The sequence below is a fragment of the Pleurodeles waltl genome, chromosome 2_2 (genome assembly GCF_031143425.1).
Source record: "Pleurodeles waltl isolate 20211129_DDA chromosome 2_2, aPleWal1.hap1.20221129, whole genome shotgun sequence".
NCBI lineage: Eukaryota > Metazoa > Chordata > Amphibia > Caudata > Salamandridae > Pleurodeles > Pleurodeles waltl.
Genome location: NC_090439.1, coordinates 407,011,689 through 407,155,867, shown reverse-complemented (window position 1 = coordinate 407,155,867; position 144,179 = coordinate 407,011,689). Strand labels below are relative to the sequence as shown.

At 44.7% G+C, this 144,179-nt stretch overlaps 1 protein-coding gene across 2 annotated transcripts; it reads left to right on the top strand.

The window, feature by feature from the left end:
• The first annotated feature begins 26,232 nt into the window (after nucleotides 1–26,232).
• Nucleotides 26,233–141,293, top strand: DSEL (dermatan sulfate epimerase like). Of its 2 annotated transcripts, none has more exons than XM_069219905.1 (2): nucleotides 26,233–26,794; nucleotides 135,741–141,293. In XM_069219905.1, exon 2 carries the CDS (start codon nucleotides 136,496–136,498, stop codon nucleotides 140,144–140,146), a length of 3,651 nt encoding a protein of 1,216 aa, XP_069076006.1. In that variant the 5' UTR covers nucleotides 26,233–26,794; nucleotides 135,741–136,495; the 3' UTR covers nucleotides 140,147–141,293. The 2 variants fall into 2 exon arrangements, with proteins under 2 accessions (XP_069076006.1, XP_069076007.1); XM_069219906.1 differs by lacking the exon at nucleotides 26,233–26,794 and adding an exon at nucleotides 27,073–27,157.
• Nucleotides 141,294–144,179: the final 2,886 nt, after the last annotated feature.

The window sequence follows — 144,179 nt, the reverse complement described above, 5'->3', positions numbered from 1 at the left end:
TTCGTGTACTGGGTGGGTGGCCGTGTACCCCAGTGCTGGCATTCCCTTGTGGGGGCTTTTGTGACGGTGGCTTGTGGGGGTAATGGGTGTGTGCAGTGGGCAGGCTTTGGGGATGGGTGTCCATGCTTTGGGGACGCACGCAGGGCTAGGTTTTGGGATGGGTGGGATGTGATGGTGAGCCATTTGCTAGGAGTTGGTGTGATGGGGGTGGGGGTATGATTTGGCATGCAGGTGGGGTGGGGGGAATGAAGTAGTGAAGATTTGACTTACCAGAGTCCATTCCTCTGCCTACTTCTGCGAGGCCCTCAGGATGCAGGATGTGCAAGACTTCCTCCTCCCATGCTGTGAATTCTGGGGGAGTAGGTGGGGGTCCGCCGCCAGTCTTCTGCACCGCAATGTTGTGCCTTGATACCATGGAACGCACCTTCCCCCGTAGGTCGTTCCACCGCTTCCTGATGTCGTCCCGATTGCGTGGATGCTGTCCCACAGCGTTGACCCTGTCCACTATTCTTTGCCATAGCTCCATCTTCCTGGCAATGGTGGTGTGCTGCACCTGTGCCCCAAAGAGCTGGGGCTCTACACAAACTATTTCCTGCACCATGACCCTGAGTTCTGCGTCAGAGAACCTGGGGTGTCTTTGGGGTGCCATGGGGTGGTGTGGATGAGGTGAGGGGTGGTGTATGTGTTGTAGAGTGTGGTGAGTGTGGTGGTGTATGGTGTTTTGTGCGTGGAAATTGTGTGGGTGATGTTGTGATTTGCCTGTGTGATGGTCTACACTATGCTGTGCTCTCTCTCTCTGTCCTTCACTCGCAATTGTGGTCGTAAGGGTTTGTGGGTGATGTGGGTGTGTGTTTTATATTTAATTGGGTGTGTGGGAGTGGTGTGTGTATGTGTCTCAGGTGTGTGTATTTTGAATTATCCAATGTGGTAGTGTTTTGTAAAGGTGTGTGTATTTTGACTGCGGCGGTGTGTACCGCCAATGGAATACCGCGGTTGAAAGACCGCTGCGGGGATTTGTGGGTCGGAATGGCATGGGCGTATTTCTGTTGGCGTGACGGTGGAGGTTTGGTCATCGCCAGTTTCCCGCTGACCTTTGGTGTGGCGGACTTTTGTTGATGTCGGGTTTTTGGCGGTTTGCCAGTTGCGGGTCAGAATGACCGTGGCGGTTTACCGCGACAGCGGCGGTGTTATGGCGGGCTTCTGACCGGCGGTAGGCGCCTTTTAGCGCTGAGGTCAGAATGACCCCCTTTGTGTGGCTCTGAGTGGCTCCAGAAATCTTGAGTAATGAAGTGCAAATTGCTGTGTTGTGTTACTCTGCCGTGGGAAGGCGTTCAATGAGTGTTGCATGGGTGTTTGATGCATCCAAAGACTTATAAACCCTGGGATGTGCTAAAATCTTACACCTTCCGAGGGGAGGGGGTGACAAGGAGTAACATCTTTATTTCTTCTTGTTTTTTTCTCTACAAAAAAAGAGGAAAAGTGTCTCAGCATTGTTTTTTGTGCAGGTAGGTATCCCTTCCTGCACAAAAACAACCCTGCCTGCAAGAAGGGCACCCTTGCATCATGGTGCAAGGGTACCTGTTTTGGCGTTTGGCAACCCCTTGTGCGCCAGCACAGGGGAAAGGACTGGAATGCACCATAATGCCTTAAATGCAGTATGTCCTGCCCTTTCCCTGTCAGGCAGTGTACCGCAGCAAGGTGACTTGCTGCACTGCACTGTGTGACTTCCTTAAAAATTAGGTCCTGTGTTTCTTGCCCAGGTTATCAGTGTGTGCTTGCTTGTAAGCACAGTGGCCTGTGCCTGCCAAAGGCAAGTGCAGCTGTTCCCTTTGACAAGGGTGACTATTACAGATGTGTAGAGAGCACACTTTCATCTCCATACATTGCCCGCGCCATTTCCACCTAATACTCTTTCTCATCCCAGTTCTTACATTATTAAGCCTACCTAATGCTCTTCCATTTCTCATAACCTCCAAGTTTTCTTCTGTTTTAACATGAATGGCTCTTGATCAGCCCCTATAAATCTACCTCTCCCTCCAGACTCCTCTTGGTTTTATTCCTTGTGTTCTTTCTTTGTCCCTGAATCTTCAGTCACTAGCTGTTGCTGGGATACTCCTTGTCATTTAGATACGTATGTTTTAATTTATTTTCTTTTATTTGAAACACTGCAGTGCATTTTTTTATCACTTGTTGTGCGAATGATATACTCAGGTGTGGAAAAGCCTGTGTGAAGCCTTTCAGCCAGAGGTCTTTTTGGCTTTTTATATGAGGAGAGTTAAAAATTGGGTTTTTGGTTGGTAGAGGTCTGCACCCTGTCCAAGCAGAAGCCACAGTACTAGTCAGGGTAAGTCATCCCAAGTACTGCAAATTCATTGAGTTCTGAATAGTTCTCCATACGGAATGCTCTCTATCAACCTGGGTGGATGTGCACTATTGGCATTCAATAAGCTGTTTCCAGCAGTGGCATTTCTATGTAACCTATTACTTAAATTGTCAACCTGAACTATAACCTCTACATCCAAAAATTGGATATGTTTATTGCTATGTTGTTCACTTAGCTGAAGGTTATATTCATTCTCATTCAAAGCCGCCACAAACCTTAATACAGACTGTTCATCACCTTTCCAGATCACAAAAATGTCATAAACATATTGACACCACATTACTACTTTATCCTCATAGTCTGATATATTGATTGATACCTGCTCCTCCCAACAACCCATAAACAGATTCACATAACTAGGCGCAAAGTAAGTACCCATCGCTGTTCCCTGTACCTGCCTGTACACCTGATTATCAAACAGGAAAAAGTTGTGTTTGAGACAATAACTGATCGTATCACAAATCATTTCAGTATGTAACAAATATGATCTCGAGCTAGCTCTCATATGGTGTCTAATGGCTGTTAGCCCTAAATCATGTTGAATACATGTATAGAGACGTGTAACATCCATTGTATTTATTGGCTATTGCAGATAGTTGACAACTGGGTATTATGTATTACATATTAGGATTAAGAATGACTAGAACTGTTTTTATAAAGAATAATATTGCTGAGATGTTTGTAAAATAAGTGTATATCAAATATAAAAATATAAAAAGAATAATGTGCAATTAATGTCAAAATGAACTTGATGTGTAGGTATATTGGTGTTTTTATGATGTTTTGTATAGATGAATGTTGGTGTAAAGGTTTCTGTATTTTGATGATTATTCTTATTTTTCTTATTTCTCCTTTTTTCTAAGTGTTTTTCTTTTTCCCCTTTACTGTTTGTAATATGCTGCTTGGTTCTTTCCCTTGCTGTTTCTTCTTTCTTTTTCTTTTCTTTTTATGATGTTTTCAGATTTTTGTTTTTTTTGTGGTATTTGTTTGTAAAAGTATATGTACAGTATAAACTTATAAACTTAATGTATGTGTACATATTTTAAGATATGGATGTTTGTTGTATTACAGCCCTGAAGAAGTCATTTCTGATAGGATGAAACGCGTTGGTTGTGCTGTTAATATTGGCTTTGGTAAAAATAAAAAAAATAAAAAATAAGAAGAAGATTTCTATGGACTTTTGTTAAGAAATTAGACTTTTGAATGTAGTTTTTTGTGGTGCATCATCTTATGTATGTGCCTAATGTTTTCCTTTTGGGAATGTACCTTGGCAGCAGGTGTGATAAGAGTGAACACCTCTTTCACTTCGATAACTGATATACAGGAGAAGTAGGGGTTAGGTGCATCTGAACTGCCTGCTGTCATTTGTTAGGGTATTACTAATATTTCTCATACTTTAGGGGAAAATACCAAATATTTTTGGGTCTGATATACTTATCAGAAGAAAAGAAAAATGGTACATTTACACATTTGCACTACTTGGTTTAATCTTATGGTTTTTAGTAAATGTCTGACTTTCTGAAATTGTCTGAGATATTTCAGAAGCTGCAACTGCCGCAAATTCCAAGGATTACTTCAAATGTTTTGTATGTTCAGAAAAGAAATGTACAGTGTTAGAAATGGGGTCTCTGGTTGGCAGGGGTGTACATCCTTGTCTAAAAAGGGACCACAATCCTAATCAGGGTAAATCACACACAATCTAAATTTTCCTGTGCCCACCCTCTGGTAGCTTGGCACTGAGCAGTCAGGCTTAACTTAGAACGCAATGGATAAAGTATTTGTGCAATAAACCCTGCAATAACACAGTGAAAACACCACAGAAATACACCCCACAGGTTTAGAAAAATATAAGATATTTATTTGATTAAATTAAGGTCAAAACGATCAAGATTCAATAAGCACAAGTTGAGCTATCACTTTTGCAAGTTTAAAAATAGTCTCAGATCTTAAAAATCAACAGTGGTCTCTTGTTTGCACAAAGTACCTGGTTTGCGTCGAAATTACCATGAATGGAGACCGCAGAGGAGGAGATGCATGGAAAAATAAGGTGTGTGTTGGATTGTCCGATGCAGCACAGACAATGTGTTGTTTCTTTCCACGCTGGAAGGGGCTTTGCGTCCATTTCCGGCGTGCAGTCTTGGATCCTCACTGCGATGCAGGGTTCTTTTGTTGCCCAGGGATGATGCAGGGAAAAATCCTGGGTGTGCGGGAAGAAGTCACAGGCGTTGCATCAATCCGATAGGCGATGCATTGAATTTTCTGTTGCATGGCTTGTGCTGCATCAATTCTTCACTCAGGAAGTCGGGCTGCATCATTCCGGCTCAGCTGTGTGTCTATCCGGTAAGGCCGTGCATCGTATTTCCGATTGCAATGCAAGCACTGCATCGATTTTCACTCGGGATGTCGTTCTGCATCATTCCGGTTCGGCTGTGAAATGATTTTCTCATCGTAACGCAAGCTATGCATCATTTCCAGAAGGCCTTGCATCAATTTTTGGTGCACAAGGTGTTTCCTTGAAGAGTTTAAGTCTTTTTTGGCACTGAGACTTCAGAAAACAGGAGGCAAGCTCAATCCAAGCCCTTGGAGATAGGGGGTTTGGCAGTACCTTGTATGAGGGCAGGCCTCTAGCCTTTGAAATGTAAGTGTCAAGCCCTCCACCCTCCCAGCCCTGGAAGACCCATTCAGTATGCAGATGAGTGCAGGTGTGACTGAGCATCCTGTGTATGTAGTTGTCTGGGTGAAATGCACAAGGAAGCTGTCAACCATCCCAGACAGGCGTGGATTAGAGACAGGCTGTAAGGGATGGATAGATTATAAATTCAGAGAAATGCTCGCTTTCTAAAAGTGGCATTTCTAAAATAGTAATATAAAATCCACCTTCACCAATAAGCAGGATTTTGTATTATCATTCTGGCCATACTAGATATGACCAGGTTACCCCTTTCTGATCAAAATCTACCACTCAAACAGTATATGAGGGTAGCTCTAATGTTATCCTTTGAAAGGAGCAGGCCTCACAGTAGTGGGAAGTGAATTTAGGAGATTTCGACTACCAGGACATATAAAACACACATGTACATAACCTGCCTTTTACCTAAATGACACCCTGCCCTATGGGTTACCTAGGGCCTACCTTAGGGGTGACCTATATATAGAAAAGGGGAGTTTAAGGTTTGGCAAGTACTTTTAAATGCCAAGTTGAAGTGGCAGTGAAACTGCACACACAGACCTTGCAATTGCAGGCCTGAGACATGTTTAAGGTGCTACATTTGTGGGTGGCACAACCAGTGCTGCAGACCCACTAGTAGCATTCAATCTACCGGCCCTGGGCATGTGTAGTGCACTTTCCTAGGGACGTACAAGTAGATCAAATATGCCAATTCGGTATGGACCAAAGTTACCATGTTTAAGGGAGAGAGCATATGCACTTTAGCACTGATTAGCAGTGGTAAAGTGCACAGAGTCCTAAAACCAGACAAAAATGTGTCAGAAAAGTAGAGGGAGGCAGGCAAAAAGTTGGGGGATGACCACCCTAAGGCTGTCAGGTATAACATGTGTCCCCTCCAGCTGAAAGAAGGGAGAGCTACCCAACTCCTTGGGACCTCTCATCGCTAAGACAGAACTATCTGCAGAGACCATCATCATTGGCATGGTCAGTCCCCGGGAGATGTTTCACCATAAAGGCCATCCCCTATAGGGAAATGGACCACATGAAGAGTTTAGGATTTTCACCACTCACCTGCATAAGCCATCTGAGGGGCCTGTGGTATGTCTGAGCCCAGAACTGAGTCCCAAACAGGTATGGTCTGAGCTTCTTCAGTGCCCAGACCACAGCAAATGCTTCTCTTTCAATAGCACTTCACCTCTGTTCCTGTGGTGATAGTCTTCTGCTAATAAAGACTACTGGTTGGTCTAGGCCCTCTTCATTCAACTGTGTTGGAACCGCCCCTATGCCATTCTCTGAAGCGTCTGTCTATACGAGGAATTCTTTGGAGTAGTCAGGGGTCCTGAGCATGGGTGCTGTGCACTTGGCTTCCTTCGGGGAGTCAAAAGCTTTCTGACAAGCCTCTGTCCAATTCACCAACCTAGGTTGTTTCTTAGATGTGAGTTCTGTTAAGAGTGGGACATTCCTTCTGCACCTTGCAGAATTCCTCCCTGGTTCGCCCACCCTCTAAATGCCAGCCAGCAAGCTCAGGCAGGTTATCCAGGGCATTAATGTCTTCCCCAGTTGGCTCAGGGGCCTCCTCCTCAGGGGCCCGTCAACCACTGTGGGAACTTCTGGGGCCAGTTTCCAGCACCCCTTACCCCTCTCCGTGGCAACTGTTTGGGCCATTGTTCCAGGATCCAGACGCCTTTGACTCCATTCCCAGGCAGCCATGGACCTTGTGGTCATGCAGACCCACTGAAGCAAACCTAACATCTCCAGGTGGGACCTTAGCTCTACCTCCTTCCTGTTAGTATGCTCAAGGTCATTGCCTAACCGAAAATCTACAGTCATTGCAGGACTTACAGCTACTTTCAGAGTACAGAGACTCCTCCCCCCACTTAAAGGGAACCAGATCTACCTGTAAGTGGCTCTCGCGATTGTCAGTGACTATGACCTGGTGGAATGTATTGGGGATGACCTACTCTGCTTACACCAGCTGAACTCTGACAGTAGTCACACTGGCTCCTGTATCACGCAGAGCCTCCACCCTTTGTCCATTAATGGTGACCTACTGCCTATACTTGGAAGTATTAGCAGGCATGTGGGCTTTCTGCACAATTTCCTCATCTCCCAGGGACACTAGTGTCACCTCTATCTGTTCCCTAAAGCTAACTGGGACTACCTCCTCCCCGAGTGCTACACTAGCCAATCCCGGTGTCTCCCCTCCAGTGGGGTGCTGTGCCCTCTGAGGACACTTGGAGTCACCGTTAGAGTGACCATACTTAATGCACTCTGTACATTGGGGTACAAACCTCCCTTTCTTAATGTCAAAGAATCCTGGTTTCTTTTCAACACCAGGCTGGTACTCGGTACGACTATCTCCCTGGGAATTATTTTGGGAGCCTTTTGAGAACTCCTTATTTTTATTTTTTCTCCCCCCTCTTTCTTCTAGTGGGAACCCTGACCACCTTTGTGGGTGTCCCCCCAAATACCTTTTTGGACACTTTGGTGTTAATTCAGAGGTCCGCTTCCTAGGATCAGTCAGCTTACTGTCACCCAGATGCTGGTGCAACTCTGTAAAGAAAATACTGAGCATATGCTCTCTCAGGATCAGATCATATAACCCCTTATAATCATTTACTTTACTGCCCTGCACTCATCCATTCAGTGGCATACTAGAGACATCAAAAAATTCTACCCAAGTTTGTGGGGAGAGTTTGGTACTGTCCCTGAATTTCTGACAATACTTTTCAGAGGTCAGTCCAAACTTTTTAATTAAATTAAAATGGCTTTCAGAGCGGGTATGTGTACTGATCCTTCTTTTCTAATGTGAGAAGTGTGTCCCTACCAATTATTGGAAATGTTTCCTCAACCCCGCTGTAGGAGGCTGGCCTGGCTTATATTGGGTACATAATGGTACTTACACCTTGTTCCAGGTCCAGTTATCCCTTATTAGTAGATTAGTAGTGTTCTAGCAGCTTAGGCTGATAGAGGTAGCTATAGAAGAGTAGCTTAGGCTGAACTAGGAGACATGCAAAGCTCCTACTACACCACTTATATCATATAGCACTATATCATGAGAATCACAATACTCAGAGTTACCAAAAATATCTCAGAGGATAAACTCCCTTAGGAGGTAAGTAAAAAACACAAAATATGCACACAAACCAAAATCACGTAAGTATCAGTTAGAAAAGTAGTACAAACACTGTATAATACAATAGGATGCAAAAGGCCTAGGGGCAACACAAACCATATATACTAAGAAAGTGGAATGTGAACCACTTAGGGACCCCAGGCCTAGTGTAGTGTGTAGAGGGTTACTGGGTGTATAAGAAAACACTAAGGGTGTCCAAGATACCCCACCCCAAGACCCTGAAAGTCAGAGTAAAGTTACCCTACTTCCCCAGAAACACACTAAAGTCATGATAGGAGATTCTGCAAAGACCACAACTGACTGCAAAGCACTGAAGATGGCTTCCTGGACCTGAGGACATGTAAAGGAAGGGGTCCAAGTCCAAGAGTCACAAAAGTGTCTAGAGGAGGCAGGAGCCCACTAAACCCCGGATGAAGGTGGAAAATGGCTGCCTTAGAGTGGAAGAAGCTGAAGATTCTGCAACACCGGAAGATGCCAGGAACTTCTCCTTTGCACAGAAGATGTCCCACAATGTGTTGGAGGACACAGAGTTGTTTTTATGGAGAAAGACCGCAAACAAGCCTTGCTAGCTGCAAAGGTCACAGTTGAAAAAAAAGGGTGCTGCCCGGGCCCAGAAAGGACCAGAAGGTTGCCACTTGGACGAGGAGACAGAGGGGGCGCTCAGCAACACAGAGAGCCCACGCAGAAGCAGGCAGCACCCGCAGAAGTACTTGAACATGGGTTCAAGAAAACTGAGCATGGCGGTCATCTCAACACTACAAAAGAGGGTCCCACGAAGCTGGTGGTAAAGTCAGTGAATTGAGCAATGCAGGACGGAGTGCTGGGGACCTGGGCTGTGCTGTTTACAAAGGAGTCCTTGCAAAAGTGCACAGAAGCCTTAGCAGCTGCAGTTCACGCAGTACACAGGATTACCGTATGGCGTGGGGAGGCAAGCACTTACCTCCACCAAGTTTGGACAGATGGACCACTGGAGATGCAGAGGAACTCTGGTGAACTCTTACATTCGGTATCTGATGAGAAGCCCACAGGAGAGACCCTAAATAGCCCTCAGAAGAGGATTGGCCACCTAGTCAGGTAAGCACCTATGAGGAGGGGTCTCTGACGTCACCTGCTGGCACTGGCCCTCACACCTCTGAATTCAAGATGGCAGAGGTCTGGGACACACTGGAGGAGCTCTTTGCGCCACCCCAGGGGTGGTGATGGACAGGGAAGTGGTCACTCCCCTTTCCTTTGTCCAGTTTTTCGCCAGAGCAGGGGCTGGGGGTCCCTGAACCGGTGTAGACTGGCTTATGGAAGGAGGGCACCATTTGTGCCCTTCAAAGCATTTCTAGAGGCTCTGGGAGTCTACCCCTCTCAAGCCTGTGTTAGAAATTGTATTTCTGGTTGGCTAGGGTGTGCACCTCAGCCAGGCAGAACCTACCCACTCTAGTCAGTGCAAGGGAGTTACACGTCCAAGATAACCCCTGCTCACCCCCTTGGTAGCATGGCACGATCAGTCAGGCCTATCCCAGAGGCAATATGTAAAGCGTTTGCACAACACACACAACACACGTGACACAAAATGTACACCACAAAGTAAACACAACACTGAACTATGTAAAAATAAACTGTATTGCACAAAACATAATTAGACCAACATTACACATTAGTAATACCCTGCTACCTTAGCAGTTGTCAGAACGTTACACAAGTTACTAATACTCTGTAAGAATACGCAGTTGTCACATTAGAACAAGTAAGTACTCAGGATTCTGCAACATTAGCAGTAGTCAGGAATTATAGTAAGAATTCTATGCACTTGTCATGAATAACTCCAAAATACCTGTTAGACTTTTCATCCTTGGCGTGGTCTCCCTTAACTTTTTGCCTCTGTTCCCCAGGTTGTTGATGTGTGCTGGACTCTGATTTTACTGTTTTTGTTACTCTGGGCACTTTACCACTGCTAACCAGTGCTAAAGTGCAAGTGCTCCTGTTTAAATTGTATGTAAGTGGTTTATCCATGATTGGCATATTTGAATTACTAGTAAGTCCCTAGTAAGGTGCACTAGAGGTGCCAGGGCCTGTAAATCAAATGCTACTAGTGGGCCTGCAGCACTGGTTGTGCCACCCACATAAGTAGCTCTGTAATCATGTCTCAGACCTGCCACTGCAGTGTCTGTATGTGTATTTTTACACTGTAAATTCGACTTGGCAAGTGTACCCACTTGCCAGGCCTAAACCTTCCCTTTCCTTACATGTAAGGCACCCCTAAGGTAGGCCCTAGGTAGCCCCAAGGGCAGGGTGCAGTGTATGGATAAGGTAGGACATATAGTAATGTGGTTTATATGTCCTGACAGTGAAATACTGCCAATTTCGTTTTCACTGTTGCAAGGTCTGTCTCTCTCTCATAGGATAATATGGGGGCTACCTTTAAATATGATTAAAGTGTAGATTCCCCTAGAGAGTAGATGGACATGTGGAGTTTGGGATCCCTGAACTCACAATTTAAAAATACATCTTTTAGTAAAGTTGATTTTAAGATTGTGAGTTTGGAAATGCCACTTTTAGAAAGTGAGCATTTTCTTGCTTAAACCATTCTGTGACTCTGCCTTGTTTGTGGATTCCCTGTCTGGGTCAGTTTGACAGTTGGGTTGTTTTTCACCTCACACCAGACAGTGACACAAAGGGAGCTGGGGTGTGATCTGCATTTCCTGATTAGCCATCTCTGCTAGGAGGGAGGGGTGGAGTGGTCACTCTCATCTGAAAGGACTGTGCCTGCCTCTGACAATGCTGTCTCCAGCCCCCTGGTGTGTGTCTGAGGCCTTGCCTGGGCAAGGCAGGATTTCACAAGAAGGTGTGAGTCCCCTTTGAAGGAAGGTGACTTCAAAGACTAAAATGGGTATAAGAAGGGCACCCAAACTTACAAACTTTAGAAACACTTCTGGAATCAAGAGGAACCTCTGCCTGGAGAAGAGCTGATCGCTGAGGAACAAGTGCTGCCCTGCCTGTGACTGTGCTTTGTGGAGCTTTCCTGCAGTGCTGCTTCTGCCTGAGTAAGAGGGCAAAGACTGGACTTTGTGTGCCTTCCATCTTGAAGAAGAAATCTCCAAGGGCTTGATGTAGAGCTTGCCTCCTGTTGTTGAAGTCTCAGGGATAGCAAAGACTTCTTCCTGCCAGCACCTGGAGTCTCTGGAGAGACCCCTACTCTGCTCTGTGGTGCCCTTCCAGTTCCTGGGACCCTGAAAGGAGAGGCTGGCAGCCTAAGGACAAAAATACACGCACCGAGCACCGTGCGGAGAAAAGATCGACGCGAATCCGATCGCGGCTGAGAAAACGACGCGACGCCGGCTCCGCAGCTGAGAAACGACGCCGCAGGAAACGCGACCGGAGAATCGACGCCCGGAGCAGGAGAAACGACGCGCAGCATCGCTGACGAAGGCTGAGAGATCGCAACCAGCGCCGCGGGACTTTCGGACCGTCGCGTGGCTGGCTTTTTCGACGCGCCTCGCCGTGCCGAGCTGTTTTCGACGCACATACCCGTACAGGGTTATTTTCGACGCACACCGCCCGTGCGGGGTTATTTTTGCCGCAAACCAGGTACATTTTCACGCTAGCAGCGCTAGTGTGGTGTTACAACTACCTAAAGACTCTTTTTATTTTAAACCTTTACAAAATCATAACTTGACTTGTGTATGTTGGATTTTTGTCGTTTTGGTCTTGTTTTGTCTAGATAAATATTTCCTATTTTTCTAAACTGGTGTTGTGTCATTTTGTAGTGTTTTCATTAAGTTACTGTGTGTGTTGGTACAAATACTTTACGCCCAGCACTCTGAGGTTAAGCCTACTGCTCTGCCAAGCTACCAAGGGGGTAAGCAGGGGTTAGCTGAGGGTGATTCTCTTTTATCCTAACTAGAGTGAGGGTCCTTGCTTGAACAGGGGGTAACCTGACTGTCAACCAAAGACCCCATTTCTAACATTGGTGACCAGCGGTCGGGATTTGGACTTGTATTTGTACTTGACATACAGTAATTAAGTGTACACTACTGTTTTGATCTCAGACCACTACGTGACCACATACTACTAGTCTTGTGATTTTTGTTTTTTACTTGGACTGTTTTTCTCTGCATTCAGTTTCTTTTTTTTCGCTGATCCCGTGATTGACTTTGCTGAAACTTCATTTGAGAACTTGCTTTTCTGTTTTTGGAACTGTGCATATTTTTTTAACCTCTCATCATGTCTCAGTCTGGAGATGCCCTAGCTGAAGCTGCTTTTGACTTGGAGAAATTGGAGAGCTACAAAGTGGCTCAGTTGAAGCAGTTTTGTAGTAATGTTGGCTGTCCCATTAAGAGCTCATCCAAGAAGGATGAGCTGCAAAAGGCGCTGAGGGCCTGGGTGACAGCCAAAGCAGCTGAGGGGCACACAGATGAGGAGCCAGAGGGGGAAGAGGAGTTGCAAGTCACTCACACTGATGTAGTGGGTGGGCCTGCTATGTCTCAGGGGAGAATCTCCAGGGCAGGTAGCAGTGTGTCCTCCAAGAGTCTGACACCTGGAGAGTTACAGGACAGACAGGCAGAGAGGGAGTACCAGTTGGAGCTGAAAAAGCTCAGTCTTGAGGAAAGGAAGATAAACATGGCTCATGAGCTCAGTTTAAAAGAGATAGATCAGAGGAGTCAGCCCAGTAGGGATGGTGGCAGCAATTCTACAGTGCAGCCTGAGAGAAGGGTACACATCCCAAAAGACCTTGTGAGGGATTATAAGAGGGAGGATGATATCTACTTGTGGTTCAAGGGTTATGAGTCAGCTCTCCACATGAACCTGGTCCCTGAAGCTCATTGGGGGGCAGCCCTGTGGAAGCATTTTGAGGCAGAGGGGAGGGACACACTGACGGCCTTAGGGGATGCTCAGAGTCTCACCTACCCTGCCATGAAGGAGGCCTTACTTACCAGGTATGGTCTCACCCCTGAGCAGTACAAAGAGAAGTTTAGATCCTACAAGAGAAAGGAATCCCAAACATGGTTGGAATGTGTTGATTCTTGTTGCAGGTCACTGGATGGTTGGGTGAAGGGCAGTAAGGTAAACACGTATGAGGGGCTTTACAATTTAATTGCTTGGGAGCACTTGTACAGTTTATGTTTTCCAGAGCTGCGCCAGCACCTCATTGACAGCAAGCTGACTGACCCCAGGAAGCTTGCACAGGAAGCGGACCGCTGGGAGAGCACCAGGGTCCAAAAGAGGTATGGGGGAGACCACGCCAAGGGTGGGCAGGGTCCCTCTCAGAAGAAAGGGGGGGGTAAGGGCAAACAGGATGAGTTCTCTAAAGGGCCCCAAACTGATTCCCAGGGTAAGGATTCCCAACCCCCCAGTGAAAAGAAGCCATGGTTCTCCAAAGGGAAGCCAATGGCAGGTGGTCCCCTACGTAAGTGCTATTCATGTGACCAGGTGGGTCATGTGAGGGGGGACCCCAAATGCCCCAAAAGTACACCGGCACCCACTGGTGCACCGTCCCAGGGTTTGGCCAGTGTAGCGCTTGGGGAGGAGTTGGTTTCAGGTGGGTGGGAACCAGCAGAAATGACCCTTGTCTCACTAGGGGACAGTGAGATGGTCCAGAGAAACCTAGTGCCTGATAACACTAAGAAGTACAGGCAATGGGTGACCATCAATGGACAGAGGGTGGAGGCTCTGAGAGACACAGGAGCCAGTGTGACTACAGTGAGGAGTCACCTGGTGTCTGAAGAGCAGATTGATCCCCGGGTACTTCACCAAGTAGTTGCAGTAGACAACTCTGAGCGCCTCTGCAGAGTGGCGCAGGTTCCCTTTGAATGGGGGGGGGTCTCAGGTTCCTGGAAAGTAGCTGTGAGTCCAACCATGCCTGTTGATTGTTTGCTAGGCAACGACCTGGAGGATTCCCCTTGGAAGGAGGTGGAACACAGGTCTCACTTGGAGATGTTGGGTCTGCCTGGGTGGGTATGCGTATCCACCCGGTCTATGGCAGCCAATCAGGGTAGTCAAGAACCCCTGGAGCCTGAAACAGTGGCCCAGGGGACCGCCAAGAAGAGGAAAGGCAGGAGGCGCGGGAAACCCGCCCCAGAAGTTCCCACGTTCCGGGAGGAGGCAGAGCCTGAGGGTGATGCCCCGGAACCTACAGGGGAACAGGTGGCTGAACTGGGGGAGGTCCCTGAGCTGTCGCAGTGGCAGCAGGAAGGGGGACCCACCAGGGAAGTATTCTGCACAGCGCAGAAGGAATGCCCTACTCTTGAGGGACTGCGGCAGCAGGCTGCAGCCCAGGCGGCTGGCGGGGCGCCAGGTACTCACCTGATTTATTGGGAGGATGGCCTCCTGTATAGTGAGCCTAAGGTTCCTGAGCCGGGGTCAGCTCGTATGCTGGTGGTACCCCAGGGCTTCAGGACCTTCCTACTGGGTTTGGCTCATGATGTGCCTTTGGCAGGACATCTAGGGCAGGACAAGACCTATAAGAGGCTTGTCTCCCACTTTTACTGGCCCTTGATGAACAAGCAGTCAGCTGCTTATTGTAGATCTTGTCAGACTTGTCAGGCAAGTGGCAAGAGTGGGGGGAAATGCAAAGCTCCCCTCCAACCTTTACCGGTAGTCAGTACTCCCTTTGAAAGGGTAGGAATTGACATTGTGGGGCCTCTGGATCCCAAGACAGCCATGGGCAACAGGTTCATCCTGGTCTTGGTGGACCATGCCACACGGTACCCAGAAGCTATTCCTCTAAGGACGGTCACCGCCCCCGTGGTGGGACGTGCCTTGATGGGGGTTTTTACCCGCATGGGGTTCCCCAAGGAGGTAGTATCTGATAGGGGTACAAACTTCATATCCACTTATATGAAGTCTCTGTGGAAGGTGTGTGGGGTAACCTACAAGTTCACCACCCCTTACCACCCCCAAAGTAATGGTCTGGTTGAGAGATTCAACCGCACCTTGAAAGGCATGATTCAGGGCCTGTCAGAGCCCTTGAAGCGTAAGTGGGACGTCCTCTTGCCATGCCTTCTGTTCGCTTACAGGGAGGTGCCTCAAAAGGGACTTGGCTTTAGCCCCTTTGAGCTCATCTATGGCCACCCTGTGAGGGGACCGCTCAGTCTGGTGAAGGAGGCTTTGGAGAAAGCTCCTAGTAAACCACCCCAGGATGTATTTAGCTACATGCTGGCACTAAGAAACCAGACTGCCCGCTTCAGGAGTCTCGCTCAGGAGAACCTGGAAGCAAGCCAGGAGGACATGAAACGGTGGTACGACCAGAATGCCACTCTGGTTGAGTTTCAGCCTGGACAAAAAGTGTGGGTCATGGCACCAGTAGAGCCTAGGGCTCTCCAAGATAAGTGGACTGGGCCTTTTGAGGTGGTGGAAAGAAAGAGCGAGGTCACCTATCTGGTAGACTTGCAATCCCCCAGGAACCCCTTGAGGGTCCTACATGTCAACCGCCTCAAACCACACTTTGAGCGAACTGAGCTATCCATGCTCCTAGCGACAGATGACGGGGTGGAGGAAGAGAGTGAGCCTCTTCCTGACCTCCTGTCTGCAGGAGAGAAAGATGGGTCTGTGGAGGGAGTGATCCTCTCCCCCTCCCTGACTGAGGAACAGCAGAGGGACTGTCGCCACGTGCTGGGACAGTTCGCCTCACTGTTTTCCCTGATCCCAGGAGTCACACACCTGTGCACACATGATGTGGACACTGGGGACAGTACACCTGTTAAACATAAGGTTTACAGGGTGACTGACAGGGTGAGGGCTTGCATTAAGGAGGAAGTCTCCAAAATGTTAGCCCTAAGGGTTATTGAGCACTCCAGCAGTCCTTGGGCCAGCCCAGTGGTCTTGGTCCCAAAGGCTACTGCTCCTGGTGCCACTCCAGAACTTAGGTTCTGTGTGGACTACCGGGGTCTCAATGCGGTCAGCAAGACTGACGCACACCCCATCCCCCGAGCTGATGAGCTCATTGATCGGTTAGGAGCTGCCAAGTACCTCAGTACGTTTGATTTAACATCTGGGTACTGGCAGATTGCCTTAACTGAAGGGGCAAAGGAGAGGTCAGCATTCTCTACCCCCGATGGGCACTTCCACTTCAATGTGATGCCCTTTGGGACGAAGAATGCCCCTGCCACCTTTCAGAGGTTGGTCAACCAGGTGTTGGCAGGACTGGATGAGTTCAGTGCCGCCTACCTGGATGACATTGCTGTGTTTAGTTCCACATGGGAGGAACACCTGCAACACCTCTGGAGAGTGTTAGAGGCCCTGCAGAAGGCAGGCCTCACTATTAAGGCGAGCAAGTGCCAAATAGGGCAGGGTTCTGTTGTGTACTTAGGACACCAGGTGGGGAGTGGCCAGGTGGCACCCCTACAGCCTAAGATTGACACGATTCTGGCTTGGGAGCCTCCCAAGACCCAGACTGAAGTGAGAGCCTTTTTAGGTCTCACAGGATACTATTGGAGGTTCGTTAAGGGATATGGTACCATTGTTACCCCCTTAACTGAGTTGACTTCTAAGAAGCAACCCAAGAAAGTGATCTGGACAGAGGCTTGCCAGAACGCTTTTGATGCCCTGAAGGCGGCCATGTGCACAGCACCTGTGCTGAAGGCACCTGACTACTCCACGGAGTTTGTTGTACAGACAGACGCCTCAGAGCATGGTATTGGAGCAGTACTCTCACAGCTGAATGAAGAGGGCCTAGATCAACCCGTAGCCTTCATTAGCAGGAGGTTACTACCCAGGGAACGTAGGTGGAGTGCCATAGAACGTGAAGCGTTTGCTGTGGTCTGGGCACTGAAGAAGCTAAGACCCTACTTGTTTGGGACTCACTTCCGAGTTCAGACCGACCACAGACCCCTCAGATGGTTAATGCAGATGAGGGGTGAGAACCCAAAACTGTTGAGGTGGTCCATTTCCCTACAGGGGATGGACTTTACGGTGGAACATCGACCCGGTACAGAGCACGCCAATGCTGATGGTCTGTCCAGGTTCTTCCGCCTTAGTGATGAGAACTCCCATGAGGTTGGGTAGTTGCTCCCCACTTTTAGCTGGGGGGGACACGTGTTAGACTTTTCATCCTTGGCGTGGTCTCCCTTAACTTTTTGCCTCTGTTCCCCAGGTTGTTGATGTGTGCTGGACTCTGATTTTACTGTTTTTGTTACTCTGGGCACTTTACCACTGCTAACCAGTGCTAAAGTGCAAGTGCTCCTGTTTAAATTGTATGTAAGTGGTTTATCCATGATTGGCATATTTGAATTACTAGTAAGTCCCTAGTAAGGTGCACTAGAGGTGCCAGGGCCTGTAAATCAAATGCTACTAGTGGGCCTGCAGCACTGGTTGTGCCACCCACATAAGTAGCTCTGTAATCATGTCTCAGACCTGCCACTGCAGTGTCTGTATGTGTATTTTTACACTGTAAATTCGACTTGGCAAGTGTACCCACTTGCCAGGCCTAAACCTTCCCTTTCCTTACATGTAAGGCACCCCTAAGGTAGGCCCTAGGTAGCCCCAAGGGCAGGGTGCAGTGTATGGATAAGGTAGGACATATAGTAATGTGGTTTATATGTCCTGACAGTGAAATACTGCCAATTTCGTTTTCACTGTTGCAAGGTCTGTCTCTCTCTCATAGGATAATATGGGGGCTACCTTTAAATATGATTAAAGTGTAGATTCCCCTAGAGAGTAGATGGACATGTGGAGTTTGGGATCCCTGAACTCACAATTTAAAAATACATCTTTTAGTAAAGTTGATTTTAAGATTGTGAGTTTGGAAATGCCACTTTTAGAAAGTGAGCATTTTCTTGCTTAAACCATTCTGTGACTCTGCCTTGTTTGTGGATTCCCTGTCTGGGTCAGTTTGACAGTTGGGTTGTTTTTCACCTCACACCAGACAGTGACACAAAGGGAGCTGGGGTGTGATCTGCATTTCCTGATTAGCCATCTCTGCTAGGAGGGAGGGGTGGAGTGGTCACTCTCATCTGAAAGGACTGTGCCTGCCTCTGACAATGCTGTCTCCAGCCCCCTGGTGTGTGTCTGAGGCCTTGCCTGGGCAAGGCAGGATTTCACAAGAAGGTGTGAGTCCCCTTTGAAGGAAGGTGACTTCAAAGACTAAAATGGGTATAAGAAGGGCACCCAAACTTACAAACTTTAGAAACACTTCTGGAATCAAGAGGAACCTCTGCCTGGAGAAGAGCTGATCGCTGAGGAACAAGTGCTGCCCTGCCTGTGACTGTGCTTTGTGGAGCTTTCCTGCAGTGCTGCTTCTGCCTGAGTAAGAGGGCAAAGACTGGACTTTGTGTGCCTTCCATCTTGAAGAAGAAATCTCCAAGGGCTTGATGTAGAGCTTGCCTCCTGTTGTTGAAGTCTCAGGGATAGCAAAGACTTCTTCCTGCCAGCACCTGGAGTCTCTGGAGAGACCCCTACTCTGCTCTGTGGTGCCCTTCCAGTTCCTGGGACCCTGAAAGGAGAGGCTGGCAGCCTAAGGACAAAAATACACGCACCGAGCGCCGTGCGGAGAAAAGATCGACGCGAATCCGATCGCGGCTGAGAAAACGACGCGACGCCGGCTCCGCAGCTGAGAAACGACGCCGCAGGAAACGCGACCGGAGAATCGACGCCCGGAGCAGGAGAAACGACGCGCAGCATCGCTGACGAAGGCTGAGAGATCGCAACCAGCGCCGCGGGACTTTCGGACCGTCGCGTGGCTGGCTTTTTCGACGCGCCTCGCCGTGCCGAGCTGTTTTCGACGCACATACCCGTGCAGGGTTATTTTCGACGCACACCGCCCGTGCGGGGTTATTTTTGCCGCAAACCAGGTACATTTTCACGCTAGCAGCGCTAGTGTGGTGTTACAACTACCTAAAGACTCTTTTTATTTTAAACCTTTACAAAATCATAACTTGACTTGTGTATGTTGGATTTTTGTCGTTTTGGTCTTGTTTTGTCTAGATAAATATTTCCTATTTTTCTAAAACTGGTGTTGTGTCATTTTGTAGTGTTTTCATTAAGTTACTGTGTGTGTTGGTACAAATACTTTACGCCCAGCACTCTGAGGTTAAGCCTACTGCTCTGCCAAGCTACCAAGGGGGTAAGCAGGGGTTAGCTGAGGGTGATTCTCTTTTATCCTAACTAGAGTGAGGGTCCTTGCTTGAACAGGGGGTAACCTGACTGTCAACCAAAGACCCCATTTCTAACAATACCCATAAAAGGAACATTAGAAAGCATCTCACAAGTCATTAAAATACACATCAGCAAATCATGCCCATAAAAGGAACATTAGCACATATATGTACTGGCAGGAAAAGCAGGTAAAACATATAGATTCCCCTAGGTCCATACTTGGCTCACTGAGCCACTATATCTCTAAAAGTACCTGATTTCCTAGTGAAGAGGCACTCCCTGTGCCTGGAAAGAGGAGTATGGGGGGCCCCCGTCACTCCTGTGCGCTCACTGGGCCACGCGGTGCTCCTGGGGGAGAGGGTCGGTCGGCACCCTCTCCTTTTAGAAAACAGGCCCCTCCGGGGGCCCGTGATTTGGATAGGGCCTGCCTCAGCCTCCTCACACCATGTCCTCGGGGTGTGGGCCAGGCGAGAACCTAACAATAATCAAGGGCGAGGGGAAAGGGACCTCTGTCGAGGTCTCCCTTCCCAGGTCTAGAATAAAAATGCCCTTTGGATTTTAGAGGGAAAAAGGAGCGTCCTGCTTCTAGGGCAGAGAAGGGGGAAGGGGGCGCTCCCGTTCCTTCCCCGAGTCCTGCTTTGAAGCTGTAGAAAGCTCGGACCCCTTCGGGGGCTCGAGGAGGCACTCGCCCGCACCCGATGTGGTGCGCGAGTGTAAGAAGTTGTTCCCGGGCCGCAGAGGTGATTCCTCAGGAATTGGGGGCAGCTGGTGCCCCGGGGCCGCTCCCGAGAGCGGACCGTGCCCCGTGGGCACTGACAGGAGCACGCTTGCTCCGCTTGGCTTCTCCTTGTGCCCCAAGGGCACTAGAAATAGCACAGGCCTCGCGCTAAACAAAAATCCGACGCCCTGGTTGCGGTGGTGATTTCAGGACCTAAACAGAGCGCTTATCAAAGCGCTAAGGCCAAATCTGCAGCCCGGGCTGCGGCGGTGATTTTCTTCAGCAGGCAAAACGCGCTTTTGAGAAACGCTTTATAGTAACAAAGGAGCGCTCTAGAAGCGCTTTGCAGCCACAGCAGCACTCCTCGTGCTGGAAGAAGGTTACAGAGGTCAGGGGCCACAGCACCTTGCCTCTGGAGACTACAAAGGGGTGCAGGGCTGCCGAACCCAGCTACAGGCCAGCACACAAAGGGATACCAGCAGTGGTAGTTTCTCCTAGTGACCAAGCAGGTCACAAGTCAGCACAGCAGTAGAAGTCCAAGGTGATCCTGGTGAGTCCTCTCAACAGCGTTCTGCGTCCAGTTCCAGGTAAGGTTCATGGAGTTCAAAGTGATGTCCAATGATGTCCAAATTGTGGGGAAAATTCCCCTGTACTTATACTGAGGTTACAGTATGTTTTACAATGGGGAGGAGGGAGGGTTCCAACCAGTTACAACTGGTTCTGGGAGTGCCCTTTCTCTCCTCCAGCACAGGCTCCAAACATCAGTTGGGGGTAAACGACCATATTGTGTGGGGCCAGGGCACAGCTTTTACAAATGCAGATGTACTTCTGTGACACCCCCACCCTCCCTGTGTTCAGGCTGTCTGAAAAGTATGCACAAAGCCATAGCCAAAGGGCTATTTAGGGCCTCTCCTGTGGGTTTCTCTTCAGATTCTACTTGCAAGTTTCCAGCAGGAATCCTCTGCAACTACTACTTCATCCTCTGACCTCGGATCGAATGCAGACTGCTCCAGGAACCACTGTAACAGCAACAAAGTATCCAGAAGGGCTACTTTTCCTCTGCAACTTCAGCTCCAGCCAGCAACTGCAACAGTTTCCATGGTGTGCATGCTGCGGGGACTCCCTGAATTCACCCTGCACCAGAAGGGCTGAAGAAATCTCCAGTGGAGTGACGACGGCTGGTTCTCTTGGACTCCTCTCCTGACGATGAGTGTGCTCCTTGGAACACAGGTGGTGGACCCCTTCGACACAGACTGTCCTAAGACCCTGCTGTCCAAATTTGGAGGAGGTAAGAGCCTGCCTTCCCCGTTTGCAACAGCACCCCTGTGCACCATGTCATCTTCACCCCTGAGGCCTCTGTGCACTATTTGTGAGAATCCTTCGTGCACAGCCTGGCTCAGGTCCCCAGCACTCTATCCTGCGATGCTCAACTCGCTGAGTCCTCCTTTTGTAGTGCTGCAACAACCGCAATTTGCATCTTCTTTGTCCCCATGTCCTGGGACGTCCATGGGTGCTGCCTGGTCATCTGTGGGTTCCCTCCAGTGTTGGGAGCCCCCTCTGCCTTTTCAGTCTGAGTTGAGGCCCCCTGGTCCTTCCTGGGTCCAGGCAGTGCCACTTTGACGCAATCCGCGGCATAGCTTGAACCAAGGCTTGTTGATCGAATCCAGTGCCGAAACTCACCCGCATCCAACATCTCTACATGGGACATCTATTGCATCATGCAGAAACCCGGAGCCATCTCCCTTTGGTGCATTTCTGCAGTCTTCATTCAACCGGGGACACTTCTTTTGCACCCTCTTCTAGGTTGGCATGGGCTCCTGTCCTTCCTGGAACGTTCCCCAACTTATGGACTTGATCACCCCTCTCTTTGCAGGTTTTCAGGTCCAGGAATCCGCCATTTGCTGTTTGCAGTCTTGCTTGGTTCTTGCAATAACTCTAATCACGACTTGTACTGTGTCCTAAGGAAACTTGCAGTACTTTACTCCTATTTTCCTGGGCTCTGGGGTGGGGTATTTTACTCACTTTTGTGGTTTTATTACTCTCCCAATGATTCTCTACACACTACACTTGTCTAAGGGGAAATGTGTGATTCACATTCCACTTTTTTAGTAAATGGTTTGTGTTGCCCCTAGACCTATTTTCACCCATTGCATTCTATAGCATTTTCTATTGTTTGCACTATCCTATGCCTAATTACTTACCTTATTTTGGTGTCTAGTGTATATATTATTTTTAACACTTACTTCTGGAAGGAGTATTGCCTCTAAGATATTTCTGGCCTTGTGTCACCCAAATAAACTACCTTTATTTTTTGGTAACCCTGAGTATTGTCTTTACTTGTGTATAAATACTGTATAACAATTGTGGTATTGTAGGAGCTTTGCATGTCTCCTAGTTCAGCCTAAGCTGCTCTGCTACAGCTACCTCTATCAGCCTAGGACCTGGTACAAGGTGTAAGTACCCAAGGTACCCACTATAAACCAGGCCAGCCTCCTACAGCAGGCCACTAGCCTTTGAAATGTAAGTGTCAGGCCCTCCACACTCCCAGCCCAGGAAGACCCATTCAGTATGCAGATGAAGGCAGGTTTGATTGAGTATCCTGTGTTTGTGGTTATCTGGTGAAATGCACAAGGAAGCTGTCAACCAGCCCAGTCAGACATGAATTGGAGACAGGCTGGAAGGCACAAATGGATTTTAAGTGCAGAGAAATGCTCACTTTCTAAAAGTGGCATTTTTAAAATAGTAATATAAAATCCAACTTCACCAATAAGCAGGATTTTGTACTACCATTCCGGCCATACTACATATGAGCTGGTTACCCCTTTCTGATCAGAATCTGCCACTCAATGAGGGTAGCCGTGATGTTATCCTATGAAAGAAGCAGGCCTCACAGTAGCGGAAAACAAATTTAGGAGTTTTCTACTACCAGGACATATAAAAACACACATGTACATGTCCTGCCTTTTACCTACATAGCGCCCTGCCCTATGGGTTACCTAGGGCCTACCTTAGGGGTGACTTATATGTAGAAAAGGGGAGTTTAAGGCTTGGCAAGTACTTTTAAATGCCAAGTTGAAGTAGCAGTGAAACTGCACACACAGGTCTTTTAATGACAGGCCTGAGACATGTTTAAGGGGCTACATATGTGGGTGGCACAACCAGTGCTGCAGGGCCACTAGTAGCATTCAATATATAGGCCCTGGGCACATATAGTGCACTTTACTAGGGACCTACAAGTTGATCAAATATGCCAATTGGGTATGAACCAATGTTACCATGTTTAAGAGAGAGGGCATATGCACTTTAGCACTGATCAGCAGTGATAAAGTGTGCAGAGTTTTAAAACCAGGAAAAACAGTGTCAGAAAAGTGGAGGGAGGGAGGAAGGCAGGCAAAAAGGTTGGGGGATGACAACCCTAAGGCTGTCAGGTCTAACATACAGGCATTAATTTCAACATACTATAGCCTCATCAGGTACTGTTTACTCTCTGTGCACCTCTGACAATGGTTGGACAAACATGTAAGCTCACATGAGTCTGCCTGCCCTTGGAAACTTCTAAACAGCTTGGGATCCTGCAGAGGCAGCATTCTGGATTTCCTTTGTTTTCCCATGTAGCCATTAGAAACCAAGTGAAACCTGGGTGGCTGCTAAGTAGTCTCTCCCCTGAACCCCAAAAAGTCAAAAATCTAGGCATGATGGATCCCCTCCTTTCCCCACAGTTCCTAAATTCATGTCCCCGTTTGCGCTATAAACCTAAGATACAACAGGCTGAAACCGAAGCCCTATTGACTTGGCTTGGAAGTGACGCTGTCCTTGCCCAAATTATGTTGCATGCAGTTGGAACTGTCCCTTCCACACTGGCTGGTAGACAGAACTTACTAGCAACTTGTTTTTGGCTAGCTCTCCTGGCCTGATTAATGATTGCCTCTCACCTTGTCATGCTGGAATGCAATTGGCTCAATGCCTGTACCACCACCACCCTAAGCAACTGGCTCTGACCAGTCCTACTCAACTGAAGTATGACTGGTTCTGGCCCAGCCGCCCACACCTGGACTGAGACATTCCCAGTGCAGCCCCATTGACCTATTATTCCTCCTGCTCTGCCTCTACCCTACTGGGCAGGCATGGTGCTGTCTCGTTGCAACACCACTGACCTGCTCATAGATGTGATTTGCCTTAATACTACTGGTCTGCAGGGTCGGGCTGGGACAGAATATAGTGAACACCAAAATAAAAGTGGCCTGCATTAGTGAATTAGACAGCTAGAAATAAGGCCCATGATTGCAAACTGGGGAGGTTTTCAGCTTGCAAAGACAAGGTGTATAAGTGTTTTGAAATATATATAATGTTTGATTGAACATCAGGGACATCATCTGTGAAAACCTGGCCTGGGAGACCTTAAAACAGGCCCACAAATGGCCATAAACAGTCCACACACTGACCTGACAGACCAGCCAATCAGGCATTGCCTGATTGTCCTATAGGTCAGTCCAACACTTCTGATCTGGCCTGTCATTTAACTGACTCCATCCCAGGCCTTACGATCAAAAAAACTGTTAATGTGTATCCCAGACCTTGTGACTTGCCACATGTTTACAAAGTGAAAAATAATTATGAAATTTTAACTTATTGTGTTCAGGATGTGTAGGAGACCTCTATCATCCACTTTTCCATAAGCCAGGAACTGGCACCCCCCACACACCATTGCATTCATGCCCTCCTCCACATGGTAAATTTCCAGAGAACACTGGGTATTTCCAGCACTATACTTGAGAATGTAATCAATCATTGATTTTCATTTCCCTAGTGCATTGATTTTCATTTCTCTAGAGCATTGTTTGATTATTGGCCATAACTAAATCACGAGACAACAATTCTCCTTTAAAATCCCACTTTCATGTGCACTAAGTCATTGCATACGAGACATTTGCATTCCAGACTTTGTAATTGTGATTGTAAATTGTATTTATATAGCGTATACTACTGCTGACAAGGCATTGAAGCACTTTTTGGCAAGTAGCACGATACTTAGGAACCTAAAGGGTTAGTGGAGTATTAGTATAGGGAAATATAAATTGATAATTTGAGTAATGGACATGTGAGTCTGTTGATTGAGTAAGATAAAGTAGAGACAGAGAAGGGAAGGAGTCCCAATCCTGTTATTTAGGAGTTTATATTAGTTAGATTATGTTTGGAATGGGTTAAAGGAGGGAGAGAGGAGGAAAGAGTCTAGAAAGCGTTATTAGGGAGATCATTGTAGTAAAATTAGATTTGGAATTAGTCAAATGAGGGATACTGGGGGGAAGAGTATAGGAGATGTTGTTTTGGAGGTCCTAGTAGTAAAATGAGGGTTCGGTGAGTCAAGGGGGGATAAAGGAGGACAGAGTCAAGACTCTAGAAAAGTTTATATTGGAGATCATTGTAGAAGAATGAGGTTTGGGGTGAGTCAAGGTTGAATAGAGGAGGGAAGAGTGAAGAAAGGATCTTAGGTAGATTATAATAATAGAACGAGGTTTGGGATGAGTCAGAGAGTGGTGGTAGAGTATATCTTAATAGAGGTATATGATTAGACATGGAGTAATACATTGGAGGGAGTTGACTTTTGTTTCTTTTTTTCTTTCTACAGTATGAGTAAAGCAATAAATATATAGATACATAACTATGTAGAAAGAGTATACATTTATAAGAAAAATAATAAAGAAATATAAAATTGTAATGCATAAAGTTCCATAAGTGCAAGTGTGGGTAGATAGGAGTTCAGTCTATCATGTGCTGCTGTGTGTAAAAGTTAATTTATTTGTATATTTTGATATATTTTTGACTTTGTATATGTTAGTATATTTTTATGTTTTCCTCAATATGTCAGTAGTGAAGCACTTATGGGTATTATTATGATCATATTTACATATTGTGATAGATAAAATAAACAGAGACCCATAAGGGTGTGTGTGTTTTAATCACACATGAACATATTTTTAGACAGGTCGCAAGAAACTCCCATTGAAGGTAAGGTGGGTCGCTTTCCTGGCGTAGTGACCCTGCACGAGACGAGCCCTTGCAGTGCAGCACACCATGGGCAGCTTGCCCTGTCACTAACAGCGCTAGAATGCGGGAGACTGAAGGCAGGACACAAGAGCACTTCCCTGCTCCACCCCTCCCAGTGTCGGCGCTGCACTCTCGCCGCCTCTCGCTGTATTCCTCCCTCCCCGGTCCTATTGCTTGGCTCTGATCGGCTAGGCTGCGAGCTGAGAGGAGGAGCTGCTCGACAACATGCAGGAGCAGTTGTGAAAGCAGACACTACCATCTCAATAAAAGGCAGGGGCAGCAGAACCTGCCTCCCCCGCCTGGAAAATAACTGGACTGTGCCTGCGGCTTTCTGAGAGGAAATTCTTCCTAATTTCTTTCAGAGGGCTGCTACCTTTGGGGTGTGTGGTTTCGTCCGAGATCATCTTCCAGAGAAGGACTGGCTCCTCTAGTTTTCTACGGTCTGAAACGGCTATGTGCAGGGCGTGATGTCTTGGGGGAAACGGGGTCGAGGGACCCACCTGATCCTTCGTGGTTAAAAGTCGAGTTTTAAGTCACTGCTCTTAATGTCATGGTATATATATATATATATATATTCCATTAGGGATGATTGCGGCATGACAGTGGGAGTGCGAACTTGGGGTGGACAACGGTGCCTTCAAGGTGTGGAAACGTGGACTCGAACGCTGACGGCTCATTCTCACTGGCTTCTTCTCTACCAGCGCCAAGAAGCACGTCCTACTTGGGTTGACCGTCCGGCGCCTAACCAAAGTGTCCTCCAATGAGGTAAGGAATGCCTCTAGCTGCCATTTACCTTATGTGCTAATCGAGACTTTCAGTACAGTAACAAGAAGACTTTTGCTTAACCGTGTGTAGGATTAGAGCAATGATTGTGAATTGATTCCACATGTGCAGTATTCAATAACGAACTTGTCTCCATTTCTAAACCAAGTTTTCAAAGCTCTGGCCAAGGTTCTTGCTTCGTGGCGCCCTCTAGCGGCTCTAATCTATATTTTTTACTATAAACCGTTACTTTCACACGTAACATAATCAGCGACTACAAACGACCGTGAAAATGATGGGACCATATATCTAATATTCACAGAGCTGGGGATGAACAAGAGCGCACGCGAAAATGTAACTACAGGGGTAAGCGATGTACTTCATCACTTCTTAACGTGAGCAGTACACACAATGTGAGCACGGGCCGGTGTGGTTTACTCTGTACGGGCTGGGTAAGTAACTCGGTCCGGACATCAGAGTAAAAGTGGCACACATTAGTGAACCAGATAGCTAAAATTGACCCACATTTCCAAATCGAGGTAGTTTTGAACCTGTAACGTCAGCTTTGTGGGTGTTTTACAACGGAGATTTGCAACCATTATCGCAGGGGTCTTCAAACTAGGTGGGGAGGGGGGCGGCTCAAGTGGTAGGTGTGAGGCTCTGGCCAAAAGAAGCATTATGTTAATAGGGCATTTTTTAGGGTAACAGAAAATGAGCAGCAGTAAACTGTTCTGTAATGGGCCATCATTAACCTCTATTGTAGATTATATTCAAGCTGGGAGTGTGTCTCAAACGGTATGGGACCTCAAATACTATTTAAAACCGCCTTCTCCACTTCTAATAATCCCACTGTAGATACGTTTCTACAATAGTAATGCCTCCCTGACCAGTGTTTGGCATCATGTAATTTATTGTATTTTGAAAACAGTAAAAGAACTTAACTACAGTGGTTAAGTAAGTGTAGACATACTTTAACATTGCCAATGTAATAGAATAATTGTAAAACGTTTGGAGAGGGGGCCCAATTATTTTTTTCCCCGCTGGGGGAGGGGCGTTAAAAAGTTTGAAGACCACTGCGTTGTGGTAATATTATGGAAATCAGCAGTAAAAACCGGACTGGTAGAACATAGAATAGCCCTGCAAACAGCCAGAAAACTGACCTGACAGATCAGCACATTGGGTACAATGCTTAATTTGTAAATAAAAACGTGCCGGTGCCCAAAGTCTTCCTCTTAAACACCTTAAACACAGGGTTGCTGCAGTTAATTGTGGGAACACGGAATACTGAGGCGGCGTAATCCTAAAGCCATTTCGGGCCTCTTCAATACATATAAAGCTGCTGCCTGCCCCTTCAGCTCACTCTTGCAGCTTTCTACTTTCTCCCTTCCTGATGCTTTTTCGTTTTATCCTTCTTCCATCTTTCCCATATGTGTCTTTTGCTCGCGTCAAATGCTTGAGACAGAAGAATGAGCCCCGGCCACAAAAATAAGTGCCGGTGCTCAGCACCGGAAACAACAAGCACAAATTAAGCACTGACTGGTTCCCTGCGGGCTAATCCGAATCTGTGGTGCGCGACAGCTGTGGCGACGTTATTAGCAAAATATGGATGTTGTTGCGAATAGGACAGTCAGTCTGTATGCTTGTTGCAAACTGATTGAGCAAAAGAAGTACATCTGCCAAACCCAGTGAAGCTTTTTTTGAGTGTTCTTTCTCTGTGAACGTACCAAATGCGCTAGGGCTTGTTTAACACAACACACGAAAGAAAATTTGAACATTTGCTCTTTTACTCGAAATAATTTTTTTGACATTTTATTATTTTTTAAAGAATTGCAGGTGATACCGTCAGAAGCTGTGAGACTGACGCAGATTCCAAGGATTAATCAAAACCGCGCCAATTACGCACACGAAAATGTGCAGGTGCAAATACCGAAAAACATTTGTGAGTTTTGCGGGTGAACCCTCACTGGAATCCTCACTAATCTGCTGTTGGGGATAGACCTACTGTCACACAAATTCCTAAACCATGGGGACATTTTCAGGTAGGCAGATTCATTCACAGGGACAGAATTCCATCTGTCTTGATTCCGTGAACTGGGGCCAAGATCTTGATCTCGAAAATAATGATTTTTGGTGTATTAAAGTCCTGGAGATTAGTTCCTGTAGGGAAGGCTCGGAACTGGTTTTGTTGGCGATTTCACCTCAGTAGCTCCAAAATCGTAAAAGTAAAGTACACCTGTTGAGAACCTGCTAATTAAAAATGAAAGCTCGCGCCACGCTTCACGTGGCGATTGGCTGGAGGGAAGTGTCTCATTCTCACTGTGAGTTTTAAAGAAATGTTTACTTGTCAATATTGAATGAAAACTTTGAGTGTGGGAAAAACGAGTAACCTTTCCATACGCTTCTGGAGGGCAGTTCTTAAGCAAACACATTTATCAAGCCATGGTGGAAAATGTAAAGCACTTCAACGCAGAGGTTCGTATGAAACCATCAGAAGCACATACGACCTGTTCTTATCTGTGATTCAACTGCACTTGTATGCTCACTCCAGAAAAAAAAGGTTACTATGACGTGAGGCTGTTGAGACGTGACTTGAGGAGGAAATAACCCCCTACTTATAACGGCGTTAGTAGGGCCTGCCTGGCCTCTCTTGACGGTTACCTTAGTCTGTCCTATATGCATCTTATGATGAGCACCATCATGAATACATGTTGAACCGCCCCCCCCCTCCCTCTCTCCTATAAGCACCTCATCACCAGGGCATGCAGCTCGCGCACCTCATACCAGAAAGTTAAGTTGCCACACCTGGCTTTGTTGACGGGCGGGAGAACAAGTTCCTTCTTTGTGCGGGTCAGGTCCATCCTGATTTTAATTACTACTCTTTCGGTTCAAAATGAGCTATTTTGTTTGTCTCTTAATGGAGACTGGAGACGGGAGATAAAATTCCTGCTTTTATTGCAACTGATTCACAAAGGTTTTGTTGTGAGTAGATTTGACTTATTGTAATACACCAGACTCACTCCTGAAATCCAAGAGTATGCCATGAATACTCAGCATACAGGTCGAAGCATGGGCTTACGAAGTGTGGGGGACGCGGGGGATGTGTGTTCCCCCCCCCCCCCCCCCCAGATTTTGGAGGGTGGGGGACACGGGGGACGAAGGTGGGGGGGACAAGGGGACACAATACTTTCCCCTCTCACATCTATTATTCAGAGGGCCATTAGCGCACAAAAGCGCTACTTATAATAGCCCTGTGCCGACCATCCTCCAATCTGATGAGAACAGAATGAAGGTGAGTCCGGAGGCCCCTTGCGCCTTTTCCTCTGCCCTTTTGTTTGTCCTGTTCACAGCTGTGGGCTTTAAGGTTGCTCATAAGAACAAAGGGCACGAGGAGGAGAAAAGAGTTTTGGATGATTACTGTCTGCATCACCTGCCGCCTTGAAGAGGAGCACTGCAGGATGCCTTCAAGAGGAGTGACAAGACAATGAGGAAGATCTAAAGAGATAACAGAGTAGCACTCAGCCTGACACCTGCAGGCTAGAAAGGAGACTCTGTGAAACACAATATTTGTATTTGCCTAAGATCACACCAGTTGGTGAAACAGTGAAGTCGAGATTGAGCCCAGATTTTACCTTTACACACAACAATTTAGCTATTAGAAGGGTATATTTTTCTAACATTTATGTTTAATGTTTTGTTATCTAGGTAATGAAGGGCTTGATTAGTGTGGCTAACAGGGAGAAGCCATATTTCATTTTGGGCCGTTATGCCTAGCGTTATTATTTATGTTGTTATCGTTACATACTTCAGCATATTGAGGTATATTATCTTTTCTTCACTCTATTCTGAAACAATCTACCCTATGCCACTGCACCCTACAGCACTTTTCTCCACTCTGTGCTACTCTACGCCACTGCAATCTATGCTGTACCACTCCACTCTACACCACGCCACTGAAATCTATGCTATTCTACTCTAACCATTGTACACTACACCCCTGCACTCTGCCAGTGCACTGTTTACCACTTTACTCAACACCAATGCACTCTATCCCACTGCACTCTATGCCAATCTACTCTGCACCACAGCACTCTATTCCACTGCTTTCAATGCCACTGTAGTCTGCGCCACAGCACCCAATGCCACTGCACTCTGTCACTCTACATTACACCACTGTACTCTGCAACCCTCTAATCTGCAACATTGCACTTTCTGCCACTGAACTCCACACCACTGCACTCTGCACCACTGCACTCTGCACCACTGCGCTCTCCCACTGCACTCTTTTCTGCACCACTGCACTCTAATCTACTCTACACCACTCCACTGTAGGGCACTTCACTCTTCTTTGAAATCATCTCCTCTATGCCACTGCAATCTACGAAACTCCACTCTATGCTATGCCAGTCTAATCTATCTTGCACCACGCCAATGTACCCTGCACCACTCCAATCTGCTCTGCACCACTCTATGCTACTGCACTCTACATCATTATGCTCCACTCTGCAACGATCTACCCTTCAACACTATACTGTACTCTGCAGCAATCTACTAAATGCCACTGCACTCTATGCCCCGCTATTCTACTCTGCACCACTGTACTCTATGCCACTCTTCTCTACTCTGCATCACTCTACATCACTGCACTCTACACCAATGCATTCAATGCCACTCTACTCAACAGCACTGCCCTTTATGACACTCTACTCTGCCACTGAACTGTACTCCTCTCTATTCAGCACCACAGCATCTACTCTGCACCGCTCAACTATATGCCACTCTACTGCACTCTACACCAGTGTACTGTATGCGACTACACTCTATGCCACTCTACTCTGCATCACTGCACTCCACCACTGCACTCTTCACCAGTCTACTCTACCTTGCACCACTTCACTCTACCATGCAACGCATCATTCTATGACACAGCACTCTGAACCACTGCAATTTATGCTGTGCCACTCCACTCTGCTCCCCTCTACTCTTCACCACTCTACGCTACTGCACTGTACGCTAAACCAGTGCAGTATTCGCCAATGCACTCTACACCACTTTACTCAAAACCAACGCACTCTATATCACTACACTCTACACCAATCTACTTTGCACCACTGTACTCTATACCACTTCACTCTAGACCACCCAACTCCACTCTGACATTACACTCCATGATACTAGACTCTGACACTCTATTCCGTTAAACTCTAACACTTTCTCCATTCTGTAACTCTCTACACAACTCCCTATACGCCACTCCATTCCACTTTACTCCACTGTATGCCACTCCACACCACTCTATGCCACTTCAATCTACGATACTCTACTCAATGCCACAGCACAACCCTCTATGCCACTCCACTATACAACAATGTACTATGTTCACTGTAACACTTTACCCAACTTTCTCTATGCCACTTCACATTACATACCTTCACTCTACTCCAGTTCACTCTTCCTTATGCCTTTCCACTCTACGACACTCTGCCACTCCACTCTATGACACTCTATTACACTGTGACACTACTCCACTCTACTACTTTATGGCATTGGCGCTTGATAAGGGAGATTCAGATCGCCTTCTCACTCAAATGAGACTTGAGTCCGATTTATCTTCGCCATTTTGGTTACAAGCACTCTGTAACCCTTTTAACTCAAGCTTAACGAAGGCTTAGGATGATCCTGATAATTGTCTAGGGGATCAAAATATCGTCAGCCAAAGTACCTTGACTTGAATTTGTGATATTGTACATAAGTTGGCATAAGCATAGGTACTATGAGTTAATGACTTCTTGATTCACTATTTGAGTCATTCATGTAAAAGTAGGTGTATAAAAGCTTGTAACTCATTATTGTGGATGCTAACCTTGTAGGAAAGTAGCCTCTTTCTAGCCTGGTTACCCCCACATTTGGCCTGTTTGCCAGTGTGTTTGAGTGTGTCTACTGGGATCCTGCTAATCAGGACCCCAGTAGTTATGCTCTCTCCCTTAAATTATGGTTGTTGCATACTGGTAACCCAGTATTTCACCCAAAATTGGCATACTGGTGCCCCCTTATAAGTCCCTAGTATATGGTACTTAGGTACCCAGGGCATTGGGGTTCCAGGAGATCCCTATGGGCTACAGCATTTCTTTTGCCACCCATAGGGAGCCCATGCAAAGGCTTCTGCAGGACTGCCATTGCAGCCTGCGTGAAAAGGTGCATGCACCCTTTCACTGCCAGTTACACTGCACCAGGTCACCTATAAGTCACCCCTATAGCAAGCCCTCCAGCCCGGAGGGTAGGGTGCAGAGTAACTGTGTGTGAGGGCACCCCTGCACTAGCAGAGGTGCCCCCACGACCTCCAGGACCATTTTCCCAGACTTCCTGAATGCGGGGATGCCATTTTACATGTGTACTTGAAATAGGTCACTACCTATTCCCAGCTACATAATGGTAACTCCGAACATAGGTATGTTTAGTATCAAACATGTTGGAATCATAACCCAAGGCTTTTGCAAGCATTGGTTGTATGATTTCATGCACTCTGGGGGCTCCTTAGAGGACCCCCAGTATTGCCATTCCAACCTTCTGAGGTTTTATAGGCAGGCCCAGCTGCTGCCACCTCTCAGACAGGTTTCTGCCCTCCTCTTGCTTGAGAAGCTCAAGCCAATAAAGGTAGAACAAAAGATTTCCTTTGGGAGAGGGGTGTTACACCCTCTCCCTTTGGAAATAGGAGTTACAGGCTTGGGAGGGGTAGCTTCCTTCCTCAGGCCACTGGAAATGCTTTGAAGGGCACATTTGGTGCTCTCCTTGCATAATCCAGTCTACACCGGTTCAGGTACCCCCAGTCCCTGCTCTGGCACGAAACTAGACAAAGGAAAGGGGAGTGACCACTCCCCTGTCCATCACCACCCCAGGTGTGGTGCTCAGAGCTCCTCCAGAGGGTCCCTGTGTTTTGCCATCTTGGATTCCAAGTTGGCAGCGAACTCTGGGAGCATCTGAGTGGCCAGTGCCAGCAGGTGGTGTCAGAGCCGCCCCTGATAGGTGCTTACCTGTTTAGCTGACAAATCCCCCTTTCATGGCTATTTAGGGTCTCTCCATTGGGAGGTTCTTCAGATTCGGATTGCAAGACTCCAGCAGGAATCCTCTGCATCCTTTACTTCACCTTCTCACTGAAGAAACTGCATCTGGACCCTCCAGGAACTCCACAAACTGCAACAACGAAGCAAAGACAACTTCTGCAACATTGTATCTTCAGCTCTTGCCAGCAACTGCAACTGTTTCCTGGTCATGCATCCTCAGATGACAGCGTGTCTTCAGCCTGTACCAGAAGAATTAACGAATCTCCCTTGGGGTGAAGGAGTCATTCCCCTGCTTCAGCAAGCACCTCTCTGCAACGACGACCATCTGCTTGGGTCCCCTCTCCTGTTGAGTTGCATGGATCCTACATCACGGGTGGTGGACTGAAGTGGTCCCGATGGTCCTGACGTCCTATTGTCCAACGTTTGTGTAGGTAAGAGCTTGCCTTCCCACGCAAGACAGTAACCCTGTTCACCACGTGTTTTTCAGTTGCCAAGGCTTGTTGGCATCCTTATATGAAATGCTTTGTGCACAATGTAACTCTGGCCCCCAGCACTCCTTCCTGCAATGCACAGCTTCCTGAGTGGTTCTCTGGCGGTGTGGGATCCCTTGTTTTTGTGCTGCGTGGGCCTCCTTTTGCAACTCCTTTGTCCCCGTGCTGAAGGACTCCTGTGTCCACTGGCTGGTCTTCTGTGGGCTCTCTGAGTTGCTGAGAGCCCCCTCTGACTCCTCCTCCTGGGTAGAGTCCACCAGGTCCCTCCTGGTCCCAGGCAGTGCCATTTTCCGCTAACCGTGAGTTTTGCGTGTGCCAAGGTTTGTTGGCGGAATCCAGCGACGCAAACCAGACTGCCATCATCCATCCGGTGTGGGATATCATCTGCACCAACCAGGAACCCGCATCCATTTTCTTGGGTGCAGTACTGACTGTTGTTCTTCACCGGTGGGTCTTCTTTTGCACCTTGATTCCGGTTAGCAGGGGCTCCTGTCCTCCCTGGACTCTTCTGTGCTTCTTGGACCTAGTCCCATTCTTCCACAGGTCTTTAGGTCCAGGAATCCACCCTTTGTGTCTTCAAGAACCAGAAGATACTTCCATTATCTTCTTTCTCGTGTTCTTGTGTGTTCTAGGAAAGTTACTGTGATTTACTCCTGTTTCCTGGGCTCTGAGGTGGGCTCTATTACTTACCTTTGGTGTTTTCTAATACTCTCAGTGCCCCTTTACACACAACACTTGCCTAGGTGGGAAACCGACATTCGCATTCTACTTTCTTAGTATATGGTTTGTGTTTCCCCTAGGCCCATTTCTAACCATTGTGATTTTCACTAATTGCACTTTTCTAACTGTTTTTATTGCTATTGCGGCATACTAGTGTATATAATTGGTGTATTACTTACCTCCTAAGGGAGTATAGTCTCTACGGTATTTTTGGCATTTGTGTCACTAAAATAAAGTACCTTTATTTTTGTAACACTGAGTATTTTCTTTCATGTGTGTGAGTGCTGTGTGACTACAGTGGTATTGCATTAGCTTTGCATGTCTCCTAGATAAGCCTTGGCTACAGCTACCCCTAGAGAGCCTGGCGTCTAGACACTGCCTACATTTCACTAATAAGGGATAACTGGACCTGGTATAAGGTGTAAATACCATAGGTACCCACTACAAATCAGGCCAGCCTCCTCCAAACCACTGTACTATATAGGTTACTTTTTACATTTTTCTTGTAATTGGTGACATTGGGTCATCCAGATAACTTGTGTAATGCCCGAATATCAGTCTTTCTCGATTTCCCCTGTTGATGTTTTCCCACTACATTTGATCTTTTATATTTTGATTGAATAAATGTATGAAACGTTCCATTTGCATACTACTTTAATATCATTGTTTATGGGAGTGGTGATGCATTTTATTCAAGGGACCCCTGTTCCTTTAAAGTTAGTTTACTGCTCCATTTTAGGACACTCTACTTACTCCATGACACTACGCCACACCAGTCGATGACACATCATTCTCCTTTATGCCATTAACTTTGAGCCATGCTGAATAGTAGTCTCACTAGTGTACAGCATGGCTAAAACACATTGGCAAAGGCAATAGAACTTGCATAGGCGAGACCTATTGGCTTTGCCAATGCTTGTTTATAAGGTATGAACTTCAAGGTGACTTGCAATATCCTTATGTACGCCAGGGGTATTTTACCCCATATAATATATGGTCACGCCACCAACTTTCCCATAAACCACTTAAAACCTTAGTGCATAGCTTCTGTCATTCCAAGCTATTAAAGTAGAGCAGAAGAAAGAAATGCAACATTCCATTTTTTGCTTTAAACAGCTGCATTAATTATGCTCTGTGACCTGATCTGCCTTTTACCTTGGCTGCTAGCTCTGGCAGAAGGCACTGTAATGTCAGAACTCAACTGTAATAACCCTATCATAGTCATTTTCCAATGTTTTTTATTTTTAATCAGTGAATGTCTTTTCTTTATACGCAGTGACTTGGTGCATCACAAACAGCCGTTTCTAAAGAAATGAGTGACTGCAGTTTATACAGAGATTAGAGAATCCATGTTTATATAGCCTGTAACTGCAAGAGCTTCTGCAGTTGAAATGCTTCTAGTTATGACTGATGTGGAGCTGAGCTGCCCAAGATCACACACAGGAGTAGAAGTGTTATTAGAACTATGGTTTCCAGGCACAGTTTACAACTCTTGTACCTAATCGCTTTTGATGTCTCTAGTGCGGTTCCAATTGGCATGAGGCGAAGGGCATGGTGGGTGTGGGACGAAAGGGTATGTTCTTCCTTTTTACCCTCCTACCTTTATTTGCTTGGTGCATGAAGATGCAAGGTTAATTAACATGTTATTTTCACATTTGAGCTAGTTAATTTGTGAATGTAAATTAAAGAATTAAAGGTACTTTCAGACTGTGAAAACATGCCTTCCTTTCTCCCTATGTCACTTCCAATATATATGATTGTGTACATTTATCGGAGCCTGCAGTTCGTAAACAACAAGCGATTTGTATAGGGTTGATTGAAAGTCCCCAAGGCTGTCCCTGTCCCCCCCAGAAATGTATTGTCTCCTACGCCCCTGGGTCGAAGTAACTTCTTTGTACCTCAAACTCTGTTTCTCTGTTCAGTACTTTCTTCCTTAATCTTTTTAAAGTATTTCTCCTATGACACTTGTTGCCGTGCTCACGTAGGTGTCAGCTTCAGTAAAAGGACCAACCCTCACTCCATTACTGTTTGTTTGAATAAATACATATATATATATATATATATATATATATATATATATATAAATATGTATTTATTCAAACAAACAGTAATGGAGTGAGGGTTGGTCCTTTTCCGAGAGTGACATGGGCCCTACATCAAGAAAGGAGAATGCCCTTCCTCTGCACATGCTGCTTTGGTTGGGTAGTAAAAGACAGACAGGGTTAGGGTGCAGTGCACTTTTGTAAGTACTGGCCCTCGGTGCCACTATACCTGCTTCACTAGCGACAGTTCCGCTCCTCTGGTGAGGTACTAAGCACGCCGCCGTGTGTCTGCTCTCTCATTACTTTCCGCATTTCAGTTGACAAAGTGGCGTGGGTTGAATTCTGAGCAGTCGCCTCTGATCTTCAAATAACTTTAACGAGCTGGAATGCGTCGGGAATACAAGAAGGGCACAGAGATGCCTCACAAGAAATAAACTATTTCAGTGGTTTCAGGCCCTTAGTGGCGTAGAGCTTCTCCTTTATTGATTACCTCCAGCTCAATGTTCGACGAAAAATCAGGACACTCTTGGCATTGTTTCTCACTTTCGGGGTCCTAATGTGCGACCACATTTTAACTTGATCAGCAGTAGGTCTGAGTGCATAGTATCAGGTCCAATTCAAATTACTCATTTGGAGGTTTTTTTTTTTTGGTGGGGGGCGCGGTTGTAGGGGTGAATTGGACGTTTGATGAGCTCAGAACGTTTTTTTTTTTTCATGATTCAAGTTCTGGCTCCGAATCTTTTTTTATAAACTTTGCAGACATTTCTTTTTATTTTGGTTAAAATCACTACTGACAAGGCCTGCTTAGGTGTTAAATGAACGCAAAGTACCTCAAAATGTGTCATCGTTGGAATGAGTTATTAGAAAAAGTTTGACATTGACTTGCAGCTTCATTTTGAGTAATAATCTGACTTTTTGAAGTACTCTCCATATACTGACTGTCCTTCAGAATCTCAGGAGTTCTGACCTGTAAAAAAGGAACTGTGCTTTTGTACATGTTCACATTAGGAAATGTCTCCTAATAAGCATTTGTACCTGCTGAAAATATGTGTCCATGTACCGACCCTTGTCCTACCCTTTCGCCAATTTTGGAGGCATTTCCTCAACCTGCTGAACCTGAACATTGATTTATTTCCTACTATTTTTTATTTTTTTTCCTGCTCTTAGGGAAATCAATCACCAACTGCACAGTGGTAAATAACCAATAAAATGTTTCTAAATATTCAAAAAAGTGCAGCCTGTCAATTAGGAGGGCCACCTAGCTTCACCGTGTTATGGTGGAAACTACTTCTAGCATTGCATTTTTTAACCCTCAAATCATTGCTATCAGATTTGTTTGCCTGACTTCCTCAATGAAGATAATCCAAGACTAAAATGCCCAGAATGCAATAGCCTGTCCCACAAAAGGGCAGGACTAGAAACGGTGTCTGTGATGACATGGAGTGATGTGGCCACCCTACTGTCCACATTAATACATAGTTAACTTTGAGTTGGTTCAATGCGGTTCACTTGTAAGAATCTTGGGTCCCCACGTACAAAGCATTTTTGTGAATCACCCATTTGCAACTAGAAAAATGCTTTTTGGGAGGTACAAAGCCCAAATTGCAATTCAGTAAGTTGTTTCCGAATTGCAATTTGGGTTTTACGATTCTGTATTAGGAAGGGGCATGTTCAGGGCATCCCCTCCTAATACCATATCTGAATGGTATGTATGATTGTTTTGTGACAGTGAATGCGGTCGCAAAACAATTGCAATTAGCACCAATTTCAATTTGGTGTTAACCCAGTGGCAAAGGGAAAGAGACCCCATCCCCTTTGTGAATGCATGCAAAAAGGTTTTTTAAGAGCAGGCAGTGGTCCCACAGACCGCTGCCTGCTCTTAAAAAATGAAACAAACATTTTTTTTTCTTTTTAAATGCATCCCGTTTTCCTTTGAGGACCTACCTGCCAGGGCCTACAGGAACAGGAAGTATCTCTGTCCTTTATATACAGGGCCACTGGAAGTACATGACTCTTTTGTTGCAGTGGTTTCAGCATAATTAGGGATTTGCCACATTTGGCAATCTATCCATCATATGCTGCATAATCTACAGATTTTAGTAAAAAAATGTTTCTAGCTCAAAAGGGATCAAAAGTTACTAAAAGTGCCTTGATATATGTTGCAGTGCAGTGGAAGGCCCTAAACATTGTCGACTGGTCCCTTTTTCAGTTGCCTATTACTGTATGTGGATGTTAAACCAGTACTAATGAGATTAAACCTTTACACAGACAGTGTTAACAGGTGTAAAAATGACAACACTGTGAAGTAATACTATCACAAAACGTATGTCATTATGTCATATAATTTCACTTTACTTGCAGCATAATTTAGTCAAATCCAGTGCATAATTTGGTCCTCCCCTGCTGCATAAATATCAGTGGTTCTATTTATAGTTAAGAAGGCCATCTGGTGAATAATGTCACAATGGGGTTCAAACATCACCATACACAACCAGAAAATCATCTTTTGGAGACCTTATTGCTGGTGATTGTGGGTGACACAGAGTTCACAAGGGAAAACCAAATACCTCTTTAAAGAGCCACATGTGCACCTTGGAGGAAGATAATTAAGAGAGGGAAAAGTGAGCTATGGAAAGGGAAGAATGAGAATTGAAAAGCAAACTGGTGTAAAGTTTTCAAACAACATCCAAATCTACATTCATATTCATTTTATTGAAAGCACACCAAAATTTACAATAATGTGCCCAATACCGGTACACGTTTATCTGAGCATCTGCAAAAAATATATGCTCAAAAATTCACGTCAACAAAAACGTTTAACTTATTTACAGAATGATTTTCTGCCCTTCAGATGTAGCAAAAACTTGATATTTGTTCCTATAACTTTAGGGTTGTCATGACAAGCTCTCTGAAGTAAAAACAAAGACGCACATTAAGTTTTATATTTGTGGGACGCAGGGGTCAGTGATTAAGCTTTACAATGTATTCTATGGCACCCCTGAACATACAAAGAGCTAAAAACACAATTTCAAAGACTCTCAATGGAGAAACAGGGTACATTGGATCATCTTCCGTAGACCAATAATCGAGTTTGTGTGCCCCCGTTGTTCCTGCTCAAAACGCCTCTTACCAGCGCATCCTTAGATTAACCTGATGCGCTACTCCGCATAGCTGTTCATAACACCTTTCAACCTAATCTACAAGTGCGTCTTTTATTTTCATTGGAGTTTTCAAAATCTATTTAAGAATAGTGTTCTGCGGAAGCACTGTGTAGGTGTGTGTGATCCATGGTTCACTAGATGTAAAACTTTAAGCAGCGGCTAGGTGTGAGGTCCAGCGCACGTCACTTCGATGACGTAGGCAGACCAGCGTCAGGCAGCAAGCAGTTCCGGCCCTGCGTCTTCCTACAGCGGTTTAGTAGTGCATGGAAGGTGCTGCCTCTTACAATAAAGTAGATCTGGCCATATGCTTACATAGAGCGGGCTTTGCATACTTAGCCACAGTGGCCCTGCACAAAATACTCACTTTCGGCACACTGCACTTTGCATTTTGAGCCATATGCTCAGGCAGGACGCACAGGCTTGAATCACCACGTTTTTATTCAAACAGCTCTGATGCGCTCATGTTTTTATTCAATTAGCTCTAATGCACTAGCGCACGTCAAAAATATAATTGTGAGGAATTACCAGCTTTTAATCATAGGATTCGATGACATTTTATTGTGTTTTGTCCGAGGCATCTTAACCATTGTATTAGTTATATTAATCGGGATTTTATTATTTCTGCTTTTTATAGTGTTTGCTATTCATGTATGGTTTAAATAACTAAGGCATGAAATAAATAAACAATTTCAAAGACTGAGGGCCCTGTTCACAAGAAGTGGTGTAACATATTTTTATAGTGCTCCTCACTTACTCCTGAATTCCATTCCTGGCGTAAGTTATGAGTACATTTGGCTTCCTACTAACCAGACTGAATTCTGCAAATAAACCATGAGTACCACAGGACTGAGCTATGCTCACACATAAACGTCATTAGGTCTTTGCAGATTGAGCTCCAGTGTGAGCGTGCATGTCTCATTTGATGTTAAACGGTATCCGGGAAGATGAGAGAGCTGAACATTTATTGTCTAAACCCTAAATCTATTTGAACACAGTTTATTCTTATTTTAATATGGGTTACAAACACACCACCTTCAAAAACTAGATTTGTTAGTGAGACTGTGGCCTCTGTAAACTGCAACTTTGTGTCTGGTATTTAGTTTTGGACTTTGTTTTTTACTTTGTGTCAACACGAATTAAGCTGAGGAGTCAGAGTGAGCGAGCTAGATGCGATATCATTTATTCAGCATTACGGTGGAGGATTTGACCTTGCATATGAATATAACTGTCCTCTTTTCTATTAAATTCTCATTAAAGGCAGCACTATTTGACACGTGCCCGATAAGCTTTATCGTGACCGAGAATTGGAAAATTATCCACTGATCGTGCCCGTTATCATTTCTGCCTACTAGGTAACATTGAATTTAGGACAATTGAAATAACAATTGTCAGTTTCATGCCTGTTAGGTCACCCTTTATGAAACTTTTGTAACTGGAACTTAAAACTCTACTTTAATTTAAAACCAGCAACGATTTTGAACCTTTTAAATTTGAAATGGGAAAATAAAATAACAAAATGCAAACTTTTGTAGGAACTTTTAAGAAGCAGTTCCTGTGATGGAGACACTTTGGCAAACCTGATATAAGATTCTGAGAGTCAAATTTTTTCTTATTTTTTACCTAGATATCATGTTTGTGCTTCCCTGAATTGTGTCCCCACCGTCACCTTTTTAATGACTCCTTTTATAGTAACAGTCACACTCTAATACAGGCCCTTAGTGTTCATGTGCACCAAAAAGTCACAATTGGCCATACTTGTGCTATGTTATGTGTATTTGTAAAGCACACTATTATCTGCAAGGGTATCCTGGTGCTAAGCAGGAGTGCTTTGGTGTGGAGTGAGAGGTCGTTCCATGTGTAAGTAGTGATTTAAGATAACACCCATCCTCCTGATATAGTTCTATATGTGCATGGAATGTGTGAATGTAGGAGCCCTACAGAACGGGGGTATCTGGGTGGTTGGTAGAAGGCGATTCAACTGTTCTGGTAGGTGGGGCCTAAGTTGTATAGTACCTTGAATGTGTATGTGAGGAGTTTGAAATGAGTTCTGTGTGGGACGTTCAGTATGAGTTCCCGATTTGTCATCTTCTGGTGAGTTGTCTGGTGATCCTGACATAGAAGGTGTTTCCGTAGGCCAGCTTGCTGGTGACTAGAGCGTGTGTGATGATTTTTCTGGTGTTGCTTGGAAGCCATTTGAAGATCTTCCTGAACATCTTCAGAGTGTGGTAGCAGGATGCAGTGACATCACTGATTTACGTTTTTATGTCTAGTTTGCTTTCAATGATGATTCTGAGGTTCTTGGCTTCGGTTCTGGGTGTAGGTATGAGTATGAGTAGGAATTCAGCTGGCCATCAGTTGGACTCCTATGAAGAGGTTTTCTTGCTGAAAATCACTACTCCTTCTTTGTTGATTTTGAGCTTGAGACAGTTACTTTATTCAGTTGGTGAATTTAGTCATGCAGGCAGTGAATTTGCTTCCTGTGGTGTGGTCTTGTCTGAAGGGGAGAGTGTGGGTTGCATGTCATTGGCGCAGGAGAGGATGTTGATGTTGTGTGCATGGATGACGTTGGCCAGATGGATAATGTATTCATTGAAGAGGATGCGACTCTGAGGATGAGTTTGTGGGCTTCTGAGGAGTAAGGTGCCAGGCTGACAACTTGTCTTCTATCCCTTAAGTAGTTGCAGATCCAGCAGAGAGCTGTTCCTTGAATGCCACTCTTATGCAGGCACCTAATGAGGATAGGGTGTGAGACAGTATCAAATGCTGTAGATTTGTCCAGGAGATGGAAGGCTGTCGTGTCTGCTCTGTCAAGGATCATGCCTATGTCGCCTGTGGCAGCAATGAGTGCTGTTTCTGTATTATGGTTAGACCCGAGTGCAGGATGAGTGGCACCAAGAAGCTGGTGATTACTAAGTTGGTCAGTGAGGTGTCGAATAATTAGTTGATTAGACCTTGGCTGGTTATGGTACAAAGAAGAAGGTCTGTTGTAGAGAGTATGGCTTGGTCAGTCAATTATTTCTTAAGTAGGGACAAGACTTAGTCATATTTCCAGGTGTCCGGGAATGTGGTTGAGTCGATGGAGGCATTTAGGACGGATGTTAGTGCTTCGCTAATTGGTAGGAGTCCTTTGATTAAGACATGGTGGGGGGGGGGGGGGGGGGAGTTCAAACGGGGCTCGAGTTGATGGTATTCATAAAAGCAACAGTTTCAACATTGGGACAGTGGGTCACAAGATCAGGGTTCGTTCTTCGTTCATGATGAGAAGTTGAGTTGCTACAGTGACGGGGTCCGGTTGAGGGTCGAAGTTGTCATAAATGGAGGTAATTGCGTTGCAGAAGAATTCCAAGAGCTTGTTACAAAGGTGTGGTGAGGGGGTGATGTTGCAGAAGGCGACTAGAGGCGCAGTGAAAATGTTCATGATGGTGTAGATTTCCTTGCTTCTGTTTGTGTTGGCATCAATGTAGTCTGCAAGAGCTGTGTACCTATTGTTCTGTATTTGCAGATGGTAGTGTCTTAGGGTGGTCTTGATGAAGTTTTAATCCATGTCCTGAGTTGTTCTCCATTTGTGCTCCAGTTGCTTGTAATGACATTTCGTCAGTCTGAGTCCCTCTGTGTGCCATTAACAAAATCCTTCCCATACTACAATTTTAATGTCAGAAACAAAGTGGCAACAAAAAATTCGACAAGTAAATCAATTCATAGAATAAATATAAATGTGAGATTGAACCGAACACTATGCCAATTGTTTCTGTTTCTATATGCCATAGATCATTTTACTAGAGTGTACTTTACCTTCTTGAGTAACTGTAACACTCATTCATTGTCCCGATGAAACAATAATATTGTGGAACGCGTTGGCAATTTCTTCATGTCAGAAAGGGGATTATAAATTTAGTTAGGTGGGACCCTTACCAAGTTAATTAATACAATCTGGTTAAGGAACAACACAAGATTTAGTGACTTGCTGCTCAACCCCTTACAGGTGTGGTACAAATAGCACATACCCCCCGCCCCCAAGAGAATTATGTGTTAGTTGTGGCAGTACCAACAATAATAAAGTGAAGAAAACAACACAATAAATTCCCAAAAACATTTAGGAAAAGGGATGAAAACATAATTGAAAAAACACATAAACAAGTCAAATTTAGTAAGTGGAACAAGAGAAAAGAACTGCTAAAGTTTGTTAAAGTTTTTAAAGGCAAAGGCACCTATAAAAAAATAAAACATAATTGAAAAAGACCAATTAGCGATTGCTCAGGATTTAGGCATAATTTAGGGCTAACTGCGATAGAGCTGAGTTTAGAAAGTCCTAGCAGGTCATCTCAGTCAAAGTCTTTGACTTGCAAATTAGTCTACGTATTGGAAGACAGAACCCTAAAGCGGAACAAAGTCAAAGGCTGAAGCCTTGCTGAAGTCATTGTTTTTTTGGCACCACATGTCCAGAGCAGAACAAAGCTATATTTTGTAGCCACCTAATTCACTTTAACACTTGCATTAATTTGCTGCCTGATTCAGTCAAAGGTTTTCACTTCAGACTTGGAGAGTTAATAAGAGTTTGTTGTTCAGGGTATTTCACAACATGCATGACAGAGTACCCTGTCTCTCATACTGACAGTCTGTCCATTCTATTTAGAGTTGGGCAGACTGTCCTGCTTCTGCCACCAGTGCCCCTGCAGACTCTGCCAGTGGAAACCTAAGATCTACAGTGAAGTAGAATTATGGCTGTTCACCCTATTTAGGGAGAATGCATTGACATACGATTTTCCCTCTTTGCTACAGCCAGGACACGTGTGGTGGTCCTGAACAGGAAAAAAATACAAGGAACAGGAAAAATAAAACCCCCCCCACCCCCCTCCTCGCAAGGTGTCAGGACCATTATTTTTAATTTTATGAAAACACACCCAGTTTGGGATTTTGTTTCAGAAAAACAAACAAGTATGTAGAGGTCCAGCATAAACATGGGGTCTGCTCAATAAACCAACCTACATGGTCTTCATTGAATACCCAGTGGTGACAGTTCCAACGAAGGGGCAGAGATCTTAGACCAAGCAAGCAGTGAACTTTAAATATGGTGGGCTGTAATTTGATATGGCAGTGGAGTGCATGTTGGAATGTAGTCCAGGCTGCCAAAATCTAAGTACATTTCTAGGTTTCCTTGTGGTTCTCAACATTTTTTTGCAAGCCAGGCTGAAACAAAGCCACATAACTTTACTGTGAAGTTCTGCTGACCGCACTTTTAGTGCTGCAAACAGTTCAGAGTAGATCAAATCCGGTTTTCTTGCCTCTGAAGTGAAAACACACACATTAAGTGTATGCTTCTGGGACACCGGGGGCCATGTGAAGTAGCTTTAAAAATATATATCCTCTATCCCCTGATTGAATAAAGAAGAGCAAGCACCCCAGTTTTCAAAGCCTGAGGGCCCCCGTTCCCAAAGAATTTGCTGCAACTTACACATTCATAGCACTCTGCACTTACTCCTGAGTTCAATTCCTTCAGTAAGTTATGACTACTCCTGGCTTAAACCTGATCAGGAGGAATCTGGGGAATAAGCTAGGAGTTCTATAAGTATAAGTCACACCTACACACTGTAAAATGTTCGTGAATTGGGTTCCAGTGTAAGCGTACATATGTCCCATTCAATGTTAACCTGCACCCGGAAAGGTGAGAGTGTAGAACATTTATTTTTCAAGGCCTAAAACTCTAAGAACTTTGTTTACACTTGTTTTTAGATAGTTCAAAAGTAGAAACCAGGGCACACCAAATGTATCCAATAAGTTATGATGTATACTAATGATGAATCCAATGCAAAGGATGGTGTAGAGACACGTTCATTGTTCATCCAAAAGTGTTCCATAAAGCAATATCCATCATACGTCACAAGGAGCAATAGCCATGATAGTGTCCATTATGCATCCAGAGAAACAACAGCCAACACGTGTTTCGTCAACATGACTTTTTCAAGGCTGTAACGTATGTATACAAAAAAAGAATGAAACAAAACAAGGAATTTTACATCTTTCCAAATATATGTATGTGACTATGGCAACCACGTTCAAATAGCAATCAGTGAAAAGAAATTACTTAGAAAATATGAAACAGGACTAGAGAAAAGAAGATGAAACCACTGAAAGGAAATGGTGATGATGGGACAGAATGGTGTGTTTCCACATTAGACCCAAAATGGAGAAATAGGACAAAGGTGTATTTAATAGTAGTTACGTGGAATAACGTGAATTCCCCATGCATAAAAATACAGAAATTATGAAATGTGTTCTATAGAATTTTTTTTCATAATAATTGACCAGAGAAGAAGTAGTCCCAAGAGCACCCCAACCTATATAGTGCACAGAAAGGAGTTGGTCCATATAAAAAAAATAAAAAAAAACCTACCAAAATAGGATCCATACCAAAAATCAGGCATGTCAAAATGTGGAGTCCAGGCGCACCAAGATTGCTTGTTGATATAAGCCTCACTATTCAAATGTATATGTCAGGTAGGTGAAAAGGGAAGGCAGACGTGACCATGATACGCCTACAGAAGAAATAGCAATAGATATTGTACATGAAACGTATAGACAACATTTGTGTAAAGTTTTAGAGTTGTAGACCAAATAGTGAATGGTGACAAACTACTTTCATTTGTACTGATCATAGAGAAGGTTGTAACATTATTTGGGCGTGAAAAATAACTTGCTGAAGGCAGGAGAGAGAGCGGAGTGTTGGATATATTCCACATTGGTCAAATGGAAAGAGCGCGTAGGAAATTATAAATATGCGTATAAAACAGAGGACAACAAAAACCCCTGTAAATAGAATTAGTGGTGGCAGATTATGAAAGTATCTAAAACTTACCAGGTTAGGGGGCGTAGCAAATAATTATGGTAGCGGGCACACGAAAATTATTCTAGATGCGGCAGACATTCGTAAAAGTCTGTCTCATTGGAAACTTGGGATTTAGAAGTTTCCAAAAAAAAAAAAAAAAAACTGGGAGAGGGCCACGCAAAGTAGAAATGCAGTAAGTAAGAGATAACGAATAACACTAGTAGTAGATACGTACATGTAGCAAGCATTTGTTTCTAAAGCAACTTTTTTGAACTGAAGAGCGGGCACATGAAGGTTAATATATAGATAGAAGATGTACAAAAATGTCCATCTCATTTAAACCTCTGGATTTATAAGTCCCAAACAGGAGGAGGAGAGGGCCATGCAAAATCGCAATGCAATGGGTAAACTTATAACGAACAAAAAGCATATAAAAAAAATGGGGGGAGAGAGAGCCGTAGTCACAAAGACTGTGTTACCTGTCCGTGCCTTGCTACTGTTTCTTCTGTACCGTCTCACTGGCAAGCGGTGCTGCCATCTTGCTTTTTAAAATCTACCACAATGATACTAGAAAGGGGACTAATGAAGGAAAACACTGGACCGACGGGCGGAAAGTACCCATGAAAACCGTAATTAACAAAGAGCTAGTAGTACACTAAGCTAGAGAGGCCATGCCCCGATGGCGCTTCCGTGCCGCCATGTTTGGTTTAGAAGATTGTTAGTTGTAAAGCGTTTAAGATTGAATAGGAGGAGTAGTTATATAGTGCGTGAACAAGAGGTGAAAAAGAGGCCGTTTTTCAGGAAGAGAAGGCAAGCAAAGTGAGCATTGAAAAACATGTGCTATTAGCAGCCTTGTACAAGTGCCGTAGAATAGAAACATTGGCAGTTAGCCCCTATATACAAAAGAAAGAAATAACGGTACATGGAAATTCATAAACAGTCGTACAAAAAGAACAAAATACAAAGAAAAAATATAATACAGAAGACAGTCATAACTGTACCATTCTCAGTACAAGGATCCCTTTGTTTATCAGTACTTCTGTATACTGAGGTAGTTTTCATCGTAAGGCACATACCTACGATACCAATTTGGAAAAAGGGGAAAAAATGCCTAGATTTTTTTCTGTGAGGTGTATGTGGACATAATGTGTTCCTGATTCCAGGAATGTATTGTCATAGAAACAATATCAGAAAATATGCATTATTTAAGTTGCTATAAAAATACATGAAGATCCTTTTCTGTGTTCAATCCTTGTTCTACTGCTCTTAGTTTAAGAATCCATTTGCTTTCCAAGCGTCTGAGCATTAATCTGGTATTCCCACCTTGTGGACAACTGCCCACTGGGTCAATACCATGGATGGAAATACCTAATATTTCTCTTGCTCCATGTGCGTGATTGTAGTGTGTTGCAAATGGGTAGTCTGGGTTCCAACACCTATACATCTAGTCATTTGACCATGCAAGATGTTAGAGACATTCAAACTCTTCTTTCTTTAGAGCATAACATGGATTTGTCTCAAACCCCTCCTTTGCATGATATTCTCTGTGATCTTAATGTTGACCCCTCTTTGTATTGACAGCGGCCTCAAACCCAACTCCAAATTCACTCCATCTCTACCTTTAGATAATTTGATTGTTACGTTCTATAAACGTGTCACCCAGGATCTTTTCAAATTAGAAGACTTGTATGTATCCAACCACAAAAAGATAACTTACAACATTACCAAACATGAAGCAGCAGCTATTTGTTCCCTTACAGCTGCACAGGACTTAGTCATCAAAGAGGCAGATAAGGGGGTAACATTGTTTTGATGAACAAAGACGATTGCAACCATGAGATTGACAGGCAACTATATGACAACACTGCATACTGTCTACTCTCACACAACCCACTGAAGGACATCAATAGAAAGATACAGGATAGACTAAACAAGGGATCATCCTATTTTTTGGTCACAATGTCTGTGTTTTTTATCATCGATTTACTCTGTAAAATTTATCATGTTTTCAAACATTGCATTTTTTTTTATGTGTACTATATTTTTTTGTTCTTTTTGTACGACTGTTTATGAATTTCCATGTACAGTTATTTCTTTCTTTTGTATGTAGGGCTAACTGCCAATGTTACTATTCTACATCACTTGCACAAGGCTGCTAATAGCACATGTTTTCAGTGCTCACTTTGCTTGCCTTCTCTTCCTGAAAAACTGCCTCTTTTTCACCTCCTTGTTCACACACTATATAACTCCTCCTCCTATTCAATCTTAAACGCTTTACAACTAACAATCTTCTAAACCAAACATGGCGGCACGGAAGCGCCATCGGGGCATGGCCTCTCTAGCTTAGTGTATTACCAGCTCTTTGTTAATTACAGTTTTCATGGGTATTTTCCGCCCATCGGTCCAGTGTTTTCCTTCATTAGTCCCCTTTCTAGTATCATTGTGGCCGATTTTAAAAAGCAAGATGGCAGCACCGTTTGCCAGTGAGACGGTACAGAAGAAACATTCGCAAGGCACGGACCGGTAACACAGTCTTTGCGACTATGGCTCTCTCTCCCCTCCAATTGTTTTTATATGCTTTTTGTTCGTTATAAGTTTACCCATTGCATTGCGATTTTGCATGGCCTTCTCCTCCTCCTGTTTGGGACGTTTAAATCCCGAGGGAGACGAAAGTTTGTGTACATCTGCTATCTACATATTAACCTTCATGTGCCCGCTCTTCAGTTCGAAAAAGTCGCTTTAGAAACAAATGCTTGCTACATGAACATATCTACTACTAGTGTTATTCGTTATCTCTTCCTTACTGCATTGCTACATTGCGTGGCCCTATCCCCCATTGTTTGTTTTTTTTCTTTCTTTTTTGGAACTTCTAAATCCCGAGTTTCCAATGAGACGGACTTTTACGAACGTCTGCCACGTCTAGAATAATTTTTGTGTGCCCGCTACCATAATTATTTGCTTTGCCCCCTAACCTGGTCAGTTTTAGATACTTTCATAATCTGCCACCACTAATTCTATTTACAGGGGTTTTTGTTGTCCTCTGTTTTATACGTATATTTATAATTTCCTACACGCTCTTTCCATTTGACCAATGTGGAATATATCCAACACTCCGCTCTCTCTCCTGCCTTCAGCAGGTTATTTTTCACGCCCAAATAATGTTACAACCTTCTCTATGATCAGTACAAATTAAAGTAATTTGTCACCATTCACTATTTGGTCTACAACTCTAAAACTTTACACAAATGTCGTCTATACGTTTTGTGTACAATATCTATTGCTATTTATTCTGTAGGCTTATCATGGTCACGTCTGCCTTCCCTTTTCACCTACCTGACGTATACATTTGAATAGTGAGGCTTATATCAACAAGCCATCTTGATGCACCTTAACTCCACATTTTGACATGCCTGATTTTTGGTATGGATCCTATTTTGGTAGTTTTTTTTTTTTTTTTTTCTTTTTCTTATGGACTAACTCCTTTCTGTGCACAATATAGGTTGGGGTGCTTTTGGGACTTCTTCTTCGCTGGTCAATTTTTAAGACAAAATTTTCTATAGAACACGTTTCATAATTTCTGTATTTTTATGCATGGGGAATTCACGTTATTCCACGTAGCTACTATTAATTACACCTTTGTCCCATTTCTCTATTTTGGGTCTAATGTGGAAATACACCATTCTGTCCCATCATCACCATTTCCTTTCAGTGGTTTCATCTACTTCTTTTCTCTAGTCCTGTTTCATATTTTCTAAGTAATTTCATTTCACTGATTGCTATTTGAACACGGTTGCCATAGTCACATATATATATTTGGAATTATGAAAAATTAAGTAATGTTGACGAAACACGTGTTGGCTGTTGTTTCTATGGATGCATAATGGACACTATCATGGCTTATCTCCTCGTGACGTATGATGGATATTGCTTTATGGAACACTTTTGGATGAACAATAAACGTGTCTCTACACCATCCTGTGCATTGGATTCATCATTGGTATACATCATAACTTATTGGATACATTTGGTGTTCCCTGGTGTCTACTTTTGAACTTTCAAGCACCATATGTTCTAAATATGATACTACCTGCATTCTTTGTGGCTGGATGCTCACCAGTTGGACACCCTTTTGTAGTACCAACACAATAACCATGTCGATGTTGTCTTGACTATAATACACATATTGATAGGAGGTGCGAACATCATACATAGCCACTCCTTTATCTCTGTACTTGTTTTTAGATAAACAAACATGTTTTAAAAAAACTAGATTTGTAGATGAGAGCATTCCATTTGTAAACTGCAGCAATGTTTTCGGGTATTTAGCTTTTGACCTTGTTTGATTTTGTGTTAAAATGAATTAGGCTAACTTGAGTCAGAGCGAGCGAGCTAGATGCCTTAGCATTTATTTAGTATTACAGTGGAGGATCTGAGCATGTATATGAATAAATCTGTCCTATTTTCTAGTAAGTTCTCAATAAAGGCAACACCATTTGACAAGTGCTCTGACAAGCAGCTTTATCGCGGTAGAGATATGGAAAACTATCCATTGAGCATGCCTGTTATCATTTTGTCATTATTTTGAACCCCTGGGTGATACAAGCAGCAACCATATCTATGCCAAAATGATTGTGGTCACTATTGATAGGGTTAAGTAACTGAGCTATATACTTTAAATTAGAAGATTTGGATTCTGATCCAGGTTCTGGAACCTTACTAAATATGTGATTCTGAGCAAATCACTTGATCTCCTTGTGCCTCAAACTGTGGAATAGTACTGCAATTGCACATATGTGAAACACAAATGAATAGATACCCAAATGATATACAATGATCTGCTTCTATCTAGCTAGTGCCCTCTGCTTAAATAGAAGGACATGCATACACCTGATTCCAGGCCTCCATTGGTTATGGCGAACAATTGTACTCTGGAATATCAAGGTATTGAATATTGTGATGCAGTAACATTGTGAATAGAATATCAAGGGGCAAAATATTGAATGTTAAGTGTATATAGAGGAGGTCATTAAGGTTCATATGTGTGGAATTAGGTATAGAAAATGTAGCTTATTTACCTTTTTATATTCTGTCCTTTGATATTGTGTCCATGATGTTTGGTGCCATCAAGATTCCTACTTCAATATTTGAGGCGGCGCACCTCAGTGAACAATAAGCATATAACTGATGAGTACTCTTCTGTTGCCAATCATGCTTATAATCCCATGCGAATGTCAGACTAAGGGTGCTGTAGGCTTAACTGACTAATGAAAACGCGCACATGTATTTGTCTAGTTGTAAAAAGTGAAAACCGTTCAGCACTTGAAAGAAACCTAGGAGTGAAATGGAAGACAAAGTTATCAACCAAAAAGCAAAGAAATGCATCAAAGGTCACTTTTTCAAGATTCTTCTAAACACATTTATGAGAATTGACCTTAGGAGAATTATGCAGGGAGTATCAGGTCTGAAAATCGGATTATTCAGAAGAATACTTTAAAATTCAAAGTCATGTAATGCTTCGCGCTTTCCATTAATTAAACCTGTGACTAATGTTGGAAAATTGCATGTAAAATGATCAGATGAGAGTGTTGCAAATTCTCACTGACATTAAGATCACAAAGTGAACTTGTCCCAGTATTCAAACATGCCAGGGAATCTTTACTTATGCAGATTAAATCAGACACCATTCTAAAGTTATTATTGAGTTCGGAACAAGGGCACCAGTAGCTCTGATTCAGCTGAGGGGAAAAAGGATTGTGATGGCAGCTGACAAGTCTCAAATGGAGAGGGTTTTATAAACCTTTTCCATATCTCTTACAATTCCAATCATAAGAAATGTTCCAAAGAGGAGTTTAGATTTGATATCAAAATTGAATTTCTGACTAGCGTTTTCGACAACGGATTATTGATGAATGGTTGCAAAAGAGTTAAAACAATCCATGCTAAGCATTCAAATATTAGAGATGTGATTGCTCTGGGTTGATTTAGAGTAAGAAATAGCCGGTAAAATAACTGAGCAGTTATAAAAGTATAATAAACACAAAGGTGTAATACTGAGAGTTCAGGGCCTTATTGAGAAATAATGCGATGCGTTTTATTCAGTAACTCGGAATATTATAAAGCAAATTGGCTTTATGCAGCAGATGTTATAACCAATACTTTCATTATACCAAGTGTTGCCTTTGGGACTCAATAGGATGGCTCCTTTCTCATTTCAGTTCTCTGCTCCTGTTTCAGTGGTTTTTCTTACTGTTCTTGGTTTTGTCCGTCCGCTGGCGTATTTTGGTTTGAACCGCATTTTTCATTGAAAAGTGCATCCTTCCCCTGCTGATGGCAGGGCAGTATATTACCTTTCACATGTTTCTATAACATTAGCCTATTAGTGATTAATTGAGTTGCATATCCCTCCCCTTCCTCTTTCCCTTGTGGCTGTGGAGCTCTTTGCTATGCAGCCCCCTCCTTCCTTCCCTGGTGCTGTTTCCTAATTGCACCTACGTCACATTATATTTTCCTCTTTTTCGTACTGCCACATTCCATTCACCCCTCTATTTGTTGCAAACTGACCTGTGTTCTGCTCTACCACACTCTGTGTTGCTCTGCTTCCTCTTTTTTTTAGGTCGAGTGCGCAAGCGCTCTGACCTGTTGTGCTCTAACTGTGGGCTTTTAACCACACCCACCGCACGCCCATCACTATCACCCATTCGTGGGCTTGCCTTTCAAAAATCCTTTGTTATCATTGGTAAATGCTTTACGTTTGTCCCTCCTTGGGGTAGTTTTGTTACCGCCTTGGCCATCGACCGTGTCACATGGATAATTGCATGTTTGCCGATACGTTTGACTTCGAGCAAACTTCTTTTTCCTTTTGTGTCTCTCCTTCGCGCTCACCCTCATGGCAGCCATGGCGCTTTGAATTAACTTGCTTATGTCAAGTCTTTTACTTTTCATTTTCAATTTATGTGACCAGAAAAGTCCAGTTAGGAATTTACAATCCTAATAGCTCTAACTTAAGCAAATGCAAGACCCATTGCTTTGCAAATGATTGTCTCCCTTTGCTCTCATTCCTTCTATTTCTAGTCCCTACCCTTTTCTGATGTGAGCACTGCCATGATGCTCTCTTTTGCTCTGTGCTGTTCATCCCTTGCCTCTCTCTTATCCCTATACTGTCCTTCCTTCTGCCTCTGCTCTTGCTCCTCTTTCTTATGCTAGCAGATATTTGTGCAACACTCGCCTCTCCCTCCTTTTTCCTCTCATTCTTCTCTTCTTCATGAAGAGAGAGCCATGTCGCTCCCCATCATCCGTAGCACAGCCAGGATTCCCTTCCTCTATCTGCTTTGCACTTGCTTTCACCACAGCTTGTAAATTGCAAGGGAGGAGTGTTAGCAAATACCAAGCTATTCCAGGTCACCAACACATCCAAAGAAACGGGGACAAACTCTTCCTAATAAAATGCACTTAGTAGTGGCTCAGCATTCATGTGATTAGTACTCCTTACTGATGTCAGTGTGACTTCTTCTAAACGATAGAGGAGTAGCACTCTGAGCCTTGATAATCATAATTATCACCACAATGATCACAGCAATGTTTATTCAGGCACCGGAGAAACAAAAATCAGACTTGTCAAAGTGAATCTCCAAATTTATATGTTTAATCCAGGTCTGCTCTGTGAGCTGCCTATCTAAAAGGAGAGCATTATCTAGATTTTTGGGTTCTGTGACAAAATAAGAGACCTTCCATGCTTTTGTTGTATCTGATCCTCTGACCTGCTGATCTTTAAAGAAACCATTGCTTGACCTTAGATGGTCACTGTTGGAAATTGAGTTTCTGGTTGAGTAGGGTATGCACCTAAGGCAGGCAGTAACTACCATTCCATTCAGGACAACTAAGTTACACATCAGAGATAACCTGTGCACACCCTCTGATAGCTTAGCACAGGCAGGCTTATCATCAAAGGCAATTTGTAAAATGTTTGTGCAATACACTCACACAGCAACACAATGAATACACCACAACAGAGACTCCACATAGGATTATACAAAACATATATATGGTATATCATACATAAAACAAGACCAAAAGCAACACGAATCACAAATACTGTGCATCTTACGCAAACACTGAGATAGTACTCATTATCCAGGGCAATGGAACTTAAAAGCACATATAATCATACAGATAGGGAATTAAGAACTACAAAATTCCAATGGTAACCTATGAGAGGAGCAAATCTAACAGCAGTGAAAAATGAAATAGGCTCTGTCACTATGGGAACATGCAAGACAGAAAAGTACATGTCCTACCTTTTACTTACACAGCACCCTGCCCATAGGGCTACCTAGGGCCTACCTTAGGAGTGATCTATGTATAATAAAAGGAGAGTTTAAGGCTTGTCAAGTAGTTTTAAATGCCAAATCCAAGTGACAGTAAGCAGTGCACACAGGCCCTGCAGTGGCAGCCCCGAGACAGATTTGAAAGATTACTTCCGTGGGTGGCACAATCCAGTGTTGAAAGCCCACTAGTAGCATTTAAATTACAGGCCCTGGGTATATGGTATATCACTTCACAAGGGACTCACATGTAAATCAAATATGTCAAACAGGTGTAAAATAATTATACTATGTTTAGAGGAGAGAGCACATGCAATTTAGCACTGTTTAGAAATGCTAATGTGCCTAGAGTCCTAAAACGAACAAAGAGAAGGTCCTAACAATAGAAGGAGGAAGGCAAAGAGTTTGGGATAACCCTGCAAAAAAGCTAAGTCTAACACAGTCCCCTACAGCCTAAAATCAGGGTAAACTAATCAAAACCTTGATGCTTCCCTGCTTAGGGCAATAAAACATGGGCCATGGCCCACTACTGCAGGGGCACGTGCCTGTTCTATGCCTCTCTGATTGCAGGTGGGTCCCTCTGTCTATACTCTCAGGGCCCACTATGGTAACCCATTGTTAACCCTCACCTGCGGACCCCATTTGTGAAGCATCTAACCTTAAGTTGTCCAGAGATGCATCCCATTTGGCAGACAGTGCCACCATGGCCATCAAAGCCATGTGGGTCATTCCACCCCTTGGGTCTAACTTCTGTCACCAACCCAAGGAAAACTCCGGCCATAAGAACAACACCTAACAGAAGCTATCAGTGTCAGTGTTAAGAGCCAGGCCCCGGACCACCCACTGCTAAGTGGTGGTCCTAAATGGGGCCAGTGGGTAAGCTTCTCTTCCAGCCTTGGGGCTGGCAAAGGAGTTCCCTATAGGATCCTGAGGTTTCCCTGACCTCAGGGGCATCTTAGAATGGGGGGGAGGGGTAGCCCCAGGTGCATCACATCTTCTTTCCACTCTACCTCCCACCAACTCAAGGTTGGTATCCTGAGACTGATACTCCAACCTAGGGTCTGTACCCGTAGGCTGGACATGAGTCAGGGGTGAGTTATTTCTCCCCTACCCCTCATTCTGGGGTTCCATACCCTCCTTTTGGATAAGTGAACCCCAGATTCCAGATCTGTCTAGGCGCTTGTGCTATCCCTCCTGCTCAGCTCTCCCACCAGTTCATGGGTGCAGTCCTGAAACTGGTCTTCCAATCCAGCATCTGTACCCTTGGATTGATCCAGGGTCAGGGGTGAGTCCTTCCTCCCCCTGCCTTTCCTTCTGCGGTGCTACACCCTCCCTCTAGGAGTGGTACCCCCACAAGACAAAACTGCAGGGACGCTTGTGGCAGCTACCTTTTCCCCCAGGTCAGAAGTGATAACCTAAACCTAGTTCTCTATCCCAGGGCCTTTACTCAGAACTTATTATATTGTCTGGTGTCCTGGCAGCTGATCATACCAAGTGGCGGGTTGCATGACAAAATAAGAGATCTTTTATGCTTTTGTTGTATCTGATCCTCTGACCTGCTGATCTTTAAAGGAACCATTGCTTGACCTTAGATGGTCACTGTTGGAAATTGAGTTTCTGGTTGGGTAGGGTATGCACCTAAGCAAAGGAGAAACCACCACTCTAGTCAGGGCAAGTAAGTTACACACCAAAGATAACATGTGCTCACCCTCTGATAGCTTAGTGCAGAGCAGGCAAGACCTAAAACCACATGAATCACAAATACTGTGCATATCATGCAAATACTGAGATTGTACTCGTTACCCTGAACAATGGAAGGTAAAGACACATATATCATATTGTAGTACATGTAATGCTAATACTTTTAGAGACCAGCACATGAATCATCAATCATTACCATAAGTACCTAGATAACAACATGCCTGCTCTTCTGCTGACCTTTTTTGTATGGTAACCAGGCTTTCCAGTGTAGGGCACAGAAGCAGCTGTGCATCTACTACCTATAATATGGTAATCCAAAGTCTTCCTAACAGAGGCAAGTTCCTAGCGGTCGTTCCGCGCTGCACCCATGGGCCTCTGATGAGGGTTCACCACGTGTTGTTGGAATAAACAATGCTGATAGAAGATCAAGTGCCCCCAAGATCCATTCCTAGGCAAAGGGGAGGGCACCAACCTAAGGATCATGTGGGTAAGACCTCATTGGTCCCCTGTTATCAGTCCTCAAAGTGCAGTGCCTGCGAGCACGCAGTGCAGCTGTAACAGACTACTACCGTCCCCGAGTAGCTTTACTGGATCCAGACGTGCTTCCGGCGTTGGAGGACTAAAGTGGCAGCCGCTGTCCCGAGGCTCTGCTGCTCTGCAGGACTGGAGGAATGGTGTTGTCATCAGCAGAGGAGGCACCTGGCGTTGCTCAGAAACAGCATGGCGGGTCCCCTCAGGAGAGGATTCTCTCAGGTGCCTTGGCACAGCACCTTTCTTCGAAACTGCTGAACATCACGGTTTCTGGTCAGAAAGGCCACGTTGGCCCTTGTTGGTGAGGTCATAAGTGTTATACCAGCCCTTATACAAGCAGAGAGCATGTATCTAAGAGCACTCACCACTCACTGGTGTTAGGAGGATCAAATGCTTGCCACGCTCTAGTTCTGTACAGGCAAGGAGCTGTCACCAGAGTTCAGCACGTGCTGGACTCCTCTGAGAACACTTAGACGACACACAGTGAGTGGCAAGTAGGCAGGCCAGCACATCCAGGTGTTAGCAAAGTCAAAGTCCCTCCAGCCCCAACAGAGAGCAATCCAGCACTCCAAAGCAGGTAGTCCCAATGGCATGTCGTCCTGGCAGCACATTAGTCCTCTGGCAAAGTGCAATAGGAAGGGCCAGCAGAGTCTGGTTACAAGTCACACGCAATGGCTAGAATCATGGGGTCTGAATCCCTTTACTTATACTCAAAATTGTCTTTGATTAAGGGGTGACTCTAAAGGAATCCTTTCAGGTGCACAATAAATCCTTTCAACCCAGCTCTGGCACCAGATGATCAGTAGGGGGTAAATCAGCCCTTTGGGTGAGGGCAGGACACAACCTATACAAACATAAAGTGTGAACAACCTCTCCCTCTCCCCGCATAGGAAGACTATCAGTATGCAGATGAATGCAGATGTATTCCCTGTCACATCCAGCCCTTCCTGTGTTGTGGCAAAGCACACAGAATTATAAGAACAGAGGAATGCATCCTTTCTAAAAGTGGCATTTCTAAAATATTAATGTAAAATCCAATCACACCAGTAGGTAGAATTTGTCACCAGTATTCTGATAATACCAAATATGTCAAAGCTACTCCTTTCTGATCAGGAATTACCACTTAAAAGTGTAAAAGAGAATTCTCAATGCTAACCTATAGGAGTAGCAGACCTCACAGTAGTGAAAAATGAAATAGGTTGTTTGTCACTACCAGGACTTGCAAAACATAAACCTATATGTCCTACATTTTACTTACACAGCACCTTGCACATAGGGCCTACCTTAGGGGTGACCTATGTGTAAAGAATGGGGAGTTTAAGGCTTGGCAAGTGGTTTTAAATTCCAAATCCAAATGGCAGCAAGCTGCACACACATGTCCTTTAGTGGCAGGCCTGGGACAGGTTAAAATGGCTACTTGTGTAGGTGGCATAATCCAGTGCTGCAGGTCCACTAGTAGCATAGCATTTAATTTACATGTGTATGTAAACCAATTTACAAGTAAATCAAAGATGCCAAATAGTTTTAAACAAGTTATACCATGATTGAAGGAGAAAGCACCTACTCTTTATCACTGTTTAGCAGTGGTAAAGCGCCCACAATCCTAAGGCCAACAAAAAGAAGATCAGAAAAATAGGATGAGGAAGGCAAAACGTTTGGGATAACCCTGAAAAAAGGGCTAAGTCCAACAGTCACTGACTAGTAAACCACTTTTGTCACCATACTCCATTGCTTCTAAATACAGATTAGGTAAGCCAAGCTCAATACGGCCAAAAAGAACATTGACCATCACAAAGTGCGACACTGGTCCCACAGCAGCCAAGTCAAGTCACAACATCGCTGATCGTTGCCCATCTTTCACCTATAAGACAACAGGAAAGCCAATACCTACTCTTTCATACGTAAAAGAATTATAATATATAATTGTTCCCACTGTAGTTACATAACAGCTAACTTGACTTATCCTTAAGTTACACGAGCATGGATAAAAAGTGAAGATGTTAGTAGGCCATAATAAAAGAAAACTAGAACCACCTTACTGATTTCGTTGTGAGCTGAGCACTTCTAGAGAGGAACGAGTTACAATGTAAATAAGATGGGAGCGAAAGCAATACCTTAAAGAACTCAGTTTTAACATGTTTAAGACAGACTTGTACAAAACAAACAACAACTATTGTAGAAAATAGAAAACATGCCCAGATGGTTCCAACTCCTCAATTTGCCAGTCTACGAACAACCTGAAACACACTGCTACATGGAAAATGTCCTGGTTCCAAATTAAGTCTGGAATCAAAGGTGGTTCACAGCCTGTGTAAACACAGCCACTTGCAAAAAAATATATATCTTTAAAATCAAAATACTAGTGTGTCCTTATCCTCTGTTCCTTCTATACGTTCCTCGAACCAATCAGCAAAATATATTTCCACTCAAACTATGTGGTTATTCACTCCATCCAGTACCTCAGGATTCGAGTCACAAACCTGATGCAGTACTCCCCAAAAACGAGCTCAGTTGTATCCTGAAGGATAAGAGGTCAATGCATCAACTCAAAGAAAATACAATCCAGTATCTACCTAAGGACAAAGGAAACGCAGTTACTGTAATCAAAGCTCTCATAGTCACGGACCAGGGACCCTAACATATCCTTGCAGGTAAAAGAAAGCCCAGGCATTACAAGTTACGAAGACTACACGAGAACAAAAGAGTCATTACGACAGGATGGAGCACTAGCTGTGTTTTATGATTATTAGATAATGCGAGATAAAGCTGCTGCATATCATGTGGGCCTATGAATCTTAAAAACTAAAACACTGTGTTCACTCCTCGACCCACGATGGTGGGTCCAGTCACAAAGATGAAAAATAGGACCACAACTACTAAAATCCATTCAGGTCCCCTATAAGATAAGGTATTCTTTCCCTTTAATAATTGCCTATGGAACATAGATCATTTTCGGGATTCCACAAAAGGTGTGTAAACAGCCTTTTGCCGAACAGACAGCATATTTCCACCAACACTCCTGTAGTATCCTGCTGAACACGTTCTAGTGTTTCCACCAGTCACTATGCTGAGGGCTGGCTTCTACACTCCCCCCACACCCATCTATCACAGGCGTCACCGGTGAGGTGACCCTACTTAAAAAAAAAAAAAAAAGGGCTTGGTACACGTGCCCAGGGCCAGTTATGCGAAGCCAACAACCCTGTCTGCGTCACCTCATTTAGTATCATGTGGGCCTAGGGCTCCCAACACAACAACTCCCTTGACTCTTGGCTTCAATACTGCACATGATTTATAATTTTCTTAACGTCTCTTCCCACACTTTGCAAATCATTTAGACTTATATGCTACATGGTATGATTTTTGCTGTTCATTTTTGGAATAGAATTCTGATGTGACAGAGGCAGACTCACAGAACTGGGTTAGTGAACTAAACCTTCATGCTGTAAAACTGACTGAAGAGGAATGTCTACGTGTATTTAGATGGCAATCAGTCCTGTAAATTGGATGGTAACAGGAATCCGTACATTCACCGTTCTTTAAATATTTTTTATGTTAAACCTAGAAACAGTTTATCTACCATAATCTCAACAATTTGTTCGAAGTGTCCATTTTATCTTGGATTAGCCAACAGCTCGGCCTTTATTAATCACACTCTCAGTTATGATGAATGGTGTCATTTTGCCTGCGCCGAGGTCGAGAGAATGTGAATGATTCAACAGGAGGAGACTTTTTTGTTCATCCTTTGGAAAAAATAGTCGAAAAGGAAAATATTGTGCAAGCTGTTGTTTTCAGAAGCTGTCATGGCCAAACAGTTTAAACTTTTGCTTTTTGTTTCTGGCTTGCTTTTAGTTTGAATGGTTATTTGAAACAACAATATACTTTAATTAATACAGACTTATCTCTTGCACGAAAATGTTATGATGGGAAAGCATTTCTCATGGACTTTGAGTGCATTAAAAATGTTGTAAAGTAAATATGCCCGCACATAGCGCAATAACAATAATACACTTCATTGTTTGTACGGGTACATACTATACTGTTTCTAAGCACTGTCCATATAATATGCACTTAATAGATGTCAGCATGTGTTCTTTTTTCCTCCATATGCTTTTAATTCTTCACTGTTTACTTTAAAAAGATTCATTCATTGCATTTCGTATAGGGTAAATGATCTTGGAATAAATAGATATTGCACCAGAATGTTCTAAGCATTCATGGCCCAGCTAGCTACCCAGGCCAGTGTTTGTTACTTCTGAAAATACATTTTCTACAATGATAATAGTGACACGGAAAAAATCTTATTGGGCCCATATTTGCTGTAGTGTAATCACCACAATTCCAGTAAGGACTGTTTGGATATCTGTAGCTTTTAGTTTGATTACACACACTCCCGAACTGTATAGGGGACATACGTGTGCCAAGCTGGAGTGATTGACACTTGCAATTTAATGAAATATGATACGACAAGGTAGAAAGAGATCCTTCAGCCACCGAAATTAAGAAAGATTTCTGCTGGCCAAGAAAACGAACCAGCAGCAATTTTTTTTTTTATTTTTTTTTTTAAGGCCACGGTTAAAAAAAATCTGAGCCTTCCAGCACGAAGTTTCGGGGTTATCCATCAAGCAGAGGCTTAGAATAAGTAAAGTCCTATAAGGCATTTACCCCATTCATTTTCCATGAAAACTTTAGACAACGCTACAGCCCAAACCGCTGAATCTATTTGCAACAAATTAAGCAGAAAGCTACATCCAGAAGAGTGTTTTTTTTTTGTGTGTGTTTTGGTGTAAATTCACTCAGTAGTTTGGGCGAAATTAAGGTTCACAAAGATTGTATATGTCATGCTGTGGAGAATCCACAAAGTCAACAGATCTCAACCTGAGATCTGATTGACTGCCACCACCTCAACCAGGAAGTGGTGATAGTTATCTGAGGATTCAGGACTGGGTTCTGAGTCCTTAGAAGAATGCAAAAGAAGACATGAGGAGACAGGGTGCTTATATCTTGGCCCTTAGGCTTGGTGGTAGGGTCTCAGAGGGAACCCCTCTGGGGCCAAAAATGTTTTTTTTTGCTGCTAATTCACAGAGGACCTGCACATTTCAACCCCTATCCCGGGTGGGCCAGGGCTGGGAAGGAAGGTGCAGCATTTATTTTAGGGGGGTGGCCCCTGTCCCAAATCTCCACAAGGCCCTGAGTACCCGTCCCTCAAGACCAGTATCTTAAGTGTGAGGGGGCATGCAGGCTGTATTCAAGTCTTCACAAGGCCCTGGGAACCCCAACCCTCAGGGTTGATAGTTTAAAAAAGTGGAGAGGGGTTGTGTGGCCCCACTTCCCAAGTCAGAAGAGGCCCAGGAGACCCCATTCCCCGGGGTCATCTATCAAAAAAGTGGAAGGGCCGCGTGGCCCCCCTACCTGAGCGATACAATGGCCCTGGGGACCACATCCCCCGGGGCTAGTTCAGTGATAGTGTAACAGGGTCCCCAGCCACTGGGACACAATCTGTTTCCCTGCCCGTGAGCTGGATAAGTGCTACAGTTCTCCCACCGGGCAGGAGCACAAAGCTTCTCTTGTTTGGTGGGAGAGCAAAGCGTTTCCTCGCCCATGCTCTTGGGCAGGCAAATGGCTTGCTTGCTCCCATCCCGCGGGAGCAAAGAAAAATGCACTTGCAGGATTGGAGCAAGGCTGATATCTGCTGCACCAATAATTGGAGCAGATGGGGTGCTGGAGGAGGTGCAGGGGCCCTGGGCCTCTCCCTGCAGCACCCAATGAGGGACCTGCCAAGAGGTGCTCCAGGCGGGCACCAGGACAGCCCCTTAAAAGAAATGGGACTAGTGGTGGCGTGCCCTGTGTGGGCACCGTTGCACACCATTTTATACAAAACTATAATAGTGTCTGCAGGAACAGGGTGCAAGTGGTGTTGTGGGGGTCCTGGGCCTTCCCTGCAGGCACTATCAGGGGAAGTAGTTGTGGCATGCCCTGGGGGATCCCTGGGCCCTGCCCCTATAAATGTATTTAATGACAATCCGGCTTCTGTAGGAGGAGGGAGCCTGGGGGTTGTAGGGCCCTGGGGTTCCCCCCAAGGCCCCTAAAATAATAATGGTCTGGGATGCCTCAGGTGGGGACTGAGTCAGTCCTTGAATTAAAACAAATACAGCTACTGCATGGGCCCACAGGGCGACTTGTAGGGCACTGTTAGTGCCACATAGGCCCTGGAGCTCCACCCTGCACCATCCTATAGAAAGGAAAAACTCTGTGTGTCCTGGGTGAAACAGGAGCACCTGGATAAAAAGTACAATAGATCAAAAAGTGAACAATAAATGAGCAGCCAAATCTGCTCATTTATTATACATTAGTCCTTCATGGAGCACCCATTAATACCCTAGGAGGGCTATTTCCATGTAGTTTGTTTTTGATGATGTCCCTAGAAGGGAAAGGGACATCGCCAATTTTTTTTTATGTTGTCAGGGGGTTGTAGGGTGATCTGCAGCTCCCCAGCAAGAGTAGGAAATGACCCATAAACCTCCTGGGTCACTGAAACCATGACCTCAGGATAATTTGTATATTTGAATAAAGCATTTTCCTGGCTGGAGCATTTTCGCTACAGCTGGGATTGCAGTGCTACCAAGGGAGTGTCTTAATGTGAGGTGTTAAAGAAATATTACATAAAATACAAGTCCTTTATGTTATATTTAACACTGCATTTTTGGGTTGTAAAAAGTGAAACGGTCAGACAGAGATATATTTGTGTTATGTTTTTTTCAAGAGAAAAAAAAAGGCTCTGAGATTTATTTTTACATCTTTCACCCTCAAAATGTAATAAAAAAACTACGCAAAAAGAAGTCTCAAACACATAGTTCAATAAATATTTTTAAGTCATTATTGAAATATGGATTTGATTAAAATGAATGTCAGATTTTGGAGAAAGATGGTAGATCTGCTTTACATATCAGGGTGTTATATATGTGGTGTGTATTGAGTGTTGAGGATGGAGGGTAAGGTTTGGTTACCTGAGAGTCATCGCCACAGACCAGGCCCTCAGGGAAACCCCCTGCGGCGCATCTCCAAAGGCAGCGCACAGCATGGGGATGGGTTCCTGTGAGGGGTAGGCCTGTGGCCATGCATGGCGGAAGGTTGGCTTTATGTATGGTAATAAAAGTTTACGTAATGTTAAGAAAACACCAGCAATTCACTGAAAAACTAAGGGTAAAGTAACATGATAGGTGAAATGTTCAGTAACAATGTAATGTTTTAAACTCTAAAAACCACAGAAATTCAACAGTTATAATGATCTTAAGTAACTATAACTTGTGCCCTGAGGTAACTATAACTACCGTCCTTGCCATGCGCTGCTAATTACTGCACATATGACATCACTCATGACATCTTCTATGACATCATTGATAATATCACTGCAACATTTGCAATGACATTATTGATGAGAAAACTGTGCATGGTGAGGGTGTAAGTTATAGTTACCTTTGTGTACAGGTTATAGTTACTTAGAATAACTTGAATTGGTGAATTTCGGGGGTTTTTAGATTTAAAATGTTACCTTGTTGCTGAACATTTCATATAACTTCACTTTAACCTTTGTTAAAGTTATAGTTACCGTAGGGCACAAATTATAGTTACTTGAGATAACTCTAACTATAACAGGTGAATTTCTATGGTTTGATATGTGCAAAAGGTGAGCCTAACTATAACGTCCCTGTAACCTTTGTTTTTTTAGGTGAATTTCTATGGTTCTTTTAATTCTATTTCTTAAACATAACGTCCCCATAACCTTTGCCTTTTTCAGCGAATTTCTATTTTTTTTAAACATAAAGTGTTTTCATCACTATACATTCATTCAACCACAGCCACTCAGGGCCTATGGCCATGAACGGTGGTGGTTGGCGGAAGGATTTGACCTGCGGTCAGGTACCGTGGGCGACCACTTATAAACACCCAACCTTGCACCGCGCACTCATTTTTACAGAGCACAGTAGGAGTTGGCCGTAGGCCTGCATGAACCCCCTCCCCCGGCTGCTTTCAGCTCTGGGGAAACCATCCCCCAGGGCCTTCTAAACAGATTTTTGAGGGGAGGGCAGCCATGCAGCCCCCCCTACCCTGGCCAATATTAAACCCAGCAACTCAGGGAAATGACCACAAGCATATATGCACTTGAAACCCCAACCTTCAGTGTACGGGTCTGAGACCTTAACCACTAAAATATTGGAATGTTTAACAGTCAAAACTATGGAAGATAAATAGACACACTGCCATGAGATACAATGGTGCGAACCTTCAGTCTACTGAGTGACAGTGGAGAGCTTTATCATTAGGCCAGAATTGACCATTGTCTGCTGTCCATCAAAATGTAACTATAATATTCTTACCAAACATCTTGCTAGTCAGACTCTTTAAAGTCATTTCATGGAGACAATTGAAGTAACAGTCTCTCTCTCTTTTCCATCCCATTATGGAATGAGAGAGAGAGAGAGAGAGAAAAAAAAAAAAAAAACACGAATAAACACCATGGGGGGGGGGGGGAAGCCTCAAGCCAGGTCCCATGTCCTGTGGGAGTAGGCATTGTTCCTTCAAGCAGGGAGCTGTTTGACAGCTCCAGCTTGCATAAAGTGGAGTGTTTGCTCTGACTTGGTCAGAGCTGTCAAAGTTCCCACCAAGTCAGAGCAGTCAGCAATGTCCTGGGAGGGTCACCCCAGGACATAACAGGAGCCGATGCGGGGCACGCTGCCCCTCTCCAATATTTCAATGAGCCCTGGGGAGGTGGTGGTACCTGGGGCTGTGTGGTAGGGCAGGCAGCCCTCCACATTTGATTCTATCTTCAACTCTGGAGAGATGGTGGTCCCCAGGGCTGAGGTGGGGGGGCTGGGTGGCTCCCCTCTGCATTCGCTTCCATCTTTGGCTCCGGGGAGGTGGCGGTCTCCGGGGTGCAGGGGAGGCTGAGTGGCCCCAGCATTTAATTGCATGATAGCCCCTGGGACGTGGTGGTCCCCGAGCCTGCAGGGGGCCAAGCTTCCCCCTCGCATTTAATACCATGATAGCCCCAGGGAGGTTGCAGTCCCCTGGGCTGCAGGAGAGCCAGATAGAGCACTGCATTTTATTACATATTCTGCCCCAGGGAGGTTGAGGCCCTAGGGCTGCAGAGTGCTGGGAACCTCTGGCATTTCATTATATATTCTGCTCTGGGGAGGTGTCGGCCTCTGGGGCTGCTGGGGGGGCAGGTGGCACCCCTGCATTTGATTCTATCTTTGGCCCTGGGGGGGTGCTGGTCCTCGAGGGTGTGTGGTGCGGGCATCCCCCACATTTAATTCCATGATAGCCCCAGGGAGGCAGCAGTCCCCAGTGCTGCGGGGGGGGGGGGCTGGATGGCCCCCGCTTTTAATTCCATGATAGCACTAAGGATGTGGAGGTTACTGAGGCTGCAGGGGGGCTGGGTGTCCCCCTGCATTTCATTATATATTCTACCCCGGGGAGATGGCAGTCCTTGTGGCTGTGGGAGGGCCAGGGTGCTACCACATTTGATTCTAGCTTCAGCCCCAGGGAGGAGCCAGGCCCCTGGGCTGGGGGGCTGGCATGTCCCCCTGCATTTGATTCTATCTTTGCCCTGGGGAGGTGGCTGTCCCTAGGGGAGCTGGAGGCAGGGTGTTCCCCTGCGTTTAATTTTGTGATAGCCCCCAGCAGGTGGCAGTCGCTGGGGTTGTGGGGGGACAGACGCCCCCACATTTAATTAGATGTTAGGCCCAGGGACGTGGCAGTCCCTGAGGCTGCGAGGGGGGCAGGCGGCCCCTGCATTTAATTAGATGTCAGCCCCAGGGAGATGGCAGTCCCTGCCAAAAACAAATGTGTATATTTAGGAATGCGAAGACTTTGCAACCCTCCTGATTTTGTGCTGGGATCTGATTGGCTGCCAACACTTCAACAAGTGAAGCCCCTGGGTGGGCCAGATCCCAAAATTCAGATTTTGAAAGTAGGGGTGTGTCCAGCACCTCAGACTCCCAATTTCAAAATCTGAATTTTGAGATCTGGCCCACCCAGGTGCTTCACTTGTTGAAGTGTTGTCAGCCAATCAGATCTCAGCACAAAATCAGGAAGGTTGCCAAAGCTTTGAATTCCTAAATATACACATTTGTTTTTTTTCTTTAATTTCCCAACAAATCCTGAATGGATTTACACTAAATAACAAAGAGGGTGCTTTCTGGGAAAAAAGCTACCTTTCTGCCAAATTTTGTGTAATTTGGTCCAGTGGTTTGGGCTCCATTTCTGTACAAAATCCCTATTGAAAAATGCATGGGAAAAAGAGTTGTGCCCCCCCACTTAACAAATCACCCCAAAACTTTCCAGACAGCAGCTTAAGTGAACATTGTATTTTTTTTTTAAATGTCATCAAATGGTGCCAAAGTTATTAGCAAAACAAAAAACATCTACAGGGAGTGCAGAATTATTAGGCAAATGAGTATTTTGACCACATCATCCTCTTTATGCATGTTGTCTTACTCCAAGCTGTATAGGCTCGAAAGCCTACTACCAATTAAGCATATTAGGTGATGTGCATCTCTGTAATGAGAAGGGGTGTGGTCTAATGACATCAACACCCTATATCAGGTGTGCATAATTATTAGGCAACTTCCTTTCCTTTGGCAAAATGGGTCAAAAGAAGGACTTGACAGGCTCAGAAAAGTCAAAAATAGTGAGATATCTTGCAGAGGGATGCAGCACTCTTAAAATTGCAAAGCTTCTGAAGCGTGATCATCGAACAATCAAGCGTTTCATTCAAAATAGTCAACAGGGTCGCAAGAAGCGTGTGGAAAAACCAAGGCGCAAAATAACTGCCCATGAACTGAGAAAAGTCAAGCGTGCAGCTGCCACAATGCCACTTGCCACCAGTTTGGCCATATTTCAGAGCTGCAACATCACTGGAGTGCCCAAAAGCACAAGGTGTGCAATACTCAGAGACATGGCCAAGGTAAGAAAGGCTGAAAGACGACCACCACTGAACAAGACACACAAGCTGAAACGTCAAGACTGGGCCAAGAAATATCTCAAGACTGATTTTTCTAAGGTTTTATGGACTGATGAAATGAGAGGGAGTCTTGATGGGCCAGATGGATGGGCCCATGGCTGGATTGGTAAAGGGCAGAGAGCTCCAGTCAGACTCAGACGCCAGCAAGGTGGAGGTGGAGTACTGGTTTGGGCTGGTATCATCAAAGATGAGCTTGTGGGGCCTTTTCGGGTTGAGGATGGAGTCAAGCTCAACTCCCAGTCCTACTGCCAGTTCCTGGAAGACACCTTCTTCAAGCAGTGGTACAGGAAGAAGTCTGCATCCTTCAAGAAAAACATGATTTTCATGCAGGACAATGCTCCATCACACGCGTCCAAGTACTCCACAGCGTGGCTGGCAAGAAAGGGTATAAAAGAAGGAAATCTAATGACATGGCCTCCTTGTTCACCTGATCTGAACCCAATTGAGAACCTGTGGTCCATCATCAAATGTGAGATTTACAAGGAGGGAAAACAGTACACCTCTCTGAACAGTGTCTGGGAGGCTGTGGTTGCTGCTGCACGCAATGTTGATGGTGAACAGATCAACACACTGACAGAATCCATGGATGGCAGGCTTTTGAGTGTCCTTGCAAAGAAAGGTGGCTATATTGGTCACTGATTTGTTTTTGTTTTGTTTTTGAATGTCAGAAATGTATATTTGTGAATGTTGAGATGTTATATTGGTTTCACTGGTAATGATAAATAATTGAAATGGGTATATATTTTTTTTTGTTAAGTTGCCTAATAATTATGCACAGTGATAGTCACCTGCACACACAGATATCCCCCTAACATAGCTAAAACTAAAAACAAACTAAAAACTACTTCCAAAAATATTCAGTTTTGATATTAATGAGTTTTTTGGGTTCATTGAGAACATGGTTGTTGTTCAATAATAAAATTAATCCTCAAAAATACAACTTGCCTAATAATTCTGCACTCCCTGTATACAAACTAGGTCTTAACTATAACTACCTAGTGACCACCACACTGCAGAACTCCATAGAACGGGTGCCTCTGTTGTGAAAGTGGCATCTCACGTTTTACATCACTCTCCATCGGTCCCGAATTTAAGGTACGAACTTGTTAAATGTAATAAGGTAACCCAGTGTTAGCCAATGGGAAAGATAAGCCTTAAAATAATGAAAAGGAGAATTCAGTTGGAGTTTTACATTGCCTTGGAATTTAAAACTTAACACCAATTGTCCTAATAGTTTTTTAATTATCATGCACCCTGCCATATGAGCCTTTAGGGCCTACCTTAGGGTTGATTTATAAGTTTAAAAAGCAAGGTTTGATCATGGAATAAAGTTTATATTGACAAATCAAAAATGGCAGTTTAAAACTGCAGGACAAACTTCATTGCAGGAATGAGATGTTTTAAAGAGTTACTTCAGTGGGATGCACAATGTGTGCTATTGCCCACTGGTAGCATTTAATGTACAGACCCTGGGTGCATTTAGTACCATATACTAGGGACTGACATGTAAATTAAATGTGCCAATTAGGCCACTTTTATACAAATTCAGAAAATCAGGAAAGGTGAAGGCAAAGGTTTTGGGTGACGCTGCAGAGTGGACTCCTATTTACCTGTGGTTATTTTTGGAAAACAAGGAAAACTGACCATGAAAATAGCACGAAATGTGGAAAGATATGCTGAATTGCTGATAGAAATGCATCCAAAGTAGAAACAAAAAAAATACATAAGACTAGAGGTCATTTACTTTTGACAGCTTTTGCCATTTGGTACTTGTGTCGGCCTGAGGACATTAAACACTAACTAAGCAAGCATGGCAAAGCCAACACATCTGGCATACAATTTGACTCCTCACTAAAATATTTAAAAATACCTGCTACTTTGCAAACAAAACTAAACAAAGAACAATTGTTTTATTTATTCAATGCATCCAACATGTTAGAAATGGGGTCTTTGGTTGGCAGTCAGGTTATCCCCTGTCCAAGCAAGGACCCTCACTCTAGTCAGGGCAAAGGAGAAACACACCTGGTTAACCTCCACTCAGCCCCTTGGTAGCTTGGCACAAGCAGAAAGGCTTACCCCAGAAGCAATATGTAAAGTATTTGTACCAACAGACACAGTAATACAGTGAAGACACTACAAAATGGACACCACACCAGTTTAGAAAAATAGCCAATATTTATCTAAATCAAACGAGACCAAAACAACAAAAATGTAACATACACAAGTCAAGTAATGAATTTTCAAAGAATGAGTCTTACTCTATAGAAAACAATGGAAACGTTGATTTTACACAAAATATCTGGTTTGCGTCAAAAATAGTTGAAAAAGTCTGCGATGCGTCAATTCCTTACCCTCAAAGAAAGCTGTGCATTGTTTTTTCTCCGGTCAGGTCAGTGATGCATAGTTTTTCTCCCTCGCAGGAGAGTGATGTCAATTTTTGGGCAGGGCACCTCAGATCTGTGCAGGTTTGTGATGATTTTGATGCCCAGGGATGATGTGTGAGAAATCCAGTTGCATGGTGTTATAAAACCGCGTTGCGAGGGGGTTTGCGTTGTTCTCAACAACCACAAGTGGGTGTTGCATCGTTTCTCCAGCTGCGATATGTCGATCTCCCAGCCGTGATGCAGGTGGAGCGTCCATTTTCGCCGCAAAGCAGGTGGCACATTGTTTTTCAGCCACATTGCAGGTGGTGCATTAAAAATGTCTCTGCACGGTGTTCTGTGTGGGGATTTTGGTCCTTGTTCTGCCAACTTCACCTCTCAAGGGCCCAGGACTGTATGGGGCACCACTCGGTAGGAAAGAGAGTCCGGTTGCTGACAGAGGAAGTCTTTGATGGCCCTGAGACTTCAAAATAGGAGGCAATTTCAGTTTAAGCCCTTGGAGATTCTTCTCAAGCAGGAATCACAGCAAAGTCCAGTCTTTGTCCACTTTCACAGGCAGAAGCAGCAACTGCAGGGTAGCCCAACAAAGCACAGGTCACAGGTGGGGGCAGCACTTCTCCTCAGCTCTTCAGCTGCTCTCCTTGGCAGAGGTTCCTCTTGATTCCAGAAGTGATCTTGAGAAAAACTAAAGATTGGGATTTTGGGTCCACTACTTACCCCTTTCTGCCTTGGAAGTAGGCAAACTTCAAAGGAAAGTCTCTGTTGTTTACAGGATCCTTCCTTGTCCAGGCCAGGCCTCAGAAACACATCAGGGGGTTGAAGACTGCATTGTGAGAGGTCAGGCACAGCCCATTCAGGTGTAAGTGACCACTCCTCCCTCCACACCAGCCCAGATGGCTCTTCAGGATATGCAGGTTACACCCCAGCTCCCTTTGTGTCACTGTCTAAAGGAGATTCAAAAACAGGCCAACTGTCAGTTTGACCCAGACAGAAAATCCACAGACAGGCAGTCACAGAACGGTTTAAGCAAGAGAATGCCCACTTTCTAAAAGTGGCATTTTCAAACTGACAATTTAAAAAACATCTTTACCAAAATATGTATTTTTAAATTGTGAGTTCAGAGACACCAAACTCCTCATTTCAATCTGCTCCCAAAGGGAAACTGCACTTAAAAGTTATTTAAAGGCAGCCTCCACGTTAACCTATGAGAGAGATAGGCCTTGCAACAGTGAAAACCGAATTTGGCAGTATTTCACTGTTAGGCCTGGTAAAATACATCAGTACATGTCCCACCTTTAACATACACTGCACCCTGCCCCTGGGTCTACCTAGGTCCTACTTTAGGGGTGCCTTACATGTATAAAAAGGGAAGGTTTGGGCCTAGCAAGGGGGCACACTTGCACGGTCAAATATGCAGTAGAAGACTGCACGCACACCCACAACAGTGGCAGGTATGAGACATTTTTACAGGGCTACTCATGTGGGTGGCACAACCAGTGCTAGTAGTATTTGATTTACAGGCCCTGGGTACCTCTAGTGCTTATTAGGGAATTACCAATAAATCAAATATGCGAATCATGGATAAACCAATCATAAGTACAATTTACATAGGGAGCACATGCACCTAGGCACTGATCAGCAATGGTAAAGTGCACAGAGACAATAAAGCAGCAAAAACAGAGTCCAGCACACAGTCAAACTAAGGGAAGCAGAGGCAAAAAAGACAGGGAAGACCACACCAAGGATGCCACGTCTAACACAACACATAAAGAATTTAATGTGTGATGTTTCAGGATACGTTTGAGATGAAAAATAGCCCCTCATTGTTAGAATTTGGGTCTCTAGTTGGCAGAGGTAGACACCCTTATCCAAGTAGGGACCACAATCCTAGTCATGGTAAGTCACACACAATCCAAATTATCCTGTGTCCACCCTCTGGTAGCTTGGCACTGAGCAGTCCGGCTTAACTTAGAAGGCAATGTGTAAAGTATTTTTGCAATCAATCATGCAATAACACAGTGAGAACACTATAACACACCAAGAACACTACAAAAAGACACCACACAGATTTAGAAAAATATAAGATATTTATCTGATTAAATTAAGGTCAAAACAAGCAAGAATTGATAAACACCAGTTGAAATATAAAGTTTCTAATGATAAGAAGAGTCTTTTAGTTCTTAAAAGCATCAATTGTCTCTTGCAAGCACAAAAAACCTGCGTCAAAATTACATGCACGAAGACCGCAGAGGAGGAGATGCGTGGAAAAAGGTAGGTGTGGGTCGGTGTTCTGGGCAAACACAGACGATGCATCAATTATTTTCCACGCATCAAGGGTGTAGGAGGCTGGCCTGGCTTGTAGTGGTTACCAGAGGTACTTACACCTTGTGCCAGGTCCAGTTATCCCTTATTAGTGTGGAAGAGGTGTTTCTAGCAGCTTAGGCTGATAGAAGGTAGCTATGGCAAAGCAGCTTAGGCTGAACTAGGAGACATGTAAAGCTCCTACTATACCACTGGTGTCATATGCACAATATCATAAGAAAACACAATACACAGAAGTACTAAAAATAAAGGTACTTTATTTTTATGACCATACGCCAAAAGTATCTAAGTGAGTACGCTCAGTATGAGGATAAGTTATATACACAAGATATATGTACACAAACCAAAATTGTGCAGGTAATAGCAAGAAAAGTAATGCAAGCAGTGTAAAAATACAGTAGATTGCAATAGGAGCACATAGGTATAGGGGCAACACAAACCATATACTCCAAAAGTGGATTGCGAACCACAAATGGACCCCAAACCTATGTGAGCTTATAGAGGGTCACTGGGACTGTAAGAAAACAGTAAGGGTTAGAAAAATAGCCCACCCCAAGACCCTGAAAGGTAGGTGTAGAGTGCACCTACTACCCCCAGAGAGCACAGGAGTCGTGATAGGGGGATTCTGCAGGAAAACAAACACCAGCAATGCAACCACAGTGGATTTCTGGACCGGAGTACCTGTAAGACAAGGGGACCAAGTCCAATAGTTGCAACCGTGTCGAGAGTGGGCAGGAGCCCAGGAAATGCCAGCTGAGGGTGCAAGGAAGCTGCCACCTGCTGGAAGAAGCTTGGAGTTCTGCAAGAAAGAAGCGAGCTAGGAACTTCTCCTTTGGAGGATGGATGTCCCATGTCGCAATGAAGCTTGCAGAGGCTTTCCCACTCAGAGACTGCAAACAAGCCTTGCTAGCTGCAAGGGTCGCAGTAGAGGTTTTTGGGTGCTGCTGTGGCCCAGGAGGGACCAGGATGTCGCCACTTGGAGGAGGAGACAGAGAGGGCACTCAAAGTCGGGGAGCCCTCACAGAAGCAGGCAGCATGCACAGAAGTACCTGAACAGGCACTTGGAAGAAAAGTGAACTGGAGTCCACCTGAAGTCACAAAAGGGAGTCCCACGACGCCGGAGAACAACTCAGAAGGTTGTGCACTCCAGGAAGGCGTGTCAGGGACCCAGGCTTGGCTGTGCACGAAGGAAATCCTGGAAGAGTGCACAGGAGCCGGAGCAGCTGCAAATCACGCAGTACCCAGCAATGCAGTCTAGCATGGGGAGGCAAGGACTTACCTCCACCAAACTTGGACTGAAGAGTCACTGGACTGTGGGAGTCACTTGGACAGAGTTGCTGAGTTCCAGGGATCACGCTCGTTGTGGTGAGAGGGGACCCAGAGGACCAGTGATGCAGTCTTTTGGTGCCTGCGGTTGTAGGGCGGAGATTCCGTCGACCCACAGGAGATTTCTTCAGAGCTCCTGGTGCAGAGAGGAGGCAGGCTACCCCCAGAGCATGCACCACCAGGAAACAGTCAAAGCCGCCAGGATGAAGCGATACAAGGTTGCTAGTAGTCGTCTTGCTACTTTGTTGCGGTTTTGCAGGCGTCCTGAGCAGTCAGCGATCGATCCTTTGGCAGAAGGTGAAGAGGGAGATGCAGAGGAACTCTGGTGAGCTCTTGCATTCGTTATCTGGTGAGATCCCCAAAGCAGAGACCCTAAATAGCCAGAAAAGGAGGTTTGGCTACCTAGGAAGGAGGATTGGCTACCAAGAGAGGTAGGAGCCTATCGGAAGGAGCCTCTGACGTCACCTGCTGGCACTGGCCACTCAGAGCAGTCCAGTGTGCCACAAACACCTCTGTTTCCAAGATGGCAGAGGTCTGGGAAACACTGGAGGAGCTCTGGGTACTTCCACTGGGAGGAGCAGGTCAGGGGAGTGGTCACTCTCCTTTCCTTTGTCCAGTTTCGCCCCAGAGCAGGGCTGGGGGATCCCTGAACTGGTGTAGACTGGCTTATGCAGAGATGGGCACCATCTGTGCCCATCAAAGCATTTCCAGAGGCTGGGGGAGGGTACTCCTCCCCAGCCTTCACACCTATTTCCAAAGGTATCTCAGAGGAAGTCCTTTGTTCTGCCTTCCTGGGCCAGGGCTGCCTGGACCCCAGGAGGGCAGAAACCTGTCTGAGGGGTTGGCAGCAGCTGCAGTGGAGACCCCGGAAAGGCAGTTTGGCAGTACCCAGGTTCTGTGCTAGAGACCCGGGGGATCATAGAATTGCCCCTCAATGCCAGAATGGCATTGGGGTGACAATTCCATGATCTTAGACATGTTACATGGCCATGTTCGGAGTTACCATTGTGACGCTGTACATAGGTAGTGACCTATGTACAGTGCACGCATGTAATGGTGTCCCCGCACTCACAAAGTCCGGGGAATTTGCCCTGAACGATGTGGGGGCACCTTGGCTAGTGCCAGGGTGCCCACACACTAAGTAACTTTGTACCCAACCTTCACCAGGTGAAGGTTAGACATATAGGTGACTTATAAGTTACTTAAGTGCAGTGGTAAATGGCTGTGAAATAACGTGGACGTTATTTTACGCAGGCTGCAGTGGCAGGCCTGTGTAAGAATTGTCAGAGCTCCCTATGGGTGGCAAAAGAAATGCTGCAGCCCATAGGGATCTCTTGGAACCCCAATACCCTTGGTACCTCAGTACCATATACTGGGGAATTATATGGGTGTGCCAATATGCCAATGTGATTTGGTAAATTTAGTCACTAGCCTGTTAGTGACAAGTTTGGAAAGCAGAGAAAGCATGACCACTGAGGTTCTGGTTAGCAGAGCCTCAGTGAGACAGTTAGGCATCACACAGGGAACACATACAGGGCACATACTTATGAGCACTGGGGCCCTGTCTGGCAGGGACACATAGACGAAAACAACATATATACAGTGAAATATGGGGGTAACATGCCAGGCAAGATGGTACTTTCCTACAAAGGGCTTTGCGACAAATTTGGGCGCAGGCTTGAATTCTCTTTGTGATGCGGGGTCTTTTGATACCCAGGCATGGCAATCCTGGGCGTGCGGGGTGAAGTCACAGCTGGTGCGTTGATCTGGTGGATGATGCAACAGAATTTCTGTCTCACGGCTGGCTCTGCATTGATTCCTCTTTCAGGATGTCAGGCTGCGTCATTCCGGCTCGGTGATGCGTCAATCCAGTGGGCTGTGCATCAAAGTTCCGTCGCAATGTTGCCGCTGGATTGATCTCCACTCAGGGAGCCGAGCTGCATCATTCCAATTCGGGATGCAGTGACTTTCTCACCGCTGGACAGGCTGTGCATCTATTCTGGCAGGCTGTGCATCGATTTTTCGCTGCACAAGGAGCTTCCTTGCAGAGATAAAGTCCTTTTGACCCTGAGACTTCAGGAACAGGAGGCAAGCTCAATCCAAGCCCTTGGAGAGCACTTCTCTGCAGAGCCAGAGCCAGAAAAGGGCAACAGCAAGGCAGCATTCCTTTACAACAAAGAAGTCCAAGTGAGTCCGTTGGGCAGCCAGGCAGCTCTTCTCTTGGCAGATTGCAGGTTCTGATGCAAAGTGTCTGTCCCAAGAAATGTCTGATTTGGTAGGGTCAGGGGCCCAGTTTATATACCCCAAAAATCCTTTTGAAGTGGGGAAGACTTCAAAGAGTGGTTTTAAAGTGCACAATGTCCCCTTTCAGAGCAACCCTGTATGCTAGGGTCCCAGTAGAGGGTTTGGCAGTCCTTTGTGTGAGGGTAGGCCACTGTCCTTTGAAATGTAAGTGTCAGGCCCTCCACCCTTCCAGCCCAGGAAGACACATTCAGTATGCAGATGTGTGCAGGTGTGACTGAGAATCCTGTGTTTCTGGTTGTCTTGGTGAAATGCACAAGGGATCTGTCAAGCAGCTCAGCCCAGATGTGGATTGGAGACAGGCTGTAAGGCACAGAAGGATTTAAGTGCAGAGAAATGCTCACTTCCTAAAAGTAGCATTTCTAAAATAGTAATTTAAAATCCAACCTCACCAGTCAGCAGGATTTTGTATTATCGTCCTGGCCATACTAAATATGACCTGTTTACCCCTCTAGTCGGAATCTACCACTCGAACTGTTTAAGAGGGTAACCCTAATGTTAGCCAATGAAAGGAGCAGGCCTCACAGTAGTGGAAAATGAATTTAGGAGTTTTTCACTACCAGGACATATAAAACACACAGATATATGTCCTGCCTTTTACCTACACAGCACCCTGCTCTCTAGGTTACTTAGGGCCTACCTTAGGGGTGACTTATGTGTAGAAAAAGGGGAGTAGGAGGCTTGACAAATACCTTTAAATGCCAAGTCGAAGTGCAATGCCAGGCCTGAGACATGGTTAAGAGGCAACTTATTTGGGTGGCACAACCAGTGCTGCAGACCCACTAGTAGCATTCAATCTATTTGCCCTGGGCACAGGTAGTGTACTTTATTAGGGACTTACAAGTAGATCAGATATGCTAATAAGTTATAAACCAATGCTACCATGCTTTGAGGGAGAGAGCATATGCACTTTAGCACTAGTTAGCAGTGGTAAAGTGCAGAGTCCTAAAGCCAGCAAAAACAGTGTCAAAAAGTGGAGGGAGGCAGGCAAAGAGTTAGGGGTGACCACCCTAAGGCTGTCAGGTGGAGATGGAATGATATACTGTTAGAAATGGGGTCTAACTTTGGCAGTCAGTTTACACACTGTTCGAGCAGGGGCCCTCACTCCAGTCAGGGTAAGGGAGATACACATCTAAGAAAACTCCTGCTCATCGCCTTGGTAGCTTAGCATAAGCAGTCAGGCTTACCTCAGAGGCAATGTGTAAAGTATTTGTACAAACACACGGTAACACAGCGAAAACACCACAAAAGGACTCCACACCAGTTTAGAAACATAGCAAATATAAAAATCAATGGATGCATTATTTTAGCACAGAGTTCCTGGAAATTGTCAAAAATAAAGTTGCACGGGTGAGCGTGCATCAGAACAGCGAGTGATGTGTTGATTCCTTACTTGCAACTGCGGCAGTGCGCTGATTCTTTCTTTGCCAGGCAAGCGATCCATCGATTCTTCCCTCCCAGGGAGGTATGCGTTGATTTCTAGAAAAGCAGTCTCAGGTCATTGTGGTGATTTTGACAGCCAGGGATGGTGCGTGGAAAATCTGGACACAGTGAACAATGAATCCATGCTGAACTGGAGATGCGTACATTTTTCTGGCAATGGGCTGATTTTTCAGTTGCAGTGGAGGCGTTGCGTCAATTTTCTGATGCTCACACAGGGGTGCGTGGATTTTCCCTCGCATGTTACCAGCTTCCACTTCTAAGGACCGAGGGACTGGATCTGGCACCACTTAGCAAGTCAGGACTCTCAGCAGAAGAGCCCAGTCACTGGCAGATGAAGTCTTTGATGTCCTTGACACTTCAGAATAGGGAGCAAGCTCAGTCCAAGCTATTAGAAAAACTTCACAAGCAGGATTTCGAAAAGCAAATTCCAGTCCCTTCCCTGTTAAGGTAGAAGCAGCAGCAGTAGGCCAACACAGCAAAGCAACAGGCGGAGTGGTAGGTCCTCCTCATTTATGAAGCTCTTCTCCTTGGCAGAGTTTCCTCTTGATCCAGAAGTAATATAAAAGTCTTGGGTTTTGGGCCCACTACTTATACTCATTTCTGCCTTTGAAGTAGGCAAACTTCAAAGGAAAGTCTCTGTTCGTCACAAGATCCTGCCTTGCCCAGGCCTGGCCCCAGACACACTCCAGGGGGTTGGATGCTGCATTATGTGAGGACAGGCACAGCCCCTTCAGATGCAGGGGTTAGCTCCTCCCTCCCACTCTAGCCCAAGAAAACTCCTCATGATATGCAGGACACCCCTCAACTCCCTTTGTGTCACTGTCTCTAGAGGGAATTCAAAAACAGCCCTGACCTACGTCTGGGTCAGTCTGACCCATGCATGGATTCCAGAGGCAGAGGTACAGAATGGTCTAGCAAGAAAATGCCCACTTTCTCAAAGTACCATTTTCATGCAGACAATCTAAAAACCAGCTTTACCAAAATATGTACTTTTAGATTGTGATATCAAAGGCCCCAAACTTCATACCTCCATCTGCTCCTAATGGGAAATTGCACTTCAGAGATATTCAAAGGCAGTCCCCATGTTAACCTATAAGAGAGATAGGTCTTGCAATAGTGAAAAACATATTTGGCAGCATTATACTATCAGGACATATAAAACACACCAGTACATGTTCTACCTTTTTAATACACTACACCCTGCCCCTCGGGCTACTGATGGCCTACCTTAGGGGTGACTTTCAGTTGGTAAAAGGGAAGGTTTGGGCCTAGTAATTGGGTGCACTTGCCAGGTCGAATTGGCAGTGCAAACTGCACACACACACACACACACACTACAGTGGCAGGTCTGAGACATGTTTACAAGGCTACTCATGTGGGTGGCACAATCAGTGCTGCAGGCCCACTGGTAGCAATTGATATACAGGCCCTGGGCACACATGGTGCCCTATACTAGGGACATACTAGTAAATCAGTTATGCCAATCATGGATAAACCAGTCACCAATACAATTTAGACAGAGAAATCGAATACATATACAGAGATATTAAAGTCCATATGTTACAACAAATATATGTGAATTCGGTAACAGCCAACACGTGTTTCGTCCTCACGGACTTCTTCAAGGCTGAAAACAAAAACAAATTGGAACTCTTCACAAATAAAATCACTACCAGCCGGTAGGTACAAATAGACGTGACATGTCAGTTTAGAATTGAAGTTAACTGCAAGCGGATATTTATTGCATACATTGTAAACGCCCATTTAGAGTGTAAGTCTAGTAAGAATAGAGATAACCCATAGTCTTATAGTGTTGTGTATCAAAAGAAAAGCCCTCTAAAATGCATAGCGGTGAATATAGGCAAAAATGAGAAAGAAAGATTATGTATAGGTGAGCAAGACAGTGAAAAACCATCACAAGGGAAATGCGTGCAAAAACGAGGATGCTCATTAACCCCAGGTTAAAGGATAGTGATAAAGTTCACATCCTGTGCATATACGTGAGACAAGATAGTGTCCGTAGAGAAGTGTTGATTACCTCGAGGAGAGAAGTAGGGTTAACTATAATGTTTCCGTTAGTACTCCGAATGAAGATTCTACATCTGTGGAGGAGACCCAAAAGAAATTGAATTATTGATGTGAGTTTCTAGTCTAAAAGTAATGCGACAGGGATGCGGTGCAGGAAGGCAAAAACAAACCTACCATGGGTAACCAATAAGTCCTCCATCAAAGTAGAAATGGAGCTCCTTATCTCACAGGAAAAAATGCTTTTATAAAGCAGATGGACTATCCTGTAGAGTGTATCCGTAGTAAAGGAGATACACTGTGGCAAAGGCCTAAGTAGACCCAGTCTGTGAATTAAAAACAAGAGGAGGGGAGAACAAGTTCCATTAGAAGCATGAAATAGACCCGAAAGCAGCAACTAAGGTATAGAGGAGTAATTAAAGTAACCTTGCGAAGACTATGAGAGAAAAAGACGGGGCTCCAAATTAAATGCGTTTAAATGTTCTATTTTGGAAATGGGCTGAACGCCAGATAATACACAGTAAAACACTGCCAAATAGTTCAAGTCAGATGAGGTGTATGACAAAACTCACGGCCAGAGAAACGAGTAGATAGGGTCATGCGACTGGTATCTTTTAAGAAAATGCACACATTAAAGTATCCTAGTGGCTAAACTCCGTGCCTGTCAGATCAAACTTTACATTAGCAGTGTCAAAGTCTACCTCCGTGCATAGAGGCATGATGCCCTCCCTAAACAGTGCCTCCAATTTAACCTAATGAGATCTATTTAAAGAAAAACAGAGGCAAAAAGAATAGAAAGCATAAACCCTTACCCGTACTTCCCCAGGATCCGGGAATCTAGACACAGCGGTCCCTGTAATAGATTAACAGCGCGTGATAATGTTGTCGCATTCCATGCGGAAACAAGACGTTGTGGAGTGTCGGCGTGTAAATACGCGCACTCTGAAATGAAGGAAGGACTAACACCTTACCTAAATGAAAAGCGGGCATAGAACCCCCGTATAAAGAAGCATTCCATGGGCACCATATTGAATGTGTTTGCGTGGGTGTCCGCGCCTTGGTGCCTTGATAGCAACGTGAAAAATTAGTAGAAATGAACTCGAGAAAACCGGGTGAATGCCAGTACTAGAGTTGAGAAAGCCCATACTTTGGGACTGTTGTCCACAGGGAAAAGCGGTATTAAGGAGATCCCATCACCAGAGTTTGACATACATACAATAGTTGGTTGTAGACAAATCCCTTTAAAAGAAAAGAGGTATATAGGGTGCATGTAAAGTGAGTTCTTTGCAATGTTGCATCAGTAAGAGAAAATGCAGGACATTAAGCATAATATAAATGCATGGACATCAATTAGAAATATATATCTAACGGCGTACAGCATGTTTATAATGAGACATGGTTTATATATAGTGCTCTTGCCATTGTCGTTAAGGCATGATATAGATGACACAGAGAGCACTCCAAAGTTTGTACAGAGAGACAAATATACGCAATTTCGAAAGGGACAGTGGATTGCCAATACTATTACAAGGTACATTAACACATGTATTGTAAACACAAAGAAAAGGAAGAGGGGAAAGGTTAAACATAGGCAGCAAATTGATAGCACAGACTGGCACAGATACAGGAAATTAAAAAGGTATGAAAGCGCTTGAAAGGAATGTTGATGGGAGTAATAGAGATGTCTTTCTGAGAATACATCATCTGAATAAAGAAATGTATCTCAGGCTTTCATCCTTTTTTGTTGTGTTAGACCCCTTATCCTTGGAAGAGAAGAAGTCTCACAAAGAGTACTGCTAATTTTCTCGCATAATTATGCATGGAAAGGGCATCATAAGCAATATAGGTTGATTTTGAAAACATTCAGGAAAGGCAAAGAAAGAACTATTTAGACCTATGTTAACAGAAACCAGTGTCAAGAGCAGAAGGGCTGCTCTCCAATGTTTGATGAAAACTGATGTGCATAAATTATATCAAGTAGCTGCTTATGCAGATGAAGCAATTAAACTAAAAATATATAGTAGTCGACGCTGTCTCATTTACATGGTTGGTTTCATTACCTCTGATTGATTTGTTGAAGATCTCTAAGTTATCGTTCCCCGTATGGAAGAGTATTTTATATTGAGTATGTACTACTATATCAATAGAATAATTAGTGACATATTTTTATTTGTTGTTGTAATAAAGATGGCCAAATGTACTACTATATCAATAGAATAATTAGTGAAATATTGTTATTATTTGTTATAATAAAGATGGCTAAAGTAAAGGTAAAATCATTTTTTTATAAGCAGCTGTACAAAAAGACTGTCACTGACCGTGACCTGAAATTCATATTGGTCCATGCAGAAGAAATCCAGTGTTAAGTTAAATTGGAGAGGCATGAAATTTCCACCTCAACATGTGGCTGGTTTTCTTGCTGGCTGGATAGAAGTAAAAGTAGGTGGTTTAAGATATAATATTGTACTCACAAAGCTGTTTGGTCTGTAGTGGTGATGGTAGAGTGATGCCTATGCCCTCTCTAGTGCAGCACCAGCAAAACTGACACAGCGGAGCGGAGATTTGGCATCATTGTGCCCCCCCCTTAGTGAAGGAGTCTGTAATGCTCCCTTCAACCTCACCCCTAACTCACCTTAATTTTGAGCAAATGTAATTTTTGTAAGATATGCTTTATCTTTGGAGGCAACTTTAACTGAAAAAGGATCACAGCACCAGAGGAGACATGGTGCAGACCCTTTATGCCCTATTTGCATGAGGCATGGCACAATACAAATATGCGCTTTGGAGATTCCCATAAGTGATGTTGTGCTTCTACTGTGGCTATTCCTACTTATTTCCCCGCTCTATACACATATCGCTCTGCATGCAAAAATATTCTACCAGCCTTTGAATATGGGTCTTCAAAACTGCAAGTCAACGTATGGAATGTGACATCTATGAACATTTGTTTCAGCCAACTCTAAAAGGTTACCATTCGACTTGAACCAATGGTACTCTACTACATGTGTTAGTGTCCACTCAGCTGAGGTACTGCCATGGCTGCTGTCTTTTGGCTGCTGAAACTGAGTATTAAACTAACAAATGTGTTTGAATTTTTGGTCTACAGTTCACAGCAGTAGGATCTTTATGTACAATACACAGCACAAGCAAGGAGTGTGTCCTTAGAAGGAGCAAGGGTGTTTACCATTTTTTTTTAATGTGTGAGGGGCGACAGGTAGTGCAGAAGCCCCCCCAACAACATTATAACAAAACCCATTAAGGGATCATTACGACCCTGGCAGTCTTCAGACCGCGAAGGTCACAGTGGAGGTCTGACCGCCACCAAGGCAGTGGTATCACCGCTTTGGCAGTGGTCTTACCGCCATGGTCAGACTGCCAGCACCACCAGTTTCCATTCACAGGAGGGGCTGGCAGTGCTGGCGGTCTGAATCTGCCAGGGCAGCTGCACTGCCCTCAGGATTACGACACCCCCCTTCCAACTTTTTCATGGCAGCAGCACTGTCATATAAAAGCTAGCAGAGACGGAGTGCAGGGAACCCCGGGGGGGGGGGGGCAGTGCACTGCCCATGTACTTGGCATGGGCAGCACAGGGGCCCCCATGGCCAGCCCTATTGCGCCTCAAAGCAGACAGTGAACAGTGCAATAGGTGTTGGTGCACCCTTCGCACCACAGCATTGCCACAGTCTCAATTATGAGCTAGCGTCAATGCTGTGGCTGGTTCCCGCTGGGCCAGAGGGCGAAACACCATTTCCACCCACTGACCCAGCGGGAAGCTCCTAATGGGGCCCAGGGCTAGGCGGCCACACTGGCGTCAATCTGACCACTAGAGTTTGGCGGGCGTCCTTTTCCGTCTGCAAATTCATAATAACCCCATAAGTCTCTTAGGTTATTGAATCCATGATTCCAGGATAGTTTACTGTTTTTAAAACACTCCCAGCTTGAGGTGTATATTCTTTAGCATGAGTGCAGGAACCACTAGAAGTCAGCTGTATGGGTACACCTTGTGGCCTGAAGCTTTTTTTTGAAAAGCCCAAAGACTCAATTATTTTGTCTTTGTATCATATCCAGGTTTTCTGTGTGTATCACATTCTGACATGGTGTATATGCACAGTATTGTCCAGCAGTGATTTTACTTCTCCCCTTCTCCCTCATATTATAGGCAACTACACAAAGGCTTGCAAGAAGCAGATTTAGATTGTTTGTTGAAGTATAAGTAATGTTCTTACATCTCCAAAATTATGTTCCAATGCTTTGTTTGAAAAATTACAAACTATTCCAAACTTATGTTGTCTTTGTGGCATGGTTTCATAAATTATATATATCCACATTAAGGCCCTCATCATGACATTGTCAGTGAGTGATAAAGTGGTGGAAATACTGCCAACAGGCCGGCGGTAATAACAGCCAAATTGTGACCATGGCAGTGTGAACTCCTAGAGACAGCCAATGTACCACACCATCCGCCAGGGCGTTAACACCACGCATGCCGGTGGTCGCCATCAACAGCCAGGTGGGAGACAAACAGCCAAAGTTGCTGGGGGAACAGGACGCTCTCCCCAGCCCGCCCATTTGCCACAGCAAGTACAAAGGAGCCGCGCCCCTCGCGGGACGTGGAACAAACAGCCAAAGTTGCCAGGGGAACAGGAGGCTCTCCCCAGCCCACCCATTTGCCGCAGCAAGTACAAAGGAGCTGCGCCCCGCGCGGGACGCGGAGCAAACAGCCAAAGTTGCTGGGAGAACCGGACGCTCTCTCCAGCCCGCCCATTTGCCGCAGCAAGTACAAAGGAGCCGCGCCCCTCACAGGATGCGCGCGGGCATGCACCCAGTCGAAGACCTGCCAAGACGGGCCCATCTACACCCATCTTCGTCCGTCTAAGGCCAGGCCTGGCCCCCTCTCTTTATTGCTGCATCCTGTAATTAAGAGGCTTTTGTACACGATACAACAGGGCTGGGGATTTTACCGTCAACGCCCAGAGGAGGCTGGGCAGGTCCTTTTACTTTTCCTGTGCTGAAATCAAGTAAGGCTTTTCATTTTATACTTTTGCCCCGCCCCACTTAGATTTCATGGGGAAGAGGAAGTCCGTAGACTTGCCAGCTCCGTCTAAAGGAGCCAAGAAACGTCCTGGCAAATATGTTAATCAAGCTCCCTTGAGTGGCCATAATGCGCTAGACGCTATCGACCTCCTTTTTGAGGAGGTCGAGTCTATATTAGGTTCCCATTCGATTGGTCAAAGGCATCATAAAGATGGACAGACAAGGGCAAGGAAAATTCCAGATATATTTAATCTGAAGGGCAAAAATCATTCCATAGACATCATTCCCAAGACCGACGGCGGTAAGAACAGCGATATCCACAGATCTCCCTCAGTAGCACCTTTGTGGACTCCCATTGACAATGTATCTAGTCCTATGGAGCTACGGAAGGAGCCTCCTCTTGAGGTTGATAAGTACATTTCCCCCCTCCCCTGAGTCCAGTGATCAAGGTTGTTCCTAATATATTATGTTCTAATCGCTTTGAAAAACTGCAGGAGACCTATGAAACGCCGTGTTGGTCGGGATCTGCTACTCCAGTCGCAAGTCATATAGTCCCCATTCTGACCTAGAAACCCAAGATGCCCAGAACATTAGAACCAATATGGCCTCAATTTTCCAGAGAGTTAACGAAGTCAAGGACTTGGTTATGGCCCTAACCATCCTAGTAAAAGGGAAAGTAACTTGCCATTGTAGCTGTCTATGTTCTGGAGACAGTAGGAAGACTCAAGGGGATGGACTATCCACAGTAACCAATCTAGCTATGGGGGATATGACGGGAGGGATGTCCCTGCCTATAGTCAGTGATCCTTTACTTACTTCAGACAGGAACGGGGCTATCCCCCATATCTATCTGGAGAATCACGTCATATAGAAGTGCCTGTTAAACCAATTAGTTATAACAAAACTTCAAACTCCAGGACAAGTAATAAAGACTACCTCGATGGTGTTGTAGAAAGAGGAGGAGACAGGGTATATGATTAATTAAATCTAGCCAGAACAGAGTTTCCGGCTACCTCTCAATATACTAGACTTTTTAAACCCCTCCGCAACTACAACTCTTCCTTGCGTATAGAACAAAATGAAGTAGCAAACACGTCCCAGGCCAAGGATAAGAGGAAGGGTGACAATGTCATCCATTTGGTAGATGTTCCTAAACTAGCATCCGGTACAACGGAGAATCAGGATTCTATGATCAACAAAGTGACACATTGGTTACGTACTCAACGAAATTGCCTTTCTATTATTCGTTCGGACATGTTGGCAGCAGACAGAACAAGTGTCCCAGATTCCAATTTGGACAAGAGTACCATCTACCTAGCCAATAAGTTTCTGGTAACCCAGCTCATGGACTTCGATCTGCAGACCAGACTGTATGAGGAGAAGAAAGGGGGGGTGGCTAGGCTTATGATAGTTCCCAGTAACTCTCCTATTTTAGTAAACCCCGATACATTAAGCAACTCACGCAGAGATGGTTCATCTTGTCCCTCGCAGCTAATCCCTGTATGACTGCCCATAGCCACGAAGGTACCCAATACAATCAACCATGAGATATTTAATTTTGATGAGAGCGACAGGGGATTGGCGAGGGACATAGGTAGTTCTGATATGGAACAGAAGGTCTCTGGCGGGCTGACTTGTAATATAGATCAAATTAATAACCCATTCACTTTACTGTCTTGGAATGTAGCAGGTCTCGATAAGAAGTTGGATGACCCCGACTGGGGCGCCTTTATTAAACACATAGACATATGTCTTTTTCAGGAAACTTGGGCAGAGAGACATAAGGTTTTAGACGGATTTTCCTCCTTCCCTGTCCTTGCGACTCCTTCGGGGAAGGGTAAGGGCCGTGCAAAGGGTGGGCTTTTGCTATGTATAAACAAGAATGTACAATGTGACCTCCAGCTGTTAGATATAGCTTCTGCAGATTTAATGGGCTTTCAAATTAAATTTAAACAAGATTTAACTATAGTCATCATTAATGTGTATAATCGACCAGTTTTGCGGAATATCGAATCCCAAATTTTAGTTGCACTAATCAGCTATCTGGAGACCATGCATCCTTCTACCTTATTGATTATAGCCGGGGATATGAACTGCACCTTTGAGCCTTCTTCCTTGCTCAGTGGCTTAACTGACGAGGAAGATGAGCTCTGCGGGATACCCCAGCTAAACAGTTCTCGACTTGGCACACGCTCGTGTGTGGCCACTCAGCTTGCTTCCCTTTGCTTAAAATTTGGATTAAGGGCTTGCAATGGTAGGACATTTTCTGATCTAAACCTCGCCCCGACCTTCAAACGGGGCATGTCTATAAGTACCATTGATTATTTTTTGGTGGATGTCAGGTTATGGCCTCATTTAAAGGATATGAGAGTGGAAGCCAGAAGTGAGAGTAATAATTTTCCCCTGCTACTTACATTGTCGGGGGAGATGTTTAGGAGAACTTCTAATATCCTAAAAACCGAGGCTCCCCCTCTGCGATGGACCAGTAATTTTGCTAAGGTCACATGGCCCAAAGTGGTGACCAATCCCTCAGCGATCAGAGAAATCTACCAGGCTTTTATAGATAACTTGGCAGTATACGAGAACCAGACTGTAGATAATATTCCAATTTTTGACATTCATGTTAATCTGACCAACCAACTACAGAAGTTCTTCTATAAAGAAAGGAGATTTGGGTCGCATGGAAAGGATAAGGGTTGCTGTGGCTGGTTTGATGAATCTTGCTCAAGAGCCAAGATCGAGTTAAAAGATTCATCAGTTAGTGGCTCGCAGGGGGAGATACAGCAAGTAAGACGTAATTATAAAGGAACTACAACCCAGGCAAAAAAAAAGTGGGAAGATTCAATGTGGCAAGAACTTTTAGAATCCTCAAGAGCAAATGACAACAAGCTCTTTTGGGAACTCCTGACCAAAAGGCAGTCAGGAGGCAGGACACTTCCAGCCATTCACATCCAACCAGAAAGATGGGTGGAGCACTTTACTAGTCTTTATGCTCTCCCAGTAGACTCTAAGGAAGTTTCTGGGTTATATCCCCGTTCGTCGAGTTTAGATTCTAGTGGAAGAATGCCCCCATTTAGGGGAGTTGATTGTGATTCAAACAACTGTATCTTTTTTTCTTTGGAAGAGACCCTGGAAGCTGTGAATTCCCTCAAACCAGGTAAAGCACCAGGTCCCAACAAGCATCCAGGTGATCTCTATAGATCAGAACCAAATCTATGGTCATGGTATATAAATACCATCACAAATAGTATATCTGCTGGGGGACCAATTCCTGAGACTTGGAAGGGAGCAGAAATCACACCTATTTGCAAAAAGGAAAATGTAAACCTCCCGATTAACTATAGGCCTATTAGCCTCTTATACAATTTGCAGAAGATTTTTGCCAAACAACTTCTGCAGAGGTTAACCAATTGGGTTGAGGATCATCAGATTATTTCCCCACTCCAGGCAGGTTTCCGACAAAAAACCAGTACAGTGGATCAGGTCTTCAGGTTGGCAGTACTGTACTGGAAGTATGTTGCCCTTGCCAAGCAGCATTTGTACGTAGTATTTATTGATTTGAGATCTGCATTTGACCTGGTTCCCAGAGCTAAGCTGTGGGAAGTGTTGGGAAAATTGGGAGACTCCATGAAAACACCTATGCGCAAGTGAGATAGGGGCACCATGGTGAATTGACTGACCAGATTCCATCTGTGAGGGGCGTTCACCAAGGTTGTGTGCTAGCTCCTTCACTACCTCATTAATAAATAAAGTAAAAAGTAAAGTACATGACCCATTGCCAAAATGATGCTCCGTCTCTTGATGCTCAAAAAATCCCTATTCTTTTATTTGCAGATGACTCGTTGCTTATATCAAAATCCCCCATGGGGCTTCAAATCTTGGTAGATGAATTTAATCTTTTTTGCAGAGAACATGGATTGGAGGTCAATGTTAATAAAACTAAATTAATGGTGTTTCACACTGGGCGTAGTAAAAGCTGCTCTATTACTATTGACGGAGTCCCATTAAATAAGGTTAATTCTATAGACTATCTGGGTGTTAGACTATCCAGTAAACTATCCTGGGAGGATTAGATTTCGAAGAGCTCGGGGCTCCTGCAACACAGAGCTGCCTCTATTCTTCATTTTGATCAAAGTTCTAGCATTAAAGCAGTTCTTCCAGCAATTAAAATTTACACAGCCAAGGCTCAGAGGGCAGCTCTATATGGTGCAGAAATATGTGGTTCAGGTATCTGTACTAAAACAGTGGGAGAGAATGCATTTGCTAGGGCCCTGATAGCCTGTTCGCGCAGTATACCTTTGATCCCTCTCTTCTTAGACTTAGGGTTGAAACATGTAGCAGATTTGATTATTTTGAGACCCCTAATCTTTTGGATAAGGATATGGACTACCCCTGAACTGACCTCTTACAAAGCATCACTAGTCAACTTGCTAAAAAGACAGAATGTAAAAACAATTCCCTGGATCAGACAGGTTTCCTATTGGTTTGGTTTACTGGGCTTGGCCGATTACTGGGAAAACCCTCATAATTTAGAAAGGCACCATAAAAATGTCCTGAAGTCAACCTATAGGTCCTATATCGGGGCCAATTACATAACTTGTAACTCTTATGGTCTGTTGACGGATTCCTTTCTTGATTTTAAGTGGTTCCCGCAGTATGAGCCCTATCTTGATATTATACCAAATCTATTGGGTAAAAGTCTATATGCAAGATTTAGATTTGGAGCATTGCCCTTGCTATCATTGAGTAAATGGGGACAGCCCACTAAAACTAATATGTGTCCTGCGTGCGATTGCGCGAAAGAGTCCATCAAGCACTTTGTTTTTTTGCCCTGCTTATTTAATCCCGCGGTCCAAGTGGATCCGTAAAACCTGCTTAAAATTGGGTTTAACCAGCTGTAATCACTCATTAAGGGTTTTAAAAACCAATAAATCTAATGATTTAGTTTTGATGGCCGCTGACCTGCAGAGGTGATACATACGGGAGGACACCATTACACATACAACACAGGCTGTCACACAAATGGCCCACCAATGCTGTTTCCATCACCATTGGCACAAACATTGCCTGGTGCACACCATGTACACCACCTCATGGCATCCCCCCCCGATGACACGATGCTTGCACACATATCTCCATGCAACCTTCCCACATACATCGTGCCCACGGTGTACTCACCTGTTGGTCTGGAGACCCATACAGCAGTCTGGCCTGGGGTAGGACCCCATCCACCAATCACTCCAACTCCTTCACAGTGAAGGCAGGGGCTCTTTCTCTGGTCACACGGACCAGGGTAGAATTCAGACACAGGTCACAGCAGCACCCACAGTGTAGGTGTTCTCCTGTTGAAGGTCAGGAAACAAGGGAGGAATCAGATAGAAAATGACAGTCACATCCACGGCGGTGTACAACGTCACCGCCGGCATAGATTTCCATTGGCCACTATACTACATAGAGCTACATATAATCCAATGAGGAATTGCAAAGCGGTACAGGACCAACTTCAGCGTTGACAGAGTTACCTCACTTCCACCTGTCCCTACATACAGGACAGTTGGTTGCCATTTCATGGTGGTGGACAACGATCAGATTAACCCTGACTGTGTCACTGCCTAGATTTGCACATACCTTGCCTTTCCCACTGTCCCATCACATAAATGCACTATGAACACTGAGGTGGTGGTTCCATTGTTCAAATTGTTACAGCCTACTCACTCTTGTGTCCCTTAGATACCTACTGCTGCGGATGAATGGGAGGAGAAGACGAACCCCTGTGTACAGACCTCTTGTGCACTTGGCTACACTGGAGGACAAGCACATTATACTGACATATAGACTGGACAGGGCCAGAATCACAGAGCTATGTGCCCAATTAGAGCCTGACCTGATATCAGCTATCCGTGATCCAACTGGGATCCCCCCCTCTTGTGCAAGTGCTATCAGTGCTCCATTTCCTGTCGACTACTTCTTTCCAAGTGACAGTGGGCTTGGCAGCTGGAATGTAACAGCCAATGCTTTCAATCGTGCTGGCAAGGGTTTTGTCTGCCCTGGTGAATTACATGTGCAGCTACATTGCTTTCCCCTATGTGGAATATTTGGTCACTGTTAAGGCAGGATTCTATGTAATAGGGCATATCCCAAATATTATTGGAGCGATTGACGGTACACATATAGCGTTTGCCTCCAACCCACCAGAATGAACAGGTGTTCAGGAATCAGAAGAGTTTCCACTCACTGAATGTGCAAATGGTGTGCATGGCGGACCAGTACATCTCCCACGTATCCTGGGTCGTGCATGGCGCTTTCGCCCTGAGGAATAGCAGCATCCCAAATGTGATGGCCCAACTACAGAGGCACAGGGTGTGGATAATAGGTGAGCCAGAGCCCCCACCCATTGTATGTCAGTGTATGCCTTCAAGGTATTATCCCTATAGGGTTGTGTAAGGCTAAATGGTGTCCCTCAATACTTGTAGGTGACTCTGGCTACCCAAACCTATCATGGCTCATGACCCCTGTGAGGAATGCCAGGACAGGGTCTGAGGACCATTATAATGAGGCACATGGGTGAACCAGAAGAATAATCGAGCGGACCTTCGGCCTCCTGAAGGCCAGGTTCAGGTGCCTCCATCTGACAGGTGGATCCATGTGCTACTCACCGGAAAGGTCTGCCAGATAGTAGTGGCATGCTGCATGTTGCACAACCTGTCCCTCAGACAACATGTGCCTTTTCTGCAGAAGGAGGGGACCGGAAATGACCCTGTGGCAGCAGTGGACCCTGAAGTGAGGATGAGGAGGCAGAGGATGAGGATGAGGACAACAGAACATCAGTTGTACGTCAATACTTCCAATGACACACAGATGAGACAATGGAACTGACCATTTGTCTGACTATTGATGTTTTCTGTGTGGCAGTAGCATGATGGCATTCACATCATTTGCATCTCAACTTACTGTCACCTATGGCTTCTCATTTTCTATATGTTGGTGATATGACAACAATGTCATGATGTGATCACTACAGACAGTTACAGTTCATAATATGTATGCTATCACCGTGTTTAGATCATTTGCCCTAGATGTGACTGTTCCCACAATTGCACATTTTCAAAAGATAAAAAGTGTCACTCAAATTGTGTTCAGGAGTGTTTATTGTAGTGCAAATAAAATAAGTGACTGACCAGGGCAATGGCATGGGGTGATTGTGTAGGAAAGTCCAGGGTATTGTTGCAGTCTTTGTAGCACAGGTCCAGTGTCCAAGGGGCCATAGGAAGGGGAGCAAAGGCAGTTTAAAGTGGATAAAGTAACAGGGTGGGACACAAGGGGGACAATCGGTAGACTCTCATTTCCTGCTGATGATCTTGGTCTTGGCAAGTGTCTCTGGCTTCTGCCTGGTTCGCAGGAAACGTTTGTGGGGTGGTTCACCTTCTGCAGGGGAGGGATTCTGGTGGCCTGTGGGTCCTGTGGTGGGGCCTCCTCTCCACTAGCTGCAGCAGATGTGGTGGGCTGATCTATAAACTGGCTAGTGGTAGGGGCCCGCTGCTGTGCAGTCCATTCCCTCATGATGTTGGCCATGTCTGGCAGCACCCCTGCTCTGGAGATCATGGTGGTGTTGAGGGCTTGCAAGTCTTCCCTGATCTCCTGATGGTGTTCCTCCTGCAGCTGCTTGTTCTCCTGCATGTTCATGATCTGGCCCATCGTGTCCTGGGATTGTTGGTAGGCTCCCAGGATCTCAGAGAGTGCATCCTGGAGAGTTGGTTCCCTGGGTATGTCCTCTGCCTGGTGCACAGCAGTCCTCCCAGTGTCCCTGGTGGCCTGTGCCTCTGTCCCCTAAACCGTGTGACCACTGCCACTGACCCCAGATCCCTGATTGTCTTGGTTGCAAGATGTGGCCTGGGGTCCCTGTAGATGTAGACACACTGCTGATTGACATGTCCTGGGGACAGAGGGATGGGTACGCGGGGTGGGCGTTGTGGTGGTGTTTCCTGAAGGGGGGTGCTCTGTGGTGGTGTGTGACTGGGCCTAGGTAACAGGCTGTTCAGTGGTCCTTGATGGGCCAGGTACGTCATCCAGACCCTGAAGACCAGAGTTGCTGTCATCACTTTTTGATCTCTTTACTGGCCGACTAGTTATTTAAGGCATATGGATTCCAGAACAGGAGGGGCATTATACTATACTCTAGTTAACATACACGGTGCCCCTGCATGATTTAACCTTTGGCCTTATAGACTACCTTCTGACCTCGCCACTTGTTGTCATGTCATTTAGGCACTATGGAGCATGGAATATGAGCTGCACTATTTTGCCCTATTTCACACTTTAGGGATTGGTTAATGTTGTATTTTTTACAAATTGTTTTCTTATGTTTTGAGGCCGCAATCTTTTTCTCTCCCATTACATTTTAGCATGTACACCAGCCATATTTATTTCCTGCAAGGGCATTACGTTCTGTTTTTTTTTGTGAGTAATGCGTAAACACTTGCATTTCCTTTTATTCTATACCATATTTTCAAAGCCTCTCTTCACAGGGGCAATGTGAACGGCACTAAACTGTAAAATTGGCCTGTCCAAGTAGAAGTGTGATTCTGAAATCCTCAATGGTTATGATCTACCAGGAACCTGGCGATAGTGGCTGTTAGAACTTATGCAAAAGATGCACGTTATCGATTGGGGGGCGTGGTTTCAATCTCTTGACAAGATGTATTTTAACCCTGCAGGGCTCACACACATCATATGTTATGCCATCGACCCTGCAACTCAATCTTAATTGGGTATAACTGTTAATTTTAATGATCAGAAGTGCTGTGTCAACATATTCCTTTTAACTATTGATACTGCAATAAAGTACTGCTTACTTACTCACATTTATTTTCACTTTCTGAATGATAAATGGACCCATGAACTTTAAAATACCCTTCCTGACAAATCCTGTTTTTTTCACCAAAACATCCTCATCACTGGTGTTAAGATGTACTCTTTCTCCTCCAAATCAGACAAACTCCGGTCTCTTTTTTTTAAATTAAGATTTATTATAAAATGAGGAGTAAAAGAACCACTGACCTCCAGCAAGCTCTCCTTTTCTTCAACTGCCACCCTCAGAACCTCCATGAGGCTCTTCCCTTCATATGACTTAATGTTCTTCCACAACTATGACAACCAATACAATGAGCAACTACAACAACAGTGAGCTCAAAGTAGTCGCTGTGACCAGCTTGGGAACACAAGGTTTATGACTAGTGACTTAGTTGCTGCAGCACAGCTGAGACTGAACATTTTCTTAAGACTAATGCGAATTGCTGCCCTGGATAATTGTACTGCTGATGTCTTGTTTCTTTCACAGTGGCTGAGATTCTTGTTTATATATTTTGTTCAAAACCTCCCACTTTGGGAGTTCGTTTTTGGAAAACAGAAAAGTTTAGAAAAGTTTGACAGCCAGCCATTGTGGTTGATGGAACATCAATCAACCTTTTCATACATTTCCAGGAACTACCCTGATTGCGGTTCCTGTCAATGTAAATAGTGGTCCACAGCGTTGGCTGACAACTCAGTTTGGCAGACAGAGGTCCCTCTGGATATAGAGTTATTGTCCTCATATCAGAGGGAATAAACTCCATCAGTCAAACTTTCAACCAGGTCCTAAGTAGATGCATTTATTTATTTTGGGAATAGGGGAAATATATATTTCCAATTATTAGTTTAGCATTTAAAGATGTATTAATTTGTACAGTAAATGTGTTTTTTAATGTATTGCCTTTAAATAAAGAGATCTTGCAGCACTTGATCATTGTTTGCATGTGTAACCCTCAGTGCATTCTTCCAAAGTGCCCAGATAGGTAGGGCAGCACCGGATTCTCCCCACTTGGCCTTTGCTGATTGATGAATTAGGCATGTCACGATAGTACTTCAAGCTGGGTAGTTAGTCGTGCGTGTGGTGTAACCAAAGGCATCAGTTTTCTGTAGAAGGCATTACCTTCTTTGTTTGTCATTGGAGATGCCCAAACTCACATCCCCAGAGTGAGATGTGGGATTGGTTGTGGTCTGTGGATGCCGGGGTCCTGTTGTATGGCAGTAGAAGGTTCTCAATGCTCATAGTTGTTGAGAGATTACCACTGAAGCAGCAGCACAGAAACCTGCACAGGGAATCACAGTTGTGGTTAATAGCCAAGTTTAATTTAGTTTGTTGATGGTATTTAGCAAGTGGGCTAGAAGACCTGGCCGAGTGGTATGTCAGGTTGACCACGGAACAGTAGACTCAAGGAAAAAAGACCAGAGGGAAGCAAAATAACTAAAATATTGGTGTGGATATACTATTGGCTGTTTATGGTTCTATATTGTGCATGGATAGGGGCAGAGAATGCATTTGGCAATACTTTATGTAAAAAGACCCTTTGTTGATCTTAAATGACAGCCATCTAGACCCCTCACTATATTATACATATTTACATTTTTAGGAACCCACACAGCCTCTCTAAAAGCTAGACATACCAGGTCAGACTGGCCTACTGGGGAATCAGGAGGTGATCGATGGGCTAGTCAGGTTGATTCTTTTGACTGTTTGTGGGACTATTTTATGGTCTGATTGCCAGTTTTTACTGTTGATTTACCTAATATTAAAAAATGCCTTCAGCAAGCTCAAATTCATGCAGTCTTCCATACCTTGCAGAACACTTATACAGTGTGTCTTCACAAGTTCAAAACTGCCCCAGTTTGCCAACATGGGGTTCTTTTTTAGCTTTCTCATTCAATAATAAGGATGTAAGAGCGTGCATGGAAGCTGAAGGTAGTCTCCTTTCGATGAGCCCTGTAGCTGACTGGGAAGCAAGAGAATTAGCAATGGGTTTACAATATAAATGCCAAGAAGACCATTTGGCCACAGAATGAGGACGATGAATCAACATGGAAAGTTAGTAGGTTTATTACAACTTAGTAATCAATCCAATATAGGTGCATATTAAAATCAAATAGAGGTACAGAATCAAAACTGGCAAGCTGAAAAGACGAAATCAATTCAGTCTGAATAGCATAAGGCATGCAGATATTAAAGTCACAGTGACACAGATAATAAGAAACAGGAATTTGGATTACTCCACCTAAAAATGAGAAAATATAATTTCATCTAATTCAGGGTCTAAGCTAAAAGGGAAAGTAGAGAATAAAAGTCTCAAAGGATTAGGGATAGGAGCAAAGTAGGTGTCAGCATCATGAAGACTCCAGTAGAGGTCTTCTAGAAAGGAAAATCAGTGCTAATATGAATGAAGCTATGCACTCACAGGGCAAGGGAATGTGGAGATGTCTGCACCTCTCCAAGTCCAAAGGAATCTGCTATAACCATAGCAGTGTGAACACTTATGTAAAGTGGAAAGTTCCAGGAACATCCATATCTCTAAAAATGTCACCAAATACCAAATTATTTTTCTTAGTCACGGGCCACATATACAACATTAGTTGATTGATTTTCCCATCCCACAGAGCTTGAACGACCAAGTTAACATTGAACATCTTTGTTCCTGATACGCGATGAACAGGAGGCTTCCTCTGCTCCTTAAATTGTCTTGTTCTTGCGAAGATTTCTCTTCTCAGGCCTCTGTACCTCTAATACACAATACTTCTTTCTCTAACCAAGAAATCATGAATGCCCACTGTAGAAATGGGGTCTCTAGTTGGCAGTCGGTTTGCACCCTGTCCAAATAGGGATCCTCACTCTAGTCAGGATAAGAGAGATACCCACTCTGACAACCCCTGTTCATCCTCTTGGTAGCTTGGCACGAGTAGGCAGACTTATCTCAGAAGTAATGTGTAACACATTTGCACATAACACACAGTAATGAGTGAAAACACTACAAAAGGACATCACACCAGTTTTAGAAAAATAACTAATATTTATCTGTGTAAAACAAGACTAAAACGATAAAAAAATCTGACATATAATAATAAATATATGAATTTTGTAATATTTAACTTAAAATACAGTTCCTTAAAGTGGATAGCTCCACCTGGGGCTATCACGCCGTCCTGATCAACAAAATCAACAGTTCAGGCCGGCCGTGGCATCGCGGGCCATCTACGGTATTGGGAAGACATGCAATCAGTACCTTGGATTTGCAGGGTGCTGTCATCCTCGCGGTGCGCTCTGGAAAGTGGTGTCGCTGGCGTTACGGTGTCAGTTCCGGAGTCGGTGCGGGAGTCATCAGGCCGTTGAAGTCACATGTGTTGCGGATCGAACCCTGGGCTAATGCACTCCGGAGCGCTGGTGTGGATGCTGTCGGGCTGTGATGTGAAGTGGGGCACGGTGCCATAGGTTATGGTGCAGGCAGCAGCTCGGTGATGGCATCCAGGAGCGCTGGTGAGACCAGGACTGCGGTGTGAAGCCGGGGCGATGAGAAGTGAGGTGTCTCCATGTCACGGTTCAGGCAGCGGGGTCGTCGTTGCTGAAGCACTGTTGTCGGTAGGCCCAAGTCGGCAGTGCTGTGCAGGGCAGCACGGGGCGGGCTCTGTGTGGCATCCATGGGTCATGGTGCAGTCAGGGGTGCCTGGTGACAAAACTGGAGTCAATGGTGTTGGTGTCTGTGGACCAAGGCTGCAGTGCAGGTGGGGACATTGCTTCATGTACATCATGAGCAGTGTCCACAGGCCACAGTGCAGGCCAGTGTCATCAGGAGCGTTGTTGTGGAGGGATGCCCAGGCTGCGATGTGAGCAAGGCGATGCCGGAGTGCGGGGCAACCGGTCGCGGTGCAAGCAGTGGTTCGGTGAAGTCATCTGATGACAGCGTCGGTGATACCAGGGCCGCAGTGGGGCAGTGCAGATCCATGCATCGTAGGCAGGTCACGCTCTGGGCCAGCAGCTTTGTTGATGGCGTCGCAGTTGTTTTTCTTCTCTTACAGCACAGAACACACCGCTCCCAGTGCTGCAGGTCGTGGAAATTGAAGTCTTTGGTGTCCCTGAGACTTCAGAGGAAGCAAGCTCTACTCCAGGCCCTTGGGGAATTTTCTCAAGCAGGATACACAGCAAAGTTCACTATTGGCTCTTTTTTCAGTCAGAAGCAGCCACTGCAGGCCAACCCAGCAAATCAGATATGCCACTCATGGATAAACCAATCACCAATACAATTTACATAGGGAGCACTTGCACTTTAGCGCTGATCAGCAGTGGTAAAGTGCACAGAAACAATAAACCAGCAAAAACAGAGTACAGTATACCATACAAAATAGGAGGTCAGAAGACAAAAAGATAGGGGAGACATGCCAAAAAGCTGCAAGGTCTATCACATGTCCCCTCCAGCTGAGTGTAGGGGGAACTACCCAACCCCTGATGAGTCCTCCTCAATAAGGCGGAAGAACCTAGACACCCCATCAGCATTGGCGTGTTTTGTGACAGGGTGGTGTTCCACCATAAAGTCCAACCCCTGCAGGGAAATGGATCACCTCAACAGTTTTGGGTTCTCACCGCTCATCTGCATTAACCATCTGAGGGGCCTGTGGTCAGTATGAACCTGGAAGTAAGACCCAAACACTTAGGGGCATATTTATACTCCGTTTGCGCCAAATGTCCGTCAAAAGTTTTGACGCACAATCAGCACAAACGTTGCCCCATATTTAAACACTGACGCCCGAGCCCGCGCAAGGGAAAAATCCACAATCCGCGCCATTTTCTGGATGCGGCAACCCGCCTTGCGTTAATGATATGCAGGGTAGGCGTTCCCGTCCAAAAAACGACGCACACAGCCGTGCGCCGTATTTATGCTTCCAGGCAAAAATGACTCTCGGCCGGGAGGCGGAGCAAAAAAATTACGCAAAGCCCGATTTGCGTCAAAATTTAACGCCAGGGTCAGGGCAGGCATTAAAATGGGGCAAACACACCTGTATTTAATCAGAACACACAGAACAAACAACAGAGCAGCAGAGCAGCAACAGGGAGACATGGAGGTGATTTTTATTCAGCGTGCACGTCGACGCAGAGCCCTGCAGCAACAACAGCAGCTACAACAACAACAGCAGGGACCCCAAAGGCAGCGCAGAAGGCAGGAGAGGATATTCCGTCCAAGAACAACCCTGCATGGCCTCAGGGAACACGACATCATACAGAGGTACCGGTTGAACTGGCAGGCCATTCAGCAGCTGCTGAGAAATATTGAACAGCAGTTGGCCCCCACTTTGGTGACACCCCACACCATACCAACAGAAACAAAGCTGCTTGCCGTACTTCACCTGCTGGCAAGTGGCTCGTTTCAGACAACTGGTGCCCTGGTTGGTGGAATATCACAGCCATCATTCTCTGCATTCCTGCCAAAAGTACTGGATGCCATCATTCGCCTCACACCCCTCCACATCTGCTTCCCTAACACACTGCAGAAGCAGCAGGAAACAAAACAGGGGTTCTACGCCGTCAGTGGCTTCCCACACGTCCTTGGTGCAATCAACTGCACACACGTACGCCTTGTGCCACCTGCTGCAACAGAACACCTCTACCGCAACATGAAGCACACACATTCAATCAATGTGCAGGCCATAGTCTCTCACCAAGGATTGATCAGCAACATTGTGGCAAAATATCCTGGGAGTGTACATGACGCATTCATCTTCCGTCACTCTACCATCAACCAACACTTCCAGGATGGACGGTATGGCAATGGACTACTTGTTGGTAAGTACAAAAATCCAACTTATATACACACTGCACAGCAACCCTCTAGGACACACAACACATACACCACAATAGCAACACCTAGCCAGGAACACACTGCGGTCCTGACATCACTAGCCATGTTTCTGAAGTCACCATTGAACCTGTCACACATTGGAATTTACTCTACAGCTTAATGTGAAGGCATTAATGAGTGTGGTTGCCTAAATGTCACCTTGCAATTTGTAAGTGTTACAATAACCTGTACATTAATACATTGCATAAGTCTTAAGGTATGGGATGTCCAGGGTACTTTCATATGAACGTGTTAACTACACTTTCATGTTTTAACTATGCATGGAACTATCATCTCACCCCCAGTGAAGACACACAGACACCTGTATCACAAGTCACAATGCTAGGGAGGGCACACTGTACTGAAAATCCAAATACATACTGCTAACAAACAGTTGCTCAGCCAAGGAAAAAAACTCAATGCAAAAGTTTTCTCCTACAAGTATAGGTAGTCACATTAGTACACAAAAGAGTCACAGACAACACAAGACAACTACTGCCATCAAAGGTCTGTACAAGAGTGCCTCCTACATTTACATGATCCCATTCTGTGTTTCTCTTTCAGATGATCAGGGGTATGGCATCCAGCCTTGGCTAATGACACCATTTGGGAACCTGACTACTGCTGCAGAGTGGGCATACAACGACGCCCATAAGAGGACACGCAGCATTGTTGAGCGGACCTTTGCGATCCTAAAGTCAAGGTTCCGCAGTCTTGACATCACTGGCGGTAGCCTACTATATTCCCCAGAGATGGTCTGTAGGATCATACTCACTTGTGCCATATTGCACAATATTTGTGTAAAAAGGAACATTCCCCTCCTTGAAGCAGACCCAGACATGCCTGAAGACGATGAAGAGGAGGATGCTGGCCTGCAACAGGAGGGGGAACAACCAAACACGGCTGCTAGAGTGCGTAGGCGCCAACAGCTTGTAAATAATTTATTTTCTTAATTTCTTATATCAACACTTATTGCACAATTGTAAATAAACACAGATAACAAACACCACATTATGGTTTGGCCTATTCATTTCTGCCCACCTTTAGTTTGAAATTGCTGAAGAAGAATGTCGTCTCATTGAGCAATAATGACATCACACTCATCACACAAAAAATATACACCACAAATGTCTGCACAGAGGCTATGAGGGTTCATGATACATTACTGTTGGAAAATGGGTTATTGGTAGGGCAGGTAGGTACCTACACCTAGCAACAAGCCACTAACCTCCACCTAGGTACATTTAGGTCTCAGTAAATTAATCCCAGCTCAACCCTTGGTAGCTTGGCAACGAGCGTCAAGGCTTAACTTAGGAGACAAAGTGTAAAGCATTCAAATATCACAAAACAGTAATTAAATAAAACACAGGAAACAGTTTAAAAATCCAAAACCAATTTATAAAAATAGTTTATATTTTTATCTTTAAAATGACACAAAAACGATTAAAATCGGTTCAGGGGAACCGGAGATATGAATTATTACTTTTCTAGCGCTTAGAAACAAAAAGCGCCAATCGGGTCATCTGGTTGCACCTCGACCGCGGCAAAGTCAAACTTTCAGGCCGACCGCGATGGAGCCCTGCTCGGCTACAGGTCGCGGGAGGCCTTGGTTAAAAAGTTACCTTCTGACTTAGTCTTTATTTTGAAGTTTTTCTTCACCGGGACGAACCTGCCAGTTGAATCCGACCTCCTGGAGCCCTTGTCCGGATACGCGATGTGGGTTTCCTCGGTGGAGACTTTTTACCTTCGGACTTAGTCGTTTTTTCGAGATGAAAATCCTTCGACCGGGGTAAACCTGGATCTTGATCCGACGTCCATGGAGCCCTTCTCGGATACGATGGCTGGGAGGTCCCGGTCAACTTTTTACGTTCGGACTTAGTCTCTTTTTTGGATGTTTTTCTTTACCGGGATGAACCACTAAGTCAGGCCGGGTCGCGGTTGAGGCAAGCCGGCTAGAATTTCCGCGGCGGGTCGGTCCTTCTCTGGAGCTTTTTTCCAAAAATTCTCAAATCTTTTCCAAACTTCTGGGGCTTCACCCAGATGTTCTTTTAAGGTTCTTTTGGGGTCCACAGCTCACCCCAAGGGTCCAGAAGTTCTGTGATGGTCCTTGGGGGGTGCGGACTTCAACTCCCAGAATGCACCTGGCGCAAACTCCTTTTTGGCCACTGGACAGTGGTCAGCTGGTCGCTTTCTTCAGGAGTTGGTGCAGGGGACTCTGGTTAGCAATTTTTCACCTGTAGCAAACAGGGAGTCCCTCCTTGAACCAGTTGAAGCCAGGCAAAGTCCTTCTTGTGGTGAAGCCCAAGTGTGCAGCTGGTGCAGTCCTTCTGAGTGCAGGTTCCAGGTGCAGGCCAGGGGTCCAGCAGGGCAGTCCTTCTTCTCCTTAAGTTCTTTCTTCTTGAAATTTGGTGGGGATCTGAGGCGTGGGTGCAGGTCTGCCAGTTTTATCCTTGCTCCTGGGTGAAAAGCAGGGGGCCCTGGTTCTCCAATCAGGGACAGGGTCGTCCCCCTGTGATGACCACTTCCTGGGAAGTGTGGCAAAAATCCATCCCAGAAGGCAACAGTCTCTAAAAATCCAACATGGATGAATCTGATTTTTGGAGGTTACATCTGGCTGAGCCCACCCACTGGTGTGGCTAAAAATCATAAACACACCCCTCTCCTGCCCTCTCCTAATCTAATCAAGGGGGCACCTAATTGTCTGGGGTTGCAGGATGTGGGGGTGTTGCTGGGTGCTGCAAATGTCCTTCTCTGCCTTTGAAGACCAGTTTGGCAGCCCTCGCCCTTCCTGCCTCACCATCTGCTGAGGGGAGATTCTCTCCCCCAAGCACATTCCTTTGTGTGAAGCCTGGCCACTTCACACCTCATCAAGGCAGCCTGGCAGAAGCTGCTGCAGGCTGGCCAATCAGAGCACAGCAGCAAAAACAATGCAGAGCTGAAATTGGCAACTTTTTAGGTAAAGTCTAAACTTTTTACCTGAACAAGTTATATTAAATCCAACAACTGGAAGTTGTGGGATTTATTACAACAATTAATTTGATACCAAATTCTTGGTATGTAACATTTAAGGAGACTTTAAAATTTAAAATAAAGTCTGCCCATTCTAGCCTATGAAGGCCATTTACTTCTATGAGGGAAAAACGAATTTGGCTGTTTTTACCTCACCAGGGCTTATAAATCTATTTTTATAAAGTCCCTGCTTATAGTTACATGGCACCCAGCCCTAGGGGCACATAGGGCACACCTTAGGGGTGACTTATATGTAAAAATAAGGTAGTTTAAGACTTTGGAAGTACCTTTAATTCCAAAGTCGAATTTGCATATAACTTTAATTTAAAAGCAGCCAGCAAGGCAGGCTTGCTTTTAAAATGACACTGGGCACCTCAGCAGTGCACCTAGGTGTGCACCACCTATGCTGTGGTCCCTAAACCTACATGCCCTACCATATACTAGGGACTTATAGGTAGGTTAACTTAGCCAATTATAATTAGCCTAATTTGCATATCCATTTTACACAGAGCACAGGCCCTGGGACTGGTTAGCAGTACCCAGGGCACCATCAAAGTCAGGAAAACACCAGCAAAAAGAGGAAAATGGGGGCAAAAAGTTATGGGGCCTCTGCAATCAGCCCTGTTTTCTCACAATTACCATCCACAGAGGCCAACAGGAGTACAAATGTGGCAATGACACATGCCTGATCCAGACACCTGAGACATTCTCTCACTCAGCACAAAAATGTAGCTCATTTGAAAGTCTCATTACACGTGTTCAGTGACAGGGTGGGACCATCCATGTGTACGTGACCATGTCCTCAATGGCTTCTCTCAAATTTTGCTACAAACAATGACCAATTGGAACAAGAATAGCTGCCACTAACTCATGAGGAGACCTTGAAGTTACAGTGACAACATACAGCCAGACAGTTGATAGTGGATCTACATTCGCCCACACATATAAACATATGTCATCCAATCAACCAAATATTTGCAAGCAGCCGATCACAGTAGTGTCCCAGTTCGAACCTAGCAGGAAGAATGTAACATGCCACTAAACCAGGTAATGCATAAAGGGCCACATACATCAACAACCTATTTGTCATCAGCACATGAGGAACGGTGAGAGTTCGAAAAAAAAATTCAGTGCAAAATGGTATGTCAGATTGCTCCAAATAATCAATAGGGCAAACGTCAAATGGGATTATTGATTGGCTAACAGTGATTCATACCCTATGGCCTTCCATGAGCCTGCTGCTGCAGGTTTAGCATAACAGAATAAATGAAAGCCATGGATAAATTAGCAAATCTGGAAGGGCAAACCCTAGGGTGCTGGGGGCCTAAGTCCACCTCTACCGCCCCCCAAATATACAATAATTATGTACATGTGAAGTAAACACATGCATAAGGCGCATGTGTGGCCTACATGTCAAAACTAAAACACATATAAGATACACAAAATCATTATTAGGACATGGTTAGCCCCATAAAAAGTGTAAGTGACAATTGCACTACCTGTTTGTACTATAGATAAATGCATTACCGTGATAAATGTGGACACATTTTTGAGAAGGAATACATCCTGGTATCCCATTCATCATTTCAAAATAGCCATCAGCAATTACCCAAAATATGCGTACAAATATGGTTAATAACTATTTTGAGCAATCATTGATATTACAGTGTGAATGCCTTCTATACATCCAATAAGGGACATGTGTCATAGCTAACCACAAATGTGTATCACATAGCACCGTTTGGTCATGACAAAATTCCTTTCACAACTTGAAAAAATTAAGACATTTTTGTCAAAATGCGTCATATTTCCACGCATTCAGCATGGGCGTCATAATTTTTTGAGGTACAGGAGTGCACAGAATGCAGAGTCAAAAAATGTCCTATTAAAAATAATAGATTAATAAGCTGCATTACATGTCCACCATATTTTCTATGATGCGTCATATTTCCACGCATACAGCATGGGCGTCATAATTTTTTGACGTACAGGAGTGCACAGAATGCAGAGTCAAATATCATATTCATATTTGGTTCTCATATTTGCCAGCAATTTACATTTCTACTCTAGAACTGTAAACTCAGCCTCACACAAATGTAAGGGAACAATGAAGAAAATAGTTTTGACTCTGCATTATGTGCACTGTTATGCGTTAAAAAATATGACGCACAATCTTTATGCGTGAAAATATGACGCATGACGGAAAAATAAAAACGGCGGCCATTTTATGCAGGAAGTGATGTAATAGGATATCCTGTTTACAGAATCTGTACTGTGAGTTTACTTTCACTTTCACTTTGCAGTCTCAGAGTATTCTAGACTGTGTGGCTGTGTGAAAAGTGTTGTCCTGTGTTTTACTGCTTTTGTGTCCTGTGTACCTTGTCTATTGTGCTTTTGTGATCATAGTCTTGTCTAATATTGTCTTAGTCTGTTTTGAATACTTTTGTCAAATCCAGTGTTTCTTTTTTTTGTCTGTGGGAGTCTATTCTGGGTAGTTTAAATTTGGGGTTAGTTGGGCTATTTTTCTTAAGTTTTCTTTTTCCTTCACTACTCTACCTTTCCCCATTTCCGCCTTTTACTTTTTGTTCTAATTTTTTCACCTTGCTAATAGTTAAGATGTCAGGTAGGCCACGGCTTTCCAGGATGGGTGAGGAGGAATTGGGGGGATTCATTTGGCTGGTTTGCCATTTCCTCCCACTCATGCTGGAGGCTGGGGGCCGTGTGATACAGGGGTATCACACGGAGGCACGCAAAGTCCGGTGGGGGAAGGTGCGCCATCACTTGGTCCGGGTCTACGGTAGCATGAGGAATGACCATCAACTCAAGCACCGCTGGGCTGATCTGATATCCAGGGAGCAGGATCTGCTGGACCACCTGGGAATCAGGATTGGTGGCCATGTTGGTGAGTACAAATCATTTACATGTGAATAATTGATAGCTGTGTGGGGACATGTGATGATTGTTACCCAATCTGCTAGATTAGTAGCTGACTGTGTAATGCTAGGGAAACCTAATGTGTATTTGTTGCACAATGTGTAGGAAGACCAATGCTAGCAGTCAGATGGCTCATGTTTTCAACACATACCGGATGCCTGTTGCTGTATGTAATGTAGTGTTGTCTTTGTGTCAGACAAGCGACACGTTAATGCCTCTATTTGAACTCTACAGGTCATAATTGCCAGTGAAAAAAGGGATGTTGAAACATCATACCTACATATGTAGACGCCATAGCTAGACAGAAATTTCTAAAACCATGATGATGCTATAAATGATTGGTGCCTTCATGTCGCATGGAGTTAGCTATGTTGTCCACACATATGTCACATGTGTGTCTGGTTGGTGTGTGTTGAAAATGACCACCTAGCCTGTTTGAGTTTGAGGGGTCATGCAGTCCTCAAGTAAACCGCTTTTGGATGTCTCCCTGTGATGCACATGAAGAGATGAATGCAACCCGATATTGTTGGGGCATACTAATGGAGGTGTATCTTTGACACCACATGACTGTCCTGGCCACTGCATGTGTGTAGTAGGGTGTGTAACTGTAGCAGGAGACTCATCCAATGTAAATGTTGATTAAGAATTCTTCCATGCAGTATGAGCATGTGTGAACGTGTATCATTACGCATGTCATATTCACACAGTGTCATTGTAACTGCAATTGTTTGTCAGTGCACGGAGTCTGAGTATATTCTTCCTTCCATGCTTTACAGGTGGACCTGCACCGTACACCGTGGGAGAGGTGGCTCATTTTGAGGACCCGACACCTACAGTGAGTGTGGCCTGAGTGCTATTTTTATTGTTTGCTAGTGATGCATGATGGACTACTGTGTGTTCAACAGAATTCAAGGTTTGATGCGCTGCCCGTTCATTGGTATTGTTGCATTAGTGGGATTTCAAATATCACTTCAGTTTCTGTAGACCAATGCTTAGCCATCTCTCAGATTTAGGGGCTGTAGGTCATTCCAGTCGGCCCGCTATGGGGAGTGGGATGAGTCATGTGGAATACACTGGTTAATGTAAGAGTTGCTCTGGGACTTGGCTTGGACTGAGTCTGCATATCAGACTGACAGTCTCCCAGATAGCTTCTGCAAAAGGCTTGTATTAAATATGCAGCTTCCGAGTTGAGGATGGACTGAGTACACTGTAGGTTGGATCTTCCGGGGCCATGTACTTCCACAAGTTGAACTAGAAGTGTGTGGGACTAGAGTGCAATGGCCTAGGTGTTCATTCGACTCATGATCATGGGTGTTCTTGCTCCTCTGTGTGTGTGTGTGGTAAAATATGCCTCACTGGTAGTATGCGATGTTGGCCTGAGTCAGTGCATTTTGACATGTGTGGACCTTGGATAGGACAATGTTTGTCTGACTCCAAAATGTTGCTAGCCCTTCATTGGTGTTGTGTGTGGAGGCAAATACTTGTTGAGCTTTCTATACACTCCTGTGTGTGCATTGAATCTGGGATTGTTGGTTGTTCTTCCCACCCCACCCTCAAAGACTGCCATGTGATTGGGAATAGGGTACCTAGGACTGTAGCAACCAGTATGTTACACATACTTGTGACATTTTGCAACTTAGTTTAGAACCTAGTGTACACATTCGGTTAGGGCACATGGGTTCAATATTTGCAAACAACAATTTACAAATGGCATTGAGTGAGGGTTGTGATAGTTATCACTTAGAGTGACATATGTAGTGAAGTCAGTATGCGGAAGAGGTTCAGCCATAATGTCAGCTGCATTAGCCATTATTTGGATGAGAAGTTTAGGCTGATGTCACCCATCATGTAGAGACATGGATATGCTAGGTGTGAGATGGCCTTTTGTATGCAGGCTTCACATGTACTTCCTCTGAGACTTTCAATGAACTATGTTGTGACAATTGCTGTAACAAATACAGTACAAGTAATGTGCAAATGGCCCATGGTGCAATTCCACCCAATGCATTTCCTATGGTAAATAGTTGCCATTTCTCTTCACAGCTGCAAACATGAGTGCCGCAGAGAGACACCAGTTTGAAAGGCGTGCCATGCGATACCGGCACATCCTGCAGGTGCAGTCGGGGTACAGGAGGATGGCCCGCAAATACCAAGCAGATCGGGCCTTCGGGGCATGGTGGGCCTCACCACAGGGTGGCCCTACATTGCCCACAGCAGCCACCACCACCACATCCACCAGGTCTCCCCAAGTGGCCCCAGCAACGGCGGGGACAGTTGACCCTGCCTCGTCAGCAAGACCTGGACCCAGCCATTTTCAACACAAGGGACAGTCCAGTGGGCATACAACTACTGCCACACCATCCACCTCGGCCAGCACACAGACTGCAGCAGCCCCTCCTGTAGACCCAGCCGCATTCCTGGCATTAAGCCGTAAAGTGGACAACGTTTTTTCAAAGGTGGACAAGCTAAGCCAGGATGTGGCATATATTAAGAAAAGGGTTCGGTCCATCAGGCGGACCCTACGGAGGGCCAACCTCTAGGACTTTGCCATGTTTTACTTTTACCCCTCCCCTCTCTCCAATTTCCTATTTTGTACTGATAGTTGGGTTTTGGGGATTAGTGTTAGGTTAGTGTAGGTTGTTAGCTTAGTTAGTGTTAGGGAGGAGGGTGGGGGGTCCTTATTCTTTCTATTTTTCTTTTTTGGGTGGGTGGGTGGGGGTCAATGTTGGGATTCATGTTTGTTAAAAAAAAAAAAAAAATTAAAAATATATAAAAAATCACCAAACAAATATATGATTGTTTAGGATAGTATAGTATGTGTGTAGGTTAGTATGTGTTGTCCTGCATGTGTCCTGTCTCATAATGGTGGGTGGGGGGTTGATGTTTAGATCGTTTCGTTATATGTGTAGAGTAAGTTTAGCTTAGGTTAGTTAGGGACAGTTGTGGGTTAGTAGTAGTCAGGTTAGATTAGTGTAGGTATGACTTTTCCCTTAGTTGCCTCTTGTGTGAATAAATAGGCATAAACATATAGTTAACCCTTTGCATGATGCGTTAAGTGCTACTTTATCATGGCCTTGACATCAGTGTAGGTGAATGTTTTTCTATGACATTAGTGTCCTATGCTACCCACCACAGAAAATGGAGATTTAACATGCCAGCTACCCGTGTGCTAACTTGGTAAGTATCCACCATTTGGGAGACCCACCATTGGTAGTTTACATCGATCACCAAGGATTTGTGTTGATGAGTAGGTATTCTACATCACAAAGTGTGCTTCCAGACTTGTTATTGTGGGTAATTGAATAGGTCGGACTGCAGTGTGATGTTCAGGGAGATCTTTGTAGATGAGGTGTTAACACTCTTGTCTTGTTGCCTTCATTGCTGACCTAGAACATGTGTGTTATGATTCAGCATGACTTTCCTTCATGGAAGTATACTCAGAAAGGGTGATTGATGCAGTGTTTTCTTTTTTTCTTTGCTTATATTTTGCTGCATAATTGCATGTTTTAGTATTGCATGGTGCCTGCATTTATCAGCCACCATTAGTTGACTTGAATTGCTATAGATGGAGCATTATTCTGTCCAACACAGCATGATTGTGTGTGGTTTGTCCCTTCATCAGTTAATCTCCTCAGGATGGTAAGGCTATGATGCAATCCTGGCCACTGCACAGATGTATCAGACTACATGATGTCAGGACAGTTGTATTGACAAGCTACATGGTTGCCACACAGGCACTTTTGAGTTATCTACTGCACAGTTGATGTGTCAAATAACACAGAGACATATTAGGTGTGCAAGTGCTATTTATTGATAGGTGCTGTAGTGCAAAATGTCCATTGTCCATGTTTGCTGAGTCCGTTCTGGTGCATTCTTACATGGTGATCCTACAGAAGGGGTGTGGATGATGCTCCTGACATGCTGGGGTGATGTCACAGACAGTGCAGAGGGACAGGATTTGGCAAATAGTAGGAGAGAGACATTCACTGTCAATGGTGACAAGTTATACAGTGGTTAGCAGAACAGTCATTGAGTGTAGTTGTAGTGAGACTGGCATTTGACAAAACGTAGGACCTTGGTCAAAGTAGGCCATGGTGCAGGGACTAGTGCTTCCGGGTACTCTTCCGTGAGAATGTGATCTGTTCCATGTCTTCTTCTTCTGATGTGTGTGTTGCCTGGCGTGTCCTTGTTGTTGTTGGTTGTGAAGGGGCAACACACACCTCAGTGTTAGACGTGGAGTCAGACATCCCGGGGGCTGCTCCCTGTGAAGTTATTAAGGGCAGTACTGCTGCAAGGAGGGCCTGCTGGGTTTTGAGAATAGCAGCCACATCACGATGGTAGGCAGCCAGGTCGGCCCTGAGGGGTTCAATCTTGCATTCGTGCACACGTTGACTGGATTGCAGTTGTAGGTGTTGTGTCAACTGAATGACAGCTGTGCTGATTTCCTTCTGTGTTTTAGCAAGTTCCTGCAAGAGAGATGTTAGGGCTTGCATTGCAGCTGCCTGATCTGCAAATGACGTCATGCACGAGCGCAGCCCCTCAAGGCTGGCTGCCATGTTTTGCATCCCCACCCGCACCTCCTTGGCCAGCTCCCGCTGTACACCAACTACAGTTCTTTCAAAGCTGGTGCCAGTGTCGTCAGAGTCCTCAGCTGTGTTGGAGCTGGCAGGTCTTACAATTGGGGTGGTGGGTGGGTCTTCTGTGATGGCTGCTTGTTCTCTGCTCCTCCTTGTGACTGAAGGTGGGGTCTGGAGGGTTTCAAGGACCTTTTGGATGGTCTCCTGGGAAATGTTTATGGGCTCGTCATCCATGTCATCATGGAAATCAGGGACAGGCATATCGGCAGGAGATCCATGTTCCTCTGCAATGAAACAGGGTACAATTAGTGTGTCTGTGTTGTGACAATTTTGCTGTAACATGCAAGCCTTTTGCTGAGTTTACTTTGTGCTCTGGTTTGGTATTGGTATCTGCTGTCCTTCATATGAGCATTGTTATAGGCCTATGGCCCACCTGTGTGTCACATGTATGATATAGTTATCAGACTTGTCTGCCTAATCGCCTCTAGGTGTTGCTTTGTACCAATTAGGGAATTGCCATCTTTTTGTCCTACTCGTCCCTCTGTGTATATCTAGTCTTATGGAGAGACATTTTGTCGCGTGGGCTCTCTTTATCCTAAATGAGACTACTGGATTTCTAGGCAGCAGGATCGATAACGGTGTGGGGGCCTGAGTCTGACCCACTTGTAAAGAACTCTGTCACCCTAAATCTTTTTTATGGCTCTGGCTAACTAGCAGTGCCTCATGTCTCCCACGGGGAAGAAATGATTAGGCAGCCGAGCGCATGACATTTTTGGAACTTCTCAGGGAAGTGGTGGTCACTCAGATCCAAACCAACTCTCTCATTTCCAGTATGATCTCATATACAAATGACAAAGACAGTATGAGTTTTATATGATGATTTCATTAAACAACTGTATTTTAGATAATAAGGCGTGAGCCGCAATAACCAGAACAATACAACATAATAGAATTGAAATAGTCACCAGGAGAGTAAAACATAAGAACAAAGCTATCATAGTGCCTAACAGTTTCTACTCTCCCTCTGCTTGTTCTATTTAGAGCACAGCATGTTAAGCTTCTAGCTTGCCTTTCCGAATCACTGGGGAGACATCAGCCCTCATACCTGAGCAAAGGCCTGTGATCTGGTTCAGCATCTGCAACAAGGCAGGCAGCGTCTAGTTGTGGTTCTCTGTTCGGAAACTCCCTCTTGTGTGTATTGGGACAAGGAAGTGATTTTATAACTAACATGTCATCGTGATCACAAAATGTCCCTACGCAGGAATGCGACATCTAAACTCCTACCACGTCTATAGGCAATGTACCAGACTGTATCCTTGACTGAAGCACAGAGTGAATATGTTATGGAGAACTCCAGTGCTGAAGTAGGCAAAACAGTGTGAAATGAATAAAAAACAAGACCGTAGAACTGGCTATTTGATAAATAACAGTACGAAGCCTAATAAAAAGCATTTAGTGCAAAGTGCACAGAGGCTCTAAGCTGTCAGCAAATGAATAAAATACATTCAGGGCAAAGTGCACAAAGGCCTAAAGCCTGAAGCTAATGCGCAAAGGATACGTAAAAGTAACCACACTACACTTTCACTGGCTGTGGGTGTTGTGATTGCCCTGGCAGCACACTTGCCTCTCAGGACCTGCCCTAAAATCTTTTTATTCACATTGACCTAAATGTAATTGTTATGTGGCATATCCTATGCATGGCAATGTTAGGATGTGATATGGATGTAAACATTGTTGATGTTTCCAGCTGATGTTGGGTAATGTATGTTTAATTGGATTGCCCTGTTTATCGTATCAATGTCCTATTTGGTTCTCAGACTGTGCAGGTGTGTTTCAGTGACCAGTTGCATGTGTCCCCTCCTCAATGTTGTTGTCGGAGCAGTATGACATTAGTGATGTTGCCTTGTTAGCCAGGCACGTGAGGGACCCTGACGTATGCAGCATGTGTGTGTCCTTAGTGCTGTGTGGCTCCTATTGCTGTTTACTTTGGCTGATGTATGTGTCAACTATGGGCATTGACATTTGAGTGTACTGGTGCCTTTGTCTTATTTCTAGAAATAGTTGCAGAAGTCATCCTCACCCCCTAATTTAGGTAGGTATGTTCCATGGGGAGGTTCCTGCCATTTGCTACTATAGCTGCACAGAAATCAGAGGTGTTAGTGTCAACTGTTGTTGCAGTTACATTGCAGTTGTTGTTTTGGTTACTGGATTACTGATAGGGACCTAGTTGATGTAGGATACATTTTGACTGTCGAGTGCCTGGATGTAAGTTTGACGTAGTGGCCTTCCCACCTGTCGCTGCTTTCCCTTCGCTCCATTGTTGTCATGACAGGATGGCCCCATGGGACTGGTGTTGGTGCTGGGTTTTGTCGTGCCCCAGCTTCTGTCTGTGCTGGGCATGCCCCCCTGCCATGCCCCTTTACCCATGCCACTTCATATATATGCTGACTTACATGCATTGTGTAGTTGGTATTCCCCACCCCGGTTGCAGTTATCATTATTGCATTATAATTCCCCATGTGACTTACCCTACATGTGCGTTGTGTCCTGGTAGTCTGCGCTGTCCTGTCCTTGAATCCCTGTGACGATCTCCTCAGGGATGACGGCTGCGACCATCTCCTCCATGTGGTCCAGGGCCTCCTGTTGTGCTGGACTCCCCCCTCCAGTCTGCAGTGCTGCCTTCCTGTTCCTGGCCAATTATTTCCTTTGTCCTACGTTTGCAGTCATGCCAGCGTTTCTTTCACTCGGTGACTGTTCTGCGTTCTTCAGCCACACTGTTGATCTTGTCCACAATTTGTTGCCATATGGCCTCTCTCCTGCTGATTGGCAACTTAGAGGTGATGAACAGTTGGTGCTGTTGTTCCGTCACCTCTTTAACCAGGATTTCCTGCTCCTCAGCACTGAAGCGACACTTTCTTTTTTTTCTAAAAATGTCCTGGTTCCTGTATGGATTATCCTGGCTGGTTCCTGGTCTGCTGTCATCTTCCTGGGGTCTGTTGTGGCATCTGGGATCCATTTTTGGCTCTCCTCTGCTGAAAGGGCAGTGTTCGCGGGTGAATTTGACGCTATTGCGTAAAAAGTTACGGCGCTTTCCGGGTTGCGCTGTTTTAAATCGACCCACAGTCATTTGCGTTGCGTTAACGTTGGTTTCCTTTACGACTTGACGCCGCTGTGTGCGTCACGAAATAATGACTCCCACCTGTTGGTTGTGCCGCAATGCGTCAAAGTATAAATTTGACGCCCGCACGGCGCATCGAAATGGCGTTAGCCGGCGGTAATTTTTTTGATGCAAAACTGCGACGGCGCAGCTTTGCGTCAAAAAGTATAAATATGGCCCTCAGGGTCTTAACTTCTTCAGCGCCCAGGCCACAGCAAAAGCTTCCCTTTCAATTGCACTCCACCTCTCTTCCACGGGGAGTAGTCTCCTGCTAAGGAAGACTGCAGGCTGGTCTAGGTCCTGTTCATTTAGCTGTGAAAGTACTGCTCCCACACCATGCTCTGAAGCATCTGTCTGTGCACATGGCTTCTTTCAGGGTGCCAAACGCAGTCTGGCACACCTCAGTTTAGATCACCTGGCGTGGCTGCTTCTTAGAAGTCAGCTCTGTCAAGGGGGCAACAATGGTGCCATACCCTTGACCAATCTCCTGTAGTGCCCGGTGAGGCCTAAGACGGCTCTCACATATATCTGGGTCTTGGGGGTGCCCAGTCTTTGGTTGGAGGGGTGCCTCCCAGCCGCTCTCTACCTGGTGTCTCAGGTACACCACTGACCCCTACCCTCTCTGGCACTTACTAGCCTTGATTGTGAGGCCTGCGGCTTGTAGCACCTTCAACACTTCCCAGAGGAGGTGCAAGTGGTCCTCCCAACCGGAGCTAAAACCAGCAATGTAGTCAAGGTACTGACTTTTTCAAGCCCAGCCAGGACCTGATCGACCAACCTCTGGAAGGTGGCAGGGGTGTTCTTCAACCCAAAGGATATCACCCAGAACTGCAAGTTCCCCTCTGGCGTTGAGAACAATGACCTACCTTGGCCCCCTCGGTTAAGGCATTCTGCCAGTACCCAGACGTTAAATCAAACGTGCTAAGGAACTTGGTTGCCCCCAACTGATCTATGAGCTCCTCAGCACTGGGGATGGGATGGGATGGGTGTCAGTCTTGGTGACGGCATTCAGCCCCTGGTAGTCCACACAGAACTGAAGTTCTGGTGTGGGAGCAGGTGCAGCAGCCTTGGGTACCAAAACCACTGGGCTGGACCAAAGGCTGCTGGAGCGCTCAATCACCCCTAAAGCCAACATCTTGGAGACCTCCTCCTTGATGCAGGCCTTCGATCTGTCAGCCAACCGGTAAACTTTGTTTGTCATCGGTAGGCTGTCCCCATTGTCCACATCATGCGTGCATAGATGGGTGACACCTGCAGTGAGTGAAAGCAGAGTTGCAAAGTGTCCCAGTAACTGGTGACACTCACTCTGCTGCTCTAGAGTCAGAGAAGGGGAGAGGATCACCTCCTTGGCAAACAGGAGGTCAGGGAGAGGTTCACTTTCCTCTTCCATGCAATCATCTGTAGCCAGAAGCATGGTTAACTCAGACCTCTCAAAGTGGGGTTTGAGGCAGTTGACATGTAAATCCCTCAAGGGGTTTCTTGGAGTCTGCAAGTCCAGACATCACTCTTGTGCTCCTTCACCTCAAATGGCCCTGACCACCAGTCCTGCAGAGCACAAGGCTCTACTGGGGCCATGACCCACACTTTCCGACCAGGCTGAAACTCAACCAGAGTGGTATTCTGGCCATACCAGCGTTTCTTGTCCTCTTGGCTTACCTCTAGGTTCTCTTGAGCGAGCTTCCTGAAGTGGGCAGTTTGGTTTCTGAAGGCCAGCATGTAGCTAAATACACCTGGGATGGCTTAATAGGAGCTTGCTCCCAGCCCTCTTTTACCAGACTCAGAGGTCCTCTGACTGGGTGTCCATACAACAGCTCAAAGGGGCTAAAGCCAACCCCCTTCTGTGGTACTTCCCGGTAGGCAAAGAGAAGACATGGTAAGAGGACATCCAATTTATGTCTCATGGAGTCAGTCAGACCCCCAATCATGCTTTAAAAGGTTCGGTTGAATCTCTCAGCCAACCCGTACCTCTGGGGGTGGTTAGGAGTGGTGAATTTGTAGTTCACTCCACATTCCTTCCATATAGCCTTTATGTACATGGACATAAAGTTGGTATCCCGGTCAGATACCACTTCCTGGGGGAACCCACTCAGATAAAGATCCCCATCAGTGCCTGGGCCACACCGGGTGCCGTCACTATCCTCAGAGGGTTAGCTTCCGTGTACTGGGTGGCATGGCCCACCAAGACTAGGATTAACCTGTTGTCCAGGGGTGTCTTGGGGTCCAGAGGCCCTATATGACAATGCCCACACGCTCGAAGAGGGTGCTCATGACAGGAAAGGGTTAGAGGGGGGGCTTTACTCTTTCGTCCACTTTTGCTACTCGCTTGGCAAGTCTGGCAGGTTCTACAGAACGCATCTGAATTTTTTATCATTTGGGACAAGTAGAAGTGGGTGACAAGCCTGTCAAAGGTCTTGCCCTGCCCCAAATGACCTGCCAGAGGCACATCATGAGCCAAACCTAGTAGGAAGGCTCTGAAGTGCTGGGGTACCACCAGCACACAGGCTTCCCCAGGCTCAGCAGTCTTGGAATTGTTATACAGGAGATCATTCTCCCAAAAGATCAGGTGATCTATGGGCTCAGTGCCAGCAGCCTGCTCCTTGTCCTGCTGCCTGAGACTCACAAGAGTAGGCCACACCTTCTGCTCTGTGCAGAACTCCCCCCTGTTGCGATCCCCTTTTTGTTGCCAATGGGTCACCTCAGGTAGGCCTCTCAGTTTGGTCCCGGGGCCTCCCCTTTGAGGTCAGCCTCCTCCTGGACCGTGGGAACTTCTGGGACAGATATCTCGTGCCCCTTGCCCTTTCTCTTGGAAGTCACCTGGGCCACTGTTTCAGGCTCCAGGTCTGTCTGATCACCGTGGCTGGCTGTCATGGATTGAGTGGTCACGCATGCCCACTCTGGCAACCCCAACATCCCCAAGTGCGACCTGAGCTCCACCTCCTTCCAGGCAGAAGTCTCCAGGTTGTTGCCCAGCAGACAGTCAACTAGCATGGTGGGACTCGCAGCTACCCTCAAGTAACCTAAAACCCCCCACACTCAAAGGGAACCTGTGCCACCTTACATTGGCACTCCAAGTTGTCCACTGCAACTACTTGGTGAAATACACCAGGGAGTATGTGCTCTTCAGACACCAGGTGACACTGGACTGTGGTCACACTAGTTCCAGTATCTCTGAGAGCTTCTACCCTCTGCCCATTCATGGCCACTCACTGCCTGTATTTCTTAGGTTTATCAGGCATTATGTTTTGCTGGACCATCTCACCATCCCCTAGTGAGACATGGGTCATCTCTGTGGGTTCCCCACACCCACCTGGGACCAACTCCTCTCCAAGTGCTACACTGGCCAATCACTTGGTTTGCCCACCACTGGGTGGTGGTGTCCACTTGGGGCAAATGGGATCCCCCTTTATGTGACCCTCCTGGTCACAAGCAAAGCACTTACGGGGTCCTGCCTCTGCAGGCATTCCTGAAGACACCCATGGTTTCTTATCTCCTGGGGGTGGGATTTCTTACCCAGGTTACTACATTGGGGCCCTTTGGAAGGCTCCTTTTGTTTACTCCTTCCACCCCCCCCCCCACTCTGCTGCTGGTAACCCTGCACACCTTTGAAAGAATCTCCCCCATATATCTTTTTGTGGACTCTGGTACTCACCCAGTGGTCTGCCTCCATAGCAAGCTTCCTGGGGTCAGTCAGTTTTCAATCAGTCAAGTGCTGGTGCAGCTCTGCAAAACATAGACTAGACAAGTGCTCTCACACAATGAGGTTGTACAGACCCAAAAATCTGTCACATTACTGCCCTTCAACCAACCATCCAGTGCTGTGCAAAAAGAATCTACATATTCTAACCAGGTTTGGGAATCAGTTTTCTTACTCTGCCTACATTGATCCCTGTACCTGTCAGGAGTAAGACAATATCTAGTGAGAAGGGCATCCTTCATGTCAGCGTAGGTGAGGTTGTACCCATTACCCAAAGCTAGCAAAGTGCCCCTCCCCTCCTCTGAGAAGTGGTTCCACAATCCTGCCCCCAAATTCTTCCCAGTGACCCCATTTATGTGGATGGATGCCTCATATCCCTGAAACCACCTCTGTATGTCATCTCCTTTCGTGTACTCTCTGCCTAAGTTCTTAGGATTGTGCATAATTCTGTCTTTCTGCACTGAGGTATTGCTGTCACCATCATGGCTGGATCTGCTCCTCACATCCAGCTCTTTTACTTTTAGCTCATGGTCCAAAAGCATCTTCTTTTCCTCCATGGCTCGCTGCTTCTTCTGAGCCTCCATTTTTAACCTCTCCAACTCAATCTAGTGCCTCCAGGCTTCTCTCCTGTCCTCCAGCTCCTCTGGAGTCAGGCCTTTTGATCCACCACTGCTGCTTAGCCCATGGGATACCCCCCTCCCCCAGCATGTCCTGCACCCCCAGCACATCCTTTCTAGGATTTGGGTCCAGAGACTCCCCATTTGGATCCTCAGAATGCCCACTGGCAGCTCTGGGCCCTCAGTGCCTTTTGTGGATCCTCCTTTTTGCAGAGGCCTCTGACCTGGACTTTTTACAGACTGCCTTCCGTTCCCTCATGGTATAGGTTTCCAACATATCCTCCTCAAAAACCAAATCCTGGGATGCAGCTGAAGCTGCTCTTGACTGAGACATGATGTTGCTGGAGTTCACTTGAACTCAAGATCAAAAATAGGTCACACAGAAAAGAAATCAGAAACAAAAAATCTGTATGTGGCATGTAGTTGTTTGCGATATGGTAGAAGTGTACACCAATCACTGGGTCGAGTGCAAATGCAAGTCCTATCCTCACTGCTGTCAGTTTGCACCCTGTCCAATTAGGGACCCTCACTCTAGTCAGGATAAGAGAGATACCTGCTGAGAACTCCTGCTCACCCCCTTGGTAGCTTGGCACCAGCAGTCAGGCTTATCTCAGAAGCAATATGTAATGCATTTGCACATATCACACAGTAATAAGTGAAACACTACAAAAATACACCACATCAGTTTTAGAAAAATAGCCAATATTTATCCATGTAAAAAGTCAAAAATAAAAAAAAGTCAACATACAGTAATAGAGAGATGAATTTTGTAATATTTAACTTAAAAATACAGTTTCTTGAAGTCGATAGCTCCACCTGGGGCTATCACGGCATAGTGATCAACAAAACCAACAGTTCAGGCCGGCATCTGCATCACGGGCCAGCTAAGGTGTCGGGAAGACCCGCAAACAGTACCTTGGATTTGCAGGGCGTTGTGATCCTCGCAGTGAGCTCCGGAGAGCAGCGTCGCTGGCTTTGTGGTGTCAGTTCCAAAGTCAGTGTGGGAGTTGTTTGGCCCTTGAAGTCACATGTGTTGCGGATTGAACTCCGGGCTGATGAAGTCAGGAGCGTTGGCATCGGTGGCATCGCAGCTGCAGTGTGAAGCGGGATGATACGATGTGCAGTGCCCACAGTCCAGGCAGCGGCTGTGTGATGATGCCCCGCAGAGTCGGTGAGACCAGGGCTGTGGTGTGAAGCGGGTGGTGCGACTTGCAGTGTCACCAGGTCACTGTGCAGGCAGTGGCGGCGTAGTTGCTGAAGCGCTGTTGTCGGTGGGCCCAAGTCGGCGGTACGGCACGGGACGGGCTCCGTGCGGCATCCACAGGTCGCAGTACAGGCAGTGATGCCTGGTGACAACACTGGAGTCGATGGTGCTGGTGTCTGTGGACCCAGGCTGCGGTTCAGGACAGGACAATGCTTTGTGTACCTCACAAGCAGTGTCCACAGCCCACAGTGCAGTAAGCGGCGCCTGTGTCAGCTGGAACTTCCAGTTCGGGGATGCCCAGTCTGTGGTGTGAGCATGGAGATGCTGGAGTGTGGGCCCACAGGTTGCTGTGCGAGCAGCGGCTTGTGAATGCGTTCCGTAACGGTGTCAGTGAGACCAGGGTTGCAGTGCGAAGCGGGTCAGTGCGGCTCTGTGCAGCGTCGGCAGGTCATGCTGCAGGCAATCACATTCGTTGACAGCGTTGCAGTGGTTTTTCTTCTCTTACAGCTCAGAACACACAGTTCCAAGTGCTGCAGGTTGAGGAAACTGAAGTCTTTGGTGTCCCTGAGACTTCCAACAGGAGGCAAGCTCTACTCCAAGCCCTTGGAGAACTTTCTCGAACAAGATACACAGCAAAATTCACCCTTTGCTATCTTTATAGGCAGAAGCATCAACTACAGGCCAACTCACCCAGCAAAGCAACACAGCAAAGGGGCAGTACTCCTCCTCCAGCTCTTCAGCTCTTCTCCTTGGGCGAGGTTCCTCTTGATTCCAGAAAGATTCTAAAAGTCTGGCGTTTTGGGTCCAATACTTATACCCCTTTCTGCCTTTGCTTTGAAGTTTGCTAACTTCAAAGTCTCAAGTATTTGTAAGATCGTTCCTTGTCCAGGCCAGGCCCCAGCTACACACCACGGGGTTGGAGACTGCATTTTGTGAGGGCACGCACAGTTCTTTCAGTTGTGAGTGTCCACTCCTCCCTCCCCGCCTAGCACAGATGGCTCATCAGGATATCCAGGCTACACCCAAGCTTCGTTTGTGTCACTGTCTAGAGGAGAGGTGTAAACAGCCCAACTGTCAAACAGACCCAGACAGGGAATCCACAAACAGGCAGAGTCACAGAATGGTTTAAGCAAGAAAATGCCTACTCTCTAAAAGTGGCATTTTCAAACTAACAATCTAAAAACCAACTTCACTAAAAGATGTATTTTTAAATTGTGATTTCAGAGACCCCAACCTCTATATTTCTATGGGCCCTCAAAACGAATCTGCTCTTTAAAGTTGTTTAAAGGCAACCCCCATGTTAACCTAGGAGAGAGATAGGCCTTGCAACAGTAAAAAAACGAATTTGACAGTATTTCACTGTAAGGACATGTAACACACACCAGTACATATCCTACCTTTTAAATACACAGCACCCTTCCCATAGGGATACCTAGGGAATACTTTAGGGGTGCCTTCCATGTATGAAAAGGGAAGGTTTGGGCCTGGCAAGTAGGTACACTTGCCAGGTGTAGTTGTCGGTTTAAAACTGCACACACAGACACTGCAGCGGCAGGTCTGAGCCATGTTTACAGGGCCACAAATGTGGGTGGCACAACCAGTGCTGCAGGCCAACTAGTAGCATTTGATTTACAGGCCCTGGGTTCCTCTAGTGCACTGTACTAGGGACTTACGAGTAAATCAGTAATGCCAATCATGTATAAACCAATCATCAATGCAATTTACATAGGGAGCACTTGCACTGATCAGCAGTGGTAAAGGGCACAGAGACAATAAACCAGCAAAAACAGAGTCCAGTACACCATAAAAACAGGAGGTCAGAAGGCAAAAAGATAAGGGAGACATGTCAAAAAGCTGCCGAGTCTAACATGGACCTGCAAAAGATGAACATGCAGAGCACGGAAGAATATATCTTGTGTAAAATAAAGACCTAGTTAAGCTAACTTTAGTTGATCATTATCAATGTGCACTTCTAAAGCATAATTATAGATGCACAAATAATGTCAGAATAAATGCAAATGTGCATAAATGGATTAATGATTGAATATGCAATGTGCTTTCAATAAATGCAATATATCAAAATACGAGTTTAAATTTGAATGAGAACTACAAATCTTCATGTTAAAATTAAACGTTAGACCACACGCATATATGAAACTCTAATTTCCACATTGAATACATCTCCATTCATAGGGTTTGATGCTTCACTTAACATTAAAGATGTTCAGGGACACAGAGTATATGATATAGGTGATAGAGCGTTCCGACCAAATAATTTACCTGTATCTGGACGCTCTTAGGTCGATGAATCTTTTGACCAAGTGGGGCTCTCTTCACCCGAGAGTAATCAATTCAATTTAATCAAATCAATAATCAATAACGAACATACGCAATACCTTGATCAACATAACACTTCACAATTAATCCAGAAAACATTTCGGCGAACCATGACCTTTCGGTCATGAATAACCACACCAGTTTATTCAAAGTTAATGCATTTATTTCCCTATATTAACAAAGCTAGCACAATATAAATGTGTCTCAACACCAAATGATATATGTAAATGAACATTAATAGCTGTCCATAACGGCGGAAAAGATGCAATCTATGCAGCATTTGAATAACAATACCTTCGATAATAGCAACGCAAACCACTAAAACTATAATCTGTAATGAGCTAATTGCATACATTAGTCAGCAGAACAAGGTCTCAAATTGCATCGTGCAACAAATGAATCCTCATCTAACCTCGAATTAGCATCAGCATGTGGGACTTCATGCAAAAACAATTTAGCAACATTAATTCGGAAAACTCCTAACTAGGGCTCTCATCAAAATCAGCAGTTGGTTACCTAAAAAGAAAACACAATGAAATTGTACATTTTTCCTTTCATATTTACCAAATTCAATCAGCATTCAAGGAAGTCTTCGTCTCACAGGTACCGGATTCGATCACCATGGGACGGGGCAAAGGGGCAGGGTGGACGGGGCAATTGCCTCACAGCGGCAAGGTAAAAGGACGACTACTACTTCATGCAAAGGGACAAATCAAAGTTAAAGTCTCTAGGGCGAGAATTACTCAAAGTCTCTTTCTCTCAATTAGAGAAAGCATCAAAGTCTCTTTCAAAATGGCGTCGCAGCAAGATGGGCCATAATAGCTGCAATGTCCTGCAAAATGGCGGGTAATGTCTGGTAGCGAATAATGGCTGGTAATGTCCTCAAAAATGGGCTCGTAATGGCTGCTTCCTCCTTGTGCACCTGGTTTAAATAGACAACAGTTCAAATCCAGAAGGGTCTTCCATTGGAGGGTTCATAGGTTGACTTCAAATTGTCCAATCAAAAACTACAGTTCACAAGCTTCTACCTAAGCATACATTATCCTTGGAGTCGGGAACGTAAGTTGCAACATATTTTACCAATTAACTCACTTTCAGAGCTTCCATTGTCCGCACCTGCAGATTGACCTTGGAGCAAAGAAGAAGATGCCAGGCTGGCACGAAACCTTAAAGTTAAGCATGTGAACGATCTCACTGGAAAAGTACAGCTTCAAGCAAGAATACACTTTTATTCGCACGTTGGAAAAACACGAGCATCTAAACCGTGAGGCAAGGCAGCTAGGCCAAAGCCTCCACTAAAGTTATGCTAAGCTAAACATTTCAAACAAGCAAATCGTAGCACACGTTTATGATTATGTCAAATTAGTACAATTCTAATACATCACGTTATATAAAGCACGCTTATAAATGTTGGCAAACTACTCTGAGGGCACATTTTGTCCCCGTACAATCTTTATTAGTTCGGTTAAAGTCACACTTGATTATTGCAGTACTACGTTTATGCGCTAATAAATGTAAAACCTTCATTTCTGCGTCATCAATCCCTCCTCTGATGACTACTTGTCATCACACAAAACCATGCCCACAAATTTTATTCCATTAAAATTCTGTCAGTTCTCTCTGCCTTTTAGTTCCCCTCGTTCTTGCTTTGTATTCTTCTGCCATTCTTTTCATCATTTTCTCTTCCTTCCTTCTTTTAATTCTTGCCATGATCATTATTATTCCCCTTTTTATTCCCCAAATTCCAAAGATGCAAATCAGTACTATTAATATTCCCTGTATTATTTTTAGTAATATTCCATTCCAAATGCCACCAAGCCAATTTCCCACTGACGCAATTCCCTTTCCAACCTTCTCCCACACTCCTGGTTCTTTCAATTCCTTCAAATCTGCACTCTCTTTTGTTAGATTAGCAAGCATTGTTTTAATCTTCACACTGTTGTCGGGTATATACGTACAACAGTGGCGAGCACCAAGCATTTTGCAAACGCCGCCATCCTTTGCTAAAAGAATGTCTAAGGCAAGCCTGTTTTGAAGAGTCATAGCTCTTTCCGCTGCAAGTTCAGCATCCATCAGGATTATAGCACCTGAAAACTTTGTCAACATGTTATCCACTATAGTAGACAACTTTCTTATTTTGATGGAATTCAACACAACTCCCAATGAAGGAATCATGGCTCCAAATATATCACCTACCACAGCAGCTGCGGTCTCTCTTTTCTGGATACGATGAGATCCAGATGTCTTTGGAATCACCGATAGGTCATCCAGTTGATAAACCTTTGGGAACACTATACCCAAATAACATCTCCCCCACCATCCTTTTGGAAGACGATAATAGGCATTATGCCCACAAATGTAATATACACCTGGTATGACAGGGTCAAGTCCGTTCAGCATGAATGTCCATTTGGCCTTAAAGATAAACGTATGTTTACATTCACTCGCTCCCACGAAAATGTTGTCATAATAAGATTCACCACGATATATACAAAATTTCCCTACATGCCAAGCATCTAAAGCTATTCTCCCTTGTGTTTTTATTGCGGCAAAAGCATAATTATCTACTGAAGTCCTTTTACTTAACTCTTTTTCTAATTTCGCATTCATTTGTGCCCTTCTATCATCTGTGCGATCTAAAAAGCTTATTTCTACTGCAGTGAGCGAGCAGGTAAGATTTTCCCTATGAGCGTGAGCTGTTTCAAAAGGTTGTATTGGCTCGAAAAATTCCCTCATTATTTTAGCATCCCTATCTTTAGCAATCTGGCTTAGTTGCGCTATTATAGGAACATATGCAAAGGTAACATCATAATTTGAGTAAAAATACTGTATGTTAGTTTGACCATAAAATCTAGAAGTTACTATACTACATGTAATCCCATATGTAAGTGGCATGTGGTGATAAGTCACCCCTTCCGTTACCGATGTCGGTATCTGTGTACACACATAACAATCTTTCGCATCCATAGTCTCAACATATTCTGTTAGTAAGCGATAGAAAACATTATACGAAAGTTCCTTCTTCTCATGCAAGTGTCATCTAATTCTAGTCTTTTCAATGCAGTTAGTTCAGTGACAGCGACAGTGACAGGAACAGAAGTAGAAGCATCAATTTTCTCATTCTCACCCTTACCACGCGTTGCAAGCACTATTGCCATTATTATTAGTACACATGCAGCTATCAAGCCTATACACGCATATTTACAATATTTCACTCTACTGTTTTGTGTCATGATCTGTATAGAATCAGAGAGCTAGAAGCACTTATAAAAAAAAAAAAAACGATTTAGCAATTAGTTACAAAGCTGAACGAGCGCAATGTTCACACAGTTTTCTTCAGGAGCTCAGTCACTTATCAGTTAGCAGCATTTGTCTCAATTCGGCAATTGTTCTTTCAATTCGGCAATAACTCAGTCTTTTATCAGTTAGCAACGTTGTCTCAAATCGGGTTTAAGAGTCAATCAGGTTATCAAAGTCTTATCAAGGTAGCAAATGTCTCATCCGGTTTAGCAATATCTCAGCTGGTTGTATCACGTTAGATTATAGCAAGCAATGTCATTTATCAGTTTTTCAATCAACAGTGTCCATAAAACTTTTCTTTTCTATTGGTATCTCTTCTTCGTTCTCGAGGCTAAGAGATACAAATTCGTCAGTCCAATCGTCATTGACTACATATGCCCATTCTGGACCGGAATATCTCCTGTTTGGTATCCTTTTCCTCTTCAATTTTGCCTCTCTTTGATTCTGCCTCACTGGTACTTTCCTCTTTGGCCAAGTCTTTTCCTTCACTTGACGTTGGTATCGCAACAGACACCTCCTTTCTTTTCTCTTTCACTCTTGGCCCTTCGCTGTCGTTCAACTTTTCTCTCGTTCTCAGTTTTACTGGTGTTATACTTGGCTTTCTCTTTGTACTGTGTCCACTCGATGGACCTGCGATCTCTTCTGAAGAAGTTTGAACAGCTTCATTCTGTTTTGCCTTGTTCCCTTTTTCTGGGGAGTCAATCAGGTTTTGCTTTTCTTTTTCTGTACCGTCTGCTTCTGGGAAAGCCCTCCTCTGATCAGGCTCTCCTGCTTTTTCACCTCTTTCGAGCCCTTTGTCACCGTTACTTTCGTCAGGCTCTTTGTCACTTTCAGCTGCTTCAGGCTCTTTGTCACCCTCAGCTGCTTCAGGCTCTTTGTTACCCTCAGCTTCTTCGTCGCTGTCTGAGGTTTCACCTTGGTCTTCCCCAAGTGAATCAGTTGCTTCGTCCTCAGAGAATAATTCTCTCTCACCTATTTCTGCCTGTTCGCTTTCAGTTCTGTTTTGCTCTGTCTCAGCGCTCGACACTTTATTATCAGGAACTGGCAGTTTCAGCGCTTCAACTTCCTCATCTGTGGGACACAACACTTTCTTTGTATGACTGGCGTGGATCCAGTTGGGAACTCCCGCACACTTCACAGCGGTAGTGGTCGTCAGGATCACTTGGAAAGGGCCTTTCCAACGGGGTTCCAGACACGACTTCCTCACGTGCTTCTTTACCACGACCCAGTCACCTGCTTTCAGTGTGTGTCCTGGACCTTGGATCGATGGCAAGGTGGTTGCTTCCACCTGGTGAGAGAAAGAGCGAACCATGTCAGCCAGACCTTTGCAGTAGTCTAACACCATATCATCTGTAATATTCAAAAGCGCGTTTGCGGGAACTGCAGGAAGTCTCATGGCCCTGCCCATGAGAATCTTGTGCGGGGACAATCCAGTCTTTCTGTCAGGGGTGTTTCTCATTGACATTAACACCAAAGGCAATGCGTCAGGCCATTTCAAATTTATCGATGCACATATTTTCGCCATTCTTGATTTCAGTGTACCATTCATTTGCTCCACCAGTCCTGAGGCCTCTGGGCGATAGCTACCATGCAGTTTTTGCTCAATGTTCAGCGCTGCGCAAAGTAACTTTATCACCTCGTTATTGAAGTGACTTCCTCTATCTGATTCTAAAGAGATCGGGAAACCGAAACGTGGTATCAACTCCCTCAACAATAATTTTGCAACTGTAAGGCTGTCATTTCTACGTGTAGGGTATGCCTCAATCCAGTGACTAAAAATGCACACAATCACCAACACATACTTCAGACCTCCATGCACAGGCATCTCAATAAAGTCCATCTGCATCCTGCTGAACGGGCCACTTGCCCTGCCAATGTGGCTCGCGTTCACAACTGTTCCCTTCCCTGGGTTCATCTGCTGACAAATGACACAACGGTGGCAAACTGCTTCTGCAGCTTGACGAAATCTGGGGTTAAACCAATCAGTTTTGAACAATCTTATCATGGCATCTCTCCCTAGGTGAGCCTGCCCATGATAGAACCGCGCTAGCTGCGATAAGAGACAATTTGGTAAAACATATTTTCCCTCATTTGAAACCCATAACTCATCTGGTCTCTTTGTACATTGTGACTTAATCCAGGAAACTCTCTCATCCTCCCCGACGCCATTCTGTAATGCTTTTAGTTCATCTATTGTATCCACGACCTTCAAGGCAAATGCTTCAGCTGGTTCGAGCTCTGGCTCACTTATCGAATTCCATTCATCCCTGAGCAATATACAGTTCAAGGCACAGAATCTTGCGACTTGATCCGCATATGCATTTACTAGGGAAACATAGTCCTGTCCTTTTGTATGGGCACTACACTTTACCACTGCAATTTCGGCTGGCATTTGAATGGCGTGTAACAATTCCCTTATTCTCTCCCCGTTTTTCACTGGGGACCCTGAAGAGGTCAGGAAACCTCTCTGTGACCATAGTTGCCCAAAGTCGTGTACAATTCCAAACCCATACTGACTATCAGTATAAATGGTAACCTTCATCAATGTAGACAGTTGGCATGCTCTTATAAGGGCTACAAGCTCTGCTACTTGTGCGGAATAGACTCCTTGAAGCCAGGACGCTTCCAAGACACCTGTTACAGTACATACAGCATATCCTGCTTTCAATATTCCCAATGCATCTCTTAAACATGACCCATCAACAAAGACAATTTGGTCATTTTCATCAAGCTTAGTATCATTAATGTCAGGTCGGGGTTTTGTGCAAAATTCAGTCACCTGAAGGCAGTCATGCTCGACGTCTTCAGCGTTCTCAATTTCAGCATTTTCACCGGGAAGCAAGGTTGCTGGATTAAACGTAGTGCACCTTTTCAGCTGCACATTCGGTGATCCCAGAATTATCGTTTCATACCTTGTGAGTCTTGCTCCGGTCATGTGTTGTGTTCGGGAGCGGGTCAAAAGTATCTCAACTGAGTGAGGGACCATGACTGTTACTGGATGTCCCATCACTATTCCTTCACTCTGAGTGAGGCTGATACCAACTGCTGCTACGGCGCGCAAACACCCTGGAAGTGCTGCTGCGACCGGATCCAAAGTAGCTGAAAAATATGCTACTGGTCTGTTTATGCCACCATGGGCTTGGGTCAAGACAGACAAAGAACATGCATCACGTTCATGACAAAACAATGTGAAAGGCTTTGTGTAATCAGGCATACCTAAAGCTGGAGCCCTGCACATGCATTCTTTCAATTCAATAAAAGCATCCATCTCATCTCCTTTCAGCTCAATTTCATCCAATGTATCCTTCTGGGTCAGTTTCAGTAAAGGCTTTGCTAGAGTTGAGAAGTTGGGAATCCATTGGCAACAGTAGCTCACCATTCTCCAAAACTTCCTCACCTCCCTCCTCGTCTTTGGTGGACTCATTTTAAGTACACTTGTTATTCTTTCCTTCATTATTCTCCGTGACCCTTTCTCTATTTGATGTCCCAAGTATTTCACTTTCTTCTGACAGAACTGCAACTTTGAAGGAGACACCTTGTGTCCATTCCTTCCCAAATGGTTCAGTAACGCAATGGTGTCGGCTGTGCAGCCACTTTCTGTCTTAGCTGCAATCAGTAAGTCATCAATGTACTGCACTAGTGTTGACTCGAATGGCAATTCTAACGCTTCCAAGTCTTTCTTCAGAATCTGATTGAAAATTGACGGTGACTCAGAAAACCCTCGAGGAATTCGACACCAACTGTAAACTCTGTCTAAGAATTTGAAATAAAAGAGAAATTGGCTGTCCTCATGAAGAGGCACCGAAAAGAATGCTTGTGACAAGTCGATGACTGAGAACCATTCGGCATCGCAAGGGATTTGAAACATTATCACAGCTGGATTCGGTACTACAGGGCAGCATTTAACTACGATGTCATTTATTTTCCTCAAGTCCTGCACTATTCGGACCTTTCCACTCGGCTTTATTAGTCCCATGATTGGTGAATTACATGGACTGCTTAACACTTCCTTCAGCACTCCCTGTTTTACAAACTCGTCAATGAGTTGGGCGACTTTCATGAGGGTGTCTTGTGCCATGTGGTATTGTGGGGTCTGGGGAAAAGTTACATTGGGTTTTACGGTCACTTTCACTGGTTCCACTCCTTTCACCAATCCCACCTCTTTTCCTGTCATATCCCACACTTCCTTTCCGACTGTTTCCCGTAATTCAACTGGAATATCTTCTTCAGTTATCATCGGAAAAAGGTTAATCAGAGGATATTCTTCACCAACAGTTTCCATCTCATCCCCTTCTACACTTTCCTCTTCTTCCCCATCACTGCTCGTCTGAATTCTAATTCCCTCGTCCGAACACATAATCGAACATCCCAATTTGCACAATAGGTCTCTCCCTAACAGTGCTATTGGGCTTGAGTCACATACCACAAAACTGTGCAACCCTTGATAGTTACCAATTCTGACTGGTACTGGATCTGTGATTGGGTTCGTCAGATGCCTGTTTGCTACTCCCACTACTTGGACTGTTCTCCCTGAGAGTGGCAAATTTGGTACTTCAATGCTCCTAACAGTGGAACGTGTGGCTCCTGTGTCAACCAAGAATGAAACACTATGACCCATAACTTTTCCCTCCACATACGGACCCTTTTGATCAACTTCCAAGGATGCTGCAAGCACACAATTTCCCTCCTCATCTGAACTTTCACTCTCCCATACATTGTTTATTCCATTCTCACTGTGTAATGGGAACTGTTGTAATGTGCCATTTGTATTCATCACCTGACTCGAGACCTGTGGAGGAACCATCACTTGCTGCTGACTCATTGGTGCCAAAGGTATTTGCATTTGCTGATTAGGTACCATAGGAAACTGCTGTTGCATTGGCTGCATTTGCATCATCTGCATACGGGGCATCTGCATCTGCTGCGGCTGCATGGGCTGTAATCCCTGCAGCTGATTTATGGTCTGAAAATTTGGGTTTGGACCTCTCATTTTTGGTCCCCTCATTGTCTGGAATGCATTGACATCATTGTTTTGCTGACCAACACCTGCACCTTCCTGCACCACCATCGGGCACTCGCGTTTCCAATGTCCGATTCCGCACACGTGACACGGCATCATCTTTTTCATTGCCTGCACACCATTTGGAATCACAACAGTGTTCAAATCCGGACCATTGCTCCCAAAACCTCCTCTGCCTCTGCCTCTCGCCTGTTGCTGAAACACCATATTTCCCTGCGGCTGCGGTTGCGGTACCTGCTGTTGGAACCCTTGCAACCCTTGCAACCCTGTCTGAGCTGCTTTAAGTTGCATCATCATCACTTTCTCTTTCAACCTTTTCTGTTTCACTTCAATTTCGTCGCTACAGTATTTTGCATAATTCAACACCTCATCAATCGGTTTCGACTGCCAACAAATCAAATGCGTCTTTATCATCTGACTTATCTCTGGTCTCAGCCCTTCCACAAATCTAAACACAAAATGAAGCATGTCCTTCGCCTCTATTGTTTCCGTGCCACTGTAGTTCTTGAACGCCTTCAACAACCTCTCATAGTAACTATGAATCGACTCTTTAGCCTCTTGGGCAGTTCGATCAATCTTCTGCCAATCCACATTTTTCGCGGCAACCTTCGTCTTCAAATGCTCAATCACCTTATAGTACAAGCTCATCACCATAGGTGATGGTGCACCCGTATCCCTGTCTCTCTCTGGTTCATTTGTCGTCCAACCTACAGCCCTTTTGCAGTCTTCCCATAAATCTGCCGGAACCACAATCTCAAAGAGGGTGTTCAGGTCTTCCCAAAGACACTTCGCAAGCTTCACAAACCTATCAGTCTGTTGATACCATTCAATCGGTTTCTCTCTCAATTTGGGAAAATCATCCGTAAAAGACTGAATGTCGCTTCTGTGCCACAGTACATGTATTAATTTTCCCCCTGCTGTCTCCCTCATTGGTAACATGGATATTGCATCACCACTCTGTGGTCTTTTCTCCTTCTGCTCTGGGGCACTGTCTTTCTTCTTTTCCTTTTTCCTTGCCCACCTGCTTTCCCATTTGTCTAAGCACCTCCACACTTGTGCACTCTGCAGCAATTCTCTAAGGTGCGTTTTCATGCCTGCTGACCTCATGTGTTCAAAGTCTGTGATCCCGAAATCCAATCTATAGCTCCTGCTCAAGTGTTTTGTCTTGTCTATCTCAACCCCATTTTTGTCAGCTATTTCTTGCAACCTTCTATGTACCTTGTTCACTTCTCTTGTAATCCTGGGACATAGATACCTCAGCTCTTCTTCCGAGTAGGACTCTAACCTATTCAAACCCATAGTCCCTTCCACCAATTCTTCTGCTTCCATGTTCAACCTGACCCTATTCAGATAGTCTTCTCCCTTCCCACTGGTTGAGCTTTGTGTGGAATTCAGACTGTTGAACCACTGTGTCAGCTGTTGCGCATTCAACCCCATCAGTGTAGCATTCACATCGACCGCCATTGATGGTTGCGGCAACTTTTCAGTGTTCGATGACAGCGGTATCATCAGTGGGGGACTCGACCTCACCACTGTTGACTGAGCACATATGGGACTAAACTCCATCAAGGACCCAGATCCATTTGGCTGAGCCGCTATCGGAGTTGTCTCTGGAGTGTTTTCTATGCACCTCCTTTCCATCCCATTTTGCACCACTAATCCTTGACCGCTCATACCCAAGTTAGGCTGGGTGTACAAAGGTACCGGTGGACCTACAGTAATGGGTAGGGATATCGCATCTGGGTTCTGTCCATTCCCCATGTTCTGATGCATGTTCATTCCCACACTATGGGTCATCATTGCCGGCATGCCCATTTTACTTCCCGTCATCTGAGCATGTGCTGTTACTCCCTGCATCTGCTTTTGAGGCATCAAAAACTGGGTTGATTCAGCTTGTGCCAATGTTGGGTTGCGACCATTCTGTACCCCCACTACGGTTGGATCTAGAATCATTCCCGTACTGTTGTCACTGCTGTAGTACCTTGGGACCTGTGGCTGATAATTTTCTGCTGTTTTCAATATAGGCACATCTGGATATATTCTCCTAACCTGTGGTATCTGCGGGGTGAACAGTAAACTCGGGTCCTTAGATCCCAATGGCGCTTCTGAATTCGGAGTTTCATTATTCTGTACCGGTGCCGGAGGGGCAGAACTGGTACTTGGACCTCGTTCACTCTCCACATAAGGTGGTGGACGGTCGTTCAGCAATTGCATGATGAACTCCTCATCATCTGACTCGTCTTCTCTATCTTTGGAACACCTCCTGTTTGTCTTACAGGTAGCTTTCTTACCTGTCGCCTCTTCTTCCTTAGCAATTGCGGGAAACAATTTTATCCCCTGCAATATATCTGACCTCCACACCTTCTGCGAATTATCCCACCTAGCGTCCGCTAGTGTCTTTTCTACCTTTCTTATCCTGGTCTCGAACTTCTTTTGCTGTTGCTGTCTAGCCATTAGTTCCCAAATCGCTAGAGCCTCAAACTGTGCTGGCCTTGGAGGTACCTTCATGTCGTACATCGCAAATCTCAAATTCTCTAGGATCCTTATATTGAATGTCCCATGGATCGGGAACGCTACGCTCCCATGTTTCTCTGTCAGCTTGTGCCATTGCTTTAGCCAAAGGCACGGAGCTACCCCCTTTTCCTCCATTACAATGTAAGCTGGTGTACCTTCGGGTGGCGTCTCCTCTCCTACGCTCGCTTTAATGTAAGACTCCCCCTTCATCGCACTCTTTAATGCTTTAAAGAATTTCATTTTCTCGTCTTTTATTTCGCAAAATTTGTAATCAATAGGTGACTTTAATTCCCGGAATACTCTTCACTTGCCTTTCCCCTTCCAATCGAGCCCCACGGACTGCGTCCAATCCGTGCGCGACCCTTCTCTGCAACCAACCTATCCCAGCGCGGCTCCTAGTGACGTCACACTCACACACACTGCGGCTGACAAAGCCTCGCGGCTTGTCCTCCTTCACTCAGCTCCTCTCGTAACAACTTCTAGCATGTATCGCGAGCAACCAAATAATAATAAAACAGATCCGTCGGTTTACTACAGGAAGGGTAACACAATCGCTTCAGGACCTTAGGGATTTTTCACTAGCCTCGGCAGTTATTCCATCTTTCTCGGTCCCCACTTTCGCAAGCAAATCTGACCCGCAGACTCTGCTCTCAACTTGTCAGTGATCTATTCTAGTGCACTTAGAATTTGTCAAAGCCCGAAGTCGAAGTTTCTTTCACTCCCTTAACACACGTACCGACTCGTTGACCACGCCCGGTCAACCTACTAAACCGACCATACCACAACATAAAACAAGTGTCTCATACACTTTTCAACATACTCCGGAGTCTCTTGACCTCGCAGGGCCCGTCTCCACAACAACCACGTGGACCTTTTTCTGCACAAAGCGCCACATGCACATGAAGTTCGACGACTTCCCTTCTCTCTCACTCGGAGTCGCACCTCCGCTATTCTCTATGAAGTTCGACGACTTCCCTACTCCTACACTCGGAGTCGCACCTCCGCTATTCTCTAAAATCCTCGCAACCTTTTCAAACAATCTGCGGCAATAAGCTGTGCAAGCGCAAAATCCTAACTTCACTCATACCATCACTAGTACCGCCAACGCTGATTCCACACCTCCATTCTCTCCATTCGCAAGCTCCGAGATCCCGGGAAAGTCGCGGGGGACTTAGCCCATCATCATTCTCTCAATCTGTTTTACCCAAGAAAAATCTAATTCAACTTCTCGAGTGGGGTCTCAAAGGGCGTAACCGTTAATTCAACACCATATACCTCTCGAGTAGGGGTCCCAAAGGGCGAAACCGTCCTCTGCTACCATCTACTGATAGAGCGTTCCGACCAAATAATTTACCTGTATCTGGACGCTCTTAGGTCGATGAATCTTTTGACCAAGTGGGGCTCTCTTCACCCGAGAGTAATCAATTTAATCAAATCAATAATCAATAACGAACATACGCAATACCTTGATCAACATAACACTTCACAATTAATCCAGAAAACATTTCGGCGAACCATGACCTTTCGGTCATGAATAACCACACCAGTTTATTCAAAGTTAATGCATTTATTTCCCTATATTAACAAAGCTAGCACAATATAAATGTGTCTCAACACCAAATGATATATGTAAATGAACATTAATAGCTGTCCATAACGGTGGAAAAGATGCAATCTATGCAGCATTTGAATAACAATACCTTCGATAATAGCAACGCAAACCACTAAAACTATAATCTGTAATGAGCTAATTGCATAAATTAGTCAGCAGAACAAGGTCTCAAATTGCATTGTGCAACAAATGAATCCTCATCTAACCTCGAATTAGCATCAGCATGTGGGACCTCATGCAAAAACAATTTAGCAACATTAATTTGGAAAACTCCTAACTAGGGCTCTCATCAAAATCAGCAGTTGGTTACCTAAAAAGAAAACACAATGCAATTGTACATTTTTCCTTTCATATTTACCAAATTCAATCAGCATTCAAGGAAGTCTTCGTCTCACAGGTACCGGATTCGATCACCATGGGACGGGGCAAAGGGGCAGGGTGGACGGGGCAATTGCCTCACAGCGGCAAGGTAAAAGGACGACTACTACTTCATGCAAAGGGACAAATCAAAGTTAAAGTCTCTAGGGCGAGAATTACTCAAAGTCTCTTTCTCTCAATTAGAGAAAGCATCAAAGTCTCTTTCAAAATGGCGTCGCAGCAAGATGGGCCATAATAGCTGCAATGTCCTGCAAAATGGCGGGTAATGTCTGGTAGCGAATAATGGCTGGTAATGTCCTCAAAAATGGGCTCGTAATGGCTGCTTCCTCCTTGTGCACCTGGTTTAAATAGACAACAGTTCAAATCCAGAAGGGTCTTCCATTGGAGGGTTCATAGGTTGACTTCAAATTGTCCAATCAAAAACTACAGTTCACAAGCTTCTACCTAAGCATACATTATCCTTGGAGTCGGGAACGTAAGTTGCAACATATTTTACCAATTAACTCACTTTCAGAGCTTCCATTGTCCGCACCTGCAGATTGACCTTGGAGCAAAGAAGAAGATGCCAGGCTGGCACGAAACCTTAAAGATAAGCATGTGAACGATCTCACTGGAAAAGTACAGCTTCAAGCAAGAATACACTTTTATTTGCACGTTGGAAAAACACGAGCATCTAAACCGTGAGGCAAGGCAGCTAGGCCAAAGCCTCCACTAAAGTTATGCTAAGCTAAACATTTCAAACAAGCAAATCGTAGCACACGTTTATGATTATGTCAGATTAGTACAATTCTAATACATCACGTTATATAAAGCACGCTTATAAATGTTGGCAAACTACTCTGAGGGCACATTTTGTCCCCGTACAATCTTTATTAGTTCGGTTAAAGTCACACTTGATTATTGCAGTACTACGTTTATGCGCTAATAAATGTAAAACCTTCATTTCTGCGTCATCATAGGTTACACATTTGAATTGCTTTTGTAATGTGTAGGGGTGAAGCCAAAAATTACGCTGCTCTCGGGGCCACTTTTATTTTGGTGCCCGGGACTATTTTCTGTCCCAGTCCGACCCTCTAGACATGTAGCTGCAGAAATGTATCCTGTTTTAATACTGTTGCTGTATTTGTTCTGAACGCGCCGTTGTGGGACTGTGCAGGTTCAAATTCCTTGTTACTCAGATTTATTTATTTTCCTTTCCAGATGATGAATCCACCCGCTGTGCAGCTGGAAAGAATGAACGACGTCCGGAGTCGGGAGACACTGAGCTGCTTCGGTGCTTAGAAGGATATGAAACAGGGAGAAGAGCTGAAAATAACAGATTACCGCTACTTTACAATGTTTCAAGTGCAAACCAACGGAGCATTGGAGAGTTTTCACAAGAGTATGTCAGAGCAGACAGAAGGGGAGGGGTCTGATCGTGTCTGCAACACAGGAAAGCAAATGAACCACGAGTCATACATTCCACGTCTGACTATGCTTTTGGAAATCCAAAGCATGACCTAATAGATGGGGGAGTCCATTTTGAATCAACTAAATGAATTCATCGTGATCCTAACGTCTGCGAAAATGACTTTTTAAACTGCATAGTGCTCCTTTAAAAAGTTGACTGTGATGTACGATTTCCTGGCATTAAGCTTTTGAAAAGGCAACGAAATGGATATGTCTTTTAGGTTCTCCCATTCGGAGTTCCCGATGTTTGAAATAAATGTGTGCTTTCTGGAATATGCGGAAAAATAATTTTGACCCTTTTGTTTTTTGTTCTTATTTTAACTTTCATACTGATGAATAAATGCACGTAGCATGCAATCATTTTCTCAAATACGATCTTTGACACTGTTATTCGGAAGATCCCTGTGAACGCTCTTTTTTCTTCAGAATGTGCACACTCTGAAAAAAGAAGCACTTTGTTTGGAAAAGCAACGTTTGCCTGAAGGGAAGCATTCGCCTAATGGATCATGGCTCTGATGTTTACAGGACATTACTTCTTCATGGTATTTTTCATCCCAGCTCTCTCCCACTCTGAAGGATCTGTAAGCAATTATTCTGACTGGCTGACTTTCACAGATGACTCGGATCAATACCAAAAGCATAAACTGCAAGATGTTGTTGCCAGAGCTCAGCAGCAGGAGTTCAGTCTTCATCCAAGCTTGTATTTCGATGCTGAGGACATTCGCATAATGAAACAACAGTCGCGCAGCAGCCATTTGCATTTATTTAGGGCCATCAAGAGTGCAGTATCAACAATGCTGTCCAGCCCATCATTCTTCCTGCCGCCAACCAAGCATGCTGATTTTTCTGCAAAGTGGAACGAGATATATGGCAACAACCTTCCTCCCCTGGCGTTGTATTGTCTCCTTTGCCCAGAGGATAAAGCGGCCTTTGCCTTTGCGCTGGAGTACATGGACAGAATGGCTGGCTACAAGGACTGGCTGGTTGAAAACGCACCCGGAGACGAGGTGCCCCTTGGCCACTCCCTCACTGGCTTCGCCACGGCTTTTGATTTCTTGTATGGCTTACTAGATGATAGTAGAAGACATAGCTACTTGGTGAAGATACAGAGTGTAAGTGAGGAAATGTATGAATATTCAAAAGTGCGTTCTTGGGGCAAGCAGCTGCTTCATAACCACCAAGCCACTAACATGATAGCGCTGCTCACGGGGGCCCTCGTCACTGGCCTCTACCAGGAGTCCCGAGCTCACATTTGGAAGCAAGCTGTTGTTGATGTAATGGAAAAGACTATGTTTTTGCTCAATCATGTTGTTGATGGCTCCTTAGACGAAGGAGTTGCCTATGGCAGCTACACATCAAAATCAATCACCCAGTACGTTTTCTTGGCACAGCGTCATTTTGGGATGAATAACTTGAAAAATAACTGGCTCAAAATGCACTTTTGGTTTTATTATGCAACACTTTTGCCAGGCTTTCAGAGGACGGTAGGCATTGCAGACTCAAATTATAATTGGTTCTATGGTCCAGAAAGCCAGTTAGTATTTCTGGACAAGTTTGTGTTAAAAAATGGAGCAGGCAACTGGCTAGCGCAGCAAATCAGAAAGCATAGGCCAAAAGATGGGCCTATGGTACAATCTAGTGCTCAGAGGTGGAGCACTCTTCACACAGAATTCATATGGTACGATCCAAGCTTAATACCTCAACCTCCTTCAGACTATGGCACTGCTAAGATGCATATATTTCCCAACTGGGGGGTCATTACATACGGAGCTGGGTTGCCAAATACTCAGACTAACACATTTCTTTCATTTAAATCAGGAAAGCTTGGTGGCCGGGCTGTCTATGATATAGTGCATTTTCAACCATATTCCTGGATTGATGGATGGAGAAGCTTCAATCCTGGCCATGAGCACCCAGACCAAAACTCATTTACATTTGCCCCAAATGGTCAGGTTTTCGTTTCAGAAGCTCTGTATGGACCAAAATATAGCCACTTAAATAATGTACTAGTATTTGCCCCATCATCTACCAGTCAGTGCAACAATCCTTGGGAGGGTCAACTAGGTGAATGTGCACAGTGGCTGAAATGGACAACTGACGAGGCTGGAGACTCAGCTGGAGATATCATAACTGCTAGCCAGCATGGAGAAATGATGTTTGTAAGTGGTGAGGCAGTGTCTGCCTACCCATCCTCCATGAGACTGAAGAGTGTTTACCGTGCTTTAGTACTTTTAAATCCCCAGACGCTGCTAGTAGTGGACCATATTGAGAAAGAAAAAGACTCTCCCCTTAGTTTGGTCAGTGCCTTCTTCCACAATCTGGATATTGATTTTAAGTACGTACCTTATAAGTTTGTAAATCGATTCAATGGGGCCATGATGGATGTATGGGATGCCCATTACAAGATGTTATGGTTAGATCACCATGGAAATAGCCCTCTTGCGAGGATACAAGAGGAAGAACAGGCTGCTGAATTCAAAAAGCGCTGGACACAATTTGTCAATGTGACCTTTCCCATGGGGAGCCATGTAACTAGGATTGCCTACCTATTCTATGGGCCATATGTCAATGTTTCCAATCTCAAGTTTGTGGATGATAGTAAATATGGACTAAGGGTTAGCTTAAATGTCAACAATACGGAGAAAATAATATCAGTAATAACAGATTATAATGACTTGAGTGCACGATATAATTATCTGGGTTTTGGTGGCTATGCCAAGGTGGAAGATCAGGAAACAATTACTAGATTTGGTGTGGGCACAGGAACAGTAGATAAAATCCCTTTAAACAATAGATACTTGCTCCAGTTTGGATTTAAAGTAAATGCACTTGCAGGACTCCTCATGTGTGTAAGTTTGGCTGTGCTGGCTTTCCAATGGAGGTTTTACAACTCTTTCAGGAAACTGATGCGCTTGGGCCTAATTCTTGTTATTACACTGTGGTTCATTGAATTGGTGGATGTATGGAGCTCCTGCAGTCAGCCTATCTGTTCAAAAGAGAGTAGTGATTCAGTGGAGAAGGAAACAGACACACTGAAAAGATCACAGCCAATGGGCAGTCCCTTTCTTGACTTACCAAATGTTGTGATTACTTCATTACCTGGTTCGGGTGCAGATATTTTAAAGCAACTCTTTTTCAATAGCACTGATTTCCTCTACATCAGGATTCCTACAGCCTATTTGCCTATCCCAGAAAGTGAATTCAAAATTGACCCCTTTATTGATGCTTGTGAATGGAGCAACGCTGATGTTCAAGATGGTCACTTCCTTGTAATGCGAGGATGGCTCCAATCTCTTGTCCAAAACACCAAGCTTCACTTACAAAACATTCACCTGCATGAATCAAACCAGAGTGGGTTTGCTCAGCATTCTGTGGTAAGTAAAGAGAAGAAGAAGAGATATCGAAGGAAAGATATTGTTGCTGACAAGAGGATTAGATTGAGAGGTAGTTTTGACAAGGATGCAGAATATATAAAACAGCTAAGAAGACACCTTATGGATTATCCCCATTCACGACCTGTGCTCAGTTTAAGCAGTGGGAGTTGGACTTTAAAACTGCCTTTTTTCCAAGAAGTTGTTGGCTCATCTTTAAGGGCCTTGTTTGTTGTAAGAGACCCTAGAGCATGGATCTTCTCCATGATCTACAATAGCAGGCCTAACTTTTATAGCGTGAACAAAATTGCCCATCACCTGGATCAGATGTTTAAAGCTCAGGATAGCATAGAGAAATGCAATTCCAACTCAGGTCTTGCCCGTGAGTATGAGTCACTGAGAGAGGAGCTATCTAGTTCTAAATCAAATGCAGTCTCCATGCTGGCATATTTGTGGTTTGTGAACACTGCAGCTGCCATGAGAATAAACAAACAGTTGCCAAAAAGAAACTACCAACTGGTTAAATTTGAAGACATTGTAAATTTTCCACAGAAAACAACAGAAAGTATTTATGCCTTCCTTGGCATTCCTGTGTCTCCGGCGACATTAAACCAAATATTGTTTGCAAGCTCCACAAACCTATTCTACCTTCCCTATGAAGGGGAGATTTCACCAATACATATTGACAGCTGGAAAAGGAACATGCCAGGGGAGGAGATTAGGCTGATAGAGAATATCTGCTGGACACTAATGGATCGCTTAGGATATCCAAAGTTCATCAATTAAGTGCTGCAGGTCAGCATTCATTTGAACTAACGATCTTCACATAGTTTCTTAAAAAAACAATCAGAACTGTATGTTTTATTCTTGTAAAAGGTGTACATAATTAGTTTCTTGCAGAGATTCTATTTTGTAAACAGGAAGTTGATATTGCAGATGTGATTTTAATATATATGTATTACTGTTTTAAATACTTACACCATACCACTAGTAAGAACAAAATACGTTTTAGTTACCAGATTGTTCCTATTATTTGTTTACCTTTTTCTAGTCTACCTTTTCATTTAACAAGCTTCTGTAGCCTAAACCCTTAACCTAATTGGTCAAAGAGGAGTACCACTTCCAGAATCCATTGGTTTGTTAGCTAAAAGTGGCAAACTAGAACATAATGTCCTTTAAGATATACAGACATCTGGTAATTCTAAATTTAATAGAAGATAGTGCGTGCATTTTTTGCACTGCACTTTGGCATTAACACAATATCTCAATAGTTTACTTTCTTGTTTCACCCATTAACCTCCTGGGATGTACCAGCTAATCACAGTGTATTTCTTCAATCCCTTCATAATTACATATACAATGATTCAAGCAATGAGATGGACCAGCTACACCTTTTTAAGATGCAGAATCACCTGTTCAAAGTATAGTAGCACCCATGTGATTGATTGCAAATTTTACACAGTAATTGTGCCCTGACTGATAGCTGTGGTGACATCATGGAAAAGTCGCAGATAAATGTAAGATTTGTGTAATACCAACATTCTATCTTGTACTGTTGTGGGGAATTCATATTTAAATATCATAAGAAACATTTTCAAAGTTTCTTGCAGTAAGATATAATTTGATTATTGTTGTTTATTTAGACCATTATAACTGTGACTAATAAATTCTAGAAAAAGGGAGTGAGCCAGAGTTGCTGTAAAATGTTTGAAAATATTTGCTTATTCAAAGACACATTGAGTAAATCCAGTGTAAATGCTAAAAACTATTACAAGCAGAGGAATTAAATGAAAGTGAGACAATGCATAGAGAGCTCAATGAAAGATCTTTGGGTATTCCAAAAAGTGTGTACTTTCCTACTGCACATGTTTAGTTTTTTTATTGATCTGTTTTTGCTATTTGGCTCACTCTTCAGCTTGGATGCAAATCTTGATTTGAGTGGAAACTCCTATTTAGTTTCCGATAAGGATTACTGCTCATGTTCAAATTATCACCCAAAAGTGTTTCCCTACAAGACGTTTGCATCGTTAACCTGGCACAAATAAGTTGGAGCATTGTCCATCATTCCAAGGCCTGAAACTCCGATTTGGGCTGTAAAGGTGCCCCTGCAAATGTCCTAACCCTGTTGCACCACAAGTTACTACACCAAACCAGCACTTGAGATGGAATAGTGGTAAAACTGTCTTTCATAAATTATATCCTTATAGTGGCCTTCATTGTATAGAAAAATAAACAGCCTTCTTTAGCACACATGGGTCTTTAACAATCCCCAACAATAGTTTTTCTAGAATGTTTCCTTGTTTTGCTGATGTCTACTTGGGTTTTGAGAACTACTGTGAACTCATTTACTGGATAGCCCGTTCAGTATTCATTGATTCAATACCACGTCACAACTAATGGTCAAGACTGCATTTGTTGGTGAATGTTGAGAACTGGAAAACGTGTTATTTGTTTTCATTCCTAGTAGTGAAGACCACAACCCTTTCCTGGTATTAATGCTAAATAGGGCCGGCTTTAGGGAGGTAAGACTGGTGCTGCTGCACCTGGCGCTGAGTTTGGTTGGGCAGCATTGTTTTTAAAAATAACTTTAACGCAGGTGAACTCGCTTCCGTGTCCTGCAGTTTCAAGCAGTGATAAAAATGTCAAGATAGCTCTGGTAATTAATGTTACTGCTGATGAGAGATCGGAATTCTTTCTAATGACAGTTATGTCTCCTCATACAATAGCACAGATGGATAGCGTGCCTGCTGCAAAGAATATGTACCATGCAGATCACAAAACATAGGGGCTCATTTACAAAGAAATGATGCAGCTTGGTGCTGCAAGCCAGCTTGCTGTGCCATGCTGTGTTAATTGGAAAGTAATGGGATGCATCATATTTACAGAAATACAACACAGCCCAGTACTTTCTTCCGTGCTAGAACACAAACTGCTGCCTAGAGCCAACGCAGGCACCCTTGCATCATGGTGCAAGGGTGTCTGCATTGCAGGGATGATTGTTTATGTGCATGAATTGACATCTTCCTGCACACAAGCAATCATTAATGGTGTTTCCCTCTTTATATGTGTGCTGCAGAATGCAGTACACGTAGAAAGAGGAAAAAATAGTATTATTTCTCCCCATAGAGCCAATTTAATGTCACTCGCGTGGTGGTGAACAAATCTGATGTATTCCCAGCCTTGTAAATCTGGGAATGAGTCAGATAGGAACACCCGCAGCAACGCCCATGGAACTCCCCTTTCCCGCACAGTTATGCAAAAAAGGGGGCCATACTTACAAGGCCATTAAAAGTTATGTGAGGTGGCTTTGCATGGCCTTATAAATATGGGCCAGCACACTATGCCACCGGAGCATCACAAACAATGGTGCTCTGGTGGTGCAGTGTGCAGCTAGGGTCTTGTAAATGAGGCCATGCGTGTGACTGAATTATGAGTTGCACTTAAAAAAATTTAAATGTATGTCCGAAAGGGGCCTTGGAGAGATGACAGGCTCTATTGGAAAGTGGTAGTGAGGAAATCCGTGGAGCAGGAGGTCATTGGGGCACCAAAAATTAATGTCACACTAGGCGCCTCAAGTGCTAAAGCTGGGCCTGATGCCAAGTTGTTTCTTGATTACATGAGTGAGATTCAATGTAGCATTGCTATATTTGATAAATTTTACTGGAACATGGTAATTATTATAACAAAACTGTTTGATCAAAATGTTTTGTGAATTTTTATATTGTTGTGATTGATAAATTACACCATTGTAGGCCTATTTTTCCCTTTTATACATTTTTTTTTAATTTAATGACTTAAGTGTTGCTGAAGTTGAAAGTGAGAAATTGAGGTCAGTAGAAAGAATATGAAAGTAATGCCTCTGAAGATTTAGACAGAGAAAATATCTTGCCATATGATGAAGCCATTGAAGAGATCATGGTTTTTGGAGAGGGCAAATTCTATCATTTTGATGGATTCTTTCACTTGCAGATTCCTCGCCTATGAATATTTTCCAGGTGTCAGACTGGAACATTTTTCCACAGTCATAGTTCTCCAGCGTTGGGTAGTACTAAGCAGCCTTAGCTGCAACTCTTCCCATCCAAGATGTGCTGACTTCATAGTATATAAGGCACCAACCAAATTGGTGCTCTGTATTAGTTGTAGAACTCTACTTGGTGCTTCACAAACACAATTCCTCAGCTTTCGATAGTGATTACGTTGATTGTCTACAAAGATTTCAGATTTCAAACTTTGTCAGAGATGTCAAAGGAATATCTTCATCTGACCCACACAATATCTGCAAAAGAAATGGAAACAACATTAAATAGAGAAAATGGATTGGGCCTAACAGAGTAAAAAGGACAGAGTATCCTAGGAAGAGGAGGGGAAGAATGGAAGGACTGAAAGGAAGATGATGGCAGGGGAAAGACATATAAAGAAGGAAGAATGGCACGTTTTTATTCTCTTCGAAAACAACAAGGAGACGATAGAGTGGAGGCACCAAAGGAATGGCGTCCCAATATAGGAAGAGAAGCAGAAGATGAAGAAGTAGTCTCCTGGAGAACAGCAGAGGGACCTACGTGCAGATGCCTCTACTCAAAGGAGGGACCCTGAGTATGCCACCAAGATGAGTATGTTTTTGTAGAATATGTTGGCTAAGCCCTCTGGAACCATAAAACCCCACCAGTTTGTAGGAAAAGAAACCAGAGAGCTAGTCAGAAGAGAGGGGGTCCCCAGCCTCTTAGCTGTGAAGAAGATTATATTGCCACAGCCCAGGAAAGGACTGAGGGATGGCTCTCCGGTCGAACAGTAAAAGCAGGTATTCATTTCTTTAAATTTC

Excerpts from the sequence above, each read along its gene's own strand:
- DSEL (XM_069219905.1), top strand. The coding sequence starts at position 136,496 with ATGGCTCTGATGTTTACAGGACATTACTTCTTCATGGTATTTTTCATC.